Raw genomic sequence first — 144,179 nt, 5'->3', positions numbered from 1 at the left:
AAATGATATTGTTCCCCTAAAGAAACTAATTTACTTTCTTCACAATAAGGTGTTTATTTCAAGCCTTGAAATTCTGCACAGGAATGTTTCATAGAAACAAGAAGCAACTCTTACTTTCTAATGCTTTGTCTTCTGTGCCAATTGTTTCTTTACAAACAAAAGCATGCAGCACTTAACATATATAACAACATTGCAGTCATTATTGCAATCTCCATTTTAGGAAGGAAAGTTTATGTCACTGAGTACTTGACCAATTGCATATGGTTGGAAGAAAGTTACCGAAAGGGATACTGCAGTGTCTTCATAAAGACTCATCAATTACAAGTTGAGATATTTTCTTCTGGGATGTAGTGTATACATATAAGAGCTCCGGGGAGTTTATAACCAATTGCTAGAAACACATAAATTCATAGACTAAGGAAATCTTGCCACTTTCTACATGACAAGTTTATGTTTCCTTCTTCTGAAATCTTAGTCTCTGGTCGATGATATTAGATGTCAGGATTTCTTGATTTTATGGAGTACAGACATTTATATTAAGTAGCAGAGGAGAGTCTGGTTCCCTGATACATAATTGTGATAGAGTGTAGATTCAGAAACTAGGATATCAATATAGCACTTTTAAAAATGATTTTAGCCTGACATAATGGTGAAAGAATATTTAATAAATTAAAGTTAGAATCTCAAGGGCTTAACTATCTCAAGAGTGAGAGACCGGGTCATCACATAAAGCAAATAAAATATATCAATTAAATTTATACTCGAGGGCTGCAGAGAGAGCTCAGTTGGTATTTCATGCCAAGAAAATATGACATTTTGATTTCTCAAGCCAGGATTAGTCGTTCACACTTTTAATCCAAATATTGAGGAAGTAGAAACAGTAAAATTCCTGTTGCTTTTTGGCCAGCCAGCATAGTCCTGCTACCTGGACAGTTTATACTACTCAGTGAACTCTAGGCAAACAAAAATCCTTGTCCCCAAAACAAGATGGATCACTCTAGGGAAAAATAATCTAGTTTATTATTTGATTCCAAATATATGTACCCAAGCATTCATATCCACCCTAGTGTGTACATCTGAGAATGCACACACACACACACACACACACACACACACACACACAGAGAGAGAGAGAGAGAGAGAGAGAGAGAGAGAGAGAGAGAGAGAGAGAGAGAGAGAGAGAGAGAAACATACACACAGCAATTTGAAAGCATAGAATATTTAGAATTGGTAGTAAATCACTGAACTAAAAGAAAACAAAATGTATTTATGCTGAAAGTGAGTTGTAACAGAAACAAGCAATTTATTCTAATTACCATTCTATGCTAAGTTGTGTCCTTAGATCTTGGTAACTCAGAAACATTGTGGACTACCTAGGGAAAGCCAAAATAATGAATGTAGGCTTACATAATACAGACATAGAAATTTCTTGCTTAAAAGACCACAAGAGAAAATATTCATATATTCACATAAGTACATTTCAAAGATACCAAAATAAAATAATTCACAGAAACAACTGTACCTGAATTAACATGGGAACAGATAGGTCTCTCTTTTGAATGGGTGACCCCAAAAGAGATGCTCCATTTTTTCCTATAAACAACTTTTTCCTGTATAAGTAGTAAGATATCTTGTGCTGCTGTTGCTGTTATTGTTGTTGTTGTTGTTGTTGTTTAAGTTTCTATGCCTATCTTTCTGTCTGCCTGGTTCCTCCTTTCTGTGCTAGTGCACACACACATATACACACTGCCTTTATTAAATCTTAATATTTAAATCATTACAGTACTTGAGTGTATGTTTCAGTGATAGAAATTTTGCCTCCTATGTATTTATTAGAGCAATAAAACTTTGATGAATATATGATAATAAATAAGTAGAATAATGATATTGTCATTCATAGTTATATCATTGATTTTAAAAAATAGCAAATATTAATATTGGAACATAGGCCAGCAAGATCCTCTATAAGTCAATGTTTTTGCAGTCCATCCTGATGACCTCAGTTTAATTCCTAGAAAACAACTTGGTGGAAGATCACTACCTCCTACAAAGGATCTTATGACATTTATACATTCATAGCCTGGCATTCATGGATACATACCCACACACAAAAAATAAGGAAGTAATAAATATAATATCAGAATAAATACTGAAATAGACAAATAACCTTTCTTTTATTATTGTAAATTACAATATCAAGACTTATAAAAACCAAAACATTGTTTTATTTTGAACTGCTCAAGCTTGATAAAATTTCCTGTCTAATATGTATAGGCATTGCAAAGATAAATATGGCTACTGAAGGTGCTATGTTAAATAAACCTCTTTGTTTTCAAAGAACAAATAGAAACTTCTGAGAAAATATCATTTTGAAGGCATTTTATGAGGTAACTCATGAAAACCCTGTTATATCCTGTTTAGTACTGAGAAAAATATCTTTTGAAATAATTAATATTTAACTGACTTCTACATTCTAGATAAACTTGTAGATTCCATGAATATAAAAGTGAATAAGACCATGTGTCTGGACCTTGTGATTTAAATTCTATTTGGTAAATCAAACAAACTAACTGGAAAATGCCATGAAATGTTCATTACTACTAGTCAGATGTTGAGGAGAAAATAGAGAAGATCAGAGACAGGAATATGAGAGGGGTTAGTGGGAGTCGACATGGAAATGAATGGAAGAAGGTAAAGGTGGTGGGAAATGGCAACACCATATTCTAAATGAAATGTTAAATATATTTTAAAGAAAATGTTTAATTTCTTAACTTTTAAAAGTTTAATTGGCATCTTTAGCGCACAGTATGAGAATATTATTGTTTTAGAAATTTAATTGTGGAAAAGTTGTTTGGAAAACTAAACATTTCTTCTCATATTATATTAGTGATATTGTGAACTGGGTTTTCAAGCATGTCTGTTTCAGTTTTTCTCTCTCCTTCCCTCCCTCCCTCCTTCCTTCCCTCCTTCCCTCCTTCTCTCTCTCTCTCCCTCTCTCTCTCTGTCTCTCTCTCTCCAAATATTTGCATCTATTAACTGTAATTCAATGAAATGGATATAAGTTTACATTAATCCATTAAGGGAATGTTTGTAGAAAAAGTTATGATTGCTCTTAAAGCTCCAGAGAAGAAGAGAAACAGGAGTGAACTGTAGACCTGAGGGACTGTTGTTTGCTAATAGCTTCTGGTTTTGTTTTTTGTTTTTTGTTTTTTTGGCTTGTTTGTTTTTTTATTGTTTGTTTTGTTTTAATTTTATAGATTGCTGTGCCATCTAGAGGCCCCCAATCTACTTGCTCAAGTACTGTTGCTGAGTGCCTCATATCTATTGAACACAATGGGCCAGCCTGGTATGCTGTGACCACAAGTCACATTCCCAGTACATGCTCTATTTCCAAAACAATAAACCAAGTTTAAATAAAAAGTTCAGGATTGAAAATTATATCATGGCAAAGGTACATGTAAAAGATAACCTTGCCACCTTTTACAGTTAAAAGTATATCTATCATGTGTTAATATCAAAGATCTATTTAGATATGTAAGTATCTAGAAAACAGATAAATTTAATGTTCATACTGTATTTATTATATATACAAATAAAACAGATAATTGGCACAAGCATTATTCATTGGATCAAAAATCCCAAAGGGGTTGTATAACAAGGATGCAGTTTTTGTATATGTTATATATTTCAGTTCTGTAATAACATCATTGCTTTTTGGAAAAGCGAAACAAGCCTAATGTTCATAGTATGTCCTATATACTAAAGGTCTTAACACTCCATTCTCCTTTTCTTAAATGGACAGATTTTTGAAAACAGCCCTCATGAAATTCAATTACCATTTCTTAATGGGCCAAGGCTTCCACACAATATGATTATTCTAAACCCTCAGAGATTATCCCAATAGTGAATGGAAGGTGTTTGAAGTGAAGGAAACTGGAGCCCAGTCAGCCATCAAAAGCAACTTATCTACCAAAGGTGGTCTTTATGGTAAACCCACAAGCAATTTTTCTTTCTTTGCCCAGAGCCAAGAACCACTTTGGTTTTCCAACTCTGTACTTCTGCCATATGAGAACACAGCCAGAAGAGAGAAAAAGTGGGTAAAAATGGCAGCTTGAAGCTGCGTGCACCAGCAGGTGTCTAGTCACAGCCTCTGTGCCATAATATATTTGAGTTTCCTAAGCAACCATGCTCCCTAGGAAACTGGTTAAACTGCTTCTATAGAAACTATTAACTGAGCAATTCCTCCCTCAAACCAGCTTTATGCAGAGAGCACAGGAAGAACACGATGGGAGAAGATTTTCTGCTTCTGCAATTCTAGAGATTTTCTCGTGAAGTATTTCAGAATTCTATGGTATAAATGTGAAACCGTATTTCTCTAAGCTTTCATTACTTTTCTTCTTGTTTCAATGCATATAATATAGGAAGAGCAGTGATGTGTGATGTTGTTTCTTCATTTGATAGTTTTTAGAGCCATGGAAATTACCCAATTTGCTTGTGCAACAGATTTGACCTTTTCTTCTCTTAAACACTGGAATATACATTACGTCTGCTGTAACGTTGGGCTGAACAGAACACTTGTTTCACTATATCATACAAAATCACACCTGGCTGTTTATGAATTAAGAATTAAGTATTATTAATGTCCCAATATGAGAAACTTGATTTTTTTAAAATACAACAAAAAATATTTGTTAATTTAAATGCATAGCTACATAGTTGCTTCATGTTTATGAAATTAAGATGTGTAATATCTTTCTTTATTTAGCCACCCTTTAAATATCTTAGACATTGTCCTATTTCAAAAACAATAATCCAAGTTTAAATATGAAATCCAGGATTGAAAATTATTGCATGCCAAATATTTGAGAACTCAAAAAGCAAGACATACTACACACATACACACACACACACGCACACATACACAAACACATAAACACACACACAGAGACACACACAGAGTTACACCTACCACCATTCCTAATAGGAATTTCATATGTCAAATTCATTTTAAGATACACAAAAAGTAGTTCTTTTCTGCTTTATTCCTTCATTTATTCATTCATTCATTTGTTCACTCATTCATATCTGAGACATAGTGTTATTTACTCTGGGTTTGCCTTGCATGACTGTCATACCCACAGGGACTTCAGTTACATTCCCCCGTTTCTGGTTTTCTTTTCTCCATTAGAGTACTAGCCCAGAGAACAAACCTGAGTAGTGGCATTTGTAATTTCTATGTCTAAAAAGTTAATCATAAATATTCATTAGATTAGAGAATCTTGAGCAAGAAGAACCTGATTTTATAATTTTTCTCTAAAAAACAAAAGCAGGAAACCTGAAACAGTTTATCATAATGAGAATACATTTGTTGTTTTATTTTGTGCTTTACATTCGAATTACATTTTATTCCAATTGGACAGCAGCCTGATCCGGAGCACCTCATACTTCTATGGATACATTTATCGTAAGAAAATTGTGGAGTGAAATTTCTTTTTTTTTTTTTTTTTATTTTTTTTTTCTTTCTTTCTTTTTTTTTTTTTTTATTTGATATAATTTATTTACATTTCAAATGATTTCCCCTTTTCTAGCCCCCCCCACTCCCCGAAAGTCCCGTAAGCCCCCTTCTCTTCCCCTGTCCTCCCTCCCACCCCTTCCCAGTTCCCCGTTCTGGTTTTGCCAAATACTGTTTCACTGAGTCTTTCCAGAACCAGGGACCACTCCTGCTTTCTTCTTGTATCTCATTTGATGTGTGGATTATGTTTTGGGTATTCCAGTTTTCTAGGTTAATAACCACTTATTAGTGAGTGCATACCATGATTCACCTTTTGAGTCTGGGTTACCTCACTTAGTATGATGTTCTCTAGCTCCATCCATTTGCCTAAGAATTTCATGAATTCATTGTTTCTAATGGCTGAATAGTACTCCATTGTGTAGATATACCACATTTTTTGTATCCACTCTTCTGTTGAGGGATACCTGGGTTCTTTCCAGCATCTGGCAATTATAAATAGGGCTGCTATGAACATAGTAGAGCATGTATCCTTATTACATGGTGGGGAATCCTCTGGGTATATGCCCAGGAGTGGTATAGCAGGATCTTCTGGAAGTGAGGTGCCCAGTTTTCGGAGGAACCGCCAGACTGCTTTCCAGAGTGGTTGTACCAATTTGCAACCCCACCAGCAGTGGAGGAGTGTTCCTCTTTCTCCGCACCCTCTCCAACACCTGCTGTCTCCTGAATTTTTAATCTTAGCCATTCTGACTGGTGTAAGATGAAATCTTAGGGTTGTTTTGATTTGCATTTCGCTAATGACTAATGAAGTGGAGCATTTTTTAAGATGCTTCTCCGCCATCCGAAGTTCTTCAGGTGAGAATTCTTTGTTTAACTCTGTACCCCATTTTTTAATAGGGTTGTTCGGTTTTCTGGAGTCTAACTTCTTGAGTTCTTTATATATATTGGATATTAGCCCTCTATCTGATGTAGGATTGGTGAAGATCTTTTCCCAATTTGTTGGTTGCCGATCTGTCCTCTTGATGGTGTCCTTTGCCTTACAGAAACTCTGTAACCTTATGAGGTCCCATTTGTCAATTCTTGCTCTTAGAGCATACGCTATTGGTGTTCTGTTCAGAAACTTTCTCCCTGTACCGATGTCCTCAAGGGTCTTCCCCAGTTTCTTTTCTATTAGCTTCAGAGTGTCTGGCTTTATGTGGAGGTCCTTGATCCATTTGGATTTGAGCTTAGTACAAGGAGACAAGGATGGATCAATTCGCATTCTTCTGCATGCTGACCTCCAGTTGAACCAGCACCATTTGTTGAAAAGGCTATCTTTTTTCCATTGGATGTTTTCAGCCTCTTTGTCGAGGATCAAGTGGCCATAGGTGTGTGGGTTCATTTCTGGATCTTCAATCCTGTTCCATTGATCCTCCTGCCTGTCACTGTACCAATACCATGCAGTTTTTAACACTATTGCTCTGTAGTATTGCTTGAGGTCAGGGATACTGATTCCCCCAGATTTTCTTTTGTTGCTGAGAATAGTCTTAGCTATCCTGGGTTTTTTGTTGTTCCAGATGAATTTGATAATTGCTCTTTCTAACTCTGTGAAGAATTGAGTTGGGATTTTGATGGGTATTGCATTGAATCTGTATAGTGCTTTAGGCAAAATGGCCATTTTAACTATATTGATTCTACCGATCCATGAGCATGGGAGGTTTTCCCATTTTTTGAGGTCTTCTTCCATTTCCTTCTTCAGAGTCTTGAAGTTCTTGCCATACAGATCTTTCGCATGTTTGGTAAGAGTCACCCCAAGATACTTTATACTGTTTGTGGCTATTGTGAAGGGGGTCATTTCCCTAATTTCTTTCTCAGCCTGCTTATCCTTTGAGTATAGGAAGGCCACTGATTTGCTTGAGTTGATTTTGTAACCTGCCACTTTGCTGAAGTTGTTTATCAGCTGTAGGAGCTCTCTAGTGGAGTTCTTTGGGTCACTTAGGTAGACGATCATGTCGTCTGCAAATAATGATAGTTTGACTTCCTCCTTTCCAATTTGTATCCCTTTGACCTCCTTATGTTGTCGAATTGCCCGAGCTAGTACCTCAAGTACAATATTGAAAAGATAAGGAGAAAGGGGGCAGCCTTGTCTGGTCCCTGATTTCAGTGGGATTGCTTCAAGTTTCTCTCCGTTTAGTTTGATGCTGGCTACCGGTTTGCTGTATATTGCTTTTACTATGTTTAGGTATGGGCCTTGAATTCCTGTTCTCTCCAAGACTTTAAGCATGAAAGGATGCTGAATTTTGTCAAATGCTTTTTCAGCATCCAATGAAATGACCATGTGGTTTTGTTCTTTGAGTTTGTTTATGTAGTGGATTGTATTGATGGATTTCCGTATATTGAACCAACCCTGCATTCCCGGGATAAAGCCTACTTGATCATGGTGGATGATCATTTTGATGTGTTCTTGGATTCGGTTGGCAAGAATTTTGTTGAGTATTTTTGCATCGATGTTCATAAGGGAAATTGGTCTGAAGTTCTCTTTCTTTGTTGGATCTTTGTGTGGCTTTGGTATCAGCGTAATTGTGGCTTCGTAGAAGGAATTGGGTAGTGTTCCTTCTGTTTCTATTTTGTGGAATAGTTTGAAGAGTATTGGTGTTAACTCTTCTTTGAAGGTCTGGTAGAATTCTGCACTGAAACCATCTGGTCCTGTGCTTTTTTTGGTTGGAAGACTTTCTATGACTCCTTCTATTTCTTTAGGCTTTATGGGACTGTTTAGATGGTCTAGTTGGTCCTGATTTAATTTTGGTATTTGGTATCTGTCAAGGAAATTGTCCATTTCCTCCAGATTCTCCAGTTGTGTTGAGTACAGGCTCTTGTAGTAGGATCTGATGATTTTTTGGATTTCCTCAGTTTCCGTTGTTATGTCTCCCTTTTCATTTCTAAGTTTGTTAATTTGGATACTTTCTCTGTGCCCTTTGGTCAGTCTGGCTAAGGGTTTATCTATCTTGTTGATTTTCTCAAAGAACCAGCTCCTAGTTTTGTTGATTTTTTGTATGGTTCTCTTTGTTTCTACTTGATTGATTTCGGCCCTGAGTTTGATGATTTCCTGCCTTCTACTCCTCCTGGGTGAAATAGCTTCTTTTTGTTCTAGGGCTTTCAGGTGTGTCATTAAGTTGGTAATGTATGCTCTCTCCATTTTCTTTTTGGAGGCACTCAGGGCTATGAGTTTTCCTCTTAGCACTGCTTTCATTGTGTCCCATAGATTTGGGTATGTTGTGTTTTCATTTTCATTGTGTTCTAAAAAGTCTTTAATTTCTTTCTTTATTTCTTCCTTGACCAAGGTGTCATTGAGTAGAGTATTGTTCAATCTCCATGTGTTTGTGGGTTTTCTGTTGTTTCTGTTGCTATTGAAGACCACTTTTATTCCATAGTGATCAGATAGGAGGCATGGGATTAGTTCTATCTTTTTATATTTGTTGAGGTCTGTCTTGTGACCAATTATATGGTGGATTTTGGAGAAGGTACCATGAGGTGCTGAAAAAAAGGTATATTCTTTTGTTTTAGGATAGAATGTTCTATATATATCAGTTAAATCTAATTGGTCCAAAGCTTCAATTAGTTTCATTGTGTCCTTGTTTAGTTTCTGTTTTCCTGATCGGTCCATTGAGGAAAGTGCAGTGTTGAAGTCACCCACAATTATTGTGTTAGGTGCAATGTGTGCTTTGAGTTTTAATAAAGTTTCTTTTATGAAAGAGGGTGCCCTTGCATTTGGAGCATAGATGTTCAGGATTGAGAGTTCTTCTTGTTGTATTTTTCCTTTGACCAGCAAGAAGTGTCCCTCAGAGTCTCTTTTGATGACTTTGGGTTGAAAGTCAATTTTATCTGATATTAAAATGGCTACTCCAGCTTGTTTCCTGAGACCATTTGCTTGTAAAATTGTCTTCCAGCCTTTTACTCTAAGGTAGTGTTTGTCTTTGACCCTGAGGTGTGTTTCCTGTAAGCAGCAAAATGTAGGGTCCTGTTTACGTATCCAGTCAGTTAGTCTGTGTCTTTTTATTGGGGCATTGAGTCCATTGATGTTAAGAGATATTAAGGAATAGTGATTGTTACTTCCTATCATTTTTGACATTATTTTTTAAATTTGATTGCTTAACTTATTTGGGTTTGATGAAAGGTTACTATCTTGCTTTTTTCAGGGTGGAGTTTCCCTCCTTGTATTGGTGTTGTCCTCCTATTATCCTTTTTAGGGCTGGGTTTGTGGATAGATATTGGGTGAACTTGGTTTTGTCGTGAAATATCTTAGTTTCTCCATCTATGGTGATTGAGAGTTTTGCTGGATATAGTAGTTTTGGTTGGCATTTGTGTTCTCTTAGAGTCTGCATGAGATCTGCCCAGGACCTTCTAGCCTTCATAGTCTCAGGTGAAAAGTCTGCTGTGATTCTGATAGGTCTTCCTTTATATGTTACTTGGCCTTTTTCTCTTACTGCCTTTAGTATTCTTTCTTTGTTTAGAACATTTGGTGTTTTGATTATTATGTGACGGGAAGTATTTCTGTTCTGGTCCAGTCTGTTTGGAGTTCTGTAGGCTTCTTGTATATTCATGGGCATCTCTCTCTTTAGGTTAGGGAAGTTTTCTTCCATAATTTTATTGAAGATATTTGCTGGCCCTTTAAGTTGTAAATCTTCACTCTCATCTATGCCTATAATCCTTAGGTTTGGTCTTCTCATTGTGTCCTGGATTTCCTGGATATTTTGGGTTACAAGCTTTTTGCACTTTGCATTTTCTTTAACTGTTGAGTCCATGGTTTCTATGGAATCTTCAGCATCTGAGATTCTTTCTTCTATCTCTTGTATTCTGTTGTTGATATTTGCATCTCTGTCCCCTGATTTCTTCCCAAGGCTTTCTATCTCCAAAGTTGTCTCCCTTTGAGTTTTCTTAGTTGTTTCTACTTCTGATTTTAGATCCTGGATGGTTTTGCTTAGCTCCTTCCCTTGCATGTTTGTGTTTTCCTGTAATTCTTTAAGAGATTTTTGTGTTTCCTCTTTCATGAGCTCAGCCTGTTGACCAAAGTTCTCCTGTATTTCTTTAAGAGATTTTTGTGTTTCGTCTTTCATGACCTCAGCCTGTTGAGCAAAGTTCTCCTGTATTTCTTTAAGTGTTTTTTGCATTTCCTCCTTGTTGGCTTTTGTATTCTCCTGGATTTCTTTCAATGATTTTTGTGTTTCCCTTGCAAGGGCTTCTAACTTTTGATCCATTTTCTCCTCAATGTCCTTCATGTGTTCCTGTACCAGCATCATGACCAGTGATTTTAAATCTAAATCTTGTTTTACTGGTGTGATGGGGTATCCAGGACTTGCTGGTAGAGGAGAATTTGGTTCAGATGTTGCCATATTGCCTTGATTTCTGTTAGTGACGTTTCTGCGTTTGCCTTTTGCCATCTAGCTCTCACTGGTGTTACTTGGTCTTGTCAGTGCTGGACTCACCAGTGCAAGCTGCCCCTTCCCCGTTGGCCTCTGGTGCACAGCTTACACTCTGCACTGCCTATAGACAGGGTGCTGTTGTCCAGGCTGTTCAGATCCCGAAGCAGGCACCTGAAGGCTCCCGCTGGGGCCCGCAGGATTTATTGGAGCACACCGACTTCTCCCAGCTGGCCGCCCGGAAGCCCCCACTAGCCTCTTGAGGGACCTGGAGATGTGGCGGCCACCCAGGCTGATCTGAAGCGGAGAGAGTTGAGCTGGGGGCTTCTGCCTGAGGCCTTGCCCCAGATTGTGTCTGTGGACCAGGTGGAACCCGTGTGCACCCCCAGGGAGCTCCGAAGGTGAATGTTGCTGTGACCTCCCCTGTGCTCTGCTCACTCCGCTGGGCAGCCGATTCCCCAACCGGGCTGGCGCACACTAGGTTAGCCTTGTCGCCTGGGCCCTGAGTCCAGGCAAACGCCTGGGAGGCCAAGGTCCGAGCAAAGTTCCCCTAGGGCTATGTCTGTTATTTGGGTCCGCCAGGTGACCCGGATGGCGGGCGTGCGAGTCCGCGCTCTGCGAAAGCACCGGGAGAGTCTGTTGTGCTAATAACCTCCTGGGCTGGTTGACACACAGATGGCCCACCAAGCCGCCCAGTTCTTGGGGTCAGTCCTGTGCCTTTTGGGGCCTAGACCCCCGTTTTGTTAGCCTCAGGCTACGCTTGTTAGCAGTCTCTGCCCTCCCGAGCACTCTGGCTCCTGTAGGCAAAATGGCGGCGCGTGCACCGGCCGGGGCAAAAAACCCCGATGGCCACTCGAACAGCCCAGGGCCTGGGTGCAGGCCAACGCCCGTCTGGCTCAGACCCCTGCGGAGTTGGGCCTAGGATTATGTTTGTGTACCTCAGTCTGACCGATTTCTGGAGCCCGGGATCAAGATGGCGGTGAGTCTCTCCTGACTGGCGGGCAGCCGAGTTCTGAAGTGGCTTCCGTGCAGCGAAAGGCTCCGCAGAACCGCAGTTGCTTGCCGCCCGGCTGGTCAGCGAAGGTCAGTGGTCGTGGGCGCAGGGCCTAACTGGACCCTGTGTCGCCTTGGTTCCACTGCTGATGGCCCTTCAGCTGGAGCAGCCACTGCTACCGCCGCCGCCGCCGCCGCCGCCGCCATCTCTTTTTTTTTTTTTTAATTGATATATTTTTATTTACATTTCAAATGATTTCCCCTTTTCTGGGTCCCCACTCCCCGCAAGTCCCATAAGCCCTCTTTCGTCCCGCTGTTCTTCCATCCACCCCTTCCCATATCCCTGTTCTGGAATTCCCCTATACTCTTGCATTGAATCTTTCCAGAACCAGGGGCCACTCCTCCATTCTTTTTGGACATCATTTAATTTGTGGAATATGTCCTGGGTATTCAAAGTTTCTAGGCTAATATCCACTTATCGGTGAGTACATATCATGATTGATCTTTTGAGACTGGGTTACCTCACTTAGTATGATGTTCTCCAGCTCCATCCATTTGTCTAAGAATTTCATGAATTCATTGTTTCTAATGGCTGAATAGTACTCCATTGTGTAAAAATACCACATTTTTTGTATCCATTCCTCCGTTGAAGGACTCCTAGGTTCTTTCCAGCTTCTGGCTACTACAAATAGGGCTGCTATGAACATAGTGGAGCATGTGTCCTTATTGCATGCTGAAGAATCCTCTGGATATATGCCCAGGAGTGGTATAACAGGGTCCTCAGGAAGTGACATGCCCAGTTTTCTGAGGAACTGCCAGACCGATTTCCAAATTGGTTGCACCATCTTGCAATCCCACTAGCAGTGGAGGAGTGTACCTCTTTCTCCACATTCTCGCCAACACCTGCTGTCTCTTGAGTTTTTGACCTTAGCCATTCTGACTGGTGTGAGGTGAAATCTCAGGATTGTTTTGATTTGCATTTCCCTAATGATTAATGATGTTGAGCATTTCTTAAGGTGTTTCTCAGCTCTCCAAAGTTCTTCATGTGAAAATTCTTTGTTTAGATCCATACCCCACTTTTTAATGGGGTTATTTGGTTCTCTGGGTTCTACTTTCTTGAGTTCTTTGTATATGTTAGATATTAGCCCTCTGTTGGATTTAGGGTTGGTGAAGATCCTTTCCCAGTCTGTTGGTTGACGTTTTGTCCTTTTGACAGTGTCCTTTGCCTTACAGAAACTTTGTAGTTTTATGAGGTCCCATTTGTCAATTCTTGATCTTAGAGCATAAGCTATTGGTGTTCTATTCAGGAACTTTTCCCCTGTGCCCATGTCCTCCAGGGTCTTCCCCAGTTTCTTTTCAATTAGTTTCAGTGTGTCAAGTTTTATGTGGAGGTCCTTGATCCATTTGGAGTTGAGCTTGGTACAGGAGATAAGAATGGATCAATGCACATTCTGCTGCACGCTGACCTCCAATTGAACCAGCACCATTTGTTGAAAAGACTGTCTTTTTTCCACTGGATGCTTTCAGCTCCTTTGTCGAAGACCAAGTGACCATAGGTGTGTTGGTTCATTTCTGGCTCTTCAATCCCATTCCATTGATCTGCTTGCCTGATATTGTACCAATACCATGCAGTTTTTTTCACTATTGCTCTGTAGTAGAGTTTAAAGTCTGGGATACTGAATCCCCCTGAAGTTCTTTTACTGTTGAGAATAGTTTTAGCTATCCTGGGTTTTTTTGTTATTCCAGATGAATTTGAGAATTGCTCTTTCTAGCTCTATGAAGAACTGGGTTGGGATTTTTATGGGAATAGCATTGAATCTGTAGATTGCCTTTGGCAAGATGGCCATTTTAACTATATTAATCCTGCCAATCCACGAGCATGGAAGATATTTCCATTTTCTGAGATCTTCTTCGATTTCCTTCTTCAGAGATCTGAATTTCTTGTCATATAGGTCTTTCACTTGTTTGGTTAGATTTACCCCAAGATACTTTATGCTGTTTGTAGCTATTGTGAAGAGGGTCATTTCCCTAATTTCTTTCTCAGTCTGCTTATCCTTTGAATATATAAAGGCTACTGATTTGCTTGCGTTGATTTTGTAGCCAGCCACTTTGCTGAAGTTGTTTATCAGCTGTAGGAGTTCTCTAGTAGAGTTTTTAGGGTCACTTAAGTATATGATCATATCATCTTCAAATAGTGATAGTTTGACTTCTTCCTTTCCAATTTGTATCCCTTTGACTTCCTTATGTTGTCTAATTGCTCTAGCTAGGACTTCAAGAACTATATTGAAAAGATATGGAGAGAGGGGGCAGCCTTGTCTAGTCCCTGATTTTAGTGGGATTGCTTCAAGTTTCTCTCCATTTAGTTTGATGTTGGCTACCGGTTTGCAGTATATTGCTTTTACTATGTTTAGATATGTGCCTTGAATTCCTGTCCTTTCCAACACTTTTAGCATGAAAGGATGCTGAATTTTGTCAAATGCTTTTTCAGCATCTAATGAAATGATCTTGTGGTTTTTTTCTTTGAGTTTGTTTATGTAGTGGATAGCATTTATGGATTTCCTTATATTGAACCATCCCTGCATCCCTGGGATGAAGCCTACTTGATCATGGTGGATGATCATTTTGATGTGTTCTTGGATTCGGTGGGCAAGAATTTTATTTAGTATTTTTGTATTGATATTCATAAGGGAAATTGGCCTGAAATTCTCTTTCTTAGTTGGATCTTTGTGTGGTTTTGGTATCAGCATAATAGTGGCATCGAAGAAGGAGTTGGGTAGTGTTCGTTCTGTTTCTATTTGGTGGAAAAGTTTGAAGAGCATTGGTGTTAAGTCTTCTTTGAAGGTCTGATAGAATTCTGCACTGAAACCATCTGGTCCTGTGCTATTTTTGGTCGGAAGCCTATTTATGACCCCTTCTATTTCTTTAGGGGTTATGGGTCTGTTTAGATGGTCTATTTGATCCTGGTTTAATTTTGGTAATTGGTATCTGTCTAAGAAAATGTCCATTTCCTCCAGATTCTCCAGTTGTGTTGAGTACAGGTGCTTGTAGTAGGATCTGATGATTTTTTGAATTTCCTCGGTTTCTGTTGTAATATCTCCATTTTCATTTCTAATTTTGTTAATTTGGATACTTTCTCTGTGCCCTTTGCCCTTTGGTTAGTCTGGCTAAGGGTTTATCTATCTTGTTGATTTTTTCAAAGAACCAGCTTTTGGTATTGTTGATTCTTTGTGTGGTTCTCTTGGTTACTACTTGATTGATTTCAGCCCTGAGTTTGATGATTTCCTGTCTTCTTCTCCTCCTGGGTGAATTAGCTTCTTCTTGTTCCAGGGCTTTCATTTGTTCCATTAATCTTCTAGTGTATGCTATCTCGAATTTCTTTTTGGAGGCACTCAAAGCTATGTTTTCCTCTTAGCACTGCTTTCATTGTGACCCATAGATTTGTGTATGTTATGCCTTCATTTTCATTAAATTCTAAGAAATCTTTGATTTTTTTCTTATTTCTTCCTTGACCAAGGTATCATTGAGTAGAGTATTGTTCAGTTTCCATGTGTATGTGGGCTTTTTGTTGTTTTTACTGTTACTAAAGACCACTTTTACTCCATAGTGATCTGATAGGAGGCATGGGATTATTTCAATCTTCTTATATTTGTTGAGGTCTATCTTGTGACCAACTATATGATCTATTTTGGAGAAGGTACCATGAGGTGCTGAGAAAAAGTTATATTCTTTTGCTTTGGGATGAAAAGTTCTGTATATATCTGTTACCTTCAATTGGTTCAAAGCTTCAATTAGTTTCATTGTCTCCCTATTTAGTTTCTGTTTTCCTGATCGGTCCATTGGTGAGAGTGGAGTGTTGAAGTCACCCACAATTATTGTGTTTACTTTGAGCTTTAGTAAAGTTTCTTTTATGAATGAGTGTGCCCTTCTGTTTGGGGCATATGTGTTCAGGATTGAGAGTTCTTCTTGTTGGATTTTTCCTTTGACCAGCAAGTAGTGACCTTCCATGTCTCTTTTGATGACATTAGGTTGGAAGTCAATTTTATCTGACATTAGAATGGCAACTCTGACTTGTTTCCTGTGACCATTTGCTTGTAGAATTGTCTTCCAGCCTTTTACTCTAAGGTAGTTTTTGTCTTTGACACTGAGGTGTGTTTCCTGTATGCAGCAAAATGTAGGGTCCATGTCTTGGCTGACATTTGTGTTCTTTTAGAGTCTGCATGAGCTCTGCCCAGGATCGTCTAGCTTTCATGGTTACTGGTGAGAAGTCTGGTGTAATTATGAAAGGTCTTCCTTTTTATGTTACTTGCCCTTTTTCTCTTACTGCCCTAAGTATTCTTTCTTTGTTTAGTACATTTGGGGTTTTGATTATTATGTGATTGGAGGTATTTCTGTTCTGGTCCAGTCTGTTTGGAATTCTGTAAGCTTCTTGTATATTCATGGGCATCTCTCTCTTTAGGTTAGGAAACTTTTCTTCCATAATTTTGTTGAAGATATTTGCTGGCCCTTTAAGTTGTAAATCTTCACTCTCATCAATGCCTATAATCCTTAGATTTGGCTTTCTCATTGTGCCTGGATTTCCTGGATATTTTGGGTTACAAGCTTTTTGCATTTTGCATTTTCTTTAACTGTTGAGTCCATGGTTTCTATGGTATCTTCGGCATCTGAGATTCTTTCTTCTATCTCTTATATTCTGTTGTTGATATTTGCGTCTATGGTCCCTGATTTCTTCCCAAGGTTTTCTATCTCAAAAGTTGTCTCCCTTTGTGCTTTCTTAGTTGTTTCTACTTCTGTTTTTATATCCTGGAAGTTTTTGCTCAGTTCTGTCATTTGCTTGTTTGTGTTTTCCTCTAATTCTTTAAGAGATTTTTGTGTTTCCTCTTTCATGACTTCTGCCTGTTCATCAAGGTTCTCCTGTATTTCTTTAAGTGATTTTTGCATTTCCTCCTTATTGGCTTTTGTATTCTCCTGAATTTCTTTCAATGATTTTTGTGTTTCCCTTGTAAGGTCTTCTAATTTTTGATCCATTTTCTCCTGAATTTCTTTAAGTATGTCCTTCATGTGTTCCTGTACCAGCATCATGACCAGTGATTTTAAATCCAAATCTTGTTTTTCTGGTGTGTTGGGGTATCCAGGACTTGCTAATGTTGGAGAATTGGGTTCAGATGCTGCCATAATGCCTTGGTTTCTGTTAGTAACGTTCCTATATTTGCCTTTAGCCATCTGGTTCTCCCAGGTGTTACATGGTCTTATTGTCACTGGCTGGTGCTTCAACCTACTGTGGATCTTTAAGGTTATCTCTGCAACCTTGGATGGCTGGGTTTCTTCTGGCACAGATTACTGATATGCTCCCTTCCTCTTTTGTGCCTTTGGAGCCCTTCTCTGTCTTGCCTCAAGCAATGCTATACTTAGGTTGTCAAGGTTAACCAGGTGTTCTCTGTCTGCTCTATTATGGAGCTTTGCACGACCAGAAATCTAAAGCTCAGGGTGGTACAGTACCTAGTGATCCTTTTCTGTCCAGGCAGGCAGCAAATATGGTCGCGGGGCTTCTCCCCTTCTGCAGCTCCCTGGGCTGGACACGGGCCCCGAGCCAGGCGGGCTGGTAGAAAAACCAGCCTATGTGCCGGAGTGAAATTTCTTATGCCCTTGTTTCTATTACACTTACTGAAACTATCCTAGAGGAAAGGATGTTAAAACAGTCTCTAGTTCTCTTAGAAACTTGGAGAGTATAATTAAATGGCTTCTTTAGATATATCTGTACATCTATGTTTATAATAACATATTACTTTAATCATATACTTATAGACTTCAATTATATTCGTTGAATGCTTCTTTTTAATATTAGTCCTTTCACTTTGGTTGTTGGAAAACTAATTGCTTAACAGATATTCTGGTGTGTGTGTGTGTCTCTGTCTGTGTATATATATAATGAGAACATTATTTTATAATGAGTACATTAATTTTGGTATACGAGGATTCTCTGAGAAAGAAGCATGGAAATTGTTAGTTGAATAATAAGGTGAAATCCAAGAAGAATGGCTTGTCCAAGACACATGACTCAGTAGTGAAGAAAACATTCTACTTAACTAGTGGACCAGGTACAATTCATAGCACTCAAATGTCAGCTACCAAATGTTTGTATCTCCTGTGGGAGGGAATCTGGTGTCTTTTTCTGACCTCTGCATGCATAAGGCAAAAAACCCAAACATAAAATAAAAAATTTAAAATTAAATATTTAAAGAAGAAACATGGTCTTGCTTATGAAAGATAATCATTCACTTACAACAATGTGAATGACATCAAATGATGAGCAGTCTGAATGGAAATGCTCTTGGATAACAAAAAATGTGATTCAGTTTGGAGATGAGAACTAGCAAGTGCATGCCATGACCATATGACCTCACATTAAGGTATGTGCATCTGCATTCACATATAAAGAGGAAAACAAAACACTTAAAATAGAGACTACAAGTTTTTGAGCATCGTTTATATTCATTTGTGAAATATCAGGAATTTATATGCAAAGTGAACAAAAGTAAATAGGAGAGATAAATGACCTAGTAATATCAAACATATAAGACTGATGGTAGTAAGAACCTGAAACTTGGTGTATAGATAATATATTGGAAAGAAAATGAGTTTGATTTTAGGGTAATAGCCATTTATCATTGAGTACCCAAGACACAATGCACATATCAAATAATACCCAAGAAGAAGGAAGGAGAGGCTCCTGGCCCTGGAAAGGCTCAATGCAGCAGGGCAGGGGAATACCAGGACAGGGAAGTGGGAAAGGATGGATTGGGGAACAGGGGGAGGGAAGAGAGCTTATGGGGCTTCCAGGGAGGAGGATCCAGGAAAGGGAAAGTCACTTGAAATGTAAATAAAGAATATATCAAATAAAAAAAAAAGAAAATGAGTTTGATTTAAGAACCTACATTACTCTGTAATGATTGCATATTAATTGGTTGAAACTTCAATGGCATCATTATTACTGCTATTATTTTTTTCAAGATAAGGATTTTCTCTGGTATAACTCTGGCTGTCCTGGACTCACTTTGTTGACCAGGATGTCTTCAACCTCACAGAGATCCCCATGCCCCTGCTTCTCAATGCTGGGATTAAAGTCTCTGCTAAATTGCATTTTTTTAAAATGTGCAGTCCTATTTGATCTATGACTCAAGGCATATATTTTTATTATAAGAAACAATAAGATCTTTTAAGGTTACTGCTGAGTATACTGTTTTCTACGTAATCTTGAAGATAGGAGTTCAGATTCCCAGAAAACTCCAGAGAGTAGCAATCATTTCTAGCTCCCATGTTCATATGGCAAGATGAGACATACAGAATAAAACCCACAGGGTTATAGGCCAGCTAGCCTGAGGTACCCAGACAGAAGAAGGTCTTACCTATGAATAAATCAAGACCTGGGATCCAAGTTTGTCCCCTTCCATTGTCATAAGATGCTGCCACACACAAGTGCACACATGAACACACACACGGGGGGGGGGGACAGAGACAGAGACAGAGAGGAGAGAAAAAGAGAATTTAAATTATTTCTCAATATTGAATTAATAACATTATTTGTAGACTTTAATCAGGCAAAAGATGGTACTCTAAGAAGCCACAAAAGCACTAGATCATTGAAAAAAAAATTCAGAATAAGATTATGTGGCATTAGAAACCAACAAAAAGTAGCTACATTCAAAGAGTGGATATAACTTCTACGATTGGGCATATTTGTTCATCTCTAATTGACTTAAGTGTTTCATGCTGGTGAAAGCAAATATTTTATCGGTATTTAATGTTTTCTGATTCTTTACCACAATAAAACCATAAATTATGCTATAAATCCTTTGGGCCCTCGATGAATGCAGATTTAATATTTCCTATGTTAAATGAGTGGAAGAATGCAACTATTCTTATGACAGTGACTTTTAATTTAGGTTATTTCTCAACAACCTCTACTGATGTCAAGGCATTGAAACTCTCCCTTTCAGCTCCTTCAGTTTCTTCTCCAACTCCTTGATTGGGGACCCATTCCTCAGGCCATTGCATGGCTGGGAGCATCCAACTGCACATTTGTCAGGCTCTGGCAAAGCCTCTCAGGGGTCAGCTCTATCAGTCTCCAATCACCATCAGCAGTAGTGTCCTCCGAGTTTGGTGACTGTATATGGGATGGATCCCCAGGTGGGCAGTATCTGGATGGCATTTCTTTCAGTCTCTGCTCTACACCTTGTCTCTGTATCTTCTCCCACGGGTATTCTTTTCCCTCTTCTAAGAAACACTGAAGCATCCACACTTCTTGATTTTCCTTCTTCTTGAGCTTCACATGGTCTGTGAATTGTATCCTGGGTATTCCGAGCTTTGGGGCTAACATCCACATATCAGTGAGTGCATACTATGTGTGTTTTTTCGTGACTGGGTTGCCTCACTCAGGATAACATTTTCAAGTTCCATTCATTTGCCTGTGATTTTCATGAAGTCATTGTTTTTAATAGCTGAGTAGTATTCTATTGTGAAACTGAGAGGGTTTGCCACCCCATGTCGAGAGCTACAGTGTCAAGTGGCCAGAAGCACCTGACCTCCTGGGGACTGTACCACCAACCAAAGAATGCACATGGAGGGATCCATGGCTCCAGCTGCATATATGGTAGAAGCTGGCCTTGTTGAACATCAGTGGAAGGAGTGGCCCTTGGAACTGTGGGATTTTGATGTCCCAGTGTAAGAGAATGGCAGGAAGGCAGAATTGGGTGGGTAGGTGGGGGAACACCCTCAGGGGGGATGGTATAGGGGGTTTCTGAATGGGAGACTTGGAAAGGAGATAACATTTGAAATGTAAATAAAGAAAATACCTAATACAAATAAAAATGAAAAAAAACTAATGAATTTGATATATATATATATATATATATATATATATATATATATATATATACAGCTATATAGTTATTCTATTCTTCTTCCAATTGTGTTGAGTTTAAAGCTTGAAACTTCTTAAATTCATCCTGTTTTTAGCAAAATTGGCAGAGTGACTAGATTTAAGAAAATTGTAAAATCACTGAAAAGATCATGTATATTTTATTTTAATGTTCACTGTATGCATCTTTTGTAAGAACAGTGGTTAAAGTTTGGCTTCTATATTTATATAGATGAAGGCAACTTAAAGGCAATTTAGCTCATTCTTCTGTGTTAAAAAATGATGATTTCCTCTGAGAAATATCATATTGATAAAAATCAATCCCATTTTTAGCAGTCCTCTCTAACTAGTGACCATGGGACCATTTTTGATCTAATAACAGTGTGAAAATTTCTTCACTGTATGAAAATTATTTTTTCATATTATCTTCACCATTGCAAAGCCAGAAGGAAGTTTCAGAGATAATTTGTCTACCTAGATGTCTTTGTATAAGAAAGTAACTGCACCATTTATATCACTATTGGTCTGTTCTATTTTTAAAGATCTTTGCTTGAACCTAATAAAGGAACACCACACATATTAATTATCATAAAGAAGAATGCTGGTAGTTTTAAAACAGATATTCTGAAATCATATAACAAAACAAAACAAAACTCTATTGTGACCAGTTTTTTACTTTTTGGTCCTGGGGATATTCTAGCAGTTCTTAAGCTCGGTTGTCTTTCCTATGAAATTAAAATAATACCACAGGATCATTGTAATTATGATTTAAAGTTTACAACACTATTAAATCCCTAGTTGTACATTACTATCAACATGTTAATAATGTTGTGATCACTTTTCTGACCATTTTTTTAAATATTCTAAATTTAACTCTTAGAATGCATGAAATCCAGCTTCCATATGTATAAACTTAGCTTTCATCAATAAGACATGATTTAGGCAGACAAAATGATAAGAATGAAAAAGAAATTTGAGTTGTCTGAAAATTACAATTTCATACTCAAGAGTAGTTACTAATAGTTTGAATCCAGTGCAAACTTTGTTATAAATGTGAGCACATTCAGAAAAAGAAGTTTTCTAAAAAATTTACTAATGACATTCCAAAATCTGTTTTAAATTTCAAGAAACAGAGCAAGAGAACATAGCTTTAAAAATGTTTTTTCTGCAGATTACTATGCATGCTAAGAAATTACGAGAATTATTAGCTGTAACTTCATTATATAACTTCCATTCATTTGTCATGATTTTATTATTAAAATTTAATTTCTTAATTCTCTAGCAATCTAGTTAGCTTATCAAACAAGGTTATGTCAAAAAATACTCTTTCCCTAGTCATCTTTCTTTGAGGGAAAGAGGTATCACAGAGTATATATTTTGACAATATCTTGTATATTTTCTTTATTCAGACATTGTTACTGCATTAGCTAGCTTATATGGGAATTGTTCCATAGGGTCAGTTTGATTGAATCTTTGGTCTGCAACTAAAATGTGTTACTGAAGCTAAAGGCTAGAGTCTTACTGAAGAATTATAAAGCGTTACGTTGGTAAAGTAGGTGTGGACTACTTTCATTCAATAAGAAAGAGCTATGCCATTGTAGTGGCTATTCCTGGTTGTCAACTTAACTACATCTAGAATGAACTACAATCAAGAATTGGAAGGCTCACCTATGATCCTAATCTTGCGGCTCAGAGATATAAATTTCTGACCTGGATCATTGCATGGAGATCTTGAAGCATAGTGGCTATAAATTCCAGAAGATTTAGACAAGGAGATCTTTGAGTTCAAGATCATCTGGGATTAAAGGCTTGGTGGCTCATGCCTTTAATCTGCTTCACATCCTCTGCTGGAGACCTACAGATCTTAATCTGGGCTACACCCTCTGCTGGAAATTTATATAAGGTCATTGAAAGAAGGAAGACTCACTCACTCTTCCTTGCCTGCTTGCCTCATAGGACTGAACAACTGCTAGATTCTTGGACTTCCATCCACAGCTGCTGCTGACCATTGTTGGGGAGTTGGACTACAGGCTGTAAGTCATTGACAAATTCCCTAATTATATAGAAACTGCTCATATGTTCTGTGACTCTAAAAAATCTGGACTAATATAGCCATATATTCCTTTTATTATGTTCAGGTATAGCCCTTGAATTCTTGCTCTCTATAAGACTTTAAAATGGAGGAGTGTTAGATTTTGTTAAAGGCTTTTCCACCATCTATTAAGATTATATGATTTTTTTCCTTTGAGTTTGTTTATGTAGTACATTCTGTTGATGTGTTTTTATATATTGTACCATCCCTGCATCACTTGATAAAGTCAATGATGTTTTTGATGCCCTGTTAGATTCATGTTTCAAGAATTTTATTTTATTTTTGTGTCTATGCTGATAGGTGAAATTAGTCTGAAAAAATTAGTCTGAAAGTTAGTCTGTTTCTTTGTTGGATCTTTGTGTGGTTTAGTTATCAGGGTAAGTATGGCCTCAGAAAATGAATTACATAGTGTTACATCTGCTTTTATTTTGTAGAAAAGTTTGTATTGTTATTAGCTAAAAAGAAATATAAATCAATAGCCAACATCAAAATAAATGAAGAGAAACTTGAAGAAATCTGGTTAAAACCATGGACAAGACAAGGCTGCCCACTCTCTCACAATCTATTTAATATAGTGTCCAAAGTTCTCACTAGAGCAATAAGACAACAAAAGGAGATGATTAAAGGGATACAAACTGGAATGCAAGAAGTCAAGATATCACTATTTGCAGATGATATGATAGCATATGTATAAGCATCCCCCAAAATTCTACCATAGAACTCTTAAAAATGAAAAAACTTCTCCAGCAAAGTGGCTGGATACAAATTTAAATCAAAGAAATCAGTAGCCCTCTTTTACATAAAATAAATGGTCTGAGAAAAGTTATGGAAAGAACATCCTTTATGATAACCACAAATCATATGAAACATCTTGATATAACTCAACCCAAGCAAGTGAAAGATCTATATGACATGAACTTCAAGTCTCTGAAGAAATCAAAGACCTCAGAAGATAGAAATCTACCATTCTGACGTATGAATAGTATTAACATAGTGAAAATGGCCATTTTGCCAAAAGCAATTTACAGATCCAATGCAATTCCCATCAAAATTTCAACACAATTTTCAACAGACTTCATACATCACTTCTTATTGCTTGATATCAAAAAAGCAAAACAAGCAAACAAAAAAACAGGATAACCAAAACAGTTTTTAATAATAGCAGAACTTCTGGAGGAATCAAAACCCCTGACCTCAAACTGTACTACAGAAAAAATGTGATTAAAATGCATGGGATTGGTACAGAGACAGAAAGGTCTATCAATGTAATAATATCAAAGACTCAGAAATAAACACACAATTCTACAGATACTTGATTTTTGTTTAAAAAGCTAGAACCATACAGAGGGGGGAAAACTCATCTTCAATACATGGTGTTGATCTAACTGGTCATCTGCATGTATAAGAATGATCCATATTTATTACCCTGCACAAAGCTCAAGTCAAAGTGGATCAACATAAAGGCAGATAAAATGAATTTAATAAAAGAGAATGTGGAAAATAACCTCAAAACCATTGGCACAGGGAACACAAATGACATGAACTCTAAGTTCATCAATTGATAAATGAGACCTCCAGGGCAAAGCATACATAAATAGGACAAAATGTCAACTTACAGATTGGGAAAATATCTTCACTACCCCTACATTTGGCAAAGGGCTAATATTCAACATATATAAAGAATTCAAGAAGTTATTCTCCTTAAAATATTTATTTATTTACTTATTTATTTCATGTATAAAAGCATATGTCTTCAGATACAGCAGAAGAGGGCATAAGATCACATTATGGTCGTGATCCACTGTGTGGATGATGGGATTTGAACTCAGGACCTCTGGAAGAGCAGCCAGTGTTCTAAATTGCTGTGCCATCTCTTCAGACCTCCAGAAGACTAGAATCCAGAATATCAAACAAAAAATCTATCTTTGTGATATTAAAATTTTGTTTTGAGATTTATATATTACAGAAAATACAGCCAGATTGAGTCTCCTCTTCAAACATGCTGAACTGACATGCTTGAATGCCTGAGGTCCTGGACTTCAGCTAGATTCAGTCAAGTTACAGAAATTAGAGAGTTGGATGCCCCCATTTTCCCTACCCTTCCCCCACCCACTTATTATTATCTCACCACTCATATTCAGCTGGAAGAAGTTATGAATTGTGGTCGACCCAGTTCTCTGGGATTCAGGGCTGCATAGGGCTATTATTTTTAAGTTGTCTTTCTAGGGAATGTAGAAATGGCCAGATGTGAAACAGGGAGGAAATAGAATTGATTATGTAGCCATAATTTCATTTGGTAAAAATACTTTTAATTGTTACTAAGTTAAAGTTATAAATTCTTATTTGGTACAGAATTCATTTGATTCATAATCAAGGTTTCATTAGTATAAATTTCTTCTATTGATACTTAATATTTAAAAGTACAGGGCTTAGACACAGTCATTCTTTGCATATAAGATGTTTAAGCCTGTGAGTTTAGGGCCAAATAAAAATATAAGGCTCTGAGTGTATTGTTAGGGTCTTTTCTAGATTTTAATCAGAAACAGCTGAAAGTAGTTTACAGACAACAGCCCACAATACCTTACATAGATAGTTGGTTTTCAAAAACATCAGAAATCCACAGAATGTGATGTTTAATGTTATTTATTTCATATGTTATAGAGACTAGTCTGCTCCTGACAGCTTCCCTTTCTTGGATTAAAACAAGAAACTGAGCTGCTTCTCTTGTGTCGAAACAGCCACGAGGCAAAAATTGCCTCTCGTCATCTATAGACAAACTCTGCCAAGAAAAGGACACTTTACAGATTGGGAAAGCTTGATTTCTGCCAAGAGGGGGCTGGCTAGTCCTTGGTAATTCCTGTTCTCTAAGTCTGTCAGATGTCCCTGGGCTAGGAGGCTGAAGACCGATGCTCCAACATTTTAGAACTGTCCAGGTTTTCAGCAGTCTCTATCATTTGGCTAAGTGTTGGAAGCTGTGTTAGGCTTCCTATAATTTTCAGTTATTATTGGTCACTCTCAGATTTCTGACAGGGATGAAGCCCAAGTTGGTTAACTTTGAAAACGCTAATATAGATTTAAATAGATAGTTTTCAGATGACATACAATTTATAGCCAAGACATGAATCAGGTGAAAATTATTATAGTCTTTTAAAATATATAGATGACAGAGGTTCTGTTTGATTGTAAATATTGATGGACAGGGTGTTAGGTCTATCTTATACTTTATAATGTACAAAATGGTATGAGTTGTGCTCTATTTATATTCGGAGAGAAAGTTTTTTTTTTTTTAATTAAACAGAAATGGTGAAATGATGCAAGGTGATTCCTATCCATTCACAACGAGGTAGTGAGAGGACAGTGATTGGTGAGTAAAGAGAAGAAGGAGCTAAGAGAAGGAGGGTCAGAGAGAAAGGGAGCCTGGTAACTGCACAAGGGAACATAGGAGGAGACATGAAGTTCAAGATGGCATCACATGTGTTTCTAGTGTGCTGAGAGGTTAGAAATATTTGGTCTTCAATATTACTATAACCATTTTTCGAAAGAAACATCAGATGGATTTCTAGAATAGCTGTATCACTTTGCAATCTCACCAGTAATTTGGCATTATGTAACTGGGAGTTTCATATACATAAATATATTTGGTTAACTAACTACTCAAAAAAAAAAAAAAAAACAAACAACCCAGAAGTTATCCTCTAAAAAAAAAAATAACCCAACTAAAAATGGGGTACAAGGATAAACAGAGAATTCTCAATAGAGGACTATTGAATGGCCAAGAAGCACTTAAAGAAATGTTCAAAATCCTTAGCCATCAGGGAAATACAAATCAAAACAGTCTTGGGAGGCGACCTAACACTAAACAGAATGGCCAAGTTCAAAAACTCAAGCAACAGCCAGTGCTGGAGATGATGTGGAGAAAGAGCAACATTCCATCATTGCTGTTGAGATTGCAAAGTGTTACAACCATTCTGGAAATCCATCTGGTGCTTCTTCAGAAAATTGGTAATAGTACTATTGAAGACCCAGCTATAATGCTCCTGAGCATATGCCCAAAATATGATTCAGCATACCATAAGGACACATGCTCTACTATGTTCATAGCAGCCTTATCCCTAATAGCCAGAAGCTGGAAGCAACCCTGATGTTCTTTGACCCCCCCTCCAAAAAAAAAAAAACCAATACAAAAAATTTGATTCATTTACACAATGGAATACCATTCAGCTATTTAAAACAAGGACATCATGTATTTTGCAGGAAAATGAATGGAAATCAAAATATCCATCTACATGAGGTAACTCTACACACTCCTAAAGTTAAACAAGAAAAAAGGCCCAGGTATGCATGCTTCAATCCCACTTAGAAAGAGGAAGAAAATAATAATGGAAGGCAAAGGTGATGAGGGACCAGGAAGGAGGAAGGAGGGGCAGGGAAAACGAGGGGCAGGATCAGGTATGAAAAAAATATAGGAGAGAGGCCAAGAGAATGGATGGAAATTTGCAGCTGCAGAGGGTAGAAAGGGGGAGAAGTGGAACCTCTAGAAAGTACTAGAGACATGGGTCAGGGAAGGTTCTCTGGACTCAGTGTGGGTTATCCTAACTGAAAGTATATGAAACCTGAAGAGACCAATTCCAGTAGATAGAGAGGGACCCCAGTGGAGTCATGTGGACACCAATCCACCTACAAAATTTTTGACCCAAAATTGTTCCTGTCCAAAAGAAATGTAAGGACAAAAATGGTGCAGAGAGTGAAGGAATGGTCAAATAATCATGGGCTCAACTTGGGATCCATTAGCTAGGCAAACACCAATCCCTGACACTATTATGGATGCCATGTTGTACATGCAGACAAGAGGCTCTACCAGCAGCTGACTGAGACAGATGCACATAGTTAGAACCAAGCATTGTACTGGAGTCAATGATTCCTAAGGAAGAGTTAGGAGAATTGAAGGAAATGAAGGGGATGGCAATCCCATAGAAAGACCAACAGTATCATCTAATCTGGACCCCTGGGATCTGTCAGAATCTAAGAAACCATAGGTTGTATGGGGCCCTGGGAATGTATGTAGCAGAAATCTGCTCTGTCTGGTCTCAGTAGGAGAGCATACACCTAATCCTGTAGAGACTTACTGCCCCAGAGATAAGGGATATGAGGTATGCATCATCTTAGAGGTGAAGGGAGGGCAGATAGAGGGAAAAAGTCAGTGTGGCAACATTTAAGATGTAAACATGTAATTAATATAAATTAATAAACAAATAATAAATTTAACAAACAACCAATAAAAGAAAGAGGTGTGTCACAGGGAGTGGACTTTGAGGTTTCAAAGGCCTATATCAGGTCCAGTCTCTCTCTCTCTCTCTCTCTCTCTCTCTCTCTCTCTGCCCCCTTGTGATTTTCAATCAGCTACTTCTCCAGCACCATGTCTGCTTTCCTGCTGCCTCAGTCTCTTCCATAATGACCACTGACTAATCCTCTGATACCCTAAGCAAGTCCTCTATTAAATGTCATTTCACCACAGCAATAGAGCAGGAGGTAACACAGCTGGGGATGGATTGATTGTTTATATCCTCATTTATTTTTCAATAATAGTCTCAATGATTAAAACATGCTAACCAAGTCAGGCGTGGTGGTGCATACCTGTAATCCCAGCACTTGGGAGGTGGAGGCAGGTGGATTTCTGAGTTTGAGACCAGCCTGGTCTACAGAGTGAGTTCCAGGGCAGCCAGTACTACACAGAGAAACCCTGTCTCGAAAAACCAAAAGCAAAAAAAACCCCCCAAAAAACCAAAACAACAACAACAAAAACAAACAAACAAAAAAAAAAAACAGAGCTGGAAAAAAACATGTTAACCATTAAATATTTAATCTTTAAATATAGTAAAAATTATATAATTTCTTATATTTTAGAAATAATTTACAATCTAAAGAAATGATGGGAATGGAGGAGTGGCCCCTTGTTCTGGAAAGACTCAGTGAAGCAATATAGGGCAAAATCAGAACAGGGAAGTGGGAAGGGTTGAGTGGGAAAACAGGGGGAGGGAAGGGGGCTGATGGGACTTTCAGGGAGTGGGAGTCTAAAAAAGGGGAAATCATTTGAAATGTAAATAAAAAATATATCGAATAAAAAAAACAAAAAAAAAAAAGAAAAAGAAATGATGGTCCTGCCTCTTTATGACTGCTCATATTTATTTACACATGAATTGATTATGACTCGAGACTGCTCTAAGATTTTGTAGGAATTTTACTTTCCAAGCAAAACTCCTAGTCATTTTGATCCAAACATATTTTAAAAATGAGTCTCGGTAAATATCTCCCATAACTGATTTTTCTTTTATTAGATATTTTATTTATTTACATTACAAATATTATCCCGTTTCTTGTTTCCCCTCTGGAAACCCGCTCTCCCTTTCCCCCTCCCCCTGCTCACTAACCCACCCACTTCTGCTCTCCTTTCCCGGCATTACCCTACGCTAGGGCACGGAGCCTTCACATGGCCAAGGGCCTCTCCTCTCATTGATGTGACTTTTTCAGGAAAGAGTGAGTCCCTGAGAAATTCAGAAAATGATGAAGGTCAATTTCATCATTCATTTTTGCATATTTTGTTGAAACTACCACAATCAGATAATTGTTAGTGGATGTTTCTGCATTTAGGGACCCTATTCTGAATTACCTTGTTATCTTCTGTAACTGGTAAACTCTAATCGACAGGGAAGGACAGTTTTATGTTTAGGAAGACACATTACTAGCTATTTGTGTGTGCCATAGAATACAGAATTTACTTATGACACATTATAACTATCCAAGTTGCTTTTGAAATATGTGTTTATCTGCTTTTTGAGAGCTAGTGCCTATGCAATCACAAATTTAATTGGAACTTACAATTAGTAGGCAGGTGTCTGCCTTAGTGAGCTATCCAAATTCAATAGGGCCTAATGGCTATTTGATTAGTATCATCAATACAATATGACTTTTCAAGCAAATATCTATTTCATGGAGTCATCTTAAAAATTAATACTAATTGTATTTTAAGCCAAAGAGTTTATCTTTGTTCCTTCTCTGAGAATAGAACTGAATATCTATTCAAGCAACTGTGAGGTATTATGTTTGAGGACTAGGTTATTGTGATTAAACAAAGGCCTCCAGTTTACCATACCATAAGCCCAGTGTCACTAATACTGACCTTTTTTTAAAGGCAAAACCATAAACCCATCTTCCATGGCAATTACTGCAGAGGAGGTGCAATAGAGAAGTAAACCTGAAACCTTTCAAGGATGAGTGGGCACTGGAAATTGGAAAAGTGGCAGGAAAGTCTAAGTTAAGGAAAGAATAGAAAAATATGTATCAAAAAAGTAGTTTGGTAAACAGGGGGAAAAATATGATATTTTGCAGAAACATCTGTTTGCTGTTGCTGAAATTTTAGCATTTAAATGTTCTCCTTTGGGCTCTGAAGTTAGCACTTCCCTGAAGTAGTTCACACCTTTGCTATTGCTCCTGCTCAGCTACAGATCATTTTATGCAAGGCTGATTTTAACAAGAAAATGATGCATTAATTTACAACGTGCAGAGTATTTTAAAAGTGGCAAAATCTAGGCTTTTGTGAAATTTTAGAATCTGGAAAAATAGAAATACTTATGTAAAGCTCTTTAAAATATCAGAACGGCTTCATGCACAAGAAATTATACCCTGATTAAGATCATTACAAAATTCAGTTATAAAGAAATACATCAACCTCCACTCATGTTTTTCTGTCCCTTTAGATTTTTTTCTCAGCAGTGCAGCCTGTACAACCACAGACCTTATTCAGTTATACATTTAATAAAATCTCTCTCCCACTAACCCATTCTCTATCTCCTTCAACACCCTTATAGAATTTTACTTTGTGTTCTTTACCAGTTTTCTTTTTCTTTTCTTTTCTTTTTCTTTTCCTTTTTTTAAAAAGTCTCTTCCTTCTTCTTTATTCTCCACTCATTTATTACAGCCCCTGTCCCAATCTCCCCCTTTCCACTCCATTCTCCCAGATTTCCACACTTTCCACGTCCTCTCAGATAAGAGCAGCCCATCCAAGAACATCAACCAAACAGGGCTTAATCAGCCTCAATAAGTCCAGATGAATATTCTCACATCAAGGTTGGATGAGGCAACCCAGTAGGAGATAAAAGGCCCCAAAGGCACACAAAAGAGTCAAAGATAATCTCTGTTCCAGTGGTTAGGAATACCAAGCTACACATTCATATCATATATGCAGAGGACCTAGGTCAAACACATATTGGTTTCCTGATTTGTGTGAGCCCAGTGGAGTCCCAGCTAGTAGATTCTGTAGGCTCTGTTCTTCTGCTGTCCTTGACATGTCTATCTTTTCCAATCTTTCTTCTTCTCCTTTAAGAGAATAAGTTCATTTTTTTTTTCCTTATCTGAGAATAGAACCAAAACGTTATGCAAGTAAGCGTGAGGCATTTTGTTTGGTGTCTGCTGTTGTGGTTAAAACAAAGACATTTAGTTTAACATGTTATCAGCTCGCCACAAATAATCCAGGAAATTTCACACACCATGGAAAGGCAAAACTAAAAATAATAGGACTAGAAGGAGATTCCCAGCTCAACGTCCAAGAATATATTTTTAACAAAATCATGGAAGAAAATATTTCTAACCAAAAGAATGGCATGTCTAAAAAGGTACAGCAAGTTACAGAGCACCAAATAGATTGGACCAGAAAAGAAAGTCTGACACACATAATGATCAAAACATTAAATATATATAACAATGAAAAATATTCAGATCTACAAGGAATAGTAATATTTAAAGGCAGTAAGATGAGTGTTTCAGGTTACAGGTTTAGGGAGTCACTTGTACAACTGTGGTAAACAGTTCAAAAGAAGGCTTCTCATTTTGAAATGTTGAAAGTGGTCTTTGGCTCTCAAGGGGATTGCTGTCAATCTAGGTGAGTCAAGTTCATATCAGTATGCTGCTATGACAGGAGAAATATTGTGCTATAAATCAGGTGCTATGCCAGCCTGCCTTTCAGTGACTCAGAGTCCATGGTTTACATCATAATCAGATGCTGCCAGGTGTCTCACATTTTTACTGTTGCTATGAATTATGCATTTTCCTATGTGGCCATACACTCTTTGAAAGGTCCCTTTGGACTTCAGAGTCCTCTTTCTCTCATTCTCTTTGCTCCCTGTCTGTAGTTCTGTCTGTCTGTTTGTCTGCTTTATGTCTCCATTCAAAGAGTGTCGTTCAATCTCCTCTTTCAAAATAAACCTCTTGCTTAGATCTCTGTGTGGCAACCCAGAGGGGGTTCCCCCTTCTCAGAGGAGAAAGGGAGAGTGGGGATTGAAAGGATCTGTCTTATGTATGAAGGGGTACTGGGAAGAGAAGGGATGCTAATATTGGGTTGTAAAGAGAAAATATAAATTGAAAGAAAAAACAGAAGATTCATCACATATTATAGGAATCAGAAGAGTTTAGCACAGTCCTCTTCCTTCCAACTATAACAGTTTATGTCTTCATCTCTAGGAAGATCTAGTTTCAGTTCTTTCTGGATTCTTAATATAACCTCTTTCATTCTCATGCACAGAAGATGGAGTGTCAAGTTCTTCAAGATACCAGAACAAGAAATTCTATCCTTTCCTCACAATAACGGTGGTAGTTATGATGTCTTATAATGTCTGTTGGGTCTACCAGTAGGACCCGAGAAGTCACACTATGTGACAGGTCACATATGGGAGGTGTATTAAGGAGAAGGGGAGATACAGAGGTTGCCTCTGGATGGAGGAATTAATAAAGGGGAAAGGGTTTAAAGAAAGGGACCCATTTTAGGGATGTGGTACATGTGCAGGACATGTGACATGAGGCAGTGATGGAATTGTGTCACCTCTTGGCAGCTAGTGGTGCTAGCCATGGGTAGATCTGATGGTCTTTCTGTTGCCAGGTCCCTCTGGCTGGCCATGGACATGCCTGATGGCCAACAATGCCTATCTTAGTGTTTCCTTTATCATCATTATAATTCAGGTCATGTTTAGTTTTAAAAACTTATATTAAATCTCTTTTCAAATAATAATACTGCCTCTGATCTCCTTACTGGAATCTTTCTCATACTCCAATTTTTATTTCAAGCTTTCAGTTCCTAGCTATTGGCAGTTAAGTGGAAGATACTGAGAAGATAAGCTGGAGACTTATATCTGTTCCCAACCTCCTGAGAATGTGGTTTCATTTATAACATACAGGATTATAGGATTGATTTGTATTATTTTCCTGAGGTATAAAAGCAGCGTCCTACTGGTAGTCTACTGATTTTTATTTCACTGTTATACTGAAAATGGATCATTTTCATTATAATCCACTTGCAAGTGCATGTATTTTCAAAAAGATAGATTAGAGTTCATAAAGTTATGACACTATGCTATATCTAAGTAGTAGGAAAGCTATAAACACTCACTGAACAAGTCCCTTAAGCGAGTGAATGTTTAAATCATTCATTCATTCAAAAATAAACATTGATTATGTGACAAATATTATCCTTTAAGGGATAAAACCACAGTTCTTATTTTCAAGTTTTATATTCTCTGCAGAGAAGAGCTTGACACCAGATCATATAAGCCTGGAAATATATTAAATACATACTCTGAGACTTTCTAAACTTAAGGAAAGCTGTAAATACAAGGTCTGCTTTTGAAGAGGAGTATGGGTGTATATCAGGCAGGCAAAGTATCATTCAATACAAACTTTGGTCTTCTAGCGATCACTAGTTATCTGAAAGTTGTCAAAATTGGCTCTTCCATCAGCAAATATGCAATTACCTTAAGTAATTTACATGGAAATATAGATATCTAAGACAATCTAATTCTGTCAAACAATTAAAAACCTGTGTTTCAAAACAACAAGACTAAATTGGTTAATTCCTGAACCCTTATCTTTTTTTTCTATATTCTTTGTTTACATTCCAAATGCTTTCCCCTTTCCTGGTTCCCCCCTCCCCAAAAGTCCCATAAGCCCTCTTCCCTCCTCCCATTCCCCAATCACCCCCTCCCATTTCTCTGTCCTGGTACTCCCCTAAAATGCTAGATCAAGCCTTTCCAGGACCAGGGCCCTCTCCTTCCTTCTTCTTGGGGATCATTTGATATGTTAATTGTGTCTTGAGTATTCAGAGCTTCTGGGCTAATATCCACTTATCAGTGACTACATTCCATGTGTATTCTTTTGTGAATGGGTTACCTCACTTAGGGTGATATTTTCCAGTTCCAACCATTTCCTAATAATTTCATGAATTCATTTTTTTTAATTGATGAGTAGTATTCCATTGTGTAAATATACCACATTTTCTGTATCTATTCCCTTATCTTAAGATAACTGAACTCTGTTTTACCCAGATTGGGGGATAAATCCGGTGTCTGAAAACAACGAAAGCTAAATTAGTTAATTTTTGAACTCATAACTTAAGATAACTTATGTATCTCTTTTACCCAGATTGGGGGATTCTTTTGACCTAGACAGCTTTTAAGTTTTTGAGTTGGTTTCCTCACATACCACCTAAATAGGTACAGAAAACCAGGAGCACTTCCAACAGTAGCTAGAAGTAGTTTTTAGAGATTCCCTTCAGACTTCTTTAAGGTGCTGTTTAAACTTCTTTATGGAATAATGCCTGTCTTTAGCAAGTTAGTATTGTTCTAATGAACAGGAAAAAGAAAATGTCAGCCCTATGTGGGTTTAAGCCCAGAAACATGTGTACTGGTATATCTTTTATTTTTGGAATGGTTAAATTATAAATTATAAACATGTTCCTTATGCTAACAGAGATGCCAGTCTGTAAATGAAAGCATTAACAAAATCAAGATGGTAATTAAAGATTATATTCAAGAGTTAAATTACTCAGTTGAAAATCTATATTAAATTTGTAAATATGTAGAACCTTCAAAACTGGGCATAACAATTTGTAACTAATCCATGAATAAGAAATTTTCAGTCAGTCTACCCACAAAAGAATAAGAAGATTTGAGGGGAAAAGGTGAGCTGAGATTTTTACATTTAATTCCTCAATCCTTAATGTTAATAAATGCTACTGTGTGTGTTTGGTACATTTGGCACAGTATTTATCATTGTCGTTGATGTTTCCTTTTATTCCTGCCTTTGTATAATGCAATCTCCAGGACAGCAAGCAATGTATTAAAATTTTTCTCAAGAAATCATATCAGTTTGTAGTTGAGTTTAAATTAATATTTGTGAGATCTAACAGTCTGATGATACATTATGTTCAATTAACACTCCATGAAGAAAAACTGTGTATGTTTGATGTTGTATGTATTTATCTTTTTGTGTTTTATATTTTATATGTTTTTAGCTATTAAGTGTTATTAGTATTTAGCTTTTCTCTGATTTATATTTATCAAAACTATAACTCTCTTTAATCATTTATTCAATGTAATTGCATGAGTAGTACATTAAAAATGGATCACTGATAATGTATCTCGATTAAGTCAGGAGGATAAGTAGGGAGATTATTGGCAACAATAAGATTTCCTTGAACTGGGAAAACTTGGAGAATTATTTTTCTGGGTTTGTAGTACTTCATTATGAGCATTTTCTGTTTTCTTCCATATACCTGCAAATATCATTTTTCCTACAGCTACAAAGAAGCCCTTTTATATATGTACATTTCCATTAGCTGTCTGTTAAAGACTTATTTTCATTTTCTAATAATTATGAATAGACCAATAATAAACACAGCTGAAGAAATTTTGGTGGGAGAGGATATCCTATATTTTGGGCATATAACAAGGGGTGAAATATCTTGACCACCATGTGGTATAGTTCCTTTTAGGTTTTGTGAGAATTCTAAGCATTGATTTCCACCATGCTCTACCAAAATGAGTGATGGTTGACCATTCTTCATATCATGACCAGCAGTTGTCAGTTATTTTTATATATTAGCCACATCCAAGAAATCTCAAGAACATAGCTGCCTAAACAGGTCCTAAAAAGTGACAATACCAACTAACATGGCAACTTTGATGAAGTATATCTCACAGCATCTCAACCTTGGATAAAGAGATACTGATGACATGAACAGGGACTGGTGAGAGTTTAAAAATCACTTCTTTTCCAGGTATGAGATTTCTAATTAATTATTCAATGCCATGTTGTCACAACTAAAGGTGACAAATAGACACAGAAGTTGTATTTATATATTTATTCATTTATATAGTGTCCACAATACATACACATGATAAAACAATGATGATTTAACGGATAAGATGGCATGAATTTGAGAGGAAATAAGGTAAAATATAGTTGGTTTTGATGAGTAGAAGGTCTGTGAAGGCTATATAATTCTATTTCAATTAAATTTATTTAATTGAACTTGAAATTTCAAAACAATTTCTTAGTCATGTTTTATTTCTTTTTGATAACTCTCTGTTCAGATATGTAATTCATTATTTAATTGAATTGTTTTCTTAATTCTTGTTTTCTTTGTGTTTTATATATTCTTAATATTAATCTTCTATCAAATGTGTCTAGGGCAGGATCTGAAAGATAATTTTTTTCTAGATTCCTTAATTCAGTTTCAATAGGAACGGATATTAACTTTTTGTTCATTTGTATTTTTTACCTCTTTACTTATTTATAGTAAAATTGGAATACCTGGAGAAATCAAGCAACTAGTACTAATCCATGTGAGGTATTTCAGAGAAAACAATAGAAACATAGTTGATATGAAGGAAGAAGTAGAAACAATGGAAAAAGAAGTATTAAGGATGGCAGGAGCTAGGGACTTGTAAACAACAAATAGAAGTTCATCTAACAAAATCTGCGCAAATTTTATTTGAAACCCAAATACTGTATAAAATTACTAAAATGATACATACTAAAGTTGTTGAAAAGGAATTCTTGCAATAACAGGAAAACATGCTGCTGAAGACATCATAGCTTACAACTACAGTGTCAAAAACAGATTGCCTCTATTTTTATTGTTAGTAAGTGAAGTTTCATAGACCCATCAATATTGATGGGAATTTTATTTTGTTAGTCTTGGTAGCTTTAAACAACATAATGATTAGGTCTTATTCTTGAAAACTACATACTTGAGTCACAGGCATGATGAAAGAACATTGCACTGACATGAAAATTTCATGACTATAGATTAACTTTCACAAAGAAGGATTGGTCTTATCATTGCAGAATTTTTTTCAACATTCTTATTCACACATGAGCCCTGTTACTGACAAGATGACTAACCTGGAAAGATATGCCCATTGGTAAACTAGAAGCCCATGTTTTATAAAAATCCATTTGCTTCCTGATTGAGTTTAATCACGCTCCATAATTTTTAAAGAATGTCTTACTTGTACAGTTAACTGTGCAAAGCTACATCATAAGCACTATAAGTGTGTGTGTGGGAACCACTATTGTTATGCTAAATTAATATAATATTAAATTGCTCTCTACGTTTTTTTTAACTTTTTGACATTTACTTAATCTTCTCAAAAAATTCTTTTTTTACTCGATGACAATTAATACTGAATCCCACAGTTGCTCAATGTGAAGAGTATAAAAGACTGTGAAAGGCCCAATTCTAAATAGAACATTTTTATCACAACAATTTTTCCTCTGAAGGCTCAAGAATCAATACAGAGGAGGGGGTAGACTCCACCAAAAAGCCAGGGTGAAATCATTTCTTGATGTGATAGTGTGCATGAACCCACAGTAGATAAGACTGAATGCACAGACTTGTACAAAACCAAGCAAAAGACAATTCAATGCTCATGCATTACCTGTTCTAGATAAAGAGCTACGAAGATAAGTGAGTTCATAATGTAATGAGATCTCTCTTTTTGATAAAGTAGTAATAAGTAATAAAACAGAGACTACTTTTTTCTTTTATTCCTTTTCTTTTTTCAAATTAGTTATTTTATTTATTTACATTTCCAATATTGTCCCCCTTCCTGGTCTCCCCTCTACAAATCCCCCATCCAGTTCCTCTTCCCCTTTGCCTCTGAGATGGTGCTACCCCACCCACCCACCCTCTCCTGCCTCATCACCCTAGCATCTCCCTACCCTGGGGCAACAATAGTCCACAGAAGGAAGCTTCTCCCCTATTTATGGCAGATAAAGCACTCTTCTGCTACATATGAAGGTGGAGCCATAGACCCACATATGTAAACTCTTTGGTTGGTGGTTAGTCCCTGAAAGCTCTGGGTGGTCCAGTTAGTTGATATTGTACTTCTTATGGGCTGCAGTTCCCTTCAGCTTCTTAAGTCCTTCTCCCAACTCTTACACTGATGGTTGGCAGTATCTGCATTTGTATTGGTCAAGTGCTGGCACAGCCTCTCAGGAGACAGCAATGCCAGGCTCCTGTAACCAAGCATTTCTTTGCATCACCAACAGTGTTAGTATTTGGTGTCTGCAGATGGGATTGGTCCCAAGGTGAGGCAGTGTCTGGATGGCCTGTTCATATAGTGCACCCATATAGCAGGTTCCCTCTGCTCTCCCCAGTCCCACTTGTCCTATCCCCTCTTAGATTCACTCTTCTATTTCTTCCCTTCAGAAAACAGCAGGCATCCCAGGGATATAAAGCAATCATGGCATAATAAATTAGAAGAAGACTAACCACATACCTTCATATCAAGTAAGAACAAGCAAACATGTCAGAGACAGCCTCTACCCACACTGTTAGGAGATCCACAAGAACATCAAGCTACACAACTATAACACATGCAGAGGGCCTTAGGCACACCCATTCAAGCTCCCTGAATATCCAATTCTTCAGTGTCTGTGAATCTCTATGAGTTCTTCTCAGTTGATTCTGTGGGATCTTGTACTGCCTTTGACCACTGTATCTCCTAAAATTCATCCTTACCTCCCTCCACAGGATTCCTAACCTCCACCAAATGTTTGGCTGTGGATCTCTGAATCAGCTTCTATTAGATAAAGCCTCTGGAAGAAGCTTCTCAGACAACAATAATCCTGTTCTATCCTGGCTCTCTGGGCTACTCAGCCTCGGGTTCCTGGTAAGCCAGGAACATTGGCTCCCTCTTATGACTTCGACTTCATTTGGACCAGTCTTCGGTTAGCTACTCCCACAAGTTCTACACCACTGTTACTCCAACACTCTTTTAAAGTTATATTATTTTATAATTAGACATTTTAAGAAAAAATTCTGCAGGGCGATGGTGGTACACACCTTTAATCCTAGCACTTAGGAGGCAGAGGCAGAATTTCTCAGTTCGAGGCCAGCCTGGTCTACAGAGTGAGTTCCAGGACAGCCAAGGGCTACACAGAGAAACCCTGTCTCGAAAAAACTAAATAAATAAATAAATAAATAAATAAATAAATAAATAAATAAATAAAATAATAATAAAATAAAAAAGAAAAGAAAAAGAAAAATTCTTTTGAGATTTAGAATATTAGAAAAACAGAAATCTAGTAATGATATGCTAAAACTGCCATGGAATTAAGCAATTATTGATATATTGGGACTCTCGAAAAAATGTCTTACAAAATACTATTTGTATATCAAGTTCTTCATATCTTAGATATCAGTGTTGCCATAATTCTTCTAATGATGGGTGAAAACATAATGAGGTCGAGCCTGGTCCTCTTCTTATTTATTAAGGTTACTTGGAAACATTTTTGACTGTTTTGAAGAGAAGCAATGATGTCCATAGTTCTCTCTTGAGAGTTTGTGGAGTATGTAATATGTATATATTAATTAACAGACAAAGAGGAGATAAATATAGTAATGCTTTTTTTCCAGCAGCATATATTTATAAGAGTTTAGTCTACTGCTTTCTCTTTCCCTTTTTAGCCAACAGAGTAAAATTATTGACTGACACATAAGAGAAATGAAACCTAGTCACTTTAACTGAACAATGTGTACGTTCTGCATAGTTAATTGACCAAATAAAATAAATACTTTTTTATTTATAGTGTTCTCATATGCTTTTACCAGGATTTTTAAATAACAAAACATTTTAGATGATGTTCAGGTATTTGTTTGAATGTTTAGTTTTTTTTTTTTTTTTTTTTTGAGACAGGGTTTCTCTGTATAGGCCTAGATGTCCTGGAACTCACTCTGAAGACCAGGCTGGCCTCAAACTCAGAAATCCTCCTGCCTCTGCCTCCCAAGTGCTTAAAGGCGTGCGCCACCACTGCCTGGCTTGTTTGAATTTTTGTTTTTTTACGAATCTTCTAAAATGTAATCAGAATCAAATGTCCAAAGTTAATAAATCCAGCTAAAAGGCCATCATAACAAATTCCATACTGACAAACCGTAAGTATGCATGCAATTGTCACTTAAGAATCAGTGGACTGATGGTGCATTTCTACCCTTTTCTTTCCACAGTTGCCCCAAACAACTATGAATTCTGACTGTGGTAAAATATATTATGAGGTTTTATTCTAAAATGCCACATTTTTTAATTAAAATTAAGAAGCTGAAACTAAACTGTAGCTCTGATGGACAGATCATATTGTTCTCTATTTTTAATGTTGACCAACACATATTCTTTTATAAGGGAAAAAATAACTTTTAAAAGATGAAACTGTACTACAACACAGAGAAGCTTCACTTAATAGATATCTAAGTGTTTCCATTTTCTAGTATTTCTGAAAACCAATGTGCAAAGATTATAAAATTGAAGTGATTTTAGGCCTGCTATCCACTCTAAAAATTGTTTAATGATACATTTCTACTAGGGAAAAAAAGACCACTAATGTTTTTGAATGATATTTGAGTGCTTTTATTTTTAAAAAATGGCATAGTCATTAGAAAAGCATGCAAAATAAATGGCCAAAAAGGGTATTATAATATATCAAATGTGTCTGTATTATCACAGTTCTGGGTGGGATGTAAAAATGCAATTTACTATTTATACCGGTAAAAGAAAGCTTCTTAGGAAGCCTGGAAATTACCCAGCCTATGTGAGTCATGAACAAGACATCCCTGTTTCTGAGGTAAGATCTTACTACCTGGAGGCTTACTACTGAATGTAGAGTGAGTTCTTTTCATTCTCTATAACAGGTGATGATTTTATAACCTCCCAGTGTTCTTACTTTCTGTGCAATAAATTCAGTGAATCATAGCAAAAATCCTCTAGGGAAAGCTACATGTACACCATAAATAAACAGTCTTGCTAAACTGTGCAGTTAGTGGATGAGATGCAGTCAAAATAAATGCTATTGTGCAGACACCAGAACTTTTGTTTGCATCCATTAACTGATGTGCTTTCTTTAAGTTTGAAAAAGCAAAGTAAAAACGTACCAAAAAACTAAGATGATCAGAAGTGTTCATCTTGTAACATTGGAATGTGTTAAGTGTGTAAAGATATTCCAGACCTCCTTTAATACATGGAAAAATATGGAAATGTATGTTCGTGTGTGTGTGTGTGTGTGTGTGTGTGTGTGTGTGAGAGAGAGAGAAAGAGAGAGAGAGAGAGAGAGAGAGAGAGAGAGAGAGAGGAAGACTGAAAGATAGACAGACAAAGAGACGGAGAGCATAAAGTGGGTGTCATGAAGTGGAAATTTCTGATTTCTTTTGAGAATCAGTTTTGTCATGTGATATTTTTCTGTTAACCATCTTATGAGAGGATTTTATTTCTGAAGCAGATACATAAGAGAATGTTTTGCTGAGAACAGATTGTTGATGATTTTCTGCAAGCAGACTGGAGAAGGGTATGTTATATTTTGCTAGAACCAACACTTGAGAGAACATGTGATGTTTGGAAAGGGTATAAATATAGCACAGCAGACAGTGGACAATGCTATGTGGTATTTGTATGCCTTACCATTCTTTGATGGCAATTGTTGTGTTTTGCTCATGCTGGTCTTCCCTGATGATGTTGTGTGTTATTGGTATGCCTTACTATTCGTTGATGGTTATCATTGGTCTTTGCTGACATAAAACTTTATTGACAATGGTCCATGGTATTTGTTCACCATGCTGTTCTTGACTGGTCATCATTTGTCATGACTTCCTAGAGAGAAATACCACCAAAGAATTTCTGGTGATATTCAGGAGACTTATTGCCATTTTGATAGACTAGGGCCAATTGGCAAAGCCTTGCAGTTTCTTTTGGATTGAGCTGCCATTGCTGATTTGATAATGGTGTTTGTTAGTGGTTTGAGATTCCACTGCAGATTAGTGTAAACGTGAACTGCTGATATCCTAACAATGAAGATTGGATTTGCTCCAAAGTACTATTTCTAAATAGTTCCACATCCTCCTTTGCCTATTAACCTTTCCTTTCCACTACCCCTGGTGGGTGCTGGGATACAACGAAAGTTAAAGAATTTTAGAACCCTTATTAAAAGCAGGTTTCAAAAACATATAAGCTTAAAGTGTAGCTTTCTTTAAAAATTTTGTAATTTAACTCAATGAATTAACTTAATCCATGTGATGTATTAAGTTCACCAGGCCTGCAAACCAAACTTCTACTTTAAGTAGAAAAGTACTAAATAGTCTTAGAGAAAACAGTAATATGAGTGATCAACTGTGAGACAAGTAGATCTAATGAATATTAAAAATTTCATGAATACTAGATCTACTCCTGTAACCCTAATGGCCAGACATAAATATTCTGGTTTTGTGTCCTCCTAATTCTTTTATGTAGAATTCATCTTGAGAGGTACAAGTTAATGAGATATATTTTCTTTTCTTCTATACTTGGCATAATGTAAAACCAAATGAGTTTAAATAAGTAGTTGTCCATAGTCATCCAAATATTGGTTAACCTTTGTCACTTTCTCTGGGGCTAATTTACTAAATAATTGAAACTTTCTGCTTTTTTTTTACATCTAAAATTTACATAAAATTCTGTTTCTTTGAAAGTTTACTAAGTCAATCTTCTGTGTTAGTGTATATTACATGTATTAAAATATTTTAATAGGTGCCATAGAGAGGACATAGGTCTTAAAAGTCCCAAGCAAGTCTCCTTGCTCTCCCATAAAACTGAGTTTAAAGCCTAGCATTCCCATCAATCAGTTCAAAGCCATCTGTAAGTCTAGATTCAGAGGTTATAGTCTTCTGGCTACCATAGCCACAACACAACACACCAAAATATATCCACACAGGCCAACTTTGCACACATACATATACACATACACACACACACACACACACACACACATACACATAAACACCATTCATAATAATCCCATGATAAAATAAAATAACACAATAAACTTTATATTTATTATAATTTTAATGTTTAGATTAAGTAAATTAAACAGCTTTGTAGTTGATGAAAATTATAGAATATTTCAGATACTACTAGCCACAGTGCAGTGAGATATATTATAACAGAAATTTAATATGTACAATGAGAAAACATTCATTTTTCTTTAAAAAGTGTATTTTATATTGTAGAATGCATATAATTGGGAAATTGGGAAATGATTCTCCCAGTCAACTTAACTAATACTAATATTAATTTATCTGTTTCTTTTATTTTTTCTGATAGTATGCTTAATACTTCCTGTCTTAGTGTAAAGTATGTAATATTTTTAAGCTGCAGACATCATACTGCAATACCGTAAACTCTAATGTCAAATGACACATCAGATAAACTAGTACCTTTTAGTGTTTCTGATCAGTTTACAGCACTAAGTTCATTATATTTCACATTCCCATGAATTGTAAGGAAGAATTTCAAAGAGCTTGGAAGCTTACAGTGTGACAAGAATAAAAAGAATTAATTACGCATGTAAATCAAAAAGAATTTAATTTTTGTTGTTTACTTACTTATAAGCCTCTAGGTTTAATCAAATCCATTATTTAAAGAATATTAAATGCATTCTTTTTGCTTTTGAGTAACTACCACCTATAAGAATTTGGTGCCTCAGAGTATTTACTCCCAAGGTAATCCTTCCAACTGAGAAGGTCATTGGGGAATTAGGATCTGAGCTTCTATTAGCCAAAACATGTTATCTATTCTTGCAGTATGTTGTATTTGTTGTGATCACTGTGACTGCTTAGATAACAGATCTCCATTTTTCTGTTCTGCTTAAGCATCTTCGTGTCACCTTCCCAACAGAATGTTAGGGGTTGAACAATCAGAAAGGTAAGAATTAAAAAACAAAGTCAGACTGTTCTGACATATGATTCGTCAGCATAAACTATTGCATTTGAACTTAGGGGTATAAATTCAGAGTATGTAGTACAAGGCAAAGGATGCCGCATTAGCCAGTACTTATCTGGCCTCAGATTTACACCCGTGATTGGTCAAGCTGAATGTTAATATCACACAATCCTAAATTCGGTAGTAAGGACATAGGAATTGCTTAAGCTGGCACCATTAGATAAGAAAAGGAATAATAAAAAGTTCAGTGTAAGATAGGTTATCTTTGCTCCTTTTCCTACTAGTTTTCTTTAATATTTTTGTAGAAGTCAAAGAAAACAACTTAGTAGTTCCTGCAACACTTATTTTTTTTCTCATGAGTCAGCTTCCAATAATGTACACAGGGTCCTGTCTATTAACCATACTTCCTCACTTTGAGAACTCAGAATGAACTTCTAAAGCCTTAACATATTCATCCCAGAGCACTATGAGCATGACTTTTTCATTTTACATATCTAAATTCACGTCTCATCATTCTCCCAAGGACACATTATGTCAGCCGAGGAAAAGACATGTTTCATCTCATGTTTGGATAGTATTCTAAAGAGAAGTCATGATAATACTGATTTCCTGGTCGAATAATTCTCATCTGTCATACACATTGTTTCAGCTGCTCTGGCACTGAAAAGGTGGTTTTCAAAAAATAAAATTTTAGGATATAAGTCCCTGAGAATCAGGAATTATATTGCCTTCCATTTTAAACTAGTCATAATATACATGCATTATCATATAGTCACTGGTGGATTGATGCCTGTATGTAAATTTGTGTCTGTGTGGTAAATCAGTTTAGAGAGAAACTTAGATGTTTGAAAGGTATTTTTAAAAATAGTCACTTTGATTCTGATATCAATATGCATAGTTTTAAACACTGGTAATTTTCTACATGTATAAAATGTATTTATCTTATATACATGCACATAAAACATTCACCAACTGATCCTAGATCCTCCAATTAAGCCCTCCAATTTCATGTCATGTTCTTTTCTCTTTTTAATTATTTATTTTACTATGTTATTTTTGTTTTGTTTTTGTTTTTGAGACAGGATTTCTCTGTGTAGCCCTGGCTGCCAAGGAAATGTCACTGTAGACAATGATAGCCTCAAACTCAGTGCCTCTGTCTTCCTAGTTGCTGGGATTAAAGATGTATGCTACCACACAAGGCTCATATTTGTTCTACTTTAAGGACTCATTGAGTGCAATTGATATTGCATATATGTGCATGGGTATAGGATAATACACTGGAATATAAGCTACCCATGTAACTCATGGCACAAACCTGATAAAAACTAGCTTGTTCCCTTCCAAAAGTCATCCACTGGCAATAATTCATCATCATGTGGTAGAACCTCATGTGCACCTACTCTATTCTTTGTGGCATATTGAATGGCTTAATCTTGTGTAATTGACAGTCTAGAGAATGTAAGTGTCAAGTGTTACCATGAGCAGGACACGTATATGACACCCTGCTCCATTCAATGAACATCAAGAAATAACATTAAGGAAAAACAGGTAAAAAGATAAAGGTAAAGTCAGAGAAAAGATATTGTAAAGTAATGTCTTCTGAACATCACAGGGCCATTGCATTCATGAGTTTGCAGAAAACAGTATATTGTAGTTCAACTCTTCATAACCAAATTGATCAATAATAATTTTATGATTTACTGTGGAGTTATATAATAGTAAACAACATATATTTTAATGAGATAAATAATTTCATGTTATTTTATCCTTGTTTATTTAACATATAAGCACATATTTTTCTCACAGTAATCTTGGTGCAACAATAGATCTACATAGAGAGGATAATCAAAAGTTTCATTTTTACTGCTTTAGACCCCAAAAGGGTTACAAACTCAGGGAAGAGTCGATTGCTTTCCTATATTATTTTTGAAAGCTACATTCATGTAGGATATTTGAAATGACATTGTCTGAAAAGAAATTCGATTTAGTTAATATATTTAGGGTTATCAAATTACTGAGACTTTTGAATGATACAGTTTGAGAGCAGTACTTAAAATTAAGTAAAATTCAATATGGTAACTTAAAAGACAGATCTAAAATAGAATCACCTTCATTTAGTTTGCTATATTTTCTGCTTATGGAACAAATATATAAAGAAACTGGAGCAGAAAATTGGTGACATTAAATTTACTAGCATCAGAAAAAACAAGGTAAGCTAAAAATCTACCTTTGGCTTTTCTATATGGCTGTTTTATAGGTTAGCATAGGCACATGAAGATTGTTTCTGATTCTAGGAAAAACTTTATCTTATATCTTCTTTTTTTTAATATTTTTATTTTCTATATTCTTTGTTTACATTCCAAATGATTTCCCCTTTCCCGGATCCCCCCTCCCCATATGTCTCATAAACCTTCTTCTCTCCATCCCTTCTCCAATCACCTCCCTCCTTTTTCTCTGTCCTTGTATACCCTTCCAAACTAGATCAATCCTTTCCAGGTTCAGGACCCTCTCCATACTTCTTCATGGGAGTCATTTGTTATGCAATTTGTGCCTTGGGTATTCAGGGCTTCTGGACTAATTAATATCCACTTATCGGAGATTGCATTCCATGTATATTCTTTTGCGATTGGGTTACCTCACTTAGGATGATATTTTCCAGATCAAACCATTTGCCTAAAAATTTTGTGAATTCATTGTTTCTAATTGCTGAGTAGTATTCCATTGTGTACATATACCACATTTTCTGTATCCATTCCTCCTTTGAGGGGCATCTGGGTTCTTTCCACCTTCTGGCTATTATAAATAAGGCTGCTATGAACATAATGGAGCATGTGTCTTTCTTGCATGCCGGGGAATCCTTTGGGTATATGCCCAGGAGAGGTATAGCAGGGTCCTCTGGAAGTCTCATGTCCAGTTTTCTGAGGAACCTCCAGACTGATTTCCACAGTGGTTGTACCATCTTACTGCCCCACCAGCAGTGGAGGAGTGTTCCTCTTTCTCCACATCCTCGCCAACACCTACTGTCTCCTGAGTTTTAGCCATTCTGACTGGTGTAAGGTGAAATCTCAGGGTTGTTTTGATCTGCATTTCCCTAATGACTAATGATGGTGAGCACTTCTTAAGGTTCCTCTCGGCAATCTGAATTTCTTCAGGTGAAAATTCTTTGTTTAGATCTGTACCCCATTTTTTAATAGGGTTATTTGGTTCCCTGGGGTCTAACTTCTTGAGTTCTTTGTATATATTGGATATTAGCCCTCTATCAGATGTGGGGTTTGTGAATATCCTTTCCCAATTTGATGGTTGCCATTTTGTCCTTTTAACAGTGTCCTTTGCCTTACAGAAACTTTGTAATTTTATGAGGTCCCATTTGTCAATTCTTGATCTTAGAGCATAAGCTATTGGTGATCTGTTCAGGAAATTTTCCCCTGTGCCCATGTCCTCAAGGGTCTTCCCCAGCTTCTTTTCTATTAGTTTCAGTGTGTCTGGTTTTACATGAAGGTCCTTGATCCACTTGGAGTGAAGTTTAGTACATGGAGATAAGAATGGATCAATTTCAATTCTTCTGCATGCTGACCTCCAATTGATCCAGCACCATTTGTTGAAAAGGCTATCTTTTTTCCACTGGATGTTTTTGGCTCCTTTGTCGAAGATCAAGTGACCATAGGTGTGTGGATTCATTTCTGGATCTTCAATTCTATTCCATTGGTCCACTTGTCTGTCACTGTGCCAATACCATGCAGTTTTTAACACTATTGCTCTGTAGTATTGCTTGAAGTCAGGGATACTGATTCCCCCCAGAATTTCTTTTGTTGTTGAGAATAGTTTTAGCTATCCTGGGTTTTTTGTTATTCCAGATGAATTTGAGAATTGTTTTTTCTAACTCTGTGAAGAACTGAGTTGGGATTTTGATGGGGATTACATTGAATCTGTAGATTGCTTTTGGCAAGATGGCCATTTTAACTATATTAATCCTGCCAATCCACGAGCATGGCAGATTTTTCAATTTTCTGAGGTCTTCTTCGAATTCTTTTTCAGAGACCCGAAGTTCTTGTCGTAAAGATCTTTCACTTGGTTGGTTAGAGTCACACCAAGATACTTTATATTGTTTGCGGCTATTGTGAAGGGTGTCATTTCCCTAATTTCTTTCTCAGCCTGCTTATCCTTTGAGTATAGGAAGGCAACTGATTTGCTTGAGTTGATTTTATAACTTGCCACTTTGCTGAAGTTGTTTATCAGCTGTAGGAGTTCTCAGGTGGAGTATTTGAGTCACTTAAGCATACTATCTTGTCATCTGCAAATAGTGATAAATTTACTTTTTCCTTTCCAATTTGTATACCTTTCACTGCCTTATGTTGTCTAATTGCTCTACCTAGTACCTCAAGTACAATATTGAAAAGATAAAGGAGAAAGTGGGCAGCCCTGTCTAGTCCCTGATTTTAGTGGGAGTGCTTCAAGTTTCTCTCCATTTAGTTTGATGTTGGCTACCTGTTTTCTGTATATTGCTTTAATGATGTTTAGGTATGGGCCTTGAAATCCTGTCCTTTCCAAGACTTTTAGCATGAAAGGATGCTGAATTTTGTCAAATGCCTTTTCAGCATCTAATGAAATGATCATATGGTTTTTTCTTTGAGTTTGTTTATGTAGTGGATTGCACTGATAGATTTCCATATATTGAACCATCCCTGCATCCCTGGGATAAAGCCCACTTGATCATGGTGGATGATCGTTTTGATGTGTTCTTGGATTCTGTTGGCAAGAATTTTATTGAATATTTTTGCATCGATATTCATAAGGGAAATTGGCCTGAAGTTCTCTTTCTTTGTTGGATCTTTGCGTGGTTTTGGTATCAGTGTAACTGTGACTTCGTTGAATGAGTTGGGTAGTGTTCCTTCTGTTTCTATTTTGTGGAACAGTTTGAAGAGTATTGGTGTTGGGTCTTTTTTGAAGTTCTGATAGAATTCTGCACTGAAGCCATCTGGTCCTGTGCTTTTTTTGGTTGGGAGACTTTGTATGACCCCTTTTATTTCTTTAGGGGTTATGGGCCTGTTTAGATGATCTATTTGATCCTGATTTAATTTTGGTGTTTGGTATCTGTCTAGGAAATTGTCCATTTCCTCCAGATTCTCCAGTTGTGTTGAGTATAGGCTTTGGTAGTAAGATCTGATGATTTTTTTAATTTCCTCAGTTTCTGTTGTTATATCTCCCTTTTCATTTCTAAGTTTGTTAATCTGGATACTGTCTCTGTGCCCTTTGGTTAGTCTGGCTAAGGGTTTATCTATCTTGTTGATTTTCTCAAAGAACCAGCTCTTGGTTTTGTTGATTCTTTGTATGGTTCTCTTAGTTTCTACTTGATTGATTTCAGCCCTGAGTTTGATGAATTCCTGACTTCTACTCCTCCTTGGTGAATTCGCTTCTTTTTGCTCCAGGGCTTTCATGTGTGTCATTAAGCTGCTAGTGTGTGCTCTCTCCATTTTCTTTTTGGAGGCACTCAGGGCTATGAGTTTTCATCTTAGCACTGCTTTCATTGTGTCCCATAGATTTGCGTATGTAGTGTCTTCATTTTCATTAAATTCTAAAAAGTCTTTGATTTCTTTCTTTATTTCTTTCTTGACCAAGGCATCATTGAGTAGAGTATTGTTCAGTTTCCATGTGTATGTGGGCTTTCTGTTGTTTTTGTTGCTATTGAAGACCACTTTTACTCCATAGTGATCTGATAGGAGGCATGGGATTATTTCGATCTTATATTTGTTGAGGTCTGTCTTGTGACCAATTTTATGGTCGATTTTGGAGAAGGTACCATGAGGTGCTGAGAAAAAGGTTTATTCTTTTGTTTCAGGGTGAAATGTTCTTTATATATCTGTTAACACTAATTGGTCCAAAGCTTCAATTAGTTTCACTGTGTCCCTGTTTAGTTTCTGTTTTCCTGATTGGTCCATTGAGAAAAGTGCAGTGTTGAAGACACCCACAATTATTGTGTTAGGTGCAATGAGTGCTTTGTGCTTTAGTAAAGTTTCTTTTATGAATGAGGGTGCCTTTGCATTTGGAGCATAGATGTTCAGGACTGATAGTTCTTCATGGTGTGTTTTTCCTTTGACGAGAAAGAAGTGTCCCTCAGTGTCTCTTTTGATGACTTTAGGTTGAAAGTCAATTTTATCTGATATTAGAATCACTAATCTGGTTTGTTTCCTGAGACCATTTTCTTGTAAAATTGTCTTCCAGCCTTTTACTCTAAGGTAGTGTTTTTCTTTGACACTGAGGTGTGCTTCCTGTATGCAGCAAAATGTGGGATTCTGTTTACGTATCCAGTCTGTTAGTCTATGTCTTTTTATTGGGGAATTGAGTCCATTGATGTTAAGAGATATTAAGGAATAGTGATTATTACTTCGTCATTTTTTTTTGGCTTCAACTGCCTCTGCATGAACTCACGAATAAACTCAATTCCACTGCACTGAACTAGCACAGTATTCACATAACATGCATAGAGCCTTGAGTTATATTTCTACCCTCCTAAAACAAAAATTATGGTACTTAATACAATTTACATTTGTGTGCAAGTCTTTCTGTAAATACATATTTTCATCTGTTTTGTGTACTTTGGAAGAGGAAATTATTGAATAATATTGTAGATTTATGCTTAACTTGTTAAAAGGATGTCAAGCTGTTTTCCCAACTAGCTGTACGATTTTACTCTCCTATCAGAAATATATGAGCATTCTCCCTTTCCTTCTATCTGGGCACACTCTCCTAATGTTTGACTGTGGGTCTCTGCAACTTCTCCCATCAGGTACTAGTGGCAACCTCTCTAATGATGTCTAGATTAGGTACATGTCTATGAGTATAGAACACCATTTGGAATCAGTTCATTTATTTTTAAAAGCCAATTATGTTTGGTTCTACCCTAGGTATTTCACCTATCCAGGTTTCAGTCCCTGGCCATCCAGTCATTGTCAGACATGGGTTCCCTCTCATGACATAGGTCTCAAATTATACCAGTCATTGGTTGGCCATTCTCACAAGACCTGTACCTCTATTGACCCCGGAATAGCTTGCAGGCAGGACAGACTATATATCAAAATTTTGTGGCTCAGTTGGTGTGCCAGTCCCACCACTGGAATCCTTGCCTGGTTGCAGAAGATGGCTCCATATCCTCCATTATTAAAAATTGTCACTAGGATCACCCTTGTAGATTCCACAGAGTTTCCCTGAACTTTCACATCACCACCCAAATACCCTCCAATTCTAGTCAACTGTTCCCCTACTCTTTTCCTCCACCTGAATGCATCTGATCCTTCCAATTCCCATTTTCACACACACCCAAGTCAATCCACAAAATCTATTCTATTTTCCACTTACCAGGAAGATCCATACTTCCCCCTACTAGAGTCCTCCTTGTTACTTAGCCTCTCTCAGCCTCTGGATTGTAACGTGATAATCATTTACTTAAGAGCTAATGTCCACTTATAAGTGAGTACATACCATGCTATTTTTCTGCATCTGGGTTATCTCACTTGGGATGAATTTTTTTCTAGTTCCATCCATTTGCCTCAAACTTTCATGATGTTACTTCTTCAACAGCTGAGTAATAATCCATTGTGAAAATCTACCACATTTTCTGTATTCATTCTTTAGCCGAGGGACAACTAGGGTAATTCCAGTTTCTGGCTATTATAAGTAAACCACTAGGAACATAGTTGAGCAAATGCTAGTGTTCTTGTGGTAGGATGGAACATCCTTTGTATATATGCCCAAGAGTAGAATAACTGGGTCTTGAGAAAGATTGATTCCCAATATTCTGAAGAACTGCCATACTGTCTGTATAAGTTTACAATCCCATCAAAAATAGAGGAATATTCCCCCTTATCCCACACCCTTAAGAGCATGAATTGATATTTGTATTATTGAGCTTATCCAATCTGACAGGTATAAGATGGAATCTCAGAGTCATTTTGATTTGCATTTCCATGATGACTAAGAATGCTGAACATTTCTTTAAGTATTACCTGGCATTGGAGATTCCTATGTTAATTCTGTTTAGCTCAGGAACCCATTTTTAATTGGATTGTTTGGCTTGTTGGTGTCTAATTTCTTGACATCTTTACATATATTGGATATTAGCCTTCTGTCAGATATAGGGTTGGTGAAGATATTTTCCCATTCTATATACTACCATTTTGTCCTTTTATTTATTTATTTATTTTTATTCGAGATATTTTTTATTTACATTTCAGATGATTTCCCCTTTCCTAGCCCCCGTACTCACAGAGAGTCCCATAAGCCCCCTTCTCTCCTCCTGTCCTCCCACCCACCCCTTCCCACTTACCCGTTCTGGTTTTGCTGAATACTGCTTCATTGAGTCTTTCCAGAACCAGGGAACACTCTTCTTATTGTACCTCATTTGATATGTAGATTATGTTTTGGGTAATCCAGGTGTCTAGGTTAATATCCACTTATTAGTGAGTGCATACCATGATTCACCTTTTGGGTCTGGGTTACCTCACTTAGTATGATGTTCTCTAGGTCCATCCATTTGCCTAAGAATTTCATGAACTCATTGTTTCTAATGGCTGAATAGTACTCCATTGTGTAGATATACCACATTTTATACATCCACTCTTCTGTTGAGGGATACCTGGGTTCTTTCCAGCATCTGGCAATTATAAATAGGGCTGCTATGAACATAGTAGAGCACGTATCCTTATTACATGGTGGGGAATCCTCTGGGTATATGCCCAGGAGTGGTATAGCAGGATCTTCTGGAAGTGAGGTGCCCAGTTTTCAGAGGAACCGCCAGACTGATTTCTAGAGTGGTTGTACCAATTTGCAACCCCACCAGCAGTGGAGGAGTGTTCCTCTCTCTCCACACCCTCTCCAACACCTGCTATCTCCTGAATTTTTAATCTTAGCCATTCTGACTGGTGTAAGATGAAATCTGAGAGTTGTTTTTATATGCATTTCCCTAATGACTAATGAAGTTGAGCATTTTTTAAGATGCTTCTCCACCATCTGAAGTTCTTCAGGTGAGAATTCTTTGTTTAACTCTGTACTCCATTTTTTAATAGGGTTGTTTGGTTTTCTGGAATCTAACATCTTAAGTTCTTTATATATATTGGATATTAGCCCTCTATCTGATGTACGATTGGTGAAGATCTTTTCCCAATTTGTTGGTTGCCAATTTGTCCTCTTGATGGTGTCCTTTGCCTTACAGAATCTTTGTAATTTTTTGAGGTCCCATTTGTCAATTCTTGCTCTTAGAGCATACACTATTGGTGTTCTGTTCAGAAACTTTCTCCCTGTACCGATGTCCTCAAGGGTGTTATTCCAGATGAATTTGATAATTGCTCTTTCTAACTCTGTGAAGAATTGAGTTGGGATTTTGATGGGTATTGCATTGAATCTGTAGATTACTTTTGGCAAAATGGCCATTTTAACTGTATTGATTCTACCGATTCATGAGCGTGGGAGGTTTTCCCATTTTTTGAGGTCTTCTTCCATTTCCTTCTTCAGAGTCTTGAAGTTCTTGTCATACAGATCTTTCACATGTTTGGTAAGAGTCACCCCAAGATACTTTATACTGTTTGTGGCTAGTGTGAAGGGGGTCATTTCCCTAATTTCTTTCTCAGCCTGCTTATCCTTTGAGTATAGGAAGGCCACAGATTTTGCTTGAGTTGATTTTATAACCTGCCACTTTGCTGAAGTTGTTTATCAGCTGTAGGAGCTCTCTAGTGGAGTTTATTGGGTCACTTAGTTAGACTAACATGTCATCTGCAAATAATGATAGTTTGACTTCTTCCTTTCCAATTTGTATCCCTTTGACCTCCTTATGTTGTCGAATTGCCCGAGCTAGTACCTCAAGTACAATATTGAAAAGATAAGGAGAAAGGGGGCAGCCCTGTCTAGTCCCTGATTTTACTGGGATTGCTTCAAGTTTCTCTCTATTTAGTTTGATGCTGGCTACCGGTTTGCTGTATATTGCTTTTACTCTGTTTAGGTATGGGCCTTGAATTCCTGTTCTCTCCAAGACTTTAAGCATGAAAGGATGCTGAATTTTGTCAAATGCTTTTTCAGCATCCTATGAAATGACCATGTGGTTTTTTTCTTTGAATTTCTTAATGTAGTGGATTGCATTGATGGATTTCCGTATATTGAACCAACCCTGCATTCCCAGGATAAAGCCTACTTGATCATGGTGGATGATCGTTTTGATGTGTTCTTGAATTCGGTTGGCAAGAATTTTATTGAGTATTTTTGCATCGATATTCATAAGGGAAATTGGTCTGAAGTTCTCTTTCTTTGTTGGATCTTTTTGTGGCTTTGGTATCAGCGTAATTGTAGCTTCGTAGAAGGAATTGGGTAGTGTTCCTTCTGTTACTATTTTGTGGAATAGTTTGAAGATTATTGGTGTTAACTCTTCTTTGAAGGTCTGGTAGAATTCTGCACTGAAACCATCTGGTCCTGTGCTTTTTTTGGTTGGAAGACTTTCTATCACTCCTTCTATTTCTTTGGCATTATGGGACTGTTTAGATAGTCTAGTTGGTCCTGATTTAATTTTGGTATTTGGTATCTGTCAAGGAAGTTGGCCATTTCCTCTAGATTCTCCTGTTGTGTTGAGTACAGGCTCTTGTAGTAGGATCTGATGATTTTTTGGATTTCCTCAGGTTCCGTTGTTATATCTCCCTTTTCATTTCTATGTTTGTTAATTTGGATACTTTCTCTGTGCCCTTTGGTCAGTCTGGCTAAGGGTTTATCTATCTTGTTGATTTTCTCAAAGAACCAGCTCCTGGTTTTGTTGATTTTTTTGTATGGTTCTCTTTGTTTCTACTTGATTGATTTCAGCTCTGAATTTGATGATTTCCTGCCTTCTACTCCTCCTGGGTGAAATAGCTTTTTTTTTGTTCTAGGGCTTTCAGGTGTGTCATTAATCTGGTGATGTATGCTCTCTCCATTTTCTTTTTGGAGGCACTCGGGGCTATGAGTTTTCCTCTTAGCACTGCTTTCATTGTGTCCCATAGATTTGGGTATGTTGTGTTTTCATTTTCATTGTGTTCTAAAATGTCTTTAATTTCTTTCTTTATTTCTTCCTTGACCAAGGTATCATTGAGTAGAGTATTGTTCAGTTTCCACGTGTATGTGGGTTTTCTGTTGTTTCTGTTGCTTTGAAGACCACTTTTACTCCATAGTGATCTGATAGGAGGCATGGGATTAGTTCGATCTTCTTATATTTGTTGAGGTCTGTCTTGTGACCATTTATATGGTCGATTTTGGAGAAGGTACCATGAGGTGCTGAGAAAAAGGTATATTCTTTTGTTTTAGGATAGAATGTTCTAAATATATCTGTTAAATCTAATTGGTCCAAAGCTTCAATTAGTTTCATTGTGTCCCTGTTTAGTTTCTGTTTTCCTGATCGGTCCATTGAGGAAAGTGCAGTGTTAAAGTCACCCACAATTATTGTGTTAGGTGTAATGTGTGCTTTGAGTTTTAATAAAGTTTCTTTTACGAAAGAGGGTGCCCTTGCATTTGGAGCATAGATATTCAGGATTGAGAGTTCTTCTTGTTGTATTTTTCCTTTGACCAGCAAGAAGTGTCCCTCAGAGTCTCTTTTGATGACTTTGGGTTGAAAGTCAATTTTATCTGATATTAAAATGGCTACTCCAGCTTGTTTCCTGAGTCCATTTGCTTGTAAAATTGTGTTCCAGGCTTTTACTCTAAGGTAGTGTTTGTCTTTGACCCTGAGCTGTGTTTCCTATAAGCTTCAAAATGTAGGGTCCAGTCAGTTAGTCTGTGTCTTTTTATTGGGGCATTAAGTCCATTGATGTTAAAAGATATTAAGGAATAGTGATTGTTACTTCCTGTCAATTTTGACATTATGTTTTAAATTTGATTGGTTAACTTCTTTTGGGTTTGATGAAAGGTTACTATCTTGCTTTTTCCAGGGTGAAGTTTCCCTCCTTGTTTTGGTGTTTTCTTCCTATTATCCTTTGTAGGGCTTTGTTTGTGGATAGATATTGGGTAAACTTGGTTTTGTCATGGAATATCTTAGTTTCTCCATCTACGGTGATTGAGAGTTTTGCTGGATATAGTAGTTTTGGCTGGCATTTTTGTTCTCTTAGAGTCTGCATGAGATCAGCCTAGGATCTTCTAGCCTTCATAGTCTCAGGTGAAAAGTCTGCTGTGATTCTGATAGGTCTTCCTTTATATGTTACTTGGCCTTTTTCTCTTACTGCCTTTAATATTCTTTCTTTGATTAGTACATTTGGTGTTTTGAATATTATGTGACGGGTAGTATTTCTGTTCTGGTCCAGTCTGTTTGGAGTTCTGTAGGCCTCTTGTATATTCATGGGCATCTCTCTCTTTAGGTTAGGGAAGTTTTCTTCCATAATTTTATTGAAGATATTTGCTGGCCCTTTAAGCTGTAAATCTTCACTCTCATCTATGCCTATAATCCTTAGGTTTGGTCTTCTCATTGTGTCCTGGATTTCCTGGATATTTTGGGTTACAAGCTTTTTGCTTTTTGCATTTTCTTTAACTGTTGAGTCCATGGTTTCTATGGTATCTTCAGCGTCTGAGATTCTTTCTTCTATCTCTTGTATTCTGTTGTTGATATTTGATTCTATGTCCCCTGATTTCTTCCCAAGGCTTTCTATCTCCAAAGTTGTCTCCCTTTGAGTTTTCTTAGTTGTTTCTACTTCTGATTTTAGATCCTGGATTGTTTTGCTTAGCTCCTTCACTTGCTTGTTTGTGCTTTCCTGTAATTCTTTAAGAGATTTTTGTGTTTCTCTTTCATGACCACAGTTGACCTGTTGACCAAAGTTCTCCTGTACTTCTTTAAGTGTTTTTTGTGTTTCCTCATTATTGGCTTTTGTATTCTCCTGGATTTCTTTCAATGATTTTTGTGTTTCCCTTGCAAGGGCTTCTAACTTTTGATCCATTTTCTCCTGAATTTCTTTAAGTATGTCCTTCATGTGTTCCTGTACCAGCATCATGACCAGTGATTTTAAATCCAAATCTTGTTTTACTGGTGTGATGGGGTATCCAGGACATGCTGGTAAAAGAGAATTGGGTTCAGATGTTGCCATATTGCCTTGATTTCTGTTAGTGACGTTCCTGCGTTTGCCTTTTGCCATCTAGTTCTCACTGGTGTTAGTTGGTGTTGTCAATGCTGGACTCACCAGTGCAAGCTGCCCCTTCCCAGGTGGCCTCTAGTGCACAGTTTACCTCCTGCACTGCCTGGAGACAGGGTGTTGTTGTCCTGGCTGTTCAGACCCCGAAGCAGACACCTGAAGGCTCCTGCTGGGGCCCGCTGGATTCACAGGAACACACTGACTTCTCCCTGTTGGCTGCCTGGAAGCCCCACCTGCCTCTTTCAGGACCTGGAGATGTGGTGCTGCTGTTCAGGCTGATCTGGATCCGGAAGTGGAGAGATCTGAGGGCTCCTCCCAGAGGTCTCAGGACTGAAGCCTAAGCTTTGTGCCACAGGGAATGAGCTGTGCTGTGAGCTCCCAGACTGCCTCTGGGCGCACACCAGGTCCCCCGCACTTCCTGGAGACTGAGTGCTGTGGCCCAGGCTGTTCAGATCCCAAAGCAGGCGCCCGAAGGCTCCTGCTGGGGCCCGCTGGATTCACTGGTGCACACTGACCTCTCCCGCTGGCCACCTGGAAGCCCCACCTGCCTCTTTCAGGACTTGGTGATGTGGCTCTGACTTCCTGTCATTTTTGATGTTATCTTTTATATTTGATTGGTTTTCTTCTTTTGGGTTTGATGAAAGAAGGTTACTATCTTGCATTTTCCAGGGTGAAGTTTCCCTCCTTGTATTGGTGTTTTCTTCCTATTATCCTTTGTACGGCTTGGTTTGTGGTAAGATATTGGGTGAACTTGGTTTTGTCATGGAATATCTTGGTTTCCCCATCTATGATGATGGAGTTTTGCTGGGTATAGTAGTTTTTGATGGCATTTGTGTTCTCTTAGAATCTGCATGAGATCTGCCCAGGATCTTCTAGATTTCATAATCTCTGGTGAGACATCTGGTGTGATTCTGATAGGTCTTCCTTTATATGTTACTTGGCCTCTTTCTCTTACTGCCTTTAATATTCTTTCCTTTTTTAGTACATTTGGGGTTTTGATTATTATGTGATAGGATGTATTTCTGTTCTGGTCCAATCTGTTTGGAGTTCTGTAGGCTTCTTATATATTCATGACCATCTCTCTCTTTAGATTAGGGAAGTTTTCTTCCATAATTTTATTGAAGATATTTGCTGGCCCTTTAAGTTGTAAATCTTCGCTCTCATCTATGCTTATAATCCTTAGATTTGGCCTTCTCAATGTGTCCTGGATTTCCTGGATGTTTTGGGTTAAAAGATTTTTGCATTTTTCATTTTCTTTGTCTGTTGAGTCCATGGTTTCTATGGTATCTTTGGCATCTGAGATTCTTTCTTCTATCTCTTGTATTCTGTTGTTGACATTTGCATCTATGGTCCCTGATTTCTTCCCAAGGTTTTCTATCTCCAAAGTTGTCTCCCTTTGTGATTTCTTAGTTGTTTCTACTTATGTTTTTAGATCCTGGATGTTTTTGCTCAGTTTATTCACTTGCTTGTTTGTGTTTTCCTTTAATTCTTTGAGAGATTTTTGTGTTTCTTCTTTCATGACTTCTGCCTGTTGATCAAATTTCTCCTGCACTTTTTAAAGTGATTTTTACATTTCCTCCTCATTGGCTACTATCTTTTGACCCATATTCTCCTAAATTTCTTTAAGTGATTTTTGTGTTTTCCTTGTAAGGGCTTCTAGCTTTTGATCATTTTTCTCCTGAATTTCTTTAAGAGATTTATTTATGTCCTTCATGTGTTCTTGTAACAGCATCATGATCAGTGATTTTACATCCAAATCTTGCTTTTCTGGTGTATTGGGATATCCAGGACTTGCTATTAAAGGAGAATTAGCACTGGTGGCCCTCTGCACTGCTTGGGGATGGGGCGGGTGGCCCAGCCTGCTTCCGATCCAGGGGTGAGGACTAGAAGGCTCCTGCCAGTGGCCTCCGGATGGATCTTCTGCTTTGCCTGGTCAGAAGGGCTCCGTAAGTGCATTTTCTCTACAAGTAAAAGTCTTTAGGAATTATAGAAATGACTCAACCACTCAAGGACCTGTCACACAAGAATGATTACATGGCAATCTGAATTTGGGTCTCCAGTACCCACATGAAAGGGGTTATCTATGACTCTAATGATAGGAGAGGGCCCAGTGGGGAAGGAAGTAAGAGAAACAGAGAAAGGCCACAGCAAGGGAGCTGACTGGGAAGGCTGGATGGGACAGTATGACCTCTTGAACTAATTAGCCAGACAGTCTAGTCAGAAGGTGATCTAAACTTTCTCAAAACAAAACATTAATCATAACAGAAGAAGAATTTTACCATCAGCCCTTTGATCCCAAATGTACTTCTTCATTTGGATATACACACTAACATACATATCTTCTTCACATACATGCACACAAACAGAGAACAAAAAGTCTTTTGGTGTATTTCAAAACTTTTAAGTGGCTCATTGTGTTTAATAAATGTCTCACCTAAACTCTTTATTATGAATTTTCTTTGAGGATTTTCTTTGACTCCTCAGTTGGTGTCTTGGCTCTTGCCTCCTCATCTATGAATTCATAGAAGGAAAAACATTTAGAACTGTGCAGTATAATGTTGGATTAGTCGGTTTATGTGATTAGTCATTGACGACTCTATAAGCACCCTGAAATCCAGAGACAGTGATTTCTTTGGTTCAACTATATTTACAGTGGTCCCATAGTATTTGCTGAGGTAGTATTTAAGTAAAAGTAATATCTTAAAAGGCATACTAATAAACATTACTGTAAAACAATCTAACTCTCAGTAACTGATCTCTTGAAAAAATGCAGGACATCCTAATTTAATTAAAAATGTTGTTATAATGAATTTGGAAGTGGCCTAGTACTGTTAAAGGTGCCTTTGCTGAGATACTCATTTCTGAAATATTCTTAAATATGAATATTACATTGTACAAAATTATCCATTCTGAGGATCAACATATCAATTCATAACTAAGTTAGCATTTTCCTTGAATAGCAGTTCAGGACCTATTCATTTCATCTCTGCACAAAAGCTGTTTTGTAATAGAATTTTAGAACACAGACTAAAGATGTATAAACGGTAATGGGTAAGGTTAAATTTCAATTTTCCAGCCAATTCCTAATGACTACATAAACATTACTTTTAATGAATAATGAATTTATTAGAAAAATTTAGTATAGTTAAAGGCAGTCAACAAACTCCACATAATATCAGATACTTTCTTCAAAACATTATTTTTGAAAGGTGTGTAGAAAATGTGTCTATTGAAAGCAGTAACCTGTTTTCTCTTATCAATGCTCTGTATCATCTTATATAATATACTTTAATAATTTTGCTGTGCATTGCCTCATTTACTGGCATTTGTAACTAGACTTAATGCAGCTTAAGTTAACTAATAGTCCTATAAATCTGTTAGCATCTGTACATTAATTCATGTCTAATCTTTGTCGGATAAAATTATCTAGTAGCCATTTTTTCTGCTATAATTTTCTAAGGAGAGAACATAGTAGAAATTTCTCTATGCTCTTATTCATAGGCTATAAAGTGAATATCCAGGACTGCTGAGATCTAGTTTGAAATATCAAGTATTATTGGCCCAAATAATCTAGTAGCACAAGAACACACTGAGATTCATAATTAGACTGCAAAGTTCTGCATCTAAAATACTGATGATTTTTCTAAAGTATTGTAAGAAAAATGAAAAGTAGAAATTGACTGAGATAATGAGAATCAATGTGCTTACACTTACCCTAATACTAGTGATATTATTGAATGAATGTCTTTGAGAATGAGAAGATACAGAATATTTCAAGTCATCTGAAAATGTCCTCCAGTAAATCCATCTGAGTTTTATAGGAAGAAAACTAGTAAAAACAAATAAAAACACAAAAACACATAGTTATACTACCTTGCTGCGCCACCAGCAGTGGAGTGTTCCTCTTTCTCCACATCCTAGCCAGCACCTGCTTTCTCTTGAGTTTATGACCTTAACCATTCTGACTGGTATGAGGTGAAATCTCAGGGTTGTTTTGATTTGCATTTCCCCTGATGACTAAGGATGTTGAACAATTCTTTAGCTGCTTCTCTGCCTCAGGTGAAACTTCTTTGTTTAGCTCTGTACCCCATTTTTAATAGGGTTATTTGGCTCTCTGGAGTCTCACTTTTTGAGTCTTTGTATATCTTGGATATAAGCCCTCTGTCGGATGTAGGGTTGGTAAGGATCTTTTCCCAAATTGTTGATTTCCATTTTGTCCTTTGGAAAATGTCCTTTGTCTTACAAAATCTTTGTAATTTTATGAGGTCTCATTTGTGGATTCTTGATCTTAGAACATAAGCTATTGGTGTTCTGTTCAGGATATTTTTCCCTGTGCCCATGTGCTCAAGGCTCTTGCCCGAAATCAGTCTGGCATTTCCTCAGAAAACTGGGCATGACAATACTGGAGGACCCTGCTATACCACTCCTGGGCATGTACCCAGAGGATTCCCCAATGTGTAATAAGGATACATGCTCTACTATGTTCATAGCAGCCCTATTTATAATAGCCAGAAGCTGGAAAGAACCCAGATGTCCCTCAACAGAGAACTGGATATAGAAAATGTGATATATTTACACTATGGAATACTACTCAGCCATTAAAAACAATGAATTCTTGAAATTTTTAGGCAAATGGGTAGAACAGGAGAATGTCATCCTGAGTGAGGTGACCCAAACACAAAAGAACATACATGGTATGCACTCACTGATAAGCAGATATTAGCCCAGAAGCTCAGAATACCTAAGAAACAATTTACATATCAAATGATACCCAAGAAGAAGGAAAGAGAGGCTCCTGGTCCTGGAAAGGCTCAGTATAGCGGTGTAGGAGAAAACATGGACAGGAAAGAGGGAAGGGGTTGATTGGGGAACAGGAGTAGGGAAGAGGGCTTATGGGACTTTCGCGGAGGGGAGATCCAGGAAAGGGGAAATTATTTGAAATGTAAATAAAGAATATATCAAGTAAAAAACCAAACAAACACACAGTTAAAGAATGCTACACCCTCTATTTGTTTAGGGCAAACATTAAAATGGAAGGAGCCTGCAGCAAGTCAGCACAAACTGTATTGTATTTTAGGTGTATTGCTTAGGAACAATACACCTAAAGTAATAGAAGAATAAAAACCTTTCCTGTTGGGGAACATGCAGTTTAGCTCCTTGGAGTAACTGAATATAGAGCCAGGGAATGGAAGAGTTTCATGGAACTCCAAGGAAACTGTGAATTATTGTAGAAATTTGAAAATTGAAGGGCAGTGCTTTATCATTAGATAATGCCCCAGAACAAGTAAGAGAGGATGTAAAATTGAACACCTTGCCTGCACTGGAGTCAGACAAATCTTCGTTCCCACACTGATTCTCCTGCTGAATCACTGTGATCTCAATATCTCAGATTTTACATCCCCACTTGGACAATTGAGATCATGATAAATAATACCATAGCAATTTTGAGATGTTCTTAGCAGAAAATATGTATACATTATATGATACTTCTATTGTCCATGTTTTATTTCTTTCACTAAAGGAATTTAATATTTTTGGTCATCTTCGCAATTTTCACATTACAAAATTCACATTATTTCTCCTTCACTTCTCCAATATCTTCTCACAAATTCTTAAATTCAACACATGTTCTGTAACTATTTTAGACACACACACACACACACACACACACATAAGTACATGACTTGACTGACCTACTTTATGGGGGGGGTATTTTCATGCATTTAGAATTGACTGCATCAATTGGACAATGTATCAGGGGACTTTTCCTGGGAGAAAGTTGATTCTCTCTTGCATGGCAGCTTTTGATTGCCTGTAGTGCTTCACCTAAATGTGCAGACTTGTCAAATATTCCCCATCCACACTGATACATTGGCGAGTATGTAGTCTTTATTTGGGAAAAACTATAACTGAAATTTCATGGGTACAGCATCTCCATCACAAAACTTTTTAGCAGCAGGACACTTGGTTCTCTGCTCTTAAAATCTTTCTGACTCCTCTTCTACAATATTCCTTCAACTTTCAGTGTTAGGATTGGCAAATAGCAGGATTGCCAACTGGGGAAAGACTGTCTTGTGTTGCTTAGCTTTTTAATATTGACTATGTATATTTCTCTATCATAATCACTGATGGCTGTATTTTTTAAAGTATCTTTGATCAGAAATATGAAATACATTTATGTGAAGAGATAGAATAAATACTAGAACAAGGTAAGAAATTATAATTTTGCAAGTCAGTCAAATCATGCTTTATAGGATAAACACATATTTATATCATTTTTCTATATTATTTTCAAGGATATTTATCTTATTGTTTATTACTACCATATCAAATGTTATATTAAGTTTCAATAAAATATTACCTAGATACCTATGTTTTTGTAGGTGTGACTGCCAGGATAATTTCTGGAGATTATTCTACTTCACCTTAAGCTAATATTTAATGATTTAAGTAAAATGCATCAAATAAACATAAAAATTATATGTTTTGATCAAAAGTGCCTTTAAAGAGTATCTATACACTACTAGACAGAATAAGTTAAAAAATTAGGAAACCTCTGAATTTAAAAAAAATCTACTAATTACTTTAAGTTTCCATTTTCTATTGTTTTCTTATACAAACTTTATAAGTAATTTTAGGTGTGTATTGATACTGGAAATAAAATGAACAATATTATTTAAATTACTTTTAATATAAAGAAATGATAATTACATTGGAAAAAGACTTAAATTTTAAAGACCCCTTTTTATAACTTAAAAAAAATTGATAAAACTCCAAAATCCAATAGGATACTCAAAATTTATATCCTAGTATGAATGACTGTTTGTGTTCCATGGACATGTCATATGTACTCCTAATTAATGAGAGCTTTAATTCCATGGTGCTAGGATACATTCTTCCCCTCATGGTAAAAGTCACTAACAAACAGAATTTAGTTTATAATAAGTTGAGAAGGTGTTTCAAAAAATGTTCAGGGCTGGAAAGATGACTCAATGGTTAAGAGCTCCGACTGCTCTTCTGAAGGCCATGAGTTCAAATCCCAAACAGCCATAAAGTGGTCTGATCCCCTCTTCTGGGGTGTATGAAGACAGCTGAAGCAAGTGAGCAGGGGTGGAATGAGAAGAAAAAAAATGTTCAATGTATCTCTTAGCTGGTACTCTCTTCTACATACATGATAGCTCTCTACATTTAAAGAAAGGGAAAGTTAACATATTATAATCCTATGGAAACAAGATATACTTACCAATAAAAGTATATTGTATTTCAAGGACATATTTACTGCCCTTTTTGCCCTATGCCTTAAGTGTAACTAACTATTAAATGCACAAATTCAGTAAAATTATTGAGGAATATTATTTTCCTTTAACACATATGCTAAGGCTCTAAAGGATCAGTGACCTTTTTGTCCTCTCAGTCATGAAAATTCTGATTCTTCTGTCAAAATTGGGCCTCAAATTCTTGCCTCAGAAAACTTTATTCCTAAAACTCCCATCTCTCCATAATATATACAAAGCATGAAGTGCTATTTCTGTGGTCCTAGGAATGGGATATTTCTGCAGAGAACATTTCTTAAGTTCTTCTATTTATTACTTATACATCGGTCCTTTGCTAGTAGGTTCTGACTTCTTTAAGATCAAATTTATTTGTTTCTTGGAAATTTGTGACTAACAGTGTGAGCTCGAAGTTCTTGGTGAGAGCCTAGGGTAGTCTAACTGTGCTATATGCAATTTATATATGAAATATTTAACTGTTTTACTAATTTACACAGTAATGGATATTGAAAATGCTTGGAAGTTAGACATGTACCTTTTGTCTTCCTAGTTGCTTCTGAAATTACTTGCACCTAAGGGAAATTTTCTACTAAATGATTTTCTGAATAATCACTTTCCCAAAATGGATTTTCTCCTCTTACTTTTCCCCTAGTAGTTCTAAAAAATAGAAAGTGCTATCTTATTAAGAACATCTTATTACTTTTATTTTTTCTGACACTGAAATGCTTAGATATGTAATAGATAAGCTCATTATCTTCTTTTGGGAAGCATTCTATATGTGAATTTCACCTGAGTCTGGCTTTCCAAAAATGGAATTTGTTTTCTACAGATTCTCAGAGAATGTGGTACATAAAATGTGCTGCATGTCAGATGCATTCCCCAGAGATAATTTTGATTTAACATCCTACGATTTCAAAAATATACGTGTGTATTTATAATGCACTCTTGGGATAATATACTAATACAATTTGCCACTGGGAAAAGTAATTTTCAGATGTCCTCATTAGAGGTTAAAATCAGCAACAGAGATTTGATTTGATTAAATAAAATATTTTATGTAGACTTTCATGTTTTCTAGTCCTCCTTAAGTAAAGTATTCACTTATGAAAGGGACTTGCATTTAGCAAAAAGAAAAGTAAAATAGGAAAATATTCCTTGTGCACTTCTTGTTCTAAAACAATCATAATGACTGATATCCCTAAGGGGTGTGGAGTGGAAAAGGACCACAAAAAACTATGGTCCTGTTTCTGGTCCTGAACCTGGACCTACTCATTGCATAGTCATCACATTGAGACTGTTCTTTGATTTGCAGGTGCTGATAGCAAAGCCAATGTTTGCAGTTCTGTTTCTTAGGTTCACACTACCCGGAAAAACCTGTTATTGTTGAGCCAGTCCTGAGTGGTTTAATCATAGTACTTTTGAAGTTAATTTGTATAAATTCTTGCATAAATTTTGAAGTAGATGAAGAAAATACCAGGAGGTCTCAACATTACACAAAGAACTTCAGATAACTAAGAATGCTGAGAGTGAGAGAAACCATATTTTCCAGGGAAAACTGGAGCAATTGAATACCCACTACCAAATGACCAGACTGAATACATACACACAAGTTACAGACCAAGGAGGTTATATTGAGAAATAGACCTGTACGTAAAAGTATTTATGATCATGTAATAACAATCAGGAAAAAGAGGCCATGAATTTAAAAAAGATAAAGTAGGGCTATACAAGAGCATTTGGAGAGAGGAAAAAGAAGGGAGGAATTTAATAATTATATTATAACCTCAAAATATGAAAGAAATAATTGAAATTCATAGAAAACTCTTCTCAGTACTTAGTTTTGTACTGTTTTCTCTGGTCTCTTCATCTTTCCTCTTAAGATTGTTAGAACAAGGTCTTTTAAATAACTAACACTAATCTATGAGGGCTATTTTTTAATTCTGTCATTCCATATTTATAACATTGGTTGATTAATTGGGAAAAAAACTTAACATCAAAATTAAGATGCTTCCTTTATTAAAATTGCATAGACCTGAAGTCTGTTTAATTTTTATTTTGATTATGTGACTCTACTGATCCGTCCTCTCTCACTCTGAGGAAGAGTCCTGCCTGAGTAGTCCAGGCAAGATTTGAACTTGTTCTTATGTCTTACTCTCCTAAGTAGTTACCTAGGACTACAGACAGATATCTCTATAATAATCAAATATATAATTGAATTATGGCGATATATAATATCTTTAATCCATTCAGTCCATACGATTAAATTGTCTTCTATTATTAAGCATCCTGACATTTTCTGAAACTGAGAAAAATGTGTAAGTTAGTTATGCCCTAGCCTGGGTTTATCAGGATAATGATAGGAACAACATCTAAATGAGCAAAGGCTACAAGATTATGAAATAATCATGCACTTATTAAAATAGTAGTTAGATTTACTTAGAGTGGCTGAATTAAGATGATTTTAAAGTAGTATGTAAGAGATAACAAAGAACGGGAGATTGATTTATACAATTGCCAATGTTTATGGAATATTTATGAATTTGAGAATAAGCTGTATAAGTGATAATGGAATACTAACATGTCTTTTTGTTATAACAAACATCAGTCTGGTATGGAAGTTTGATAGTCAAGAGTGGCACAAAGGGATACAACAAATCACTGCATCTTCTTCTTTGTTTATACTTTTGCAATGAAGTTGCAAACATTCTAAGATATACACCTATTTTAAGCATATAAACAATAAAACAGTTATGACCTTAAAGTTGAAAATATCAGAAACATAAAATACAAGCAAATGTGATCAAACAAGAATTTGAGAAAAGTTAGATAGTATAACTATTCTAATGGTACACATAAAATCCACTTCTATGAAATAAGAAATTGATTCAAGCATTAACTTTCTACTATACATTCATCATTTGTTTTAAAGTATGTGGACAGAAGAATACAGATACTAAAAAGTTAAACAAAGAATCAAAGCTTGACAAGATAGATATAAATATGAAACGTTTATATAGAAAGTCAAAGCCTCAGAGTCTTTTTATTAATGTATCCAAGAACCATTTAGATTTTTAGTAAGAAATTACTTCTAGACTAGATTAGTACATATTAACGTGGAATACCATAAGGTGTTTCTTAGGGTCTAAACAAGATGGACTTATACTCTTATTTGATGATTTAAAAGAGGATCCACTTCAAGATAAAATAAGGGTGCTCAATGACTTGAAATTATAATGGATCTCCTTATGAAACTGTACAGTTTGTATGAAATCCATGATCTCATTTCAAACGAGTATATATTTATATTATTTTCTTAAAACAGCTAAGTATTTATTGGTTCCATTTAAAAATTGGTATAATTTTTAAAAGACTCTATTATACTTACACTCACTAAAACTGTAGAAATTGCATAAATTTTACAATGACACCCAGCTCTCATTAATTCAGCTGGACCTTAAAGGTCACAGCAAAGTGTTGTTTCATGTTATCTTCAGCATGGCATAAAATCTTTGATTTACGTTAGCTTGAAATCTAAGTCTTCTGTAGGTCCCTGAAGATGATTTTGTCATTTTTTTTTCAGAAATTCTATGTGTTCATTATCAGATAAAGTTTGTGTTTAATAAAATTCCATGCTGTATGTTTTTAGCAAAGAAAAAGGTTTTATTGATTAATTTAGAGGATATTTCATAATAAATCTAAGAAATTTTTATTATTTTATTCATTTAAGATAAAATATTTCAAATGTTGTCACACCAGTTTCACCTCCACTCACAGCTCCACCCCATGCACCTTTCCTTTTGCCTCTAGGAGGGTGCTTTCCCACCCACTCATCAAATCCTGCCTCATCCCTCTAGCACCACCCTTCTCTGGGATACCAACTCTTCACAGGAACAAGTGCCTTCCTTCCCACTGAGGCCAGATAAAACCTTTGATACATACATAGCTGGAGACCAGTCCATGAACTCTTCATTTGGTGGTTTGTCCCTGGGAGCTCTGGGAGGTACAGTCAGTTTATATTGTTCTCCCGAAGTGGTTGCAATCCAATTCAGCTCCTCCAGGCCTACCCCTTCTTTAGGGTACCCATTTTCAGTTCAATGTTTGACTGTAAGCATCTGCATCAGGTGCTGGCAGAGTCTCTCATAGGATAGTCATACATCTTGACATCAGCAACAGAGCCTGCATTTGGGGTCTGCAGATGGGATGGATCCCAAAGTGGAGCAGTCTCTGGATGGCCTTTCATTCAGTCTCTGCTCCAGTGTTTGTCCCTACATTTCCTTTAGACAGGAGTAATTCTGGGTAAAAAATTTTTAGATGTGTGGATAGCCCCATCCCTCAATTGGAGGGTACATAACTATCTATAGGAGGTATCCTCCTCAGATTCTACCTTCCAGCTGTAGGGCATTTCAGTTAAGGTCATCCCCACTGGGTCCTGGGAGCCTCTTGCATACCAGGCACCTGGAACTTAATAGTGGTACCCCATTCCCTACCCTCACCACCACTGCTACATATTTCTATTCCTTTTCTTGGCCCTTGGACTTCTCTCCTGCCTCTTCTTATAACTGATCTTGCACATCCCCCTCTTTTTGCTCCCCATCTCCTATCTCACCCAGGTTTCTTTCTCCCTCTGCCTCCTGTGATTACATTATCCCCCTTCTAAGTGGATTTGGAGCATCCACACTTTGGCCTACTTCTTGTTAAAATTAATATGGTCTGTGAGTTACATCTTGTGTATACTGGGGTTTTGGACTAATATTCACTTATCAGTAAGTACAAACCTTGTATGTACCTTTGGTTCTAGGTTACCTCACTCAGGATGTTATTTTCTAGTTCCATCCATTTGCCTGCAAAATTTGTGATGTCCTCCTTTTTAATACCTGAGTAGAATTCTTCTGTGCAAATGAAACACATTTTCTATATCCATTCTCCCATTGAGGAAGATCTGGATTGTTTCTAGCTTCTGGCTATTATAAATAAGACTCCTAGTAGAGTTTGTGTCCTTGTGGTATGGTGGAGCATCATTTGTATATTCACCTAAGAGTGGTAGAGATGCTTCTTCAGGTTGATCTACTTCCAATTTTTTGAAGGTCCTTCAGAATGATTTCCAAAGTGGTTGTAGCAGCTTACAATCCCACCTGTAGTGGAGGAGTGGTCCTCTTTCTCCACATCCTCTCAAGCATCTGCTGTCGCTTGAGATTTTTATCTCAATCATTCTGATTGGTATAAGGTAGAATCTCAGAGTCGTTTGATTTTCATTCTCTTGATGAGTAAAGATGTTAAACATTTCCTTTCATGCTTCTCATACAGTGTCCTTTGCCTTACAGAAGCTTTTCAGTTTCGTGAGGTTCCATTTGTCAATTGTTGATCTTGGAGCCTGAGGCACCGGTGTTTTGTTCAGTAAAATTTCCCTTGTGCCAATGTGTTTAAGCTCTTTCTCACTTTCTCCTGTATTAGATTCAGTATATATGGTTTTATGTGGAAGTCTTTGCTCCACTGGGACTTGAGCTTTGAACAAGGAGATAAGAATGAAACAATTTGCATCTTTCTACATTCAGACAGCCAGTTAGACCAGCACCAATGTTGAAGATGCTTTCTTTATTCCACTATAAGTTTTTGGCTATTTTCTCAAAGATCAAGTGACCACAGGTGTATGGTTTATTTTTGGGTCTTCAAGTCTTTTCCATTTATCTACATGTCTATATCTGTACTAAAACAATGCAATTTTTATCACTATTGCTCTGTAGTTCAGCTTGGGGTCAGTGATGGTGATTCCTTCAGAAGTTGTTTTATAGAAAAATAAATATATTGTTTTCACTATCCTGGGATTTTTTTGTTATTCCAGATGGAGTTGAGAATTGTTCTTTCCATATCTGTGAGGAACTGAATTGGAATTTTAATGGGAATTGCAATTAATCTTTAGATTGCTTTTGGTAAGATGGCCATTTTTTACTATGTTAATACTGCTGATCCATGACCATGGGAGATCTCTCCATATTCTGAGGTCTTCTTCAGTTTCTTTCTTCAGTCACTTGAAGTTTGCATCATACAGGTTTTCGACTTGCTGAGCTGGGTTACACCAAGACATTTTATTTTATTGGTGACCATTGTGAAGGGTTTTGTTTCCCTAATTACCTACAGTTCATTTATTCTTTGTGTAGAGAAAGGCTAGTGAACTATTTGATTTAATTTTATATCTAGCTGCTCAGCAGAAGCTGTTTCTCAGATTTAGGGATTCTCTATATTGAATAAAGAAGGGAGAGAATGGACAGCCTTGTCTTGTCCATGATTTTAGTGGGATTGCTTCAAGTTACTTTCCATTTAATTTGATGTTCACTGTTAGTTTGTTGTATATTGTTTTTATTATGTTTAGGTACATGCCATGAATTCCTGATCTCTCCAAGACTTGTATGATGAAGGTATGTTGTATTTTGTAAAAGGTTATTTCAGCATCTGATGACATGATCATGGATCATGTGATATTTATCTTTAAGTTATTTTTAAGTGGATTACAGTGATGGGTTTCTGTATATTGAACTATCCCTGCATCCCTGGGATGAAGCCTATTTGATTGTGATGAATGATTATATTGATATGCTCTTGGATTTAGTTTGGAAATTTTTTATTGAGTATTTTTCCCATCGATATTCATATGCAAAACTGGTCTGAGTTCTTTTTCTTTGTTGGGTCCAAGTATGGTTTAGTTAATCAGCGTAACTGTGGCTTTATAGAATGAATTAGGTAGTGTTCATATGGTTTCTATTTCATGGAATAGTTTGAGAAATATTGATATTAGGTGTTTTTTGAACATCTAATAGAATTTTGAGCCTGGGAGAGGGAGGGAATTTCTCTTTAAGGATGTGGATCATGGTAGATTGACCACACTCCCATGAAGGTTACATGTCCAGGACAATATGGACAGTATAAACTATACCTGATGAGTTCAGAAAAACATAAAAAAGGGGTCAAAGTTGAGTGAGTACCTAATTGAACACAGATCTTGGAGGAATAGAGGAGATGGGGGAATATAAACAAAATAGCATATAAAGTTCTCAAGAAACATTGTATAGAAGAAAAAAATGTATTTGGATGCGTCTAAAGGGAGCAGGCTTGGTCCAGCCTCATTTTGTTTCTAAGAGGAGGAGAGACTTCAGTACTTGCTTGATATTCAGTATATTTATCAATTAAACAGAAAAAAATAAAATCATTCAAAATTACTATCTTCTTTAATTTCTTGGTAGCACTTGTATAGTATAGGTCATCTAGCCTCAGTTTATTCAGCTTATGTGGGGCTAGGAATGATTTGCATATGCATATCCCAGCAACAATTTTTCTTAATTAGTTAGCTGCCAAATACTATTTTATCTATGATCAATGGAATAAGAATAAGCAAAACAATACTAAGTAGAAACTTACAAGGTGCTAATCATTTAAACTAAATCTAAAAAAAAAGAACAATTTATAGGAATATTTTACTGTAGTAAAAAAAAAATAGGAAGGGGCAATAGAGAAGGATTTATCCCTACAAAGAGAAAGGACTGTAAAATGTCTTCAGGAGAGTGGAACTTCCCAATTTACAAATTGAAAGGAAAATATCTTCCATTCAGCAAATATGTCCAACTAAAAAGGATACTTGAACTGAAAGTTCTCTTTTTTGGTGGGGATAGTGTTTTGGGAATTCTTCACTGGCATATAAAGAAGTTGGTTTGTAACAGCATTTTATAATAAAGGTCCTTTTGTTTCTCTTTCCCTTCTATCACTCTGCTCCAGTCTTTGCTGTGCTAGACCACTGCCAGCATGCTCCTCTCTATTTTCCTGTCACACTGAACTTTGGTCCTCTACTCTTTTTATAACATCTCCTATCTCCTCTTATATTTCAATTTAGGCATTAAGTTATTTTGTCCAGATGGGGTGATGAAATGATTGATAACAAGAGGCATCGGAGAGAACAATTCAGAGAAATATAAAAGTCCCTAAATTCAAACTGGCTAGGTCAATCTCTATTACTTCATAGTTGTATAATATTATTTGAGATGAAATTGAGCATGCTCATGTATGTGTGTGTGTGTGTGTGTGCGTGTGTGTATACATATACATATACATATACATATATACATATATACATATATACATATATACATATATACATATATACATACACACATATATACATATATACATATATACATATATACATATATACATATATACATATATACATATATACATATATACATATATACATATATACACACACATATATATATACATATACATATATATATATATATATATATATATATATATATATATATATACTGTACTTTATCTCGAAATTAGTTCTTCATCGGAATTGATTTTCTTGAGTATTTATATTTGCTCTGCTTTTATTGAGAGTAATTATTTTTCATACAATTTAATCATGTGTAAACATAGCTCAAACTGAAACACTAGCCACTCAAAGTATATGTCATCAGAACAATTCTATTTCACTGGTAAATGAAATATACTTATGTAAGTAATTTCAGCCATTTCTAGGAACTAAAAATCCTTTTATCATTGGATGGCTTAACTTTGTTATCAAGGTGTTTTATTCAATGTCATCTTCTTTAAATACCCAGACATGGATATTTTAATAAAACCTAAATATATAATTGCCAAATGTTAGAAAAGTGAAATGTCCATGAAGTTATTTTTATTTTTTTTTAGTGAGATAAAGCATCTGATAATAACAACTTAAATATATGATTTTTTTGCGTAACTGTTTTAAGTAGATGGTGGCACAATGGTGACAGTACCCTGAGTTGGTACCCACATTCTAGTGGCAGAATTGACTGACAAACGTAGAAGTTGACTGAGGCTAAGCTTAGCTTTACATTTTTATTCAGTCCAGGTGCAGTCAAATAGACATACTTCCACACATTCAGGACACTTTTATTCTCAGTTAAGTATTTTGGGAATACCACATCAAGGCAAGATGTATGTTTCCATGGTAATCTATATCCAGGCAAGATGACCATTATGATTAGCCCTTATATAGTTCTTAAGCAGATAAATATGTAACTTGTAGAATATCATCATAATCAGATACTCAACAAAAATATGCTCAGGTCTCTCAAACTTATAGAGGGCAGCAGGATCTCTAGACATATTCACTAGCAAAGGAAACCATTATGCAAACACTTTGCTATGTTTTCAACCATGTGATTTTTGAGAAAACATGAAACTATGGCTATCGTGCAAAGATGAGAGTGGTTGCCATGCATTCCTTGGCAGGGATAAATGACTTCAGAGCACAGCATACAATACAGGGAAATTCATATTATGAAAGATTTGTGAAAATCCATGAAATGTAGGGTGCAAGATGAACAACAATATAGAATAGACTTTGGTTTATTGACTTCAAGAGTCTGTTGTCGTGGGAACCTGACAAAATAGTAGGCTGATGTAGGTAACTAAATGTATGAATTTCTATATTTTGTGGTGACTTAGGATTCATCTAAACATAATATCTGCTATTTAAGAACAAATGTGGAACACCAGATTTGAGATTTATGTGACTCATAATGCCAAAGAATGATTCATAGAACATAAATTCCCAAAAGAATTTCATCAGCATCTATAATATTTCATAAGCTAAATACAGAGGGCCAGAAGACTTCTTAGGACAAAATCTGAAACTATATACACAGCACTACCTGGAACCCCTTGAAATGAAGTAGTAATTATATATGAGTAATATTCCCCATCTTGTATTCGATTGCAAGTTTGGAAAACAAACAAACAACCTAGCAGCATAAAGCTATCAAAATTGAGATGAAAATTCAATAGATCTAGTTTTAATGATTTCATAAAAAGATGAGATATCCTTTTGGATATTATACAGTTCCAGGAATAATGAGAATAGTATGTACATCTCAGCCAGAAAAGAAAACTACTTTGATGCAGTTATTGAGACATGAAATGAAAGAGATATACATCCACATTTATTCACCAAATTGGCATAAATAAATTAGCACTTTAATACAGTTTTCATCAGTGGTCTGCATATGTCTGCTGCCACTCACCTTGTCAAGGATTTTTGTATTTTAACAAACGAACTTAAACCTCATATAAAAATGCAAATCTAGCAAACTGAAAAATTTACTAGATCAAAAAAGTGACTTCTCACTTTTGGGTACTCTTTAGTCTCCACATTATTCTAAATTTTCAGGTATGTTGATGTTAGGGAGAAAATTCTATTACTAGGATCTTTTCAATTAACAAAGGGCATGTTTGAGGCATGACTTTTTATTTAGTAGTATAGCACTAATGCTCAACCAATATTTTACTTCTACATTTAAATATTCTGTAATGTGACATTTGCTAATCTATCACTGTAGACATGGGTGTTATGTTTATTGATCATCTCTGAGTAGTGTTCAACTTCTGTTACTAAGAACATTATTAATATGACAATCTACCTTTGGCTGTTCAGCAAAAGAAATTCCATGACAATTACCTAGAAATTCTCTATTACAGAGTGGTCAGTAATCAAGTTAAAGAAAACAAATAATAACAATAGATTCAGCTTCATGCAAAATATTATATATATATATTGCAAGGTGTAAAGTTTGCTGTAAAAGGGAATGTAATTGGCTTTTATATGCATTTCACTAATTACAATGAAGTTAAATATCTTGTCTGCTCATCTCTTTTTTTGTTCATTTCTACTGTTTGGTTATTTTGCAAGTTATTAAGATTCATTCTGTAAATACATTGTTAGCTTTATACTTAAATATATTTAATAAAGACAATGAAGCAATGTTCATAGCCAAAAATTAAGTGTGTTATAAAACTAATATAATTTTATTAAGTTAATATTTCTCTTGTAAAATACAAAAAAAAATGGTTCTGACTTTTAATTTTTGAAATCTTCTTTCTTTTAATTGTAATTTAAGGACAGTAGATGTTTGAACAAATACATGTACATATTCCTTTGTGTAAGTGGAACCCATGATGGCTGTTCTTCCAATACATTCTCTCTCTTATTTTTTGGAAATAAGAGCTCTCACTAAACCTGACACTGGCCAATTCAAACAGACTGGCAGTCCATCAAGGCAAGGATCCTCCCATCTTTGTTTTGAAGCATTCTAGTCACAGGGAAAGATTCCATAACTGTTGTTTTGCCTTGACTAAGGGATCAGAACTCTTATTCTTAAGTTCAGATGTCAGTCAGCTAAAACTTGTTCCCAGTCTTGACACTTTTAATTTACTAAAAATGTTAAAGTTTTATATGATGACATTTGTTTTTTTTTTTTTGCCTGTATTCCATGTTTATATGCTGTGGCAGGTATTTGGTTTCATCATTTTCCACTTGAATAATGGTTTTCTATTGGAAATCATTTCCATCTTGAATGAGAGATGAAGGTAATTAATATTATAGTGCAGCATAGTTTATGAATAACTTGAACAGAGTAGCTCAAAATACCAAACCCCAAATTATGAGAAAGAGAATAAATGTTAATTTTCCTGATTTGATTATTATAAATTTTGTTTATCTATTGATGCATGTTATTACACCTCATAAAGACATACAGGAAAAAAATTTAATGAAGGATTTTTAATTATTTGTTAATGTTATTAAATTTCAACATCTTTTTAAAATAATATAATGCCTTATAGTATTCCAGAGCAGATAATACCCATAGTGTAATAATATATAAAAAGAAAGCCACAATTGCAAAAGCTAAATATATTAAATTTCAGAGTTGGAAATTCATTTGTTAAATAGAATAGAATCACATCAGCATTTGGAGTGACTCTCACCTCCATTTTCACTCACAGACAGAGCAGAGGCGCAGCAATAGTTACTGAGATATCCCGAGTTTAAGATCTCTGGGGATGCAAACTGCAAGGGTCTGCCTGCACCCAGGACCTGGGCAGATCAGCAGTTCGTCTGTGTGCCAGCTGGTCTTGGATCCTGTGCCTTATGTGCTGATCAGCACTTGGAGTGACTCCCCACCCCCATCTTTGCTCCATGACAGAGCAAAAGGGGGAGAATCAGGTTCAATGAGACAACCCAAGTATAACTTTGCTTGGGGCAAGACACAGCAGGGCTCCAACAGCACACAAGAGGAGGGCAGCATATCAGCAATCTGTGCCAGGGGAAACCCACTCATCCAGTGTTGAGGAAATAGCCTTACAGGCTCACACGAGGTTGAAGCACCAGCCAGTGACAACAAGACTAACACCAGTGAGAACTAGATGGCAAAGGGCAAACATAGGAACTTTACTAACAGAAATCAAGGCAATATGGCAGCATCTGAACCCAATTCTCCAATAACAGTAAGTCCTGGATATACCAACACACCAGAAAAACAAGATTTGGATTTAAAAATCACTGGGCATGATGCTGTTAGAGGAATACATAAAGGATATAAATCTTTTAAAGAAATTAAGGAGAAAACGGATGAAAAGATAGAAGCCATTGCAAGGGAAACAAAGAAATCACTTAAAGAAATTCAGGAGAATGTGGGTCAAAAGATAGAAGCCATAAGGAGGAAATGCAAATATCACTAAAAGAAATACAGGAGAACTTTGGTCAACAGGCAGAAGTCATGAAAGAGGAAACGCAAAAATTGCATAAAGAATTACAGGAAAATACAAACAAGCAAGTGAAGGAACAGGGCAAAACCATCCAGGATCTAAAACCAGAAGTAGAAACAACTAAGAAATCACAGAGGGAGAAAACTTTGGAGATAGAAAACCTTGGGAAGAAATCAGGGGCCATATATGCAAATATCAATAACAGAATACAAGAGATAGGAGAAAAAAATCTCAGATGCCGAAGATACCATAGGAATCATGCACTCAGCAGTCAAAGAAAATGCAAAATGCAAAAAGCTTGCAACCCAAAACATCAAGGAAATCCAGGACACAATGAGAAAGACAAACCTAAGGATTATAGGCATAGATGAGAGTGAAGATTTACAACTTAATGGGCCAGCAAATATCTTTAATAAAATTATGGAAGAAAACTTCCCTAACCTAAAGAGAGAGATGTCCATGAATATACAAGAAGCCTACAGAACTCCAAACAGACTGGACCAGAACAGAAATACCTCCGTCACATAATAATCAAAACCCCAAATGTACTAAACAAGGAAAGAATATTAAAGGCAGTAGGAGAAAAAGGCCTAGTAACATATAAAGAAGATCAGAATTACACCAGACATTGCACAAGAGACCATGAAAGCTAGAAGATCCTGGGCAGATCTCATACAGACTCTAAGAGAACACAAATGCCAGCCAATACTACTATACTCAGCAAAACTCTCAATCACTATAGATGGAGAAACCAAGATATTCCATGACAAAACCAAATTTACACAATATCTTTCCACAAACCCAGCCCTACAAAGGATAATACGTGGACAACACCATAGAAGGAGGGAAACTATACCCTGGAAAAAGCAAGATAGTAACCCTCTTTCTTCAAACCCAAAAGAAGAAAACCACTCAAATATAAAAGATCACATCAAAAATGACAGGAAGCAGTTATCACTATTCCTTAATATCTCTTGCCATCAATGGACTCAATTCCCCAATAAAAAGACATAGACTAACAGACTGGATAAGGAAACTGTACCCTACATTTTACTGCATACAGGAAACACACCTCAGTGTCAAAGACAAAAACTACCTTAGAGTAAAAGGCTGGAAGACAATTTTACTAGCAAATGGTCTCAAGAAACAAGCCTGAGTAGCCATTCTAATATCAGATAAAATTCACTTTCAACCCAAAGTCATCAAAAGAGGCATGGAAGGACTCTTCTTGCTGGTCAAAGAAAAATCTACCAAGAAGAATTATCAATTCTGAATATCTATGCTCCAAATGAAAGGGCACCCTCATTCATAAAAGAAACTTTACTGAAGCTCAAAGCATACATTGCACCTAAAGCAATAATTGTGGGTGACTTCAGCACCCCACTGTCCTCAATGGACCAATCAGGAAAACGGAAAATAAACAGGGACACAGTGAAACTAACTCAATCTTTGTACCAATTAGATTTAACATATATATATATATATATATATATATATATATATATATATATATATATATATATCCTAAACCAAAAGAATAAACCTTTTTCTCAGCACCTCATGGCACCTTCTCCAAAATCGACCATATAATTGGTCACAAGACAGACATCAACAAATATAAGAAGATCCAAATAATCCCATGCCTCCAATCAAATCACTATGGAGTAAAAGTGGTTTTCAATAGCAATAAAAACAACAGAAAGCCCACATATACATTGAAACTGAACAATAATCTCCTCAATGATAATTTGTCAAGGAAGAATTAAAGAAAGAGATAAAAAGCTTTTTAGAATTTAATGAAAATGAAGGCACAACATACCCAAACCTATGGGATATGATGAAAGCAGTGCTAAGAGGAAAACTCATTGCCCTGAGTGCCTCCAAAAAGAAAACAGAGAGAGCACACACTAGAAGCTTAAAGGCACAACTGAAAACCCTGGAACAAAAAGAAGCTAATTCACCCAGGAGGAGAAGAAGCCAGGAAATCACCAAACTCAGGGCTGAAATCAATCAAGTAGAAACAAAGAGAACCATAGAAAAAATCAACAAATCCAGTATCTGGTTCTTTGAAAAAAATCAACAAGTTAGATAAACCCTTAGCCAGACTAACCAAAGAACATAGAGACAGTATCCAAATTAACAAAAATAGAAATGAAAAGGGAAACCATCAAAAGGACAAATTGGCAACCAACAAATTGGGAAAAGATCTTCACCAACCCTACATCAGATAGAGGGCTAATATCCAATATATATAAAGAACTCAAGAAGTTAGACTCCAGAAAACCAATAACCCTATTAAAAAATGGGGTACAGAGTTAAACAAAGAATTCTCACCTGAAGAACTTCGGATGGCGGAGAAGCATCTTTAAAAATGCTCAACATCATTAGTCATTACGGAAATGCAAATCAAAAGAATCCTGAGATTTCACCTTACACCACTCAGAATGGCTAAGATTAAAAATTCAGGAGACAGCAGGTGTTGGCAAGGTTGTGGAGAAAGAGGAACACTCCTCCACTGCTGGTGGGGTTGCAAATTGGTACAACCACTCTGGAAATCAGTCTGGCAGTTCCTCAGAAAACTGGGCACCACACTTTCGAAAGATCCTGCTATACCACTCCTGGGCATATACCCAGAGGATTCCCCAGCATGTAATAAGGATACATGCTCCACTATGTTCATAGCAGCCCTATTTATAATAGCCAGAAGCTGGAATGAACCCAGGTATCCCACAACAGAAGAGTGGATGCAAAAAATGTGGTATATCTACACAATGGAGTACTATTCAGCCATTAGAAACAATGAATTCATGAAATTTTTAGACAAATGGATGTAACTGGAGAACATCATACTAAGTGAGGTAACCCAGTCTCAAAAGATGAATCATGGTATGCACTCACTGATAAGTGGATATTAACCTAGAAAACTGGAATACCCAAAACATAATCCACACATCAAATGAGGTCCATGAAGAACGGAGTGGCCCCTTGTTCTGGAAAGACTTAGTGAAGCAGTATAGGGCAAAACCAGAACAGGGAATTGGGAAAGGGTGGGTGGGAGATCAGGGGGAGGGAAAGGGGCTTATGGGACTTTTGGGGAGTGGGGGGCTAGAAAAGGGGAAATCATTTGAAATGTAAATAAAAATATATTGAATAAAAAAGGAAGAAAAAAAGAAATGAAAAGGGAGATATAACAACAGAAACTGAGGAAATTCAAAAAATCATCAGATCCTACTAACAAAGCTTATACTCAACACAACTGGAGAATCTGGAGGAAATGGACAATTTCCTAGACAGATACCAAATACCAAAATCAAATCAGGGTCAAATAGATCATCTAAAAAGTCCCATAACCGATAAAGTAATAGGAGGGGTCATACAAAGCCTTCCAACCAAAAAAAGGCAAATGGCCAAATGGTTTTAGTTCAGAATTCTCTCAGACCTTCAAAGAAGACTTAACAATACTTTTCAAACTATTCTACAAAATAGAAACAGAAGGAAAACTACCCAACTCAATCTGCAACGCCACAATTACATAGACACCAAAACCACACAAAGATCCAACAAAGAAAGAGAATTTCCGGTCAAGTTCCCTTATAAATATCGATGAAAAAATACTCAATAAAATTCTTGCCCACCGAATCCAAGAACACATTAAAACGATCATCCACTATGATCAAGTAGGCTTCATCCCAGTGATGCAGGGATGGTTCAATATACCATCAATGCTATCCACTGCATAAACAAACTCAAAGGAAAAAAAAAAACACATTGTCGTTTCATTAGATGCTGGAAAAGCATTTGACAAAATTCAGTATCCTTTCATGCCAAAAGCCTTGGAAAGAACAGGAGATCAATGCCCATACCTAAACATAGTAAAAGCAATATACAGCAAACCAGTGGCCAATATCAAACTAAATTCAGAGAAACTTGAAGTAATCCCACTAAAATCAGGGACTAGACAAGGCTGCCCCCTCTCTCCATATCTTTTCAATATACTTCTTCAAGTCCTAGCTAGAACAAGTAGACAACATAAGGAGGTCAAGGGTAAACAAATTGAAAAGCAAGAAGTCAAACTATTATAAATTGCAGATGACAAGATAGTATACTTAAGTGACCCAAAAAACTCCACCAGAGAACTCCTACAGCTGATAAACAACTTGAGCAATGTGACTGGTTACAAAATCAACTCAAGCAAATCAGTAGTCTTCTTACACTCAAAGGATAAGCAGATTGAGAGAGAAATTAGAGAAATGACACCCTTTACAATAGCCACAAACAACAGAAAGTGTCTTGGTATGACTCTAACCAAACAAGAGAAAGATCTATAGGACAAGATTTTAAGGTCTCTGAAGAAGGAAATTGAAGAAGAGCTCAGATAATGGAAAAATCTTTCATGCTCATGGATTGGCAGGAAAAATATAGTTAAAATGACCATCTTGCAAAAAGCAATCTACAGATTCAACACACTCCCCATCAAAATCCCAACTCAGTTCTTCATAGAGTTAGAAAGAACAGTTTTCAAATTCATCTGGAATAACAAAAAACCCAGGATAGCTAAAACTATTCTCAACAGTAAAAGCACTTCTGGGGGAATCAGTATCCCAGACCTCAAACATTACTAGTGTTAAAAACTGCACGGTGTTGCTACAATCACAGGCAAGTAGATCAGTGGAATAGGATTGAAGACCCAGAAATGAATCCACACACCTATGGCCACTTGATCTTCAACAAAGGAGCTGAAAACATCCAGTGGATAAAGATAGCCTTTTCAACAAATGGTGCTGATTAAAATGAAGGTCAGCATGCAGAAGAATGTGAATTGTTCCATTTTTATCTCCTTGTACTAAGCTCAACTCCAAGTGGATCAAGGCCCTCCATATAAAATCTGATGCACTGAAACTAATAGAAAAGAAACCGGGGAAGACCCTTGAGGACATGGGCACAGGGGAAAAGTTCCTGAACAGAACACCAATAGCTTATGCTCTAAGATCAAGAACTGACAAATGGGAACTCATAAAATTACAAAGTATCTGTAAGGCAAAGGAGAGTGTCAAAAGGACAAAATGGCAACCAAGAAATTGGGAAAGGATCTTCACCAACCCTATATCCGACACAGGGCTAATATCCAATATATACAAAAATTCAAGAAGTTAGACCCCAGAGAACCAAATAACCCCATTAAAATGGGGTACAGAGCTAAATAAAGAATTTTCAACTGAAGAACTTCGGAAGGCTGAGAAGCATGTTAAGAAATGTTCAACATCATTAGTCATTAGGGAAATGCAAATTAAAAGAACCGTGAGATTTCACCTCACACCAGTCAGAATGGCTAAGGTCAAAAACTCAGGGGACAGCCAGTTTTGGCGAGACCGTCGAGAAAGAGGAATACTCCTCCAGTACTGGTGGGATTGCAAGATGGTACAACCACTTTGGAAATCAGTCTTGTGGTTCCTCAGAAAACTTGACATGACACTTCCAGAGAACCCTGCTATACCTCTCCTGGCCATATACCCAGAGGATTCTCTGGCATGCAATATGGACACAAGTTCTACTATGTTTATAGCAGCCATATTTATAATAGCCAGAAGCTGGAAAGAACCCAGATATCCCTCAATGGACAAATGGATACAGAAAATGTGGTATATTTACACAATGGAATACTACTGAGCAATTAAAAACAATGAATTCATGAAATTCTTAGGCAAATGGATAGAACTGGAAAATATCATCCTAAGTGAGGTAAGCCAATCACAATAGAATACACATGGAATGCAATCACTGATATTGCAAGTGGATATTAATTAGCTCAAAAGCTCTGAATTTTCAGGACACAATTTGCATATCAAATGATAACCAAGAAGAGGGAAGGAGAGGGCCCTGGTTCTGAAAATGCTTGATCCAGCATTGTAGGGGTGTACCAGGACAGACAAATGGGAGGGGGTGATTGGGAAATGGGCTTATGAGACCAATGGGGAGGTGGAAAAAGGAAAGGGGAAAGCATTCTGAATGTAAACAAAGAATATGGAAAATAAAAAATATTTAAAAAATTTTTTTTAAAAAGTGAAAAAACTACCTATTTGTTTGTTTATTTACTTATTTATTTATTTATTTAAAACATCAGATTTTATTCCCTGCCTGGTCCACCCTCTGACTGTTTCACATCTCATGCCTCCTCCCGACCCCTTGTCTCCACCAAGATGTACCCATCCTCTACTTCCACCTCTCCAGACCTCTATACTCCCTGTGGCCTCAGGTCTCTTGAGGGCTAGGTGCATCTTCTCTGACTGAACCCAGAAGTGGTAGTCCTCTGCGGTATGTATCTTGGGGGATTCATGTCAGCTGCTGTATGCTGCCTGGTTGGTGTTCCGGTATCTGAGAGATCTCCAGATTCCAGGTTAATTGGCCCTCCTCCTCAGCTTCTTCCAGCTTTCCCCCTAATTAATCCAAAGGGGTCAGCAGCTTCTGTGTGTTAGGTGGGTACAAATATCTGAATCTGACTCTTTCAGCTGCTTGTTGGGTCTTTCAGAGGGCAGTCATAATAGATCCCTTTTTGTGAGTACCCCTTAGCCTCAATAATAGTGGTCAGATCTTGTGGCCTTCCCTTGATCCCACTTTGGACCTGTTGCTGGACCTTCTTTTCCTCAGACCCCTCTCAATTTCTATCCCTGCAGTTCTTTCAGACAGGAACAATTATGGGTCAGAGTTTTGACTGTGCGATGTCAACTGCATCCCTCACTTCATGCCTTGTCTTTCTTCTAGAGATGGGCTCTACAAGATCCTTCTCCCCAATGCAGGGCATTTAATCTAAGTTCCTATTATTTGAGTCCTGAGATTCCCTAATCTCCCAGGTCGCTGGTACAATCCGGAGGATCCCCCCAACCTCCTACCTCCCAAGGTGACATGTTTCCATTCTTTCTACTGACACTCAGGGATTTCAGTCCTTTTCCTCCACCCAATACCCAATCATGTTACTCCTTCTGCCTGCCCCCATCTGCTTTCCCCCCTTGTAGTTGCTTTCTTCTCCCTCACAAGTTGGAGTAAGACATCCTGACTTGGGCCCTTCAACTTGTTGAACTTTTTGAGTTATGTGGACTGTATCTTGGGTATTTGTCACTTTTGCCTAATATCAACGTATTGGAGAGTACATACCATGAATATCCTTTTGGGTCTGAGTTACCTCACTCAGAATATTTTCTAGTTCCGTCCATTTTCCTGCAAAACTCAGGATGTCATCATTCTTAAGCTGGGTGTTATTTCATTGTGCAAATGAACCACATTTTCTGTATCCATTTTTCTGTTGTGGGACATCTGGGTTGTTTCCAGCTTCTGGATATCACAAATAAGGCTGCGATGAAAATAGTGGAACATGTGCTCCTATGGCATGGTGAAGCAACTTCTGTGTGTATTCCCAAGAGTGGTATTGCTGGGTCTTCAGGTAAATCTATTTCCAGTTTCTTGAGGATCATCCATATTGATTTCCAGAGTGGTTGTGCCAGTTTACAATCCCACCAGTAATGGAGGAGTGTTCCTTTATCTCCACATTCTCACTACCATGTGCTGTCATCTGAGGGTTTGAGCTTAGCCATTCTGAGTGGTGTAAGGTGGAATCTCAGTGTTGTTTTGATTTGCATTTCTTTGTTCAGTAAGGACATTGGACATTTCTCTAAGTGTTTCTCAGACATTTGAGATTCCTCTTTTGTGAATTCTCGATTTAGTTTTATACCTCATTTTTTTGATTGAGTTGTTTGGTTTTTTGGTGGTTAACTTCATTAGTTCTTTATATATTTTGGATATTAGCTCTCTATTTGATATTGGGATAGTGAAGGATTTTTACCAATATTTAGGTTTCTGATTTGTCTTTTTGGCTATATATTTTGCCTTACAGAAGCTTTTCAGTTTTATGAGGTCCATTATCTTAGAGTGTGAGCCATTGGAGTTCTGTTTAGGAAATGCCCACTGTGTCATTGAGTTCAAGCTCTTTCCCACTTTCTCTTCATTAAATTTAAAAAATAGAACTATATATGATACTACATTGAAGAAATTGTGTTCATGTAAGAATTTTTGTTGTATTATGCTTCAACCTATGTCAGATAAGCAGAATTTATTAACTGAATAAGTGACAGATTTTATTAACAGATATTGCTTTATACATCATTGAGTGTAACTTTATTCTCAAGAGTCAGTACACTCTGCAATGTTTTTTTCCAGAGTAAAGTAAATCAACATCTAATATCCATGTTTATCCATTTGTGTGGCATAGTGTAATGCCACAGAGAGAAGAAGTTTATCTTGTTTATCACTTTGAAATTTAATATTAACTACTCCAAAAGTTCCCATGTGTATAAGGATATTTTCTCCTGTTTTGAACTATCGATATAAAATGAATTACATACAATGTCTACACAGTACTTTGAACTAAAATGACCCATATATTATTGATTAGATCCCTGGTTTTGAAAATAAAAGTATCTTTTGTCCTTCCTAAATAATGGTAACTATAATAATAATAGTTTAAAATGTTTCAACTAATTTACTCCTGTACCCCAAATACTTTAACTATGTAAGATTTAATTACCCTTTACTATTATTAACATTACACAATTAGAGTTCAAGACAAAGCAGGATGCTTACTACCCGCCAGTAGAACTTTTCAAGAATTTTATTGACATTAATTCTTTGTTGGAGATTTTTCACAGAGTACACTGACAATTCTGAGAAATAAAACATGTACAGACCTCACAGTTTAATTACACTCATGATATCTGAAAAGTAAGGCCCAATAGAACAAAATGAAAATAAATATTATAATATAATGTGTCTTTTAAAATTATCAGTTATCTTTAGAAACGTTTAGGTGAATGACCTAAATTAGCTGGTGAGGTTCTTTGTCTTAGTTATGGATTATTACTTTCATGAGGTTACTCTGACCAAATACATCTTTGAGAAAAGTTTCTTTGGTTTACACTTTCACATCACTGTTCATCATCAAAGTAAGTTAGGATAGGACCTCAAGCAGAGCAGAAACCTGGAGGCAGGATCTGATGAAAAGTCCATGAAAGATTGTTTCAAACTGGCTTTCTCCATATGACTTACACAGTCTTCTTACTTGTAGAACTCAGAAACACCAGCCTAGGGGTTGTCCAACTCACCCTGGATTGTGCCCTCCACCATCAATCCCTCAGTGAGAAAACGTCTACAGGACTGCTTACATGCTGATCTTACGAGGTTCTTTTCTCTCAGTTGAATTTAGCTTGTGTGAAGCTGACCTAAATGTATCTATAATATTTTGAAATAATTTATTATATTCTAATATATATGAGTTATGAACAACTTCAAGTTACTCACACAGTTAAAATACTTAGATCCATTCAAATCATCACAAGGTTACTCAATACACAGAAGTCCCCATTCCTTTTACTTCCTGTCTCAGGACTGTGATCCCCATCATGCTTGGACCTGTACAGGTCCTGTGCATGCTATGTGTGTCGATCTTGGGGTGGATGTTTCTTTTGGTCCTCTAACCTCACCAGCTCTTAAAAATTGTCTTTCTCCTCTGTGGCATAGCTCCTCAATACTGGGGAGAAGTTTGATGAATATGTCCTTTATAGTACTGAGTGTTCTAAGGTATGTTTTTAGATTAGACGATACAAATTATCTACTTATGGGTGTGTCTCTATCATTTTTCAGATATTTACTTGTGTTAAAATACTGCATAGTTCAAAGTTAATAGAGTATTGAAGGTTTTTAGTCTTATGTTGGCAAATGTTACAACCTAGCACATAGTTCATATACAATCACATATTTCAAGATTTTAAAAGAGATGAGCATATAATTGACTTATATGTTCAGAATACAAATGTTCCAAGAAAAGGAAAGAAATGCGGGCCTACTGAAGATTCATTGATAATCTGTAAGGTATAGCTTTCCAACATTATCTAAACAAAAAGCTTGAAAGTATTAACTTTATTATTCCAAATGTTATTATTAAATAAATTTAACTTAATTTTGCTGTTTTGAATTTTAAATTATATTTCATATTAATTTTTCTTTGCCAGATATGATGGCCATCTCAGAGACTTACTCCCTCTCTAGTTTTTTCTGAACTCTGGCTGGCTGGTTCAGTTCAGCTTTTCTGGCTCAAACTGCCTCCAAACTGATACAACCTGGCTCGTCCCAGCTTCTCAAGGAATTTCTCTGCTTGACATCAAACAAATTCTGGAAATGTGTTCTATTCTTTGGCTCCTTCTTGACTCTGGCTTCAATTGTTTCTGCTGACCTGCATAGGTGATAGATGACTTTGCATATCTTTTTCTGATTTGGATTCATTAACCCTATTTTGAGTCGTCCAGGTATTCAATATTTGTCTCACATAGGATGAATGAATTCTATAAGTTAATATTGATTCTTTCAAATGCTTAAGAACTTATAGTTTATAAGGATTCAAAAATAGTTATTCTTTTTGTTAATTATTATAAATTTCTAGCATTTCTTCCCAAGTAGCTGGGAAAGGCAGCAGAGGTGGTCACCTTTTCTCCATTTTATTAAGAAGTGGTGCTGTGGTTCAATGGGCTGTATATCTTTTTTTTTAACTTATTTTTCTTATTCGATATATTTTTTATTTACATTTCAAATGATTTCCCCTTTCTTAGCCCCCCCACTCCCAGAAAGTCCCTTAAGACCCCTTCTCTCCCACTGTCCTCCCACCCACCCCTTCCCACTTCCCCGTTCTGGTTTTGCTGAATATTGCTTCATTGAGTCTTTCCAGGACAAGGGGCCACTCTTCCTTTCTTATTGTACCTCATTTGATGTGTAGATAATGTTTTGGGTATTCCAGGTTTCTAGGTTAGTATCTACTTATTAGTAAGTGCATACCATGATTCACCTTTTGAGTCTGGGTTACCTCACTTAGTATGATGTTCTCTAGCTCCATCCATTTGCCTAAGAATTTCATGAATTCATTGTTTCTAATGGCTGAATAGTACTCCATTGTGTAGATATACCATATTTTTTGCATCCACTCTTCTGTTGAGGGATACCTGGGTTCTTTCCAGGTTCTGGCAATTATAAATAGGGCTGCTATGAACATAGTAGAGCATGTATCCTTATTACATGGTGGGGAATCCTCTGGGTATATGCCCAGGAGTGGTATAGCAGGATCTTCTGGAAGTGAGGTGCCCAGTTTTCGGAGGAACCGCCAGACTGCTTTCCAGAGTGGTTGTACCAATTTGCAACCCCACCAGCAGTGGAGGAGTGTTCCTCTTTCTCCACACCCTCTCCAACACCTGCTATCTCCTGAATTTTTTAATCTTAGCCATTCTGACTGGTGTAAGAGAAATCTCAGGGTTGTTTTGATTTGCATTTCCCTAATGACTAATGAAGTTGAGTATTTTTTTAAGATGCTTCTCTGCCATCCGAAGTTCTTCAGGTGAGAATTCTTTGTTTAACTCTGTACCCCATTTTTAATAGGGTTCTTTGGTTTTCTGGAGTCTAACTTCTTGAGTTCTTTATATATATTGGATATTAGCCCTCTATCTGATGTAGGATTGGTGAAGATCTTTTCCCAGTTTGTTGGTTGCCGATTTGTCCTCTTTTTTTTTTATTCAATATAATTTATTTACATTTCAAATGATTTCCCCTTTTCTAGCCCCCCCACTCCCCGAAAGGCCCGTAAGCCCCCTTCTCTTCCCCTGTCCTCCCACCCACCCCTTCCCACTTCCCCGTTCTGGTTTTGCTGAATACTGTTTCACTGAGTCTTTCCAGAACCAGGGGCCACTCCTCCTTTCTTCTTGTACCTCTTTTGATGTGTGGATTATGTTTTGGGTATTCCAGTTTTCTAGGTTAATATCCACTTATTAGTGAGTGCATACCATGATTCACCTTTTGAGTCTGGGTTACCTCACTTAGTATGATATTCTCTAGCTCCATCCATTTGCCTAAGAATTTCATGAATTCATTGTTCCTAATGGCTGAATAGTACTCCATTGTGTATATATACCACATTTTTTGCATCCACTCTTCTGTTGAGGGATACCTGGGTTCTTTTCAGCATCTGGCAATTATAAATAGGGCTGCTATGAACATAGTAGAACATGTATCCTTATTACATGGTGGGGAGTCTTCTGGGTATATACCCAGGAGTGGTATAGCAGGATCTTCTGGAAGTGAGGTGCCCAGTTTTCGGAGGAACCACCAGACTGATTTCCAGAGTGGTTGTACCAATTTGCAACCCCACCAGCAGTGGAGGAGTGTTCCTCTTTTTTCACACCCTCTCCAACAACTGCTGTCTCCTGAATTTTTAATCTTTGCCATTCTGACTGGTGTAAGATGAAATCTCAGGGTTGTTTTGATTTGCATTTCCCTAATGACTAATGAAGTTGAACATTTTTTTGTCTTTTTTTTTATTAGATATAATTCATTTACATTTCAAATGATTTCCCCTTTTCTAGCCCCCCCACTCCCCGAAAGTCCCGAAAGCCCCAGTCTCTTCCCCTGTCCTCCCTCCCACCCCTTCCCACTTCCCCGTTCTGGTTTTGCCGAATACTGTTTCACTGAGTCTTTCCAGAACCGGGGGCCACTCCTCCTTTCTTCTTGTATCTCATTTGATGTGTGGATTATGTTTTGGGTATTCCAGTTTTCTAGGTTAATAACCACTTATTAGTGAGTGCATACCATGATTCACCTTTTGAGTCTGGGTTACCTCACTTAGTATGATGTTCTCTAGTTCCATCCATTTGCCTAAGAATTTCATGAATTCATTGTTTCTAATGGCTGAATAGTACTCCATTGTGTAGATATACCACATTTTTTGCTTCCACTCTTCTGTTGAGGGATACCTGGGTTCTTTCCAGCATCTGGCAATTATAAATAGGGCTGCTATGAACAGAGTAGAGCATGTATCCTTATTACATGGTGGGGAATCCTCTGGGTATATGCCCAGGAGTGGTATATACCGCCAGACTGCTTTCCAGAGTGGTTGTACCAATTTGCAACCCCACCAGCAGTGGAGGAGTGTTCCTCTTTCTCCACACCCTCTCCAACACCTGCTGTCTCCTGAATTTTTAATCTTAGCCATTCTGACTGGTGTAAGATGAAATCTTAGGGTTGTTTTGATTTGCATTTCCCTAATGACTAATGAAGTTGAGCATTTTTTAAGATGCTTCTCTGCCATCCGAAGTTCTTCAGGTGAGAATTCTTTGTTTAACTCTGTACCCCATTTTTAATAGGGTTGTTCAGTTTTCTGGAGTCTAACTTCTTGAGTTCTTTATATGTATTGGATATTAGCCCTCTATCTGATGTAGGATTGGTGAAGATCTTTTCCCACTTTGTTGGTTGCCGATCTGTCCTCTTGATGGTGTCCTTTGCCTTACAGAAACTCTGTAACCTTATGAGGTCCCATTTGTCAATTCTTGCTCTTAGAGCATACGCTATTGGTGTTCTGTTCAGAAACTTTCTCCCTATACCGATGTCCTCAAGGGTCTTCCCCAGTTTCTTTTCTATTAGCTTCAGAGTGTCTGGCTTTATGTGGAGGTCCTTGATCCATTTGGATTTGAGCTTAGTACAAGGAGACAAGGATGGATCAATTCGCATTCTTCTGCATGCTGACCTCCAGTTGAACCAGCACCATTTGTTGAAAAGGCTATCTCTTTTCCATTGGGTGTTTTCAGCCTCTTTGTCGAGGATCAAGTGGCCATAGGTGTGTGGGTTCATTTCTGGATCTTCAATCCTGTTCCATTGATCCTCCTGCCTGTCACTGTACCAATACCATGCAGTTTTTAACACTATTGCTCTGTAGTATTGCTTGAGGTCAGGGATACTGATTCCCCCAGATTTTCTTTTGTTGCCGAGAATAGTTTTAGCTATCCTGGGTTTTTTGTTGTTCCAGATGAATTTGATAATTGCTCTTTCTAACTCTGTGAAGAATTGAGTTGGAATTTTGATGGGTATCGCATTGAATCTGTATAGTGCTTTAGGCAAAATGGCCATTTTAACTATATTGATTCTACTGATCCATGAGCATGGGAGGTTTTCCCATTTTTTGAGGTCTTCTTCCATTTCCTTCTTCAGAGTCTTGAAGTTCTTGTCATACAGATCTTTCACATGTTTGGTAAGAGTCACCCCAAGATACTTTATACTGTTTGAGGCTATTGTGAAGGGGGTCATTTCCCTAATTTCTTTCTCAGCCTGCTTATCCTTTGAGTATACGAAGACCACTGATTTGCTTGAGTTGATTTTATAACGTGCCACTTTGCTGACGTTGTTTATCAGCGGTAGGAGTTCCCTAGTGGAGTTTTTTGGGTCACTTAGGTAGACTGTCATGTCATCTCCAAATAATGATAGTTTGACTTCTTCCTTTCCAATTTTTATCCCTTTGACCTCCTTATGTTGTCGAATTGCCTGAGCTAGTACCTCAAGTACAGTATTGAAAAGATAAGAAGAAAGGGGGCAGCCCTATCTAGTCCCTGATTTTAGTGGGATTGCTTCAAGTTTCTCTCCATTTAGTTTGATGCTGGCTACCAGTTTGCTGTATATTGCATATTACTATGTTTAGGTATGGGCCTTGAATTCCTGTTCTTTCCAAGATGTTAAGCATGAAAGGATGCTGAATTTTATCAAATGCTTTTTCAGCATCCAATGAAATGACCATGTGGTTTTTTCTTTGAGTTTGTTTATGTAGTGGAATGCATTGATGGATTTCCGTATATTGAACCAACCCTGCATTCCCTGGATAAAGCCTACTTGATCATGGTGGATGATCGTTTTGATGTGTTCTTGGATTCGGTTGGCAAGAATTTTATTGAGTATTTTTGCATCGATGTTCATAAGGGAAATTGGTCTGAAGTTCTCTTTCTTTGTTGGATCTTTGTGTGGCTTTGGTATCAGCGTAATTGTGGCTTCATAGAAGGAATTGGGTAGTGTTCCTTCTGTTTCTATTTTGTGGAATAATTTGAAGAGTATTGGTGTTAACTCTTCTTTGAAGGTCTGATAGAATTCTGCACTGAAACCATCTGGTCCTGTGCTTTTTTTGGTTGGGAGATTTCTATGACTCCTTCAATTTCTTTAGGCATTATGGGACTCTTTAGATGATCTATTTGGTCCTGATTTAATTTTGGTATTTGGTATCTGTCAAGGAAATTGTCCATTTCCTCCAGATTCTCCAGTTGTTTTGAGTACAGGCTCTTGTAGTAGGATCTGATGATTTTTTTGGATTTCCTCAGTTTCTGTTGTTATATCTCCCTTTTCATTTCTAAGTTTGTTAATTTGGATACTTTCTCTGTGCCCTTTGGTCAGTCTGGCTAAGGGTTTATCTATCTTGTTGATTATCTCAAAGAACCAGCTCCTCGTTTTGTTGATTCTTTGTATGGTTCTCTTTGTTTCTACTTAATTGATTTCATCCCTGAGTTTGATGATTTCCTGCCTTCTACTCCTCCTGGGTGAAATAGCTTCTTTTTGTTCCAGGGCTTTCAGGTGTATAATTTAGCTGGTAATGTATGCTCTCTCCATTTTCTTTTTGGAGGCACTCGGGGCTATGAGTTTTCCTCTTAGCACTGCTTTCATTGTGTCCCATAGATTTGGGTATGTTGTGTCTTCATTTTCATTGTGTTCTAAAAAGTCTTTAATTTCTTTCTTTATTTCTTCCTTGACCAAGGTATCATTGAGTAGAATATTGTTCAATTTCCATGTGTATGTGGGTTTTCTGTTGTTTTTGTTGCTATTGAAGACCACTTTTACTCCATAGTGATCTGATAGGAGGCATGGGATTAGTTCAATGTTCTTATATTTGTTGAGGTCTGTCTTGTGACCAATTTTATGGTCGATTTTGGAGAAGGTACCATGAGGTGCTGAGAAAAAGGTATATTCTTTTGCTTTAGGATAGAATGTTCTATATATATATCTGTTAAATCTAATTGGTCCAAAGCTTCAATTAGTTTCATTATGTCCCTGTTTAGTTTCTGTTTTCCTGATTGGTCCATTGAGGAAAGTGCAGTGTTGAAGTCACCCACAATTATTGTGTTAGGTGCAATGTGTGCTTTGAGCTTTAATAAAGTTTCTTTTACGAAAGAGGGTGCCCTTGCATTTGGAGCATAGATGTTCAGGATTGAGAGTTCTTCTTTTTGTATTTTTCTTTGCCCAGCAAGAAGTGTCCCTCAGAGTCTCTTTTGATGACTTTGGGTTGAAAGTCAATTTTATCTGATATTAAAATGGCTACTCCAGCTTGTTTCCTGAGACCATTTGCTTGTAAAATTGTCTTCCAGCCTTTTACTCTAAGGTAGTGTTTGTCTTTGACCCTTAGGTGTGTTTCCTGTAAGCAGCAAAATGTAGGGTCTTGTTTACGTGTTCAGTCAGTTAGTCTATGTCTTTTTATTGGGGCATTGAGTCCATTGATGTTAAGAGATATTAAGGAATAGTGATTGTTACGTCCTGTCATTTTTGACGTTATTTTTTAAATTTGATTGCTTAACTTCTTTTGGGTTTGATGAAAGGTTACTATCTTGCTTTTTCCAGGGTGAAGTTTCTCTCCTTGTATTGGTGTTTTCCTCTTATTATCATTTGTAGGGCTGGGTTTGTGGATAGATATTGGGTAAACTTGGTTTTTGTCATGGAATATCTTAGTTTCTCTATCTACGGTGATTGAGAGTTTTGCTGGATATAGTAGTTTTGGCTGGCATTTGTGTTCTCTTAGAATCTGCATTAGATCAGCCCAGGATCTTCTAGCCTTCATAGTCTCAGGTGAAAAGTCTGCTGTCATTCTGATTGGTCTTCCTTTATATGTTACTTGGCCTTTTTCTCTTACTGCCTTTAATATTCTTTCTTTGTTTAGTACATTTTGTGTTTTGATTATTATGTGACGGGAAGTATTTCTGTTCTGGTCCAGTCTGTTTGGAGTTCTGTAGCCCTCTTGTATATTCATGGGCATCTCTCTCTTTAGGTTAGGGAAGTTTACTTCCATAATTTTATTGAAGATATTTGCTGGCCCTTTAAGTTGTAAATCTTCACTCTCAACTATGCCTATAATCCTTAGGTTTGGTCTTCTCATTGTGTCCTGGATTTCCTGGATATTTTGGGTTACAAGGTTTTTGCTTTTTGCATTTTCTTTAACGGTTGTGTCCATGGTTTCTATGGTATCTTCAGCGTCTGAGATTCTTTCTTCTATCTCTTGTATTCTGTTGTTGATATTTGCATCTATGTCCACTGATTTCTTCCCAAGGCTTTCTATCTCCAAAGTTGTCTCACTTTGAGTTTTCTTAGTTGTTTCTACTTCTGATTTTAGATCCTGGATGGTTTTGCTTAGCTCCTTCACTTGCTTGTTTGTGCTTTCCTGTAATTCTTTAAGAGATTTTTGTGTTTCCTCTTTCATGACCTCAGCCTGTTGACCAAAGTTCTCCTGTATTTCTTTAAGTGTTTTTTGTGTTTCCTCATTATTGTCTTTTGTATTCTCCTGGATTTCTTTCAATGAAATTTGTGTTTCCCTTGCAAGGACTTCTAACTTTTGATCCATTTTCTTCTGAATTTCTTTAAGTATGTCCTTCATGTGTTCCAGTATCAGCATCATGACCAGTGATTTTAAATCCAAATCTTGTTTTACTGGTGTGATGGGGTATCCAGGACATGCTGGTAAAGGAGAATTGGGTTCAGATGTTGCCATATTGCCTGGATTTCTGTTAGTGACGTTCCTGTGTCTGCCTTTTGCCATCTAGTTCTCACTGGTGTTCGTTGGTGTTGTCAATGCTGGACTCACCAGTGCAAGCTGCCCCTTCCCAGGTGGCCTCTGGTGTACAGATTACCTCCTGCACTGCCTGGAGACAGGGTGCTGTTGTCCAGGCTGTTCAGACCCCGAAGAAGACACCTGAAGGCTCCTGCTGGGGCCAGCTGGATTCACTGGAGCACACTGACTTCTCCCAGCTGGCCACCCAGAAGCCCCACTTGCCTCAACATCACCTGGAGATGTGGTGTTGCTGCTCAGGCTGATCTGGATCTGGAAGCGGGGAGGTCTGAGGGCTACCGGCAGAGGCATCAGGACTGAAGCCTAAGCTCTGTGCCACAGGAACTAGCTGTGCTGTGAGCTCCCAGCCTGCCTCTGGGTGCACACCAGGTCCCCTGCACTTCCTGGAGACCGAGTGCTGTGGCCCAGGCTGTTCAGATCCCAAAGCAGGCGCCTGAAGGCTCCTGCTGGGGCCTGCTGGATTCACTGGAGCACACAGACTTCTCCTGCTGGCTGCCCGGAAGCCCCACTTGCCTCTTTCAGGACCTGGAGATGTGGTGTAGCTGCTCAGGCTGATCTGGATCCAGAAGCAGAGAGGTCTGAGGGCTACCGCCGCCATAGGCCTCAGGACTGAAGCCTAAGCTCTGTGCCACAGGAATGGGGGCTGTATATCTTGATCTTAATTTCATTAGGGACCTACATTCACAATTAGGCACTTTCTGCTTGCTTATTTCCTTTGTCTCTTGTCTATCAATACTTTGTGTTATCATCGCTAATTTTCCTTGTTGTACAGCTAATTTTTTCAACGTTGTTGAGAGGAAAAACAAAGATTGCAATTAAAATTAGGGAGAGATTTACTCAGGTGGTCATAATTGTACTAAGTACTGGAACACCTTCTTTTGAATAACACTTTTCTGCCCTCAACTCCAATCCTTGGTGTAAAGGAATCTAAAATGAAGTTTCCAATTTTTTAATCCAGGAACAACCTGTCTATATAATTAAAATTTTCTTTTAGGGTAGTATCTTAGTCAGGGTTTCTATTCCTGCACAAACATCATGACCAAGAAGCAAGTTGGGGAGGAAAGGGTTTATTCAGCTTACACTTCCATGTTGCAGTTCATCAATAAAGGAAGTCAGGACTGGAACTCAAGCAGGTCAGGAAGCAGGAGCTGATGCAGAGGCCATGGAGGGATGTTTCTTACTGGCTTGCCTCCCCTAGCTTGCTCAGTATGCTCTCATATAGAACCCAAGAATACCATCCCAAAGGTGGTACCACCCACAAGGGGCCTCCCCACTTGATCACTAATGAGAAAATGCCCCACAGTTGGATCTCAGGGAGGCACTTCTCCAACTGAAGCTCTTTTCTCTGTAATAACTCCAGCCTGTGTCAAGTTGACACACAAAGTTAGCCAGTACAGGTGGCTTATTTTGGTTGCCCATCTCCTGTGTCATTCCTTGCTCCAATGTCAAGGCTCATGTGGATTCAGAATCTCCTAAGTCTCTCTGGGTAGCCAGCCACACTTGAAGAACTGCTACTTCCTCTGAAGAGGATGCCAGGTAAAATTTTCTATTGTCACTTTCTGTGAGATATCCTGCTTTCTGCAACGTTGGTGGGTTTGATTCTTCTTCAGTCATTTTTTGGCAATAGAGTAAATAACTTTTATTTACCAGATACAATTGTCTTCTCAGAGGCTTATTGCTGAATAAATTCACACTTTCTATCTCCTTCTGACTCCTGGATGGCTGGTTTTCAACTCAGATGTTTTTGCTCAAACACTTCTCCATGCTTACTGATTCATTCTGATTGCTCACAGCTTCTCTTGACCTCAAACTCATGATGGCAATTTGTTGTAATCTTTGCCTTCTTCTTTGTCAGGGCCCAGCCTTGACACAGGATTGGAGTTCTCAACTGGAAACAAGGATATCGGGAAGGCGCATAATAAATATACACAGACTACTTTTTGGGTACAAGCTGACAGGCAATTTTTCAAATCTTAATGGTTCTCTTCTCTTTCATTCTCTGCTCTCTTTCTCTCGTGCTCATTTGCTCACAGCTTGAGGCTGCACACACTCTGCATCCTCCAATGCGCACTCTGCATTGTCCTGTGCACTCTGCTTTTCTCCTGTGCACTTTTCTTGTACTTTCACACTCTTACACATCTCTGTGTGTTCTCCTTTCACTCACACACTCACTTTTCACACACATCTCTCTCTCTCACACACACACACCACATGCACTCTCCTTTCACTCACACACACACCACATGCACTCTCCTTTCACACACACACTCTTCACACACACCTCACATTCTCTCTTCACTCACTCTTCACATGCTCTTCTCATGTTCTCCGCATTCACTCTCACTTGCTCTTCACATGCCCACTACTTGCTCTTTACATGCTCTCTTGCCCCAGTCTTTTAGTGATACTCCAAAAGCAGTTGGAAAAAATATATAATCATTGCCAAATCAAATTCCAAAGAATAACCACATCCCACAAAAAAATCAAGAATTACAATTGTTCCCCAAAGCATCAAGCTTCCCTATTCCCAGGCCTATAGCCAAAATAATAATAATTGCAAACTTATCATTACTTAAACTTTAACTATAACTTATTATACTTCAGAGCTCAGAGCACCAAGGCCAACTACATGAATTTTCTTGTGAAGTTCTAATGATAAATAACATGAGCAAAGCTGCCAGGCAGCGGCCAGAAAGAATTAAGTTAACTCAGTAGATCCCCTAGCTTTCTGCTTCTACATGTTGCATGCAGTCATCTTCCTTAGAGTCTCAGTGTTTTGACTTAGTTTTACTAATATAAGTTTTTACATATTCTATACTTTCTTATCCAGAAACGACTCTCAAATGTTGTACAAATCTTATTTCATAACTCTAATAGTTTTTTCTTTCTTTGGGGTCCCAATGTTGGCTCTATTGCATTTTCTAATAATTCTGTCAAACTTTATTTTCAAGTCAAGCATTAATCTGGAACTACTATTGTGCAGATATTACATTGTTTCTATGATGAGACCACACAGCATGCATCTGAGCCATTAGGACTCTTCTGTGCCCCATGCCTCAGTTTTTAATTCTTTAAGAATCATTATATCATGGAACATCTAGCTTCAAGAATTCTCCAGAGCAGGAAAAAGAAGAAAGGCAGATATAATAGAATAATTAAGCACACCAAGGCCAACTGAAAAACAGACATGCACAAATGAAATCTATACAGCCATTGTCCAAGACTAAGATTAGGAGAAATGGCAACAACTATTGTTAAAAAGAGCTGTCACAGGCTACTGAAGATGTCTCCATCCAGTCCTACTTTAGGCAGTTCCTTATTTCAGATGGCAGGTCCCCTGGAGGGATGTGTTTCCTGCTTTTCAGGGTCCCAGACCCCATCCTTTTCTACAAGGAGCTGCAGAGGGCTTCTGAGATGTCTCCATCTGGCCTACTGCAGGCAGTCCTTGTCATTGTTTGCTGTCCCCCAGCATGTCTTTCTCTGGTCTCTTCTAATTTGCATTGAACGGTATGCCCTCACAAGTGAATGGAATTCCATTGCATTACACTCACTGCACCAACTACCACTGATGAAGCTCCACATTACTGAACTCTAATGAATAGAATTGACTCAGCTGAACTCACTGAACTGCCCTCCAATTAGATATCACTTTCAAATATGGCTCCTCCTTCTACAAATATCACCTACATTGTTTGAGATTAAAGCTGTGTATTTAAGGTGTGTCTGCATTTTAGCTGATCACACAGGCCGAGGAGGTCTTTGGATGACATGCCTTTCCAGAGCATCCATGTTGCTAAATTCAAATTCCTCTACAACTATGTGTACATATGTATTCTCTCTCTCTCTCTCTCTCTCTCTCTCTCTCTCTCTCTCTCTCTGTTTCTAGGTACATGTGCAATGTATCATATATGAAGGCAATAGAACAATTTATAGGAGTTAGTTCTACTCTCTTTGGATGTATAGTCAGGAGACCAATGTCAGGTCCTTAGGCTTAGAAGCTTAAGGTAAAAATGCAGGTCTTGTAAGGCTGCAGAGAGGATGGTGTGGTAAGGTTCCAGCTCCTGAAGCAGAGCCAGAAAGATGTGGATTACCTTGAGTGCTGATGGTTGCTATAGGAATAAAGCTTGTGGGCATAATAATGTACATATTTAATTTCAGGTTCCTCCTTTGGGAATTGTTCTCCTTTTCAAGGTTATTGGTTTCAATATTCTCCATAAGAATCAGAAACAGCATGATTGCAGGAATTGAGAATGTGACTGGTGATCCTCAGTAAAACAGCGATGCTTTGATCTTCAGGACAGCTTTTAAGGCTGTGGGGAAGAACTCAAAAAACATGAGTATAGAAATCGGTGTAAGAATTTATTTTTTTAGAGATTTTCCTAACTATGGAAAATATAAGGATGCAATATGAATTCTATGAGCGGATTCATGGTTCTGAAAGAGCAGAGGCAACTATACTATTAAGTCAGTTTAGTCAGAAAGATATTAAAAGAGATTTAATTTGGTGAATAGAGGAAAAGAGAAATGAAGAATTAAAACAAAACTCAAATAAATGGTTACATAATATTAGTGGTAAAATGGTGGTCTCCTCCACGGAAGCCATCATCAACTAAATCTGATCCACATATTATACTTACTAGAAGAGTTAGTTACATGTAAGAGCTATATAGAGGTTGAGGATGCATAAAATGTCTGGTATCAAGGAAAAAGATGATGGATTAACAAAATTCCTACCCTCTTGAACAGCTTAATAGACCCCAGAGAACCAAATAACCCTATTAAAAAGTGGGGGATGGAGCTAAATAAAGAATTTTCACCTGAAGAACTTCAGAGGGCTGAGAAGCACCTTAAGAAATGTTCAACATCATTAGTCATTAGGGAAATGCAAATCAAAACAACCCTGAGATTTCACCTCACACCAGTCAGAATGGCTAAGGTTAAAAACTCAGGAGACAGAAGGTGTTGGTGAGGATGTGGAGAAAGAGGAACAGTCCTCTACTGCTGGCGGGATTGCAAGATGGTACAACCACTTTGGGCATGACACTTCCAGCGGACCCTACTATACCACTCCTGGGCATATACCCAGAGGATTCCCCAGCATGCAATAAGGACACATGCTCCACTATGTTCATAGCAACCCTGTTTGTAATAGCCAGAAGCTGGAAAGAACCCAGGTGTCCCTCAACGGAGGAATGGATACAAAAATGTGGTATATTTACACAATGGAGTACTATTCAGCCATTAGAAACAATGAATTCATGACAATCTTAGACAAATGGATGGATCTGGAGAACATCATACTAAGTGAGGCAACCCAGTCTCAAAAGATCAATCATGGTATGCACTCAATGATAAGTGTGTATTAGCCTAAAAATGTGGAATACCCAAGACATAATCCACATATTAAATGATGTTCAAGAGGAACAGAGGAGTGGCCCCTGGTTCTGGAAGACTCAGTGCAGCAGTATAGGGGAATTCCAGAACAGGGAAGTGGGAAGTGTTGGATGGGGTATAGGGGGAGGAAAGAGGGCTCATGGGACTTTGGGGGAGTGGGGAGCCAGAAAAGGGGAAATCATTTGAAATGTAAATAAAAAATATATCGAATAAAAAAAAATCAAAAAAATAAAAAAATGATTTGTTAATCATTTGTTGCTAAGATAAAAAGTAAAGATATCCAAAAATTAAAAGAATATAATGAGATAGTTAATAGTTATAAAAATGAAGTTCAATGCTACTTGAATCAGCATAAGAAGAGCTTGTTAAATTGTAATATATATATACATATATATATATAATTTAAAGCTAACTTTTTCATATAAAAATAGCATCTATGTCTAGACTTGGCAACTACAAGTGCTATGTCCGCCCAGTAAACTGCATAAGACTTGCTATGTTTAAAAAAATGTGCTTTCTGTCTGGTTCATTTGCCTCAAGTGTGCCCTGTATTTCAGTTTCTCAGAGTCAAGGGGCTAAGGTCATAAAATGTTGATTCATGGAATAATCGAAAGGGATCCTGGAGTAAATGATTACATTTATATACAATATCTAATGAAGGTGCTTATGCAAAAGAGGACTGGATTTTCTTCTGAAGAAGAGAGCTACTTGGAGCCAACTAACACATGTACTTTTATATGACTTTTTCATGGTCCTATGATTTGTTAGGTTTTATTCCCTGGATCAATATATTTTCAATCAAATAACAAAACTCCCAGTGCCAGAAATGAAATACTTCCTTTATATTTGTCAATAACATATTTCCAAGAAACATCCATAAAATACAGGCTATTGCTCTTGTTCTTGATTCCTTCCCAGAAATTGAAGGTACAATCCTACTGTTGAACAGATAGCAAACCTCAATTAGAGAACTTGAAAAGAAACAGGAAGCAACCTGGAAGCCCTTGACCTGAAATAAATCTCCTAGTATCTGAAGATGTTTTGCAAGCTGTCTAGTGAAAAGGGCATCCAAACTCTGTACCTAGCTGCAAAGCTTTTGAACCATAATAATGGTAAGAATTCTCAGATATTCTCAAGGGTATAATACTGACTCATGTTTTAGGGACAATCCACAATAGTCTGTTTGGTGTTAGTATATACTCAAGGGTAAGATTTTATGCCCGTTACTGAAACTCAGTCTCTACACATGAAAGATGATGGATCTGCCCAGACTTGATATGAGCATTTGTGCCTATTCATATTGTAATTTGTTATTCCATGTTTGAGTGATATTCCCAGGAGACTGCTTCCTTCTCTCTCTCTCTCTCTCTCTCTCTCTCTCTCTCTCTCTCTCTCTCTCTCTCTCTCTCTCTCTCAATTTCCCCCTTTCTCTTTAATATAAATGGAGTAGAAGGGGATTTATGGGAGACAGGAGACAGGGGGAGGAACTTGGAGGAATAATCAGGAAAAACTCTGGTCAGGATATAAAATATGAGAGAATAAAAACCCAACTACTGACTTTTACTTCCCTTAAACAGTATTATTTCTAACTGTATTCTACATACTTATACTCACAGATAAGTGTAGCTCTCAGTTGTCATCAAAAAAAGTTCTTTTTTTTTATTGCTATTGGTTTTTGTGTATATGTTTGTTTGTTTTCTATTTCCCAGGCAGGTAGAGTCCTTTAAAGAAATTAACAATGTGTCAAAATACAGATAGCATCATCACTGTGGTGCTTAATCCAAAACAATAAAGATATAACCTATATTGTAAGGCTTAGGAAACATAATGAGAGACAGCAGAAAAAATTGTAAGAGACATAGGACAAGGACTTCTAAGAACAATGATAACAGTAACAACACTAGCAACAAGTACAAGACCATTGGAAAAGCCAAGAGAAATAGGAGAATATTAATATGCCCCACCACTAAAGAGGAATTTCAGACAGACCATGGATTCAGTCTTCCTATACAGGAAGATCCAGTCTTCTCCAGAGAGGACCTCCTGATTGGCTATCTAATTCCAAGTCATCAGTATTCTTATATAAATTTCTCAAAACATAATTAAATTATAAAAAGAAATGCAACAGATTATAAATTTGATTTTTGGGAGAATATATTTTATTGAAGTCAAAACAAGAATTTCTGTAAGATATTGATTCATTTTGAGGGATATAAATTCTGACGAGTTGACACATGTTAATTGATGAAGGGATGGGTGTCTTTCTTTATTAGGAATAGAATGAAAATATATCAGTATAATTATTCAACTAAATCAGCTGTCATAGCAAAACCTTCAATGTGCCTATTGGATCATTAATTTTTAATGAATAATAATGTCAATAATTAGAATAGAAACTCTGTTCAATTTATTAAAATAATTCTAATAAATAGTCATCTTGTATTTTGATTTTTGTCTTTTTTATAGTTCTATTTCATGGCATAACAAAATCAAAATGTCATTCCAGGGGGAAAGGCTACAAAAACTGAAAACAACAAAAAGTAAAAAATAGAAGAGAAATGAATAAAAAGTGCATTTTTCTGAACTAGTGCCTTATATTTTGAGTGACTCTTCTATAACCCCTGGTTCTGTAAAATGCTATTACATACAATACAAATGGACCTAAAATTGAGGAAGTGAACCTCAAACCTCTGGGCTCACTTAACAGAAACCATCTGCCATTACCTTTCACTTTCCACTAGCAGGGTCACCTTTGCCTGAACTGAGGAGTATACTCTGGAAGGAACACATGGAGCTTCTTCTATAGTGCTGTCAGTACATCTGGCCTCTCTGTTCCCTACAGTCACTCCTGCGTGTATTGTTTGATTCTGTTGTTATGTATTGGTAGAAATGGTCAGTATTATGAGTTTTACAGAAAGACAAATCAAGCTGGCACCTAATAGAGCCTAAAAAAGTTAAGGGAGTTTTAGACTATTTCTCTGGAGATATGGTGCAATGTTAGAAATATTGCTTGAGGAGCTCAAGAGTTGCCTTAGTGGTAAAGAGAATTGGTTGCTCTTCTAGACAACTGAGATTCTATTCTCCACATCCACACAGTGCTTTATAAACATCTGTAAACCCAGATCTAGAGGCTCTGACAATCTATATGGCATTAGCAGTCATGAGGCTTGTACATGTTTATCGTACAGACACACATGCAAAATACACATATATGCAAAATAAAATAAATATATTTTCCTAAAGTGCTAGTACATAGGAGATTCTAAGTTAATAATAATAACTAAAAGTAACCACAGACAATTGTAAATGGAACTAAATCGAATTTTATAAACTCAACTGAACTCAAATGCATTCAACTGAACTGCCTCGAACTCATATCCCACATCCTCTCCTCCACTGCTCTTAAGTACCCTCTCTTTCCAATATGTTCTCTTGAGAGTTGGGTATATATAATCTCTTACTCAGTTCATCAGTTCTTTCTCTGATACACCTCTTTGTCTCATCCACAATTAGATGTCATTGTTTAGGATTAAAGGATTTTAGTAAGGTGTGTCTATATTTCAGCCAGAGTAATTAAAGGTGTGTACTAAGAGCATGTCTGCATTCTGGATGGATCATATCAACTTAGAAGGTCTTTTCATATGATCGCTTGGGAGAGCAGATACCTTGCTCAGTTAAAATTCTGCTATGTCTTGCCCCATTCTATTTAAGATAAAAACTGTACACTTTTTAACTAGTACATCAGAAACAATGATCAATTCTACAAAATTAACAGGGAAAATGATCTTATGAAAACATGCTAATGCAATGATTCTTATACCACAGTTTTAAGAGTCTGGATGTGTTTGTGAAAATCCACTGTTATGATGATTCTTCCTAACTGTAGTCCTGTCCATCTTTCATCCTTCTGCAAATGTCCATTTCAGCATCAACATGTTTCCCTCTGTCAATCTAATGAACAAGCTCTACTTCTTCAGATGGTTTGTTGAGCTTTTTCCATGTAGGAGAGAGCAGCTTTCTGTAACTTTTGTGTTCCTATCTTCCTGTGTATCTTCCTTCTTTGAGTCCAGCCTTTCATGTGGAAGTTTTTCTTACTCCAATCAGGTCTTTATCAATTTTGATGGAACTGATAGTCTTTCATAGGCAGAAACCACCCACCCAAAGGTAACTCATTCTTTGACTTCAATTCTGTTGTTAAAACATCTTTAAAGTATGCAAGTTGATATAATCAGCAGTTTTTCTATAATCCAGTATCTTTCAGATAAAATAGTCAAATGAAAATAATCATTGACATAGTCACAGTCATTCTGAAGATATCTATAATTGCTGCCATCTGTATGTACCAGAAAATAAACATTTTCAGGCTATAGATGTTTTTAAGTTATTATGCTCAGTAGGACCACATTATTATCTTTATCATGTTAAAAAAAATCTACCAAGAATGCTACAAAACATGTATTTGACATATAAACAGGCTACTTTTCTGTTTTAACTATGTGTTTAAGAAAGGAAGCAAAAGGCATTAAGGGTATATGCCAGCAGGAGAGAAACCCCTCAGCACAGATTTCCCATTCTAAATCTTGCTGTAAAGGTCACATGTTGTGTTATATAATTGTCACACTGAAAAGTTCTTTGATAGCCTGAACTTTACTACTTGTAAAAGGAAAAGTGCTAAGCTGCCAAACAGAGTCCATTTTCCAGGCTTCTGAGTCCACATTTGAGCTAAATAAAGTCTGACAGATCCCTGGAGGGCAACCCAGAATTCTTGTGCCACAGGCATCTCTGATTCCAAAGCTTCAAGACTTAAAGTAGTGGAAGGCAATGCAGCCAAATACAAAGGATCTTAGGTCTTGGAGAAAAAGTCTCCTGGGACTGTGTGCCTGCAAGATATCACCAAATGCTTTAGAAGTTACCATAAAATACAATCCATGAGAATATTTAAATAAAATAATCAAAGTATAAAAATGTTCTCCCTCTTTGTGGTAGCTCTTTTTTTTTATTCGATATATTTTTTTATTTACATTTCAAATGATTTCCCCTTTCCTGGCTCCCAACTTCTCGAAAGTCCCATAAGCCCTGTTCCTTCCCCCTGTTCCCCCATCCCTCCTTCCCACTTCCCTGTTCTGGTTTTGTCTTATACTGCTGCACTGAGCCTTTCCAGAACCAGGAGCCACTCCTCCGTTCTTCTTGGACATCATTTGATATGAGGATTATGACTTGAGTAATCCAAGTTTCTAGGCTAATGCCCGCTTATCAGTGAGTGCATACCATGGTTGATCTTTTGAGACTGGGTTACCTTACTTAGTATAATGTTCTACAGCTCCATCCATTTGTCTAAGAATTTCGTGAATTCATTATTTCTAATGGCTGAATAGTATGGCATTTAAAAGAAACTTCTGAAATGAAATGATTACTCTAATGAGCCAATCTATAATTGTGATTAACAAGCCTTGGTAAATCACCTGATCAATTTTTTGCATTCTCTGACAAAAAAGGGAGGTAGTTAAATGCCTTCTCAACTTTTAAGAATATTAAATTATTGACCTATTTCTTAACATTTATTTAAAACCAATTTGACATGTGATATCCTAGTTTACATTTACAACTCTTTATTATTTTTTATTTTATTCCAAGTTTTAAAACCTACGAAAGAATTTAGCTATCACTGAGGAATGATGAGAAGAATGGAAAATGGCCAGTATCAAATTCTATCAGTGTTTTATAAAAATGATGCCAAACTTTGTGCATAGACAAAGTTTACTCTTAGGTTAGGAGAATAATTTGACCTAATGGAAGACAGAAAAAAGGACCTTTTAATTATTTCTATTGCATGCTCAAAATATTTTTCATAAAATATCTAATAAATTAGCAGTCTATTTTAGGTTGACTTTTAAACATGCCTATATTCATTGATAGTTATATTGTTTAGTCAAATTAAGATTATGTAAAATCCCACAAATTAGCAAACCTTCCAGAAAAATAAGATAGATAGATAGATAGATAGATAGATAGATAGATAGATAGATAGATAGATATCAAAGGAGAAATGATTTTTCATTTTCAAAATAGAAGGATGAATCAATAGTACTTTTCATACCACTTAATGCACTGGGAAAAGTTTTACAATATATTTGGAGAATACATATAACATCACACATATTTCTAATTAATTTAAAAGTACTTTTGCTTTACTGAATATATTCATGAAGACTGGATTGTACCTTGTGCCATAGGATTAAAGAGTATATTTTTCCCAGACTCACTTGAAAAATCCATCTCACTGCCATTTTATGCACGTGATTCTATACATGTATATTTGGTGTGTATTTGGTATAAATGTGAGAGCATGAGTGTTCATATAGCTGTGTGTGTGGAGAGTTTACATTTGTACATCATTCAGAAACTGACATTGGGTATCTTCCTTTTCATCAGTTGCTTTCTATTTTCATTTTTTTTTTGAACAAGAATATTTCATTGAACTTGGAGATCACAATCTCTGCTTACAGTCATTCAGAAACTGACATTAGGTATCTTCCTTTTCATCAGTTGCTTTCTATTTTCATTTTTTTTGAACAAGAATATTTCATTGAACTTGGAGATCACAATCTCTGGTTACAGTCTTAGCAGCACCCTTCAATGATCCACCTGTTTCTATTTTTCAGGTATAAGACTGTTCTATATCCATCCACCTAGAACTGTGGTTACAGGATGTGTCTCCAACAATGATCTTTTAGATCAGTACTAATGATTCATACTTAGACCTTCATTCATTTGTCATGGGCATTCATTTTACCTACTGAATTATCTTTCTGTCAGGCACTTCACAATATGTATGTGTGTGTGTGTGTGTGTGTGTGTGTACATATGTATTTATATATGTGTATATACTGATACCCTCCAGAAAAGAGAGAGAGAGAGAGTAAGAGTGTGAGAGAGAGAGAGAGAGAGAGAGAGAGATCAAATTAGAAATGTCTTCATTTTTAAAAAAGAATGATGAATCTGATAATACTTTCCATACCACTTAATGCACTGGAAGAATTTTTACAATGTATTTGGAGATTGTAACATCTCCAACTAATTGTGGAATTAGAAATATATATATATATATTTCTAATTATTATATATACCATTGTATGCTTCATAGTTATGGATTAAGGGCATTTGGAAAAAACCAAATTAAACATGTTTTCAAATCACAATATTTTTACAAAATTGTTAACAATTGTCTCAAAGAACACTTGCAATTTAAAGCATACTCAGCTACTTTGTTTTTAAAGGAAGAAATTCTCCTTAGTTTACCTTAGAAAAAATGTTTTAGAAGGCATGTCCTCACTTAATTTTCACTAAGCAATAGATTCTTGATGAAGTTTATAGCAATATTTTTGAAGTAAACAAAGACTTGTGGTTACAAAGAAACTTTGTCACAAATCTGAGGCAAACATTAGAATGAACAGTAAAATAATCTAAGAGAAATTTCCTGAAAATAAACGCAGGTGTGCAAAATCCACTAAATGCAAAAAAAGTAAAAATAAAAATTAAAATAAAAAAAATCTTACCTGGAACCTTTCTAAGGACTCAACCAAAAAAGAGAACTTCAGATCAATCTTGATTATGAGTATTGATGCAAAAATACTAAATAAAAATTTTTGCAAACTGAATCCAAGAACACATCAAAACCAGTATTCATCACGATCAAGTAGCCTGCTTCATCCGAAGAATGCAGGGTTGGGTCAATATACAAAATCCATTAACATAAGCCACTATATAAACAAATTCAAAATAAAAAAAATCACATGATAATCTCCTTAGATGCAGAAAAAGCATTTGATAAAATAAAACACCCCTTCATGTTAAAAGTATTGGAGAGATCAGGAATTCAAGACTCATAGTTAAACATAATAAAATCAATTTACTGCTAATTAATAGATAATATCAAATTAAATGGAGACATATTTGAAGCAATCCCACTAAAATTGTGGACAAAAAAATGATGCCCACTCTCCCCATATCTATTCAATATAGTACTGGAAGTGCTAGCTAGAAGAATAAGATAAAAAACAGAGATCCAAGGGGATACAATTTAACAAAGAAGAAATAAATGTATCAATATATGTAGATGATATGATAGTATAAATAAGCAACCCTAAAAATGTTACAAGAGAACCTCTCCAGCTGATAAACAACTTCAGCAAAGTGGCTGGATATAAAATTAACTCAAATAAATCATTAGTCTTCCTTTATACAAATGATAAACAGGCTGAGAAAGAAATTAGGGAAACGACTCCCTTCACAATAGCACAAATAATATAAAATATGTTAGTGTAACTCTAACCAAAAAAAGTGAAAGACCTATATAACAATAACTTCCAAGTGTCTCAAGAAAGAAATTGAAGTTCTCAGCTCTCCCATTCTCGTGGATCAGCAGAATTAATATAGTAAAAATGGCCATCCTACCAAAGGAAATCTACAGATTCAATGTCATTCCCCATCAAAATCCCAACACAATTGTTTGAAGACATGGAAAGAGCAATTCTCAAAATCCTGTAGAAAGGCAAAAAGCCCAGAATAGGGAAAACAATTCTTAACAATAAAAGAATGGCTGGGGAATCACCATCCCTGACCTCAAGCTTTACTACAGAGCAATAGTGATAAAACCTGCATGCTATTGACACAAAGACAGACACACTGAGAAATGGAAGAGAATTAAAGAGCCAGAAATTAAAACCACACACTTATGGACACTTGATATTTGACAAAGAGGCCAAATATATATAATGGAAAGAATAAAGCATCTTGAATAAAGGTGCCGGTCTAACTGGCTATCTGTATGTAGAAAAGGAAAATAGAGTCATATTTGTTACCTTGCACAAAGTCCACATGGATCAAGGACCTTAACAAAAACCAGATACACTGAATCTAATGGAAGAGAAAGTAGGAAAGAGCCTTGATCTTATTGGCACAGGGAGAGATTTTCTAACCAGAACTCTAACAGCACATGCCTAAGATGAAAAATTGATAAATGGGACCTCATGAAACTGGAAAGATTCTATAAGGCAAAGGACATATTCAAGAAGACAAATCAACAATCTATAGATTGGAAAAACATTTTCATTAACTCACATCTAGTAGAGGACTAATATCCAAAATATATAAAGAATTCAAGAATCCAACCACCAAAAGACCAAACAACCCAATCAAAAATGGGGTATAGAACTAAACCAAGAATTCACAATAGAGGAATATCTAATGGCTGAGAAGCACCTAAAGAAATATTCAAAGTCCTTAGTGATCAGAAGGATCCTGAGATTCATATTACACCAATCAGAACGCCTAAGAGCAAATCCTCAGGTGACAACACATATTGGCCAGGATGTGGAGAAAGAGGAACACTCCTCCAAGCTCAGGAACTTGGAGGTGGGATTGTAAACTGGTCCAGCAACTCTGGATATCAATCTGAAGGTTTTTCCAGAAAGTTGGAAATAGATCTACCTGAAGATCTAGAAATAGCACTCTTGAGAATATAGCTAAAAGATGCCTCACCATGCCACAGGAGCACATGTACAAATATGTACATAGTAGCCTTGTTTGTGATAGCCAGAAGGTGGAAACAGCACAGATAATCCCTCAACAGAAGAGATAGAATGGATATAAAATATGTGGTTCATTCACACAATGGAATATTACTCAACTATTACAAATGAGGGCATCCTGAGTTTTGAGGCAAATTAAAGGAAATAGAAAATATTATCTTGAGTTGGGTAACTCAAAACTGAAAGAACATGCATAGTATATACTCACTAATTAGTGGATATTAGCCAAAAATTGTGCTGAGTCCCCAAGATACAGTCCACAAAACTTAAAAAAGTCAACAAGCTGAAGGGTGCCTTGGTCCCACTTGGGAGAGAGAAGAAAGGTATTGGGTGAGGGAAAAGGACTAACGCCCTGAGGGCCAGCAGAAAGAATGGAAACAGGGAACTTCAGGAGGTAGGAGGTCAGGAGAGGGGTGGCTCCAGAATGTACCAGAGACATGTGAAATGAGAGACTCTAAGGACTCAAAGGGAGGGACCCTAGATGAAATGCCCTACAGTAGGGAGAGGGAAAGTATAGAGCCCACCTCAAGCAGAAAGGGTCCAAGTGAAGATGCCTCAATCCAGCTTGAGTGGGAGAAGAAAGCAATCATAAGTGGGGAGGGAGGGACCTGGGAGGTAAAGTGGGGAACCTTATATGGTATTGGGTGAAGGAAAAGGGATGAAGTCCTGAGAGCCAGCAGAAGGAATGGAAGCAGACAACCTTGGGAGTTAGGAGGTTTTGGGGACCCTCCAGAATGCATCAGAGACTTGGAAGGTGAGAGACTCTCAGGACTCAAAGAGAGGGACTTTAGATGAAATGCCTGACAGTAGGGAGAGGGACCTTATAGAGCCCACTTCCAGCAGGAAGACAGTGCATCAAATGAGAGGGAGACCATCCCACAGTCCAAACTCTGACCCATAATTGTTCCTGTCTGATAGAACTTCAGGGATGATGTTGGAGAGGAACCTAAGGAAAAGAAGGTCCAGTAACAGACCCAAAGTGGGATCCAGCTCAAGGCGAGGCCCCAAGGCCTGACAGTATTATGGGACTATGGAGTGCTCACAAAAAGGGAACTAGTATGACTAGCCTCCCAAAGACCCAACAACCAGCTGAAAGAGTCAGATGCACATACTTGCACCAAACCAATGCACAGAAGCTGCTTAACACTTTAGTTGAATTAGGGGAAAGTTGGAAGAAACTGAGGACGATGGTGACCCTGTAGGAGGACCAGCAATCTGAATTAACCTAAACCCTTGAGATCTCTCAGACACTGAACCACCCACCAGGCAGCATGCACCAGCTGATATGAGAACCCCAACACATATACAGTAGAGGACTTCCAGGTCTTCTCAATCAGAGAAGATACACCTAAACCTCAAGAGACTGGAGGTACCAGGGAGTTTAGAGGTCTGGTGGGGTGGGGACGATGGAGTTGGGACTTCCTTCTGTTGATAGGGCAGGGAGGAGGTATGGGATTTGGAACCGTCAGAGGTTCTACCAGGAAGGGAATGCATTCTGGAGTGTAATATATATATATATATATATATATATATATATATATATATATATATATATATATATATATATATATATACACACAGAGAGAGAGAGAGACAGAGACAGAGGCAGAGACAGAGAGAGACAGAGAGAGAGAGGAGGGAGGGAGGGAGAGAGAGAAAGAATAAAATAACGAAAACAAAAATACCCCAAATTCCAAGGAGAAAATTCAAGTGCAAGAGAAGCAACAACATTCATGTGGACCACACCCATGTGATTCTGGTTCAAGTTTTATTACCTAAGTATTGATGAGAAAAAAATATGCATGCACTCTACTCACAACTCTATGGTAGAAATGGTAGTAATCATAATGAAATAAATAATAATCTTACAATACAGAAGGGAAGGACAGAAAGAAATTAAATTATTGCATCGAACAAAACAGGTCTTCAAGCTCAACAGAGGATACACACAAAGAAATTTAATTGGTTTCTCTCTGCAAGCAGAGCAGAGCATCATTAATGGTGTTAGGGTTGGCTCTCTCTTAAGCTCTCAAGTTGCTATAGCCATTGGCTTGCTCTTTGCTCAGTCTCAGTTCCATCTTTATCTCTCTGCATCTTTAGACAAGACAAATTCTGAGTTGAAGGACGTGTTGGTAGATTGATGTTCTCCTTCCTCCTCTGGAAGTCCTACGTAGCTATAGTAGGAGGCTATTTCTGTCTATATCCCCCTCTGATAGGACTCTAAACTATGGTCAACAAAGAGAGTCCCCATTTCCTCTCCCATTCTCAAGCCTCAAGTCCTCCAGCTGGTTACCAGAGATCCCAACTCCCTACCCCTACCCTGCAACCAATTTCCTTTCTTACTCCCAAGCCACTTTTACCATCCATTTCTCCACACATGATTGCCAGTTATCTAGTATACTCTTCTCCTGAGAAACTTCATTCCGAAGTGTATAGAGGCAGATGCAGACACTAACATCCAAATATGAGACAGAGTCCAGGGAGTCTTGTAGATTGGAGGGTAGACGTGAACAAGTTGAAGGGCTTTAGGATATCACAAGTAGACCCACAGTGTCAAATAACCTAGGGCCATGGTGGCTCACAAAATCTGGGCTACTAACAAGAAAGCTGTATATAGCACTCAGATTCTTCTGCCAAATCTGTAGCAAATGTACAGTTTGGTGTTTATGTGATTCCCATAAGAAGTGGAATAGAGGCTGTCTTTGTCTTTGTTACTTGCCATTGCCCCCCTTTCCCCATAACTGGACTGTCTTATTGAGCCTTGGTAGGGGAGGATATACCTAGATCTGCTGTGGCTAGATGCCCCAGGTGGAGTAGTAAACAAGGGGAACTCTCTTTCTCTGGGAAGAGGTGATGGGGCAATTGAGGGATTTCTAAAGATGAGATGGGGAAGAGAGGAGGGAGGGGGCCAGTGATTGGGATGTAAAATAAATAAAAAACAAAATGGAAACAAAAGTAATTGGCATATAAATTAACATCACAAATAAAAACAATAATTAGAAGAATTTGAGTTCATATGAGACAAAAATCTTGAAAATTTAGAATGAGAACTTTGAAATTTAAAAGTTCAAATTGCAGATGGTAAATGCATATGTATGTCCAATCAAGTAAATAAATTTCAGCATTGATAAGAAGAATGTAAAATTAAGTCCAGAAATGCTAAATATCTATGTGTTGAAGATAATGAATGAGTTTGCTTAGTTCATCTCCAATCTGGACACACACAGAAAAACAGTACTTTTATTTCACTACTTATTAGCCAAGCTGAAATCACAAGAAATTACTGGGGAGGGAAACAAAAACTAAAGACACAACAGAGCACCCAGGAGCTGCTAGAGAACATCAATTTGCCTAAAATATTCAGTTCTGACTCCAAAAGACAAAACAGAAACAACAAAGAGAAGAGAAAAAATAACGAAGAAAGACAAGTATTTAAAACAATCACATTTTGTGAAATTAGTTAAAACATCAAAACACCAATCAAAGAGAGTCTAACATAAAACTCAGCAGAATAGAGGTGAAATAGTTCTAGGGTAGGAAGCCGATCAACCTTGAAATCTTGAAATGCTTGAAGCAGAATAATTAAATCACATGCTTTTCATGAAAATTAGAAAGTATAATAGAATATAATAAAGGCAAAATAGTGTAAATAAAAACATACAGACATTCAAACAATTGAAAATAAAGTCACAGAAAACATCCTAGCAGTAGGCAAAAAAGAAAAAAAATATCTGTTATAGAGATGTGAACTTGAATACCTTTAGAGAGATATTCATTATAATGACAGCTATGGTGCTCTTCTCGCCAGGTAGTGAATATTAATTAATTGCCTTCCTTTGAGAGCAGTTGAGATTCAGGAAATAATTTATGTTAATAACAAAAAATATTTTAACAAATAATGTCATAGCAGAGAAATGAGACAGAATCCAACAGAACCACGCTGTGAAGTTGAGCATCACTGGGAATGAGCTAAGTTTTTAAGTAAGAAGCTTCACTTCTGAGCCATTGTATAAAACATTCTCTCACATCAGACCAAGATCCCACATTGAAGGACACACTCCACCATACTTTATCAGTCCTCTTCAAAATAACTGGGATGTTGAATAGGGAAAAAGGCAAAATCATCCATAAATTACAGACAAAGGAAACGTAATGAAATAGGGTAGTGTGGCAAACTGCACTTTCCGAAAGAGGATACTTATTCTTTCTACTTTTTATTTTTTGAAAATCGAAGCTGACTGGCTGTAGATTTGTTCCTGGTAGTGTGGCGATGTCAGCTCTAAGTTTATGCAACTTTGATATAAAACAACCTGGTTATGTCAGAGATTAACTTTAGGGAAACATAAGTAAATACATAAAAAATAACCTGTGTGCTCTCCTTCCTAATGGAAAAATCTAAAATTATTTCTCAATGAAAAATGGAATAGAGAGGCAGTCACTTAACCCTCCTCCTGTCATACCTGATGGAATCAAGTGGAGCTGACTAGGTTTCTCTCTCTCTCCATTTTGGTTCAGAATCACAGTTCAAGGGAATGATGATAGCTGCGGGTAGGTTTTCATTCTCCCCTTCAGGACTTTTTATTTTAAAAATGTATCAATGTACTGAATAAGAAAAAAATGGAAGTTCATAAGTTTAATTAATTATGAGCAGGTTCCTTCATCTCATCCTTTATTCATCTACATTGCTGACTGTGATTCCAGTGTGTTGTACCCTTTCTGGGAACATGTTTCTTTTCCACTCAGATGTAGTTTTACAATTTGACATTTCTTGTCTTTGCCATGCTTCTCTTCTTGCTGCCATAGCTTTAATATTGCATGCTTCATCCCATCTTTGATAGTAGTGTTATATAAAGGATAGTATATAAACTGATGTACGAGATTGAATGCTCATGAGCTATAGGGTAGACTACTGCAAGTACTGTGGGTATGTGTGTTTAACTTTGCTATAGTTGAAATCTTAAATCTTGTTACAAAATACAAAACTTAGTGCTGCTGGTTTAAAAAGTCAGATTTATTTTTATTATCATCATTTTTATTTGTTATGGAAAATATTCTGTAGATTGACAAATTGGTACAAAGTTTGAAAATAAACTTTCTAAACCGTAATTTTGGGGTAAGGTCAATAAATGTGAACTAATATTTCAATTTAAATTTGTGTGGCATTGGCATCCAGTAACCACAAATAAGAATTTAAACATTTGTCCCCAAACTCACCTTATGAGTCTAAAACTAGACTCTTAAATTAGATGTTTATTCATTTAATATAATGTAAAATTTCAGCCAAATCTTGTAGTGTGTTGGCCTAATGCTGCTTATATCCTTAGAGCTAAATCTGGTTCCTCAAGGTTTGGTTGCCCCTGAAGAACAGATACTCACATACTCAAGTTATGTCAAGTGAATTTTCTGCACAATTTATCCGCTCAATAAAAGGCTAGAATCTGTGATCTGTGATTTAGAGTAAGTAAGGGGACTGGAGATTCAAAAGGAGTTTTCAGAGACTGGAAGAGAACAGACAGAGAGGAGAAAGCCTCAGTGGACCAGAACCACATGGCCAGGAGAAACAGCAAGTAACAAGGGACTTTATACCTGATAAATAAGTAAAATAACCCTAGATCTGCCCAATCTAGGCATTCGGCTTATAAAAAAATCAGAAGTGTTTGTATTTTATATGGGCTTATTAGATCCGTAACTCCAACCACAACTTGTTTTGGACAAGAAAGTGGTTAACACTAAACAGTGGTATTAACAACTTCTTAGGGATTGTTAGAAATAAAGACCTCAGACCCCGAAAAGATTAACTGAACTAGTATCATCTTTATCTGTAAAATATTTGGCCATAATATTGAATGAATATAATTAGTTTTCAAATAATATTGTGAAATTGAGAGTTATATGATCTTAATACATGAATGTGATGAACGTTTAATAAAGAATGAATTAAGTGAAGATTACTCAGAGTTCTGCAGAGCTAACAAAAATGGGGCTTCAATTAATTTACTTTACTGTATACTGTATGGGAAGTATATGTTCTTTCTATCTTAATGACTGATTTGATAGGCATAGCAGAAATTATACAGTCACTTGCCTTCTCTCTTTTCATAGAGAAGCACTGTGAGTCCAGAGCAAAGCATGAAACATCATCTAAATTTTAACATCCCTCAGAGGCCAAAGTTTTCCTTTCCATCAGAATAGTAGTTGCTCATCTTAGCTAGAACTAGGTACTGTTCCATATGCTTAATGTATATTATTTAACTTATCATTTCCAACAGTGCTAAGAGAGATGTTATTAAATTCTTCAGATTATATATACAAAATAAAGAAACAAATATCTAGACAAATTTCATAGTGTCTAAGAACATTTTCTCTTAAAGAGAATTTTGTTTACTTCCTGTGATAGTTTATATATGCTTGGCCCAGGGAGTGGCACTATTAGAAGGTGTGGCCTTAGTCGGTGTGTCATTTTGGGCATGGGCTTAATATCCTCATCCTACCTGCCTGGAAGTCAGTCTTCTCCTAGCAGCCTTCAGATGAAGATGTAGAACTCTCAGCTTTTCCTGAATCATGCCTTCCTGGACACTGCCATGCTCCTGCCTTGCTGATATTGGACTGAACTGGTGAATCTGTTAGCCAGTCCCCATTATAATTTTGCCCTTATGAGGGATGCCTTGGTCATGGTATCTGTTCATAGCAGTAAAACCCTAACTAAGACACTTTCCTTATCTCACACTGTGGTTCACAACTATCTGTAACCACTTCAGGTAACCTATACCCTCTTCTCATCTCCATGGGTACCAGTCATTAAACCATATGTGCAGAGAAATCACTCATATGAAGTAAAACCACTAACAACTGATTAAAAGTGTAACATAACAGAGAAAGAAACTAAGCAGCTAATCTGGATGCCTCTCATATCATTATTTACACTAGAAATTTCCCTTATTATGTCTTAGTTACTGATAAAAATAAGTCCTCGTATGACTCACCCTATCCATTTCTATGTTACTTTTGACTTTTGATGCAAGATTTTTGAATAGAACAAAAATAAATTATATCTACTTATATTTACTTACATATGCTTTCATACATGAGTGTGTGAATCTAGAACTATCCATATATTAATAAATCATGACAGTTAAAAAATTATCTCCTGCATATTAATATTCATATATGGTGTAGAGGTAATAATGGGATCTTTGCACTCATTTGGTGTGGCATTGCTAAGGAAAGGCTGTAAAAGAGTGTCATGGAAGAACTGGGTGAAAGGATGTAATTTGTGTCACAGATATTACTTTTAATGAAAATGCTTGGGTTTGAATCCTAAAAGCATATGAAGAACAGGAAGACCTGTAATACTAGGTGTTCACGTTCCTCTCTGAATTAGGAAGACTTTTATTGAGCATTGGGACAAATTCTATGGGGAAAGTCCCTGCTTGTGTCTTAGGAGAAGGTCTGTAATGTGAACATACATATGGAGATTGTTATGCTTTTCAATATACAAACAAATACAATTCTGACACAGTAATCTAGATTCAAGACTCAAAATACTCTTCTTATGTAGTAGTCAATTTCAGTTGTTATATAAGTTCCATTGTTCATAGAGCTATATCAGAAGGGAGAAATAGTTAGAAAATAACAGTAAACTTTAAACTTTAAAAATAAAGTTGGAGCCGGGAATGGTGGCACATACCTTTAATACCTGGGAGGCAGAGACAGGCGGATTTCTGAGTTTGAGGCCAGTCAGGTCTTCAGAGTGAGTTTCAGGACAGCCAGGGCTACACAGAGAAACCCTGTCTTGAAAAACCAAAAACCAAAATAGATAGATAGATAGATAGATAGATAGATAGATAGATAGATAGATAGATAGATAGATAGATAGATAGATAGATAGATAGATAGATAGATAGGCAGGCAGGCAGACAGACAGACAGATAGATAGACAGAGTGATAGATAAATAAACAAATAAATAATTAAATTTAGATTTTAGCTACTAGGAAAAGCTATCAGCAGAGGGCAGAATTCTGTCTCTAATATGTCTCATATAAAAGGCTTTACTACTTGTCTGTCTCATGTATAAGTAGCCTATGCAGAGTCACAGGACTTTGTGGAAATGGAATAGAGGAAATCAGATTGAAGAATGAATGGCCCAGGCTTGCGTAAAGATGAACTTCACCTTGATCATACAGGAAGCTCTAGATTCCTACACAAAGAGGTACAGATAAAATGTCAGAGGTGAAACCTGACTACTCAACCTGGTGAAAGTTATGTGTGCCACGAGACTCAGTATGTGGTTATCACTGACAATCTGCCCAAGTATTGCTTGTTCTCAGCTCAGTATTTGACCTAGTAGTGTTTATCTCCAAACGATTTGAACATGTAATAGATATCCTTATATATTTTACGGGAGGGAAGTGGAGTCTTCCAAGGTTTGCTGGGTCAGGAGGAGGATGCTTCCTCGTTTATGGATGTTCTATTGGAAGTAACTTAATTAGGATGATTCTGTTCTCATCATTCCTAAACAAATTGTTTGGGTACAGAGACTGAATCACACACCATCTTTATTCTAGATAGTAATTGTATTATGATTCAAAACATGAATCTTAAGCAGGGTTTTCGAGAAAGGACTGGACTATGAGCCAGCAATGCTGGCATTGCTTCCGTGCTCCAGGGCATTTCACTCATTCTTTCTTCAAGTCCGATCTCTCATCTGTTAAATGAGCAGCTTGGACCAGACAATCTCTGAGGCCTATTCCACATCCATAATTATACAGATCCGTCATTATTATAGTACTACTCACCGTGGTCAGCTATCTTGTCACAGTGTACATGTCACCACCTCAATGACTCTGCCTCAGTAATACAACTTTTAAAGATGTCTATTTAATTTTTCACAAGGGGAAAACTAAAGGAACGGATTAAGCAGATACTTTTAAAGTGTAATTTATTGTATTTTCTGTTCCATAGAGAATAGAGGATTGTTGTTTTCTTTTATTATTTCCTATGAAACTAATTTGGGTACACCCTCTTCAACTGTTTCTTTTCTCTTTTTTAAACAGATTTTTCTTCTGCCAGTAGCAGTCACCAGTTTTAATTGATTGGAGGGCAAACAAGTCTGATCACCCATGTCATTCTTTTGGATTTAATACTGCTGAATTTCAAACTGGTTGCAGAGGGACCTGCCAAGAGTGACTCGTGCCAACCTCTGACTCTCCTTGCTATATTTCCCTCCTGGGTAGCATTGTTTGCTTTTATTTTTGTCTACTCTCTGATTAAATTGACATCATTTTGCTTTTCGTGATTCTGGTGTCATTTTCTGTTGACAGTGTCTAGTAATGGTAACAGACTAGTGTCCTTGAGGAATGGGTAGAAGCCATTGATTGGGTAGGTGTATTAATGCAGACCTGTTAAAAGGCATGCAGGCTTGTCTTTGTGCTAAGTGGCAGGTGAATGGGTGCCAGTGAGAGAGGTTATTAAGCACAGATAAGAGGCAGAACCACTATTCACTGGCAATGTCACTTTCTCCCATTTGAGGAAGAGACATTTGTTCAAGACATCCTTTTCCTCCTCTCACTGACAATATTTAAGGCAGAAAGTTGCTGTCTAAGTTGCTGTGTGGCTGCAAAGTACGTCATTCTAAGAAGGTGAACTTTAGAGAAGCTCAAGTTGAACAATTGTTCTATAAAACTATGTTTTATTGGATATAGGTCCTTAAATTGAATATCCATAATATCAAAAAAAACAAAAAGGAGGCAGAACAAGAAGAACCTAATTGATATCAGTACATCTTTACATTTATACTTAAAATGTATTCAATGTCTTCAAAGAAGACCCTTTTAAAATTCTGAATATTTTAAAAAAGATAGAAAATTCTGAAATTTTAATAATTATATAGAATAAAATAAAAATCTTATTTTTTACTTACAGGAGCATATTGAAAATGTTTTATAATACTTAAGTATAGTTTGCTTAATATTGTTTCTGTTATTACAACCTGGCAATGTCTTTCTGCTCATAGGTACATCTCTTGAGTGGTTTCATTCCCCTTATGGACTGTGAAATGCTGACATTTTCCGTACAGGCTTAACTGATGCTTATTACTTATTAACTAAGCTTATTACTTGTGATTTTTGTTTTACCTTGAATTCTTCCCTAAATTCCTAACTTTGAATCATCCATGCCCTTTCAATGTTTAACCCATTTCAGTCATTTACCATTTTGGCTGTCTTCTGTGTGTACCTTCTTAGGAATGTATCACTGTTAACTTGCATAAAACTGTACTTGGACTTAGAAGAGTATAAAACCCTGATGTCAGAGAGCCAATAACCATATAAAAATCCCTGTAATCCCAGTGTCTGGGAGGCAGACAGAACCCTCTGACTTGCTGGTCGGGTTCTCTAGCCAATCTAGAGAATCCAAGGTTTAGTTAGAGAACTTGTCTCAAAAATAAGGTAGAGAAGATACTGAAGAAGATCACAATTATCTCATGCCTCCACATACATGCATATTTGTCCATTCACACACAAAGACACATATAAACACATTTATAGCACACACATATAGACGCTAAACAATTTAAGTTTAATTACAGAATATGATGAACATAATTCACAAGGTTAAAGTTTATGTCTTGGCACTAAAGACAATAACTGGTAGTATAAATGCCTTACTGTCCCTATGTTGGAGCCTCTAATTTATCTTCTGTAAAATGTGGAGTGTGGTTCATGGTAAAATTGACCGTAGGATAGGTGGTACTTAACAAATGTAACATCTGCAACAAATTTTGAGGCAATGGACCTTGCCAACAGGCAGAAGACTGGGCAAGGTTGAAGCAAGTTAATAAAACCTCAGGTAATTCTCATAACTGAGAACAGCAGAAGTTAAAACTAGCTCCCAATTAGGTTCCTGTCCTGGAACAGATGACCCTCACACTCTACGACAAGAAACATGACAACTGATGACACATCATAAAAAACTGGAATTGTCTATCTATGCTCATGTTGTGTCTACATAGGACCTGTGTGCGTAGTCCATGAGCTTCCCTTCCAAGACTTCCTTTTCTGCAAACAGTATTTAATCTCTGCTTTAGCCTAAGATGTATACATCCTCATCCATCAGACTAAAAGAGTTTGGACAAGCAAGTACTGTGTCCTTAATCAAGAACTGCCGGGGTTGGGGGATACCTTCATCATACAGAGTCGCACCTAAATCTCTCCTCTTAAAGCCCCTCCATACTTTGGTACTCACTTGGAGTTCAGCGAGACTCCATCTCTGTCCTGAGCTCAGCAGTGGCCATAACTCCTGTTCCTAATTCCTCTTAGTCCTCAAAATAAGTGTTTCTGGGTACATGGCAGGATGGCAACCACCTTTCTCAACTCCTCCTTAGTCACAGCATTTCTGAGTGCACACGAGTTTGAGAGCCAAAGTATCTGTCACAAGAGATGTTTTTACCCAGAGAAACATGAGCTAGGAGTCCTATAATCGACTTCATTTTGCCTGGGACCCCAGCTGCTCGGAGGAAGAAATAGTCCCTGCTCTGTGCCTTCTCTGAGTGACTCCTGAATCTCAGCGACAAGGCAGAAACACAGAACAAAAATGCATAGCAGTAGGAAAGGAATTAAATCACAATATACACATTCCAATCTGTTTCAAACGTGAATGAGATTTGTGTCCTGACAATTCATTATATTTGGCAATACAGAACCTAAAATGGAGACAAAAATGATGCTGTCACTTATTCTTAGTAGAGTAGAACACAGGAGTCTAGAACTTGCATGAACAAATATAGTTTAATAGTATTTATAGGTCCTATGCGATTCCTTATTTATGTAAAAAATTAAATTATATAACATTCTATTGATTTGCTAAGAAATATTATATTGATGGTAATTTTCTTCTTCAAATGTCACAATACCAATGACAGCCTTTAAAGAAATATAAAAATTCTACAATATGGTTAAAATTGTCTAAGAATTGAGAATCCTAAACAATCTAGTTCAAAGAGAACAATGTAAAAAGTATTACATTGAATTTAAACCGTGATGAATATAATTATTAAGATATGACTGTAATTTATATAATATAAAATGTAACACTCATTAAAAATTGACAGAAACTAAGAGTAGAATAAAGATTTTAGTTATAAAGTTGAACATATACAATAAAGTGAAATTTTGTGTTCAGGTGCTAAGAATGGACATTGGGTAAAGCAAAATCTTCTAAGAAGGAGACTGGGAAAATTTAAACCACAAACACGGAAAGATTAATACAGATCTTCATTTGCCAGTTACAGAATGGCTTCTATCCTGACAATTTTCTTTGGAATTCTTTTTTATCAGACACTGCATTATTACTAACAGAGGTAGATATTCCAGGATCCACTATTACGCATTTCAGCATGATACTGTTCAAAGTTCCGAAGAATATTTGAAGTATAAAAAAAATTATGAGACCTACATTTTCTTGGTATGTTGCAGGTCAAATTTGGTACTCACCAAAAGACCTTGGAGAATTTTTCTAATGATTTTCAGCCATTGCATCAGTTTTGCTTTGTGTGGTTTGGACATTTTAACAATATCCAAGTCATAGAAGACAGGATGTTTATTTGCACTTTCAACTTCTTTCACCAAGGTTTTTTCTAATGTTTTAGATTTTTGTCTTTGATTCTTATGAGAGTCCTTTATGTAATTTCCTTAGTTGGAAAAAAAAACAACTTGACTTCTTGTCAAGTTGTATATATGTGTATGTATTTTCTAGAAAATATATCTATTTTCTAGAATATATATATTCTAGAAAATGTCATTCTATGTTGAAGAAAAGTTAGGCCATGAATATTCGTTCTTGTTCTGGTTGGAGGAAACATCCAGAAATCCTCACTGGGAATGTTACTTTTGGACCTAACCTGTTTACTTATTCCCTATGTTGCATGCAGATGCATTCCATCTACACTATATTTGTTCACAATCTTTATTATGAAGGAAATGATTTTTCTCTAATGTCTTTTTCTGCATTTCTTGAGATTATTGCAAAGCTTTCCGTGGTATGTTGCATTATTTTTATTAGTTTTCATAAGGTTGGCATTTGTAAAAGCATTTTTCTTCTTTTATGTTTTTCAATTTTTATTATTTTATTTGTTTACATTGCCATCTTTGCCACTCCCAGTCTTCCCCCACAGTTCTTCATCTTATTCCTTCTCTCATTGCCTCAGAGATGGTGGTCCCCCCACCAGACCTCCCACTACCCTGGGAAGTCCCTTGAGGTTTAAGAGCATCTTATCCACTAAGTTCTGACCTGGCAGGCCTATGCTATATTTGTGTCAGGATCATCAGACTGGCCCGTGTATGTTCCTGGCAGGTGTCTCAATTTCTGATAGCTCCGTGGAGTCTGGGTAAGTTGAGACTGCTGACCCTACTATGGGGTCTCTGTACCCTTTAGTTTCTTCAACAATAGAGATCCCTGACTTCAGTTCAATGATTGTGTTTAGTATCAGTTTCGTTTCAGTCAACTGCTGGTAGTGCCTTTCAGGGAACAGCCTACATAGGAGCAGTGAGCCGGAATTATAAAGATAACTGAGGTAATACTCAGAAGCATGATTTTGTTTGATTAGTCTGTAGATCCTGGCCTGGAAGCAGAATTATGTTGTGATGTTCAGCACTAACATTTACCACCATGGGAAGACTTTATCTGTTTTCTCTCTTCCAAGAACTCTTGTCTGCCAGGCAATGTTTTATATTGGGTGACTGATGATGCAGGCAATGATTTCTTACCTGCACATTAACACCTTTATTAATACACAAAACTTAGATTCTCCTATGTTGTATTTATATATCTCTGCTATTGTGAAGGTATTTCAGTAAATGAATATCTATACAAGAAAATGCACCTGTAGGAGACAATTTTTTGAGATTTTTATCTAGCTACTCTCTTGCTTTACTGTCTAACTTATGCTTTTACAGAACTGGAATTTTAAGGCTGAGAAAGAATGCCTTCTTTGTCAGTCCTTGTTTTTGTTTAAACTTTTCTGTGTTTTTAGGAATTTTATATGTACATAATCAAGGAAATATGAACTTATATCTATCCTAGTCCACCTCATTCCAACTCCTTATATCTTTACCAGCATGCTCTTGTCCTATCTTTATTTCTTTTTTGTTGTTGTTAGTAGTTATTTCTTTTCTTTTAGAATTCACTAAGTCCAGTTATTTCAGGACATGTGTGCCTGGAGACGAGATGATTCACTAAAACATAACAAAACTACCTGTGCCCATATCCTCAATAAAGAATGACTGTTTGTCCTTTAGCACATCGTCACAATAATCCCATAGTATGAACAATGTTCCCCCACTAAGTTATTTTTAGGGAACTAAGTAAAACTGGCTGAGTCAGGTCTCTTAGGAGCATGGGACAGAAATATTGCTGATGTATAAGACCAGCCTGTACTTTTTAGCAAGCCATCTCTCCAGTTCTCTTTATAGTCTCTTGAGTATAAAACTATGTAAATGTTGTGATCATAAAGGCTTAAATACATGTGTATATTGTATGAAAGTTCTACTGATTCATTAACTTTTAGTCTTTTTGACCAGGAAGTCAATTACATTCTTGTTTCCTATAAAGTAACATTGAATGCAAGTTTATTTAAAATGAGTAATTGTTGCTTTCTTTTGCAGTAATAAAACACCACAGCCAAGAAAATGTACAGAAGAGAGGTTTTATTTTGCTTACAGTGTCTGATGAATAAGTTTCTTTTATATCAGAAGCAAGGCAGCTGTCAGGCACAGTGGCTGGGACAGAAAAATGAAGACTCACATTCTGGGTCTGCAAGTAGGAAGGGAAAACCAATGTTTAAAGGACAGGGGTCTCTAAAAATCTCAAAGGTCTTTTCCAGGGTCATAGTACCACCAGCATGTTCATACTTTATCAATCTACAAAATACAGAGATACCAAATGGAGACCACAAATCTAAATTCCAGAGGCAACTGGAGGTATTCACCTGTAAAGCAGAACATAAGGTAAAATAGATTACCATTAATTTAGTAGAAACTGTACATTTACAACCATACAAGAAATGTTCCTCTTTCCCAGATTCTGACCAACATATGCTGTCACCTGAGCTTTTGATTGTAACCATTCTGCTTGGTGTAAGGTGTCTCAGTGGCTTTTCTATTTGTATTTCCCTAAAAACTAAAGGTTTTGAACATTTCATTAAGTGCTTCTTCGACATTAGAGATTCCTCTGTTGTGAAATCCTTGTTTAGTTCTAAACCCCATGTTTTGATTTGGGCTGTTTGGGCTTGGGGGACGTTAGCTTCTTAAGTTCTGTATATATTTTGGATTATTAGCGCTCTATCGGATGTGGGGTTAGTGAAGACTTTTTTTCCCAATCTTTAGGTGGCTTGTTTGTCTTATTGACTATGTTTTTTACCTTTCAGAAGCTTTTCAGTTTCATGAGTTCCCGTTTATTAATTCTTGGTCTTCGAACCTGAGCCATTGAAGTTCTGTTTAGTAAATTTCCCCCTGAGCCAGTTAGTTGGAGGTTATTTCCTAGTTCCTCTTCTATTAGATTCTGTGTATCTGTGCTTCTGCTGAGGTCCTTGATCCACACTTCTTCATTGCTGGTGGAATTGAAAACTGGTACAACCGCTATGGAAATCAATCTTGAGGTTCCTCAGAAAATTGGAAATTGCTCTACTTGAAGACCCAGGTATACCACTCTTGGACATATATTCACAAGATGCCCCACCATGCCACAAGTGAACATGTCCCACTATGCTCATAGCAGCTTTACTTGTGATAACTTGAAGTTGGAAACAATCTAGACATGCCACAAAAGAAGAATGGAAACAAGAAATGTGGTTCATTTACAAAATGGAATACTCCTTAGCTACTAAGAATGAGGACATCTTAAGTTTTATAGACAAACAGGTGGAACTAGAAAATATCATCCAGAGTGAGGTAACTCAGAGCCAAAAAGGACATGCATGGTATGTTCTCACTGATATATGAATATTAGACAAAAAGTACAGAATACCCAGGATACAATCCACAGAACTCAAGAATATTAATGAGCTGAAGAGTTCAAGTGAGGATGCCTCAATCTCCCTTGGGAGAGAGAAGAAAGCAATCATGGTGGCTGAGGTGAGTAGGAACTTAGGCGGGAGAGGGGACAGATAGGGGAAAGGGTAGAATTATCAGCTCTTGGGGGGCAGGAGTGAAGTTCTTAGGACTATCAAAAAGAATGAAAGTAAGCAAACCCACTAGAGAGGGTACTGGAAGGTGAGAGATCCTCAGAACTCAAAGGCAAGGATCTTAGATGAGATATCCAACAGTGGAGAGAGGGAACTTGTAAAGTCTACCTCCAGTAGAAAGAAAGATAGTATCATGTGGAGAGATGAGGTTGCCATCCCACAGTCAAAAACTCTAAAAGAACTACAGGGACAAAAGGGAGAAGAGACTGAGGGAAATGAGGCCCACTGACTGGTCCAACTTGGGACCCATCTCAAGGTGGGGCTCCAAGGCCTGACAGGATTACTGATGCTATGATGTACTTACAGATAAGAGCCTAATAACATGGCTGCCTTCAGAGCAGTGCAACAAGCAGCAGATTGAGACAGAAACAGATACACCCAACTAATGGGCTGAAGTCAGGTACTCCTATGGTTGAGTTAGGGTTGGATTAGCTAGAAGAAGCTGAGGAGGATAACCCCATAAGAAGACCAGCAGTCTCAACAAACCTGGACCCCAGAGCTCTAAGACATTGACTCACCAACCAGGCATCATACACTAGCTGCTCCAAGGGCCCCAAATCATATATAGCAGAGGAATGCCTGGTCTGGCCTCAATGAGAAAAGAGGAACCTAACCCTTAAGAAGCCCCAGGAAAAAGGGAGGCTAGGAAGTGATTGGGGTCTGAGGGGTTTTGGGGAACATCCTCTTGGAGATGGGAGGAGGAATCGGATGAAGAACAATGAGAGGGTGGAAGGCAGATCGGGAGAGGGATAATGACTGAACTGTAAAAAAGTTAAATAGTAGTAATAATAATAATAATAATAATGTACATTAGGTTTTGAGAAAGAATAATTGATATTAATGCAAAGAAACAGGTAACATTAGCAATGTATATCTCTTCATACTCCCAGGAATTTCTTTTTTTCTGTTTTCTTTTTAATTAAATTGGTTATTTTATTTATTTACATTTCAAATGTTTTTCCCCTTCCCACTTTCCCCTCCACAAACCCTCTCTAACTCCTCTCTCTCCCCTGTGTCTATGGGGGGTGCTCCCCAAACCATCTACCCACTTGTGACTCAGCACTGTAGCATTCCACTTGAACCTCCATAGGACCAAGGGGGCTCCTATTAGGTATTTCTCATATTTTACACAATTGTTGGGTTGCTTTGTTTAAAATTTACAATCCATTCGCTGCTCGCACCCCATCCCCCTCCCGCAGTTCTTCATCCCATTCCTCCTCACCTCTTCTCCCCGCCCCCCCCCCCCCGGCCTCCCCTGCCCCGTCTCTGAGAGGATGCTCCCCCACCATCATGCCTCCCCACTCTCTGTGTCCTTGAGTCTCTCAGGATTAGGAGCATCTTCTCCCACCAAGGCCAAACCGGGAAGTCTATACCTGTTGGATTTTGATTTTAGAACCATTTCCAAATGGGCTCACATTTCTTTTATATGTTTTAGATAAAATAATCTCCTTAAGTACATAGTTTTCCATGATTTTTAATACTTTTAAGCTCAAAGAGTATTGACCTGAACTTTACTGAAAATAGAGAAAAGTAAGGCTAGAGAAGGTTAAATGAACTCTAGACACTTTTTATTTTATTTACATTTTTTATGTGTATGCAGGTTTTGGCTGCATGTAAGTCTGTGAACCGTGCACATACCTAGTATACAAAGAGGCCAGACAAATCCCCGGTAATTGGAGGTACTGACCATTTTGAGCCACCATCTGTATGCTGGAATTTGAATGTCAGTTCTGAGGAAGAGCTACTGTGGAACCGTTTCTCCAGACCCAAGGGCATATTTCAAATATTTTTCCTTTTTCATTTAATGCATTCACCCTTCTGCGATAAGAAGAAATAGAAAGTTATTTTAATACTTTGCCTCCCTTTAGTGGCTTGTCATCAGTCTTGTAAATCCTGAAGCTGAGTCTAAAATGGGTGTTATATCCATATCTACATAAGTTTAGTCATTATTTTATTACTTGTAAATATCTTAAAGTTCATAATTCAGTACAAAAATGTTGATAATTTCACATATGTAATAAAATTGTTATATAAATGGCAGGTAATTTTCAGCTCCATAATATAAATGTTTATCAAAGAAAAGTGTATATTTTTAATAGCCCTCTAAATGATTGCACAACAACACACAACAGAAGTATCTAAACCCATGTTATCTTATTTGGAGCCTCTGAGTCAATCTCATATATTTCTTTCAGTCTGGTAAAATTGCAAAAGGCCTAGAAAATGTCAGATTGAGAAGTGACCTGTGTGACATCTCCGTGCTATGCCATCCAGGCTCTGGTAGTGTCAGGTATCATAAATGGAGTGGCAGCTGTTTCTTCTCTGTGTTAGATACACACACTCAGAGTAATTTCCTGATGGTTATTTTGGTTGCAAAATTTCCAGTTGTTGTGAGAGCAATGATGACTCTGACACTCTTCTTTAGAGGTAATTAAACTTTCAGCCCATCTGTGCAGTAACTTTCATAATATTTTCAAAGGGCACAGAATGCTTTTAATATTTGTAAAACTTCGCTTTTGCTTGCTAAGGGACCTATTATCTAGCTGAACATCGTTGAAACAAGGAAAAAAACTGGTTAGAGCAAAGGGACATTAAAAAATGTCACACTAGCAGAAAAGCAATGTAATGAATGTTGAATTTAAAAATAATCTGAAGAATGTCTTGTTTACCAAAGCTCCACTTCATGTTCTTATAATATTTTATCACTGACTCTACAGTGTTAGATTCTAAAGAAATAACCAGCTTTGATGCAATCTCTATTGTCTAAGAAATTCTTTCTTATACACTGTATACACTTCATTAGCAGAAAGTTGAAAGAAAGCAATGTTAAAATAAGCAAAACAATTAAGTTGGCAGAGAAAACAGGAATGTTTTTTATAGATTATGAGTGAGCCAATTGTTTCAACAGCATAGAGAAGAAGATGAGTTGTTACTGTCTCTAGAGACCAACTTCTAAGTCAGCAAGTCTGTGTCTAGTGGCATCTTGATGGACATAAGGTTATATAGAGAATAGAAGTATTTAGATTCTGTAATATCCGTTTATTTTTTCTTATTATAAATGTTTAATATATAGTATTTAACAATAAAGACATGAACTTTTGAAGTGATATCTCTTTGAGCTTGATCTTCAATAATTAATAATAGATTTTTATATAAGTAAATAAAGTTTAAGCAAATATGTATGCCCCAGCTAAACACTTTTAACTGGTAACTTCTGGCTACCCTTTCTGCCTTTGTCCTCTTTTTTTGCCTGCTTTGTCTTTCTTGGGATTCTGAATATAAACATGTAATATGACTGTGTGTGTGTGTGTGTGTGTGTGTGTGTCTGTGCATGTGTGTTTTTGTGATTATATGGTTTCTATAAGAAGTTGATAAAATAAGGATACAAGTCCTCAGTTGTGTATGAAAAACACATTATTCTATGCTGATTTTTAGGATTGTGAATTTTGGGACATAGGCTGCTTGACACTGCCAAGTCTTTTTATCATGATTTCCCTTTTAGTTTATACAATTTCTATGAAGGTATGAATTTACCATACAAATGTATTCATCCATACTTTCTTCAGTTTCAATGTTCTTGTTACTTAAGCAAAAAGTATTTAATCTAGAATTTGTTTGTGCAGAAAATGAATCAGTGCTTGATTTATTTTTCCCAAAAGTGTTGTAATCATCTAAATACCATTTATATTAATCTTTCCTCTGCCTCTAATTTCCCACTATTTGTGGTTAGTAATAATTTCAAACTTTATCATTCTCCTTGAATCATTCCTCAATGATTTATAAATTCATTAGCATCTAAATACAGCTTCCAAAACTTTCAAAACTGGATGATTAAAGTTCTATAATTGAATACTAAGTTGCTTTTAATAAAAGAACACAAGAATTCAACACCCAGTGGTTTCTAAATTGCCCAAAGAGGCTTTAAATGAATATTTAAATTAGGAAAGACTTGTTAAAATCTTATGATTTAATGTATATTAAGTGCTTGTAAAATGTGTGTTTGTGAGCCCACGTGTCTCAGAAATGAAGATTGTAAGTCCTTGTTTCAAGACACATTGATGTAATGTTATCTGGAATCATGGTGATGAAATTTAATTTTGTGCAGTTTTATGTGTTAGAGTGTTTTAATAGAACTTTCATTTTAGAAAACACAAGTGGAATCATTTTCAGAGTTGGAAATCTGGATAAATAAATATTTTCAGACAAATAAAAGAAATGAAAGCATGCCTTAAAATGATTAAAACTATGAAAATATAAAATGAAATATTTATTATAGTTTCAAACTACTTTTTTCATTTTGAGTCTGTTTAAATTATTGTTCTCTTGGATTAAAGTTAATTGTTCATATATGTCTGACAATGTCCTATTATAACCTATAACACTGTCTTCAGTTATTATGTATGGAAAAGTCAAACAGGTTTTAACCAGGAACTTTTCTACCTAGTCTCCAGTTTTTCTAATGGCAGAAGGTGTTGTATTGGATGCCCTGAGAAATTAGTCATGAATTATCTTACCTAGATATAACTCTGCAACCTACAATAATGGGTTCCTTATCAATATATGCTAACTCATTAAGTGGCAATATGAATTTACCAAATGTTTAATAATTTAACTTAAGACCATCTCTACCAGACAGAACTTATTTCTGGTACTCTAAACCTGACTAAGAACCTGTACATTGTGTGTTTATACACCTACTACTATTCTTTTGGTAAAACAAAAGAATGTTAAATTGTTATATACATAGATATCCCCATACCCATTACTATTGCAATTCAACATCTCATCAGACAATCATCTTTATGTAATGGATACAGGTTTAAATGTAAAACGAAAGTTATATAGTCAAAGCACAAAGAATAAGTTACTTTGCAATACATATTCCTCAACTGGATGTCTACATCACACCTTTTACTACCTACAAGGCTCATGAAACATTATGTAATAATCAGATGTAATGAAGAAGATTCCTGGAAATAATGTCTTGTAGACATGATACAGCACTTATATACATGAGCTCAGGTTGCTCTATTTGATGGAACCAATAACTGTATAACATCAAGTCAGATAGGTCCTCACACTTACCTGAGGATTCATGTACAGATAACAACCTCAAAAGGAGAGAGAGTCATGTTTTTCAGTAATGAGGCCTCAGATCTATGGCATGTGCTACAGTGGGTAGTTCTTTGTACTTCTGTAGGATAGATAAATTGTAACCGGACATGGTACATTTAAAAAAATAAAGAATAGTCAAAAACATGAGAGAGAAACCAAGGTAAACTTAGGAGGAGGATGCTGGCAAAAGAGTCCAGAAAGAGATGGAGTGAGAGATGGAGTTAAATATGATCTAAATACATTGTGATAACACATAAGCTATCAAATACTAATTAATAAAATAACTTTTAAATAATTTAATATAATAGACATTGAATGTTGAAAACTGTGAGTTTCATTTGGGCATCTTATAAACAGGAGAAGATGATCTCCAATGCATCATCCAACTGGCTATTCACAAAACATTTTTGGCTGAAATAGTTCAAGAAAGAGAGAGCTAGAAAGCAAGAAAAAAGCAAGAGAAAGATAAGAAAAGGAGGGAAGGAGGGAGGGAAGAAGAAAGGGAGGGAGGGAGGGGCAGTGAGAAGAGCCTCTCTGGAAATCTTGAAAAATATATGAAAAATAATATTATATTAGCTTATTTAAAGCTTTGTTTTAACTCCACCATATAGTTTTCCAAAGAAAATTTCCTGTATTTTTCAGTGCATTAGCTGCTGTGCCTCATGCAGAGAATGAAGGTGAATTTTATGCCAGATTCTTTCTTAAAATGGTACCTGAAACACACACAGCATTCTTTGTTTTAAATTTTTTTCAGAATTATATAAATTACATAAAAACTTAGAGGTGACAAGAAATAGAAGCTATTAATACTCCCCATTCTCTATTTAATTCACTAACTTGATGAAGAAAGTCTAATTAAGTAATTTATGAACTCGTAGAATTTAACACTTACAAATGGAAAAATATTATTTGTAATATTTTTACCAATATTGATCTTATTTACAGATAAACATGATCATGAGTTTCTTTGAATTTATATGTTATTTTATTATTATATAACATTATATATATATATATATATATATATATATATATATATATATATGACTTCTTACTGAAAAATAAAAAATCTTCTCAAAATCCACATGTATCTCTCAACATCATCATATATTTTTCATGTTTCCATATTTTGGAAATTAGTAATAAAGATGCTTTCTAGCACAACAAAAATATATCCACTTTATGGAGATAACTTTTCATGTCATTGTCTTTTATTTGCAATCAATGTGGTTATTCCTACATATTATATCTATCCCACTGAACTTCTTTCTCAGGATTCATCCCAAGATGTAAACTGTAAAATAATCTGGTTTCATATTAAAAGTTGCACAAAACAGAAGCATGAAATGATTATCTACCAATTTATCAAAATCATATGACTACAATCCAATTAATTTCTTTTTATTATTATTATTATTTTCTATATTCTTTGTTTACATTCCAAATAATTTTCCCTTTCCCAGTTCCCCACTCCCCATAAGTTCCATAAGCCCTCTTCCCTCTGCCTGTTCCCCAAACAACCCCCTCCCTCTTCTCTGTCTTGGCAATTCCCTACAATGCTGCCTCAAGCCTTTTCAAGACCAGGGTCCTCTCCTTCCTTTTTCTTGGGAATGATTTGATATGTGAGTTGTGTCTTGGGTATTCAGAGCTTCTGGGCTAATATCCACTTATCAGTGACTGCATTCCATGTGTGCTCTTTTGTGAATGGGTTACCTCACTTAGGATGATATTTTCCAGTTCCAACCATTTGCCTAAGAATTTCATGAATTCATTGTTTTTAAATGCTGAGTAGTATTCCATTGTGTAAATATACCACATTTTCTATATCCATTCCTCCATTGAGGGACATCTGGGTTCTTTCCAGCCTCTGGCTATTACAAATAAGACTGCTATGAACATGAGGACCATGTGTCCTTATTGCATACTGGGGAATCCTCTGAGTATATGCCCAGGAGAGGTATAGCAGGGTCCTCGGGAAGTGTCATGCCCAGCTTTCTGAGGAACTGCCAGACTGATTTCCAGAGTGGTTGTGCCAAGTTGCATTCCCACCAGCAGTGGAGGAATATTCCTCTTTATCCACATCCTTGCCAACACCTGCTGTCTCCTGAGTTTTTAATCTTAGCCATTCAGACTGGGATAAGGTGTAATCTCAGGGTTGTTTTGATTTGCATTTCCCTAATGACTAATGATGTTGAACATTTCTTAAGGTGCTTCTCATCTTTTTGAAGTTCTTGAGATTAAAATTCTTTGTTTAGTTCAGTACCCCATTTTTAATAGGGTTATTTGGTTCTCTGGGGGTCTAACTTCTTGAGTTCTTTGTATGTATTGGATATTAGCCCTCTGTCAGATGTAGGGTTGATGAAGATCTTTTCCCAACTATTAATTTCTTATATAGGATAGAGAAAATAAAAATGAAATCCAATGCTCCAACCATTGGTGTTTAAGATTCAATCTGCTGTGTTCTTTCTGTTCTCAGCTAGCTGCTGACTGAAGGCCCGTATGAAGTTCTGGAGACATTGATACCCCTTATATCCATGGTTATAACATGAGTCTACTACAGAGAAAAGCCTTGTTCTCATGTAAATTCACAACCCATTCATAGAATTACATTTTCTTTACTCTTTGTCTTCAGGAATTGCAAATATGAAAGAATGACATGAAATGTAAATTTCAAGTAAAAGTATTGTTAAATATTTTAGGTTTTTAGTGAGCAGACAACACAGCTACTCTTCATCAGAATATATTAATGTGTATTGTCACATTTGAGCAAATCAAAGTCATTCAAAGGTTTCTTTTCATAGAAATATTAGAGCAAAACTCATAGTCAGCATGTTGCCTCTTTTTTTTATCAAAATATTTCACTTAAGTTCTTGATAAACAAAATGGATGTTTGGTTTTTCAAGAAGTATCCTATGTTATAGAATATTAGTGTGAACTTAAAATGCACTTTAGAACTTCACAGTAAGTAGAAACAGTTATTGTATTTAGTCATTTATTCATTCACTTGAATTTTTATTAGTTTTAAATTAAACATTAATTGTTTTATATTAAAAAGTACTTCCCAACTCATTTTCTGAAAAATCTCAGCAGTAGAAAAGGCAAACCTGATTTGGCAAGGATCTTACATTTGAATGATTATAAACATTAACAAAATTTACCTTAATTATGTTAACATGTTTCGAGATTACATGCAATTCATTATTTGAAACAATTTTTAACCACCTGCTAGTTTTTGTTCCTTATTCACTAAATTTTCCCTAACAAATTTAGCCAAGGTGACAGAAAAAAAGTCCCCAGCAGTGTCTGACTTTTATTTTAAGAAATTAACTTTATTTCTCCTATGGAGAACTCACTAGAGGTTTAGCATTTACATTAATCAGGAATCTTAATATTCTCAGTGGGGTCAAAATAATTGTTTTAGGTATTTGTTGTTACAATAAATCAATGTTGGCTTGAAGTAACTGACTGGGTATAGAAATTATATTCCCAAACAACAGCAGCAGCATCTTGACATTTAGACAAATCACTATTCTACCACCATCAAAAATAACAATTACTACAACTACTACTACTAATAATAATAATAAAATATTCTTAGTTCAGTGTCAAGTTTATAAATTGGCTTACTTTGAAATTGCCTTCATATATAATGAAACTGTCAAACATTATTCTTTATGTATATTTTCAATTCTCAGTCAAATATTTTGGAAGTGGCTTTTAAAACATATAGCTATAAGACATATTCCATTTGTATATGTACATTCATAGTGGAGAATCTAAGTTTAGGTCTTATAACCATGGACCTTCCCAATGATCAAACTCTGAGCTAATAGTAACCATTGCAAAAGGCATATCAATTGATACAATATTCAGCATAGAGATACATGCTACATTAATTTTGAAGTTCATTATTCATATATGGTGCAAGTATACCATATGTGCTCCCCAGTGTTCTAAGTGATAGGTATAAGCAAAAGACACAGAAGAACAGGAACAGTACAGAGAATAGAGAAAGTAATACAGAGAACTCACTGTTGTTAATCCTGGTATTCAAAAATGGTTAAAAAGGCAAAGCATAGGACTAGGCAGGAAAATATGGATTTCGTTGAATCAAGCCATATGGAGGCAGACAAGAAACATGCAGCAAGAACACCATGATAAAGGAAGCCAAGCACAGAGAAGGCTAAATGGTAGGGTACAAGTATAAAAATGTTATGCTGAAATGCATTGTTTTGTGCAGTTATAATCTGCTACATTAACAAACTATACAAAATAGGTCTCAGCTTCATTTTTTTTGAATAACTAGATAAAATTTGAATTTAGTTTAAATTAATTTAAAATATATAGAATGCGTATGACAGTATTTTCTCTCATTTAGGAACTCTACTCAGAATGGGAATGACCACCAGACTCTGTGTCCATCATTGAGAAGACAGGTAGATCTTTGGATTTGTAGGACATACAGACAAACATACACACAAATACAGAGAGAGAGAGATACAGAGATAGTCAAAGAGAGAGACACACAGAGGAAAATACAGAGAAATAATATTAAAATTATATCTGCTGTATAGTTATTTAAAACATATAGCATGTTGCCATTGCTACTTTACTATAATGCAGAGTAAATAAAACATCTGTGAAAATAATCAAAATTTCATATATGATTGGAACACCTTATGCAACAATATTAAAACATTAATTTTCATTTGTAAACATCAATTTTCTCTAAGCAGTCTTCAATTTACTTTTCATAAATATATACTTTATTTAGTCATATGGCTAACAAATGTCTAAAGAAGCAAAAAGACTTATCTACTTGAAAGATCATTTTTACTGTAAAGCATATTTTGAACCATAGGCAGATACTTTATAATCTTTATTAAAGCTACTTGATATGACCATAGGCAGTTATTATTATTTTAAGATTTATTTTTATTATATGTAAATACACTGTAGCTGTCTTCAGACACACCAAAGAGGGCATCCGATCTCATTACAGATGGTTGTGAGCCACCATGTGGTTGCTGGGATTTGAACTCAGAACCTCCGGAAGAGCAGTCAGTGCTCTTCTCCGCTGAGCCATCTCTCCAGTTCTGGCAGTTTTTACTATAAAAATGTCAGGAGGCCTTATACCACAATGGGAATATTTTAGTGTAATTATCATTTCATATATTTGAAGTTGGAAAATTTTAAGATCTAGATTCAATTAAATCTAGAGTTTCTTAGCAACATGGAGTGACTACAGTTCAAAGTAGTAGTTTATATTTATTAAACATCAGTAGATATGGGCTTGGAGATGCTGAACAAAAGCTGAGAAGAAGATAGAGACTGATAAAAATGAAGTGTTGGACACTCAAATTCCATCAATGCATTTTGTAAACAGTCTTAAATAGCTCACTACACTTCATAAATATGTACAATTAATAAATGATATTTATTTTAGATTTAAGGAGATGAAAATGTTAAAACTACCATGATTTAATTATTACATGATATGAATATGCATTAAATTATCATATTGACACTATTATGTTATATAATTAATAGCATACTTAGAGGAATTGCCCAAGGTCAAAGGAATAATGAAAGAATTTAGAATTGAAACATTGCAATCTGGTTTCAGAGTTCATTCTCTTGGTTTGGAAATGTTATTAATTATCTAAAATAACTCTGTTTAAAGGTCTCAATTGCTAAGTTTGATGCATTCTGTTCAGTGAACATCATTTAATGTTTATTTTCACAGCTATATCATTCTCCATTGCTCTCTAACATTTATACTTCAAAATTACCTTGATGTCCAGCCATTATTTCTATAAATTTTACTAGGATCATAGAAGATGCATGCCATTGGAAGGCTATGGACTCTTTTGGTATCCAGCAAAGCAGTCAGGAAGCAAGAAGACCAAGAAGAAAACTGTCTGGATTCACTTTGGTTAACTCTATGGGTGATGTTGATGTACAGGTCAATTTTAAATATATATGGGGAAAATATGATGATGAGAAATTGACTTTCTCAATATAAAACAACAGACACAGTGTGTATTTATATGCACTTTTAAGATTTTTACTTCCTTTTGCTGACATTTGTTAATTGACCAAATCATGAAATTCTCTGATTCTCTTATTAGAAATACATTCTTGATATCAATAACCTTGAAATATCTGAAATAAATTTCATAGTTCTTCCTTGTCTGAAATCCCATGTAAATGACACATGAGATTTTCACACACACAAATATTTATGTATCTTATTTTAGTAGTGGCTCTTACTTAGATATCATGATTTAGATAGCATCAAAATAATTGTATAGTAAGCACTTCATCATTTCAAGATCTAAATGTGAAGCATGAAACCCTCTCTGAAATACAACTCAATTAAGCATTCATTTTACTCACACTGCTATTAAGGAGTTTATTTTTCCTGTCAGCTTATTAGCTTTCTCTTTCAGCCCTACAAGCTAGAAAAGTAGTTTTATCTATTTCATTTAGTAGATAATTTATACTCTTGTAATTCATAATATTTGCATATCATATGTTTATAGCTATATCACAAACCAAAAGAAATAAAAAGTAAAAAGTAAAAAGTGGTTGATTGCTTGAGATGTTAAAATGTTTGAGAAACTTTTGCCTTGAGAGATTTATCTATTAAAATTTTACTTACTATATTTTCTTCCATGTTCTACCAGCACTACACTCACATTAAATTGTTAATATACAGCATCTCCTAATACATACTGGACATTATTATTATTATTATTATCATCATTATTAAATTAATAATGAACATTTTCATACAATCTATCTTTTCTTTTTACTATTTTTTCTTCCCTATACTTCTTCCAGTTCCTTACAACCTCTCATCCCATCCAGATCTACCCTTCCTGTTTATCATTAGAAAACAATGTCATTTAAGAAATAGTAATGAAATAAAATAAAATAAGTTAAATAAGAGCAAGCACTTTATAATAGTATACAAACAGATCGAAGGGGTCAAAAGTCCAAGATGTGACACAAGAAACATAGATTCAGAGACCCACTCATTTGCAAACTCAGATATCCAATAAAAACACATATCTAGATGCCATAATTTATGTGCAAAGGGTCAGGAAGGGATATATTGAATATTAAATAAATAAAAGATAAAATTAAAAAAGAAAACAAAATGAAAGAATATTATGAGACAATAAATAATAATAATAATAATAATAATAATGAAAACCTTAAAAGACACAATTGAGTTTATTTACTTTTTGCAATGTACTGCTCTTAAGGGACATGAAAATTACTGAGAGATAACTCAGTGATTAAGAGCACTGACTACTCTTCCAGAAACCCTGAATTCAATTCCAAGCATCCACATGGAGGCTCACAACCATCTGTAATGGGGATCCAATGCCCTATTCTGGTGTGTCTGAAGACAGTGACAGTGTGCCCACATACATAGAAATAAATAAATAAATAAATAGATAAATAAATAAATAAATAAATATATAAATATATAAATAAATATTTTTTAAGAGTAGTTTGCTTCCATGATGAGACAATCTTGGGGAAAACTATTTTTTATTTGCAAGTGGTAATCAGTTGGAGAGAGCTGACTACCCTTCCCTTCTAGGTTAGGAATCAGGGCATGTGTTTACTACTTCTTTTAGTTCTAGGAATGCATCTGGTGCAGACCCACCCACTCAGTCCCTGTGTTTACTGCCCTAGTGTCTGTGAGTTCTTATGTAACACAGTGCTGTGTGTTTAGACCTCCATTCCCTCTGATTTTTGCACTCTTGCTCTCTCCTCTTTGGGGATGGATTTGTTGAAGACTTCCTATTTAGGGTTGATTGATGCCAAGTCTCTCATTTCCTGCATGTTGTCTGACAGTAGATCTCTGTATTACTTTCCATCTGCTACAGAAGGAAGCTTCTTTGATGATGACTGAGCAAGACACTGATCCATGTATAACAGATTGACATTAGGAGACACTTTATTGCTGTGTCCCTTTAGTAGAACAGTAGCATTTGGTTTTCCCCTATATTCCTGGGCTATCAAGTAGCAAGTTCTTGGTCATACAAATGGCATTAGGTGTGGGTCCATCTTGTAGTATTGACCTTAAGTCAAATCAGATATTTTGGTTACCCCCTCAATTAATCATCACAATTTTAATATAAATATTAAATATTATATTACATTTATATATACAATTATTAGGGTCAATCCAAAGTGACATTTTCCTAGGGGAAAATATAAAATCAGAGTTCTAAGAAAATATGTGATATATTATAACACATCTTATTGATGATATATTATTTTAGATGTTTAAAATAATCTTAAATCCAAATCAATTTGTTTCCATTTGTACTAATAGTAACTTCACATTGCTATATTTGTTATAAGCCTTAATATGTCTTTTATAAACTAACCTCATTAAATGTGTTCTTGTTTAGTACACAGAAGTCTTAGGGCTCAAACTTCCAATATTTTTTCTGTATAACTTCAGTTTACATTTTAGAACTCATTGTTTATTATGCCTTCCTGCTACTCAATGATATTATACGTACATATATGTCTTTACAGATAGATGTGAATATATATATTAATTGCTATCCAAAAATTCCTAGATTTAAAAAAATATCAATACTATTTATTTTTCTTTAACTATATTTCTATAAATTCAAAAGTGAGTATTTATGTATTATTTTATATTTTATTAATTAGTATAATTATTTTCATTTTAATATTGATTTCATTTCTAAAATATCCTTTTGTTTTCCAGTTTTGCATTTTATTTAAAATTTTATGTAAATATAATAGATATTTAAAAGTTTTTATATACTAATACGGTATACTTAATAGTGAATTGTAGTGTTTTATTGAAATTTATGTTTAATATTATCTATCACTGTCATTTATTTGAAATATTTTCTAAATTTTGAAAGAAATTTCTTAAAAACAAGTGTTGCAACAAATTTGCCTTTATTCTCCTTTAAAATAGCTAAAGACTGCATATGTATCACAGTGTACATCTTTAATCTCAGTGCCAAAGAAGAAGATACAGGTAGATCTCTGTGAGCTTAAAGCCAGCCCCCTTCACATAGGGAGCTCCAGCCACCCAAGTAAGAGAAGTTAAAAAAAAAAAAAGCTTAGATATTTACTCTGGTAGTCATTATCATGTTGGCTGCATTCTTATGTATTTGAAGTTGTCTGAAATAGGATATTTTTTCATTTGTTTTAGGATATAAATGGGTTTTTTCTGAATGCTTAAGTATTTACTAATAAAAAACTTTCTAATGGTCTTCTGAAATTTTTTGGAATATGTCTCCTTTTTCACCCTAGAGCAGGTGCTATCTAGGGGGCACCTCCTCTGTCCACAGTCTTCCTGTGACTCAAGCTGCGAAATTTCAGCTGTCTGCCCTTATTGAATTTCCATCTAACTTATTCAAGTCAGACCTGATTTTCTGGTCAGCACTGTAACACTGTTCATTCAAAATGAGTTTGTCTGATGCTGTTTGGAAACTAGCCTCCAGGAGAAGTCACCTCATACTTTCCACTTATAACGTGCACAGCCCTGTGATGTTCTATACTGCTTTATCTAGTATTGTAGCTGTTTACAGAAACACTGCAATTCTGGTAGCAGATGCTCTGTCATGGCAAGGAATTCGAAGTCTCTATTTGAATTTTAATTTCCCAAGGGAATTGTGTTTAATAATCATTCCTTTTCAGCAATGATCAAAGCATCAATTTCAACTGAAAAATCTGTCTGAGGAACATGCATTTGCATATCTCTAGCTATTCAACTAAATTCTAGAATCGACCAGAATTCTTTGAATTGTCTTTTCTTAGGATAGATGCTCTATGACTCCTGAAACAGAGCAGTCTTTCTTCACTTATCTTATATATAAACATCAGTAACTTTTCAAGGTACTTCTTTTCGCGTACTAACATCCAATGATACATGAATATCAATCTCCATATTGGTGCTTAAGATATAGCTTTAAGACAAGATATAAACAAAACAAAAACTCTCAACCAACCACCACTGGAGAGGAAGGTACAGAATTATGATGGTTGCATTACCAATGTCTAGTTTTTAATTTACTTTTTTAATTTTTGAGATTATAACACAAGTTTAAACCCCCATATGTTCTCTCCCTCAAAACCCTCCCATATATCCTTTCGTTCTCTTTGAAATTATCACACTCCTTTTTATTAAACATTGCTTCATACATGTGTCTGCATACACACTTGTTTATATTCCTAAATATACAAAGATAGCTCAGTCTGTACAATGTTATTTTTATGTTAGTGTCTTCACAGAAGAACATTTTTGTTTGGGATAACTAACTGGTGTGTTCTTGACTGGAGAGCACTGAAGAGATCCCATTCTCAGCATCCCACAGCTTGCTTGTGATTCCGTAAGTAGGCTTGGGCCTAGGGAGCTTTTCTCCATGCATGCTAACTTGTACTAATGTTGTGCTTATTCAGTTCATGTTTTGGCAACCATGTTGGTAAGACTTTATAGGTGTAACTTTTGGCATTTCTAGGAACCATAGTCTCACAGCAAACTGCCTAGTTCTCTATCTCTTCTGTCTCATAAAATCTTTCTATCCCCTCTTCCACAAAAATTCCTAAACATTATTAACAGGAATTATATTATCCTTTGTGACTGGGTCCCACATCTCATCCTTTTAACTAGATTTGGTTTTTTGTTTGTTTGGTTGGTTGGTATTTGTTGTTGTTGGCGGCGGTGGTTGGTGCTTTGTTTATTTGGGTTTTTTTGGTAATGATTTTTATTGGTACATATTATAATGAGAACTTTCGTGGATGTAAGAAGAGGACCACACTTATCTGTGTCTATCAGGACAAAACCTTAGGATGTAGTTAAGGTTATACTGGCAATAAACTGGTGACTTGAAGATTCTTGATTCTTGTCAAATATCTGTGATTTCATTAAACTTAACTTACCACAAGCCTTACAGAAAGTAATTACTGAAGTAAGATCAAATCTAGTGATACTCGTTTATGAATGAATGACATGTATTAGAAAGAAAAATAACTTTTGCTACACGTTGTAATCAAGTGAAAGAACATACATCTTTATTTTATGGAAAGTTGAGGATTAAAAATATATAGAGACAGATAAAAAACTTCAAAGTGGTTATCACCTAATATAAATTATAGATTATTGAATTTAATATCACTTTTGCATTTTCATCATAGAATTATATCAGTAATTCAGGCAGAGTAACTATACTTATTTTTTCAGTTATATTAATATTTCTTATGGTATATTTATTCTCTTATTAAGTTCTATGCTCAATTAAGCTGAGACTATTAATGTTAAAATAATTATTGCAAAAAGGAACTTAATTTTTAAAAATAATTTCACTAAAAGGGCTTTAATAGTTCATCCACAATTAACAATGCAAATCTCACCCCCTGAGCCTATTTACTTGCTATGAAAAATGGAAGCTGTTAGATGTTATTTATATGCCACAATTCATGTCTGAGCATAAAGCCCTCAGGGTATTATCATTATGTATTTGTTATTCATGTCACAGTTGCCACTGTGACTCACCCAGTGAATTGCCATTTCCTGAGTACCTAGCATTTCCTATAATGTACTGGGTAGGAAAAGAAAAATAGGTGATATTTTCTTTACCTAAAATGTTTACAATTTATATTAAGGAAGCAATATGTAACTGCACAGTTAAACTTTATAGAATATGTTAATAGAGAGATACAAATATATCTCACTGAGGAAAAAATATTTGTATTAAAAAACTGATAAATTTTTTAAAAAATAAAAATTTATAAGCAAATGTGAATGCCTTCAAATTTACAGTTTTCTTAGTAATGGGATTTGAACTGAGGAAACCACAATGTGGCAAACCATTTTCCAAATTTAACTAATTTTGCTCCTAGAGAAATACTATGGAAAATTATAAATTTTTATGCAAATATACTTCACTAATTATAAATCTTCTGACTAAGAATATGGCTCAGCAGTTTTATTATATGCTTAGCATGAGCAAAGCTGTGGATTTGTTCTTTAGAGCCAATATTAATATATGCTAAATTATATGTAATATTATTTACTTATTTATTTAAATATTCATTTATTTCATTCTTGATATAAACTCTCATTTTTATTTTATTATTATTAAAATGCTTGTAAATTAAATTTGCTTTATTAGTAGAAATATTTTTATTCAACTAGAATATTCAAATGTATTCTTATAAACTTTTAATTCAGTTCAATTTTTTTCATAAAATTATTGTTTAATTTTTATTTGAAAAAATGCACAATATTTTTGATAATATTCTTCCCCTTCACCCAACTTCTCCCCTTCCTATGCATCCAGCTTATTTAGTTTTCAGTTGAGTTTTTAATATATATGTTACATTCCAAAATATTAAATATTTAATTATCAGTTTATGCACTATTCAATACAAGATACAAAATATAGCTAATGCAGGATTCACCAGATTTCTTCATTCACAATGAAAATCCAAATATAACATTTTTGCTCAATATTTTTTTCTTCCATGTAGTTGCAATACATGGCTATTATAAGAGAAATATGCACTGCTGTTTTTCCTTTTTATGAATTTCATTTTGAATGCATTATGGCACACCAAATTATAACCTCTGCAAAGATGTCATGCTGCAACTCTTGCTATCTATGAATATCTCACATTCCAAAGTCAAAGGAAATTAAATAGTAGACAGTATAGCATTGATAATTGCTGGCAAGAGTATGTGTGCAATTCTATTTGCAGTATATAAGTTCTTAAAGGAGGAAAAGTTAGTGAGACACAGAGAACAATGAAACTGAAGGTAAAGTGATGTAATTTCTGATGTTTAAAATGAAAAGGAACCACGAGTCCTGAATTAGCCAACAGTAGGACTGAAAGAGAAAAATCCCAAGAATTTGTCCCACTAATATTTTAGTAATTCAATACTTTAGACAGCTAACTGTATAATGACACTCAGGTATCCATCTTGTATAACTATAAAATAATATATCTGATTTTTAATCCCTTAAGATTGTATGGCTATAATGCAATTATATCTAGCAAGTGTGTAATGATTTAATGTATCCTAGATTGGAGAAAAAAATTCATTATGTTTCAAATCCTAATACCTACTACTGATAAATAGGTTCTTTTCATATCCAAGTATTTT

The sequence above is a fragment of the Apodemus sylvaticus genome, chromosome 8 (assembly GCF_947179515.1).
Source record: "Apodemus sylvaticus chromosome 8, mApoSyl1.1, whole genome shotgun sequence".
NCBI classification, from domain to species: domain Eukaryota; kingdom Metazoa; phylum Chordata; class Mammalia; order Rodentia; family Muridae; genus Apodemus; species Apodemus sylvaticus.
Note: the sequence above shows the minus strand (reverse complement) of the source record.